The 121896-nt window shown below is 41.9% G+C and overlaps 2 protein-coding genes across 3 annotated transcripts; both read right to left on the reverse strand.

Annotated features, from left to right (window-relative positions):
- Positions 1 to 61473: 61473 nt before the first annotated feature.
- LOC109903118 (cytosolic non-specific dipeptidase-like) lies at positions 61474 to 104738 on the reverse strand. Of its 2 annotated transcripts, XM_020499741.2 has the most exons (11): positions 104405 to 104738; positions 102921 to 103064; positions 99474 to 99636; positions 96686 to 96774; positions 95722 to 95922; positions 69927 to 70011; positions 69462 to 69622; positions 68989 to 69153; positions 63613 to 63754; positions 63350 to 63497; positions 61474 to 62310 (listed from the first exon to the last, which is right to left on the reverse strand). In XM_020499741.2, the coding sequence occupies exons 1-11, from the start codon at positions 104462 to 104464 to the stop codon at positions 62244 to 62246; spliced, it is 1425 nt and encodes a 474-aa protein (XP_020355330.1). In that variant the 5' UTR covers positions 104465 to 104738; the 3' UTR covers positions 61474 to 62243. The 2 variants fall into 2 exon arrangements, with proteins under 2 accessions (XP_020355330.1, XP_031644518.1); XM_031788658.1 differs by lacking the exons at positions 99474 to 99636; positions 102921 to 103064; positions 104405 to 104738 and adding an exon at positions 97286 to 97501.
- A 5182-nt stretch (positions 104739 to 109920) lies between these two features.
- On the reverse strand, positions 109921 to 115127 carry LOC109903116 (zona pellucida sperm-binding protein 4). Its single transcript, XM_031788659.1, has 12 exons — positions 114719 to 115127; positions 114527 to 114645; positions 114214 to 114430; positions 112423 to 112545; positions 112176 to 112348; positions 111992 to 112089; positions 111514 to 111662; positions 111214 to 111391; positions 110583 to 110718; positions 110335 to 110414; positions 110109 to 110165; positions 109921 to 110017 (listed from the first exon to the last, which is right to left on the reverse strand). The coding sequence occupies exons 1-12, from the start codon at positions 115062 to 115064 to the stop codon at positions 109981 to 109983; spliced, it is 1713 nt and encodes a 570-aa protein (XP_031644519.1). The 5' UTR covers positions 115065 to 115127; the 3' UTR covers positions 109921 to 109980.
- Positions 115128 to 121896: the final 6769 nt, after the last annotated feature.

A 121896-nucleotide genomic window follows, 5' to 3' on the forward strand; every position in this document is an offset into this window, starting at 1 on the left:
AGGCAAACAGAACCCAACCATCATTCTGATTTGGCCGAGCCTCGTTGCTCGCCGCCTGCTCACAGCTGGGAGGTTCATGGTAACTTGAAGTAATGCTGTCCCCCCGGATATATCTCGCACCTTGGCGGAGCAAGCCGAGCTCATGTGGCAGATGTCAACATTCAGGAAGCTTTAGTCATTTTTGGAGCGAGTGGCAAGGAGGGGGGGCAGGAAGGAGAAACAACTGACTCAAAGAATCTGTCACGAACTAAAGCTCGACTTTACACAAAAGATATTGAAGATAGGTACAGAGTAAATTTCAATGAACGCAGGCAAAGGTTATACGTTGTATTGGGAATTTGAAATGAAACGGGTTAAAACAAAATATGAAACAATTGATATTGTCGATAATTTATATTGTGGAAAGAGATGGGGGGGTTTACAAAAGGATGAGAAAGAAGGAGGACAAAGGAGTGTGTGTGTGCATGTGTGTGTATGTGTGTGTGTGTGCATCTGTGTGTGTCACAGCAACACCAGCAGCCCCCCTGCTGGAGCTCAATAAAAACCAGCAGCACATTGGGACTTGATGTGGACGGACAAGTAGGAGGAAATGGCAGAGGAAACAACCCCCAGCACAATGTCAGATCTCTCTCGCTTTCTCTGTCTCAAATGGACAAACAAGAACATTTCTCTCTCTCCCTCTATTTCTATCTTTATGTCTGCTCACTTGTTCACTTGCTTTCATAAGTGCACTTACAAGGACACAGAGAGGTGAACATCGAAGTATAGACATTTGTGTTTCATGAGTCTTAGGAAGATTAATTTATGTTTCTCTCTAGTCTCTACACAGCAAATTTAAGATTATTATTTTAACACCCACAGTGTTAAATGTAACACTTTCTTAGAAATTATGTGTGACCCACTGAAAAAGTGTTAAACAAACACTTTTCAACGTGTGGGGGGGGTTTAACATTGTAGGTTGTAAAACCTAATTTGCATATTTCCCAGCATGCCCAAGAGTCTGTTTGTTTGTGACAGAAACATTCAATAAATTCTAGTCCTGAAGCCTTCACCAAGTGATTGCCTAAGTGAATGTGTTTGAATTAAAAGTAAACCCTTTATGATAATATACACTGCTCAAAAAAATAAAGGGAACACTTAAACAACACAATGTAACTCGTCAATCACACTTCTGTGAAATCAAACTGTCCACTCAGGAAGCAACACTGATTGACAATAAATTTCACATGCTGTTGTGCAAATGGAATAGACAACAGGTGGAAATTATAGGCAATTAGCAAGACACCCCCAATAAAGGAGTGGTTCTGCAGGTGGTGACCACAGACCACATCTCAGTTCCTATGCTTCCTGGCTGATGTTTTGGTCACTTTTGAATGCTGGCGGTGCTTTCACTCTAGTGGTAGCATGAGTCTACAACCCACACAAGTGGCTCAGGTAGTGCAGCTCATCCAGGATGGCACATAGATGCGAGCTGTGGCAAGAAGGTTTGCTGTGTCTGTCAGCGTATTATCCAGAGCATGGAGGCGCTACCAGGAGACAGGCCAGTACATCAGGAGACGTGGAGGAGGCCGTAGGAGAGCAACAACCCAGCAGCAGGACCGCTACCTCTGCCTTTGTGCAAGGAGGAGCAGGAGGAGCACTGCCAGAGCCCTGCAAAATGACCTCCAGCATGCCACAAATGTGCATGTGTCTGCTCAAATGGTCAGAAACAGACTCCATGAGGGTGGTATGAGGGCCCGACGTCCACAGGTGGGGGTTGTGCTTACAGCCCAACACCGTGCAGGACGTTTGGCATCTGCCAGAGAACACCAAGATTGGCAAATTCGCCGCTGGCTCCCTGTGCTCTTCACAGATGAAATCAGGTTCACACTGAGCACATGTGACAGACGTGACAGAGTCTGGAGACGCCGTTGGAGTTCTGCTGCCTGCAACATCCTCCAGCATGACCGGTTTGGTGGTGGGTCAGTCATGGTGTGGGGTGGCATTTCTTTGGGGGGCCGCACAGCCCTCCATGTGCGCGCCAGAGGTAGCCTGACTGCCATTAGGTACCGAGATGAGATCCTCAGACCCCTTGTGAGACCATATGCTGGTGCAGTTGGTCCTGTGTTCCTCCTAATGCAAGACAATGCTAGACCTCATGTGGCTGGAGTGTCAGCAGTTCCTGCAAGAGGAAGGCATTGATGCTATGGACTGGCCCGCCTGTTCCCCAGACCTGAATCCAATTGAGCACATCTGGGACATCATGTCTCGCTCCATCCACCAACGCCACATTGCACCACAGACTGTCCAGGAGTTGGCGGATGCTTTTTTATTCCAGGTCTGGGAGGAGATCCCTCAGGAGACCATCCGCCACCTCATCAGGAGCATGCCCAGGTGTTGTAGGGAGGTCATACAGGCACGTGGAGGCCACACACACTACTGAGCCTCATTTTGACTTGTTTTAAGGACATTACATCAAAGTTGGATCAGCCTGTTGTGTGGTTTTCCACTTCAATTTTGAGTGTGACTCCAAATCCAGACCTCCATGGGTTGATAAATTTGATTTCCATTGATAATTTGTGTGATTTTGTTGTCAGCACATTCAACTATGTAAAGAAAAAAGTATTTAATAAGAATATTTCATTCATTCAGATCTAGGATGTGTTATTTTAGTGTTCCCTTTGTTTTTTTGAGCAGTGTATTATACATTTCATAAGGTCTTTATGGCCTAGATATCATCAACATTGTGGTTTGAAAATCTTAGCTCATGGGCCACATCAGACCTGCAAGTCACAATAAGCTGGTTTGTGAAGTGATTAGTAATTCTTATCGGAATCAAGGCAGATGGAGGATAACCAACAATTGGAATATTTTATCACCCACAACCTGGATTCACAATTATTGTTATGGTGAAGGACTTGACAAACAAGACTAATTAAACCATCTAAACTGGAACTCCCATCTCAGTAACGGGTGCAATAAATCCAACCCCTTACAGATTGGATTAGTATAGAAAAAAAGTTGTATAGTATAATATCAATTAATCAATTAATATGCATGCAGAAACGTAAATATTAAAACAAACTATTTCAAAACTCAACCTACAACTCAACACAGTCAAGTAACACCACCAAGCAGTGTTGATTCCACTGTGATTCAAATAATACTTCATTTATTCACCCATGTGGTGTCAATTTCAATCCCACTGGTGTTAACCCCTCTAGAATCAACACTCAGATATAACACTCACAACACTTTTTACCTTAACACTTGCAAATTTGGCAAAAAAGGCAGTTCAGGGGGTAACCAACCCACTGATACAGGTCAGATATTGTTTTACCTGTGTAGGTCTAAGCCCTTAGATCGCAATATCTACTAAGCTAACATATAGCCTTTTTTTAAAGATGGTCAAGAAATGTTTCATTTAGCCATTTGATTTAGAATTATAGGACCACTGTAGGTATAAAATATATACACTGGGGCAAAAAAGTATTTAGTCAGCCACCAATTGTGCAAGTTCTCCCACATAAAAAGATGAGAGGCCTGTAATTTTCATCATAGGTACACTTCAACTATGACAGACAAAATTAGGGGAAAAAATCCAGAAAATCACATGGTAGGATTTTTAATGAATTTATTTGCAAATTATGGTCTTATTTGCCAAATAAGACTGTAATAATAAGGAATAAGGTTTTGAAGTGTCTGTTCTATATCTATACGAATATTTTAGTTTTTTTGACAGTTATTTTTGTTGGCACAAAACTACCTCCACACTTCATTCATTTGAATGGGTTACCTTCAGACGAGTCCTGTGACACGTGTAGGGGTTGTAGAGCAAAACGGAGAACATCCTGTTCATGAGAGTATCCCCTTTCCATAGAGGGGTCATATTAGTTTGTAGCCCAAACGGTTTGGACGGGACAGACAGAAGTTGGCACATCGGCGGTACTGTCACAATCGTCATAATAACTGGACCAAAGTGCAGCGTGATCTGGGTTCCACATCTTTATTGCTATGTGAGCCTCAAAGCAAAACAAAATGTGAAGCTACAATAGTGCTCACAGGCAACTATACATAGTCAAGATCCCACAAAGCACAATGGGGAAATGGCTGCCTAAATATAATCCCCAATCAGAGACAACGATTAACAGCTGCCTCTGATTGGGAACCATACCAGGCCAACATAAATCATTAATCACCTAGATAACCCACCCTAGTCACTGTCTCGCCCCAACCAACATAGAGAATAAACAGCTCTCTATGGTCAGGGCTTGACAGGTACCGACTTCAGACGAGTCCAATGGGGCTTGTGGGGGGTCATAGAGCAAAACAGAGAACACCATTGTGTTTGTGAGAGTCTCATCTTTTCATAATAGTTAGTTGCACAAACCGTTTGGGCAGAAACAGAGCTTTAGCTCTGCCACATTCCACCATAGATATGGAAGGCCAACATAGGCGGATGTCGTGGATTGAAATGCATGCAGCTCAGGCAAAAAAACATATCTCTAGCTTAAACCGACAGATTTTGATAGTGATTTTTTTACCATGTTAATTATATTGACACATGGGTGATTACTTCCTGTGTTTCAACGATTTGCTCCCTTCCTATGCCTACTGATCCCAGCCCTGTAAAAGATCTCCCACTGTGTGAGTGTGAGTGCGTGTCACCCTTTGAACTTGATCTTTTGACATATGTACTACAAGCCACACTAATACATTTAACCCCCATTCGACCAGTGTACATATACCACTAGCATGCTGTTCAGGGCCACCAACACACTGCAAATATTTGTCCAGATCACTTCTAATAGGCATCAGTTCATGTTTGGATGGACTGGTGGAACAACAGTCAAGGTAAACATTGATTTTGAGCACATTCTCACATACACAGACGCACACACACACATGCACACAGACACACGTCTACAAAGTCATCCTGGTGTAGGAGGAATAGATTTGTTTAGCAAATTGCTGCTCTGTGTGAGATGACAAGAGTAGCCTGCATCTGCACTAAATCATCTTCTATGATCTTTTTGAACCCCCCCCCCCCCCCCCCCCGGACACACACACACACACACACACAAAGCTTGTTACATCGAGGCAATTCAGTTCTCTATTGGATTTGCAATTGTCATCTAAACGCAACATGCCGTCTGCAATCCACAGTCCGACTGGAAATAGCGCATTGTCTCTTGCCTCTTCTCTCTAGTGAGGGATATAATAGCATACAAGTACTGAGAACAAAGGGAGAGGAGTCAAACTTGAAAGAAAACATTACAGCATAATCATAGTACTTCTAATATTCCTCTTTCAGATATATCAAAGCACGAAGAGAGAGAGAGAAGAAGAGAGAAAAAAAACTGTCATGAGTCTAGAACAATCTGTTTCAAATGGAACAGAAAATTGTTTCCAATTTTGCCCCATCCAACAATAATTTGGAGCTATCTAGAATAACCCCTCCCCCCTAAAAAAACCCTCATCCAATTTAGAACACATATATGAAGCCCCAATTACAAGTAATTACGCCTTTCTAGCTCTCAACATGGTGAAATAATTTGATTCATTCTTAGGAAGAGGTCTGGTTTGACTCAACAGAGACAACTGCTTCTGCTCTGAGTTTGTCCATTGAAGGGGTTGTGAGGATCTCTGGGAGGAAAAAAAGAGGGAGATGGAGAGGGAAGAAAAGAAAAGAAAGAAAGAAAGAAAGGTGGAGGGAGAAGTGGATGTGTTGGCCATAAATCATAAAGGTGGTATTGAGACGAGACGACGGTGCGTGCCTCAATGGCCGTTCACCGTGACCCACATTAGGGTGATAAAATAAATAAGGCTTTGAGAGGTATGTGTAGCTGGCATTTCAACAAGGGAAACCATCAACCAATCAAGCACTTTCACTTCATGCCAGTTCAGCCTGGACTCCAGGGTTTGAAAACCCAGCACGGAAATGAAAATCTGTCCCAAATTGATCAAACGTGTGGGCCCCACAGTTAAGCAAAAATACTTTTTGTTTGAAAATTTGCTCTTATCTGCTTCAAGATCGGGGGAATTATAATTATTTTATTGGATCCTTCCATTCCATTTTCTCCTCCTATTTATCATCTTCTCCGGGCTTGTCAATTTTTAAAATCAGTTCACTCTAAACTTGATCCAGTTTTGAGAAAGATTACTGCCCTTAAGAGGTTTGCATAACCCAAACCAAATGTTTGTAAAAAAGAAATTCACATTGACCTTAAAGTCCGAGCCTCTACACCCCTTTCGCCAAAACTACCAATGAGTAGATAGTCTGACAAGGGCAACTTCTTCAAAAGATCCCTTGTGGTTTAGAGCAGGCGATTTCCAACTGTTTTAACGAAGGGACAACTACTTCACACAAAGAAGTAAGACCTCACCACCAAAGAAGAAGCAAGACGTCACCACCAAAGAAGAAGCAAGACCTCACCACCAAAGAAAAAGCAAGACCACACCACCAAAGAAGAAGCAAGACCTCACCACCAAAGAAGAAGCAAGACCTCACCACCAAAGAAGAAGCAAGACCTCACCACCAAAGAAGAAGCAAGACCACACCACCAAAGAAGAAGCAAGACCTCACCACCAAAGAAGAAGCAAGACCTCACCACCAAAGAAGAAGCAAGACCTCACCACCAAAGAAGAAGCAAGACCTCACCACCAAAGAAGAAGCAAGACCACACCACCAAAGAAGAAGCAAGACCACACCACCAAAGAAGAAGCAAGACCACACCACCAAAGAAGAAGCAAGACCACACCACCAAAGAAGAAGCAAGACCTCACCACCAAAGAAGAAGCAAGACCTCACCACCAAAGAAGAAGCAAGACCTCACCACCAAAGAAGAAGCAAGACCTCACCACCAAAGAAGAAGCAAGACCACACCACCAAAGAAGAAGCAAGACCACACCACCAAAGAAGAAGCAAGACCACACCACCAAAGAAGAAGCAAGACCACACCACCAAAGAAGAAGCAAGACCTCACCACCAAAGAAGAAGCAAGACCTCACCACCAAAGAAGAAGCAAGACCTCACCACCAAAGAAGAAGCAAGACCTCACCACCAAAGAAGAAGTAAGACCTCACCACCAAAGAGGAGGACAAATTAATTGTCAAAGTGAAAAGCACTACATAAAAACTCACAATGCAGAGAAGTGTTTAAGTTGCACTGGGTAACACTAGGAGTCCCTGATCGTATAAATAGCGTAATGCTAATGTAGCAACTCCTATCAACATGTAGGTACAGTACAGTACATACACAACACGACATGCAGGCATTTAAGATTTGAGCGTTCGCGTCTCAATCATTTGCCAACAAATGCCTATTTTCTTTGCTTGGCCTTTTCAACAACAGCGAACATGCTGCTGTCTGCGCTAAAGAAAAGGAGGTGGAGAGGAAAAAAACAAAACACAAGAAATTAAAGACATTCTGTCACCTGCGAAAGAGCCATGGGATAAAAGCAACATTATTTTGAAGGTCACATGACCCCTGTCACACTCACACCGACAAAAGCCATGGGATGCCAAGGTGTTTGGAGAGCATCTATCTATCACACACACACGTGTACACGCGCGCACACACACACACACACACACACACACACACACACACACACACACACACACACACACATACAAACCTCCTCCCACTCAACATCGCTTCTGATTGTCAACACTAAACAAATACAGTTCCAATCCACCTGCTCTTGTTTGATGGCCCGCACTCACACATGACAACGCATTGATTTTATACCCCTCTACCAGTCTCAGCGTGTAAGAAAAAACCCATTAGGCCGACACTTCTCGTTTCCATTGACTGACAGGCATGACAGGCCGAGGCTTTTCGCCCGGGTGCTTGACTGGCAGCTCGACACTTAAACAAGCTCTCCAGTTGCTATAATAGTTTAAAACACTTTCAATTACCTGAGTCAAACAAATTCAGCAGACGAGCGCTCGGGTTGTTCTCTCTGAAGCACTCCCACCGGCCACCACACCCCCAGTGGATCCCCATTGCACACTATCAGCTAGAGTTATCCAGTCACTATACATTTCACCACCCAGGATCAATAACGAGCTGACTTCGCTGACTGAACACTATTGATTTTGTCGACAATATAGAAAAGGGAAGCCAAGGTTCGAAAACAAGTTTTTAAGAATCATAAATAGGATTTATTAATAACAATATCCGTGATAGTAGGCCGGCAAAGTCATTGATCCTGACACTATATCACAGCCTCAGTCCTTGCTGCAGTTCGCAGTTTCCCTTAGTTTGACTGACTTTTTCTTTAATTCATATTTCTTAGACAGTGTTATGACACTCTGTGTGTGTGTGTGTGTGGTGTGTGTATGTGTGTGTGTGAATTTCATTGTTTCACCACCCACTGAAGTTTGTGTCATCAGTATAGCAAACGGTCCCTGAAAGAAATGAACCCACCATTTCCAGGCTTTAGCTATGCTTTTAAATAGTTCCTCTCTAAACGGAAAATGATTCAATATTATGGTGAAAGTATGCCCATTATCTGCTGATTATGCTCTCCCTCCCTCACACACACTCACATACACTATAAACTGCTCATTTTGCAAGCTCGCCAAAACAACCTAATGAAGAATCCCCATATATAGTGTTTTAGAGATTTCACTAATAAACAAAGTTGTAAAATATTCATAATAGTCTAAGCACCCCCCCCCCCCCCAAAAATACCACAAATAACTGCTATTAAATCTGGTAGACATTGGGCATGTGTTGGAGTTGGGCATTTTATTATTGCCAAATAATTTTTGGGAGAACTTTGTCTTGTTTTTAATTTTGCCAACTGCTAGCATGTTAATGATGCCCTGTGACAGAATATATTAAACAGAACACTTGGTTAGCAGAATGCAGTAGTCTAGGGGGCTTTTTTATTTGGAAATGAACAGCTTTATATGATTTTATATAATTCAAGTGACGCACCCTCTTGTTTGAATCACAAAGATCATATTCACATTGTATCTTTTAAATATGCCATTGACTAACGAAATGCTCACAATCGGCAGCCAAAATGTAGATGAAGGAAAATAATAGGACATTGACTTCCTTTACGATCTTCCTCAAACTCAGTCAAGGAAACGTTTAGAAAATCTATTTTGCTCAAATGAAATATATCTCTGCGCGTTATCGTCAACGGCACAGTATAAGGTAATTAGCAATTTCAAAAGACTCAAAAAAGGTCACAGAATACATTCACTGGTTTGACTACATGTCTAAGGTTACAGAGGAAGGAGGGTCCAAGATCTCTGAGCACAAATTGTCTGTGACCAAATACCCATCTTTGCACATTTTTAAATTATTTTGAAAATTGAGTATGGTTTATACTACTGTTATTTTGTCTCTTCATCTAGCAGAATTCAATGAACACTTATCCACAATGCATTGGAAGAGGTAGGCTGTGAGTGATAGGCCATAGTTCTCTTCAAGTAGACAAAAAACAAAACTAGGCTACTTAATTGGGAAGATGCCGAATAACAAATCTTCTGCTGTGGTGTTTAAATGTAGAGCTAAGTCGTTTTTTGTTCTCCTTAAAATGAACACATGTACTGCATTGTTGTCTACATCTTTGAAAACAGACGTTTTTTCATTAGATTTTTTTTTAACCCAAAGCAGATTTCTGTTTTCTCCTTAAAAAGTGTTTTTTGTTCTCTTGACCTTCATCAGAGCATTTAAACAGAATACTAAACCATATTGTTTTTACTTCTGAATGTGTTGGCACCTGGGACTCAGGGTGTGACTGTGTTATTAATGTCATGATAATCAGGCCTTTTGATTTCAACATATGGATTGTTTGAGTTTTGTAGGCTATTTTTTATTGCATTTTTTAAATCAAACCTTTAGCAGTCATTCTGATCTCGTTCCCAATGAACGGTGCTTTAGTTTATTATGTTGCTGTCCAGTGGTTCTGAATTTGCAATGCACCTGTGTGTCCACGTTTATTCTGTGCAATAGCCATTTGATTTGCAACTTTGAAAATATTTGGTGTGTGTTTTAGGCTATTTGATTTAATTTATATATGTTACAGCAGTTTGGTTTAACTAATACACATGTTGAAAGGGAACCAAATGATCTGTAGCTGTCATTTTTAAAAAGGATAGATGGGCTATATTGGCTATTTTATAGGTTGAATGTGATAGTCTGCCTATAACCAGCCTGAGTAGGCCTATATCTCCATTCCTATTCTATTCAGAGTTTATACACCATTTATTTATTTGGAAATGAGCTATTGTCAAGCTGGTTAATGCGATGCATGTCTGTTGAATTTGGAGAATCCCCGCACACTCGGCCCAGCCCCAGCTACAGTGTCGAGTCAGAGGCATAATGCATACTTTTTACTAAACGGTACATGCTAAATAGTATGCGACGATGAGCACATAGTATGCAGTTTAATTATGTACTACACTAGAATGGGTATTCAGACACTTCCAATGTTTTTTTTAAATCGACTGCAACTTAGTGTCCATTAATTCCACTGGCTTTTGTATCTAACCCAATTCATAACTATAGTGAGAAAAAAATGGTATCTACTTTTCAGTATTTGGAAGACATACAAAATATATCACCTCATATACTAACACTGAACAAAAATATAAACACAATATGCAACAATTTCAAAGATGTTACTGAGTTACAGTTCATATAAGGAAATCAGTTAATTGAATTCAATTCATTAGGCCCTAATCTATGGATTTCACATGACTGGGATTAAAGATATGGATCTGTTGGTCAAATATACCTTTAAAAAACAGTAGGAGTGTGGATCAGAAAACCAGTCAGTATCTGGTGTGACCACCGTTTGCCTCATGCAGCGCGACACATCTCCTTCTCATAGAGTTGATCATGCTGTTGATTGTGGCCTGTGGAATGTTGTCCCACACCTATTCAATGGCTCTGTGAAGTTGCTGGATATTGGCGGGAACTGGAACACGCTGTCATACATGTTGATTCAGAGCATCCCAAACATGCTTAATGTGTGATATGTCTGGTGAGTATACAGGCCATGGGAGAACTGGGACATTTTCAGCTTCCAGGATCTTTTCCCGACATGGGCACGTGCATTATCATGCTGAAACTTGAGGGGATGGCGGTGGATGAATGGCACGACAATGGGCCTCAGGTTCTCATCACGATATCGCTGTGCATTGAAATGGCCATCGATAAAAATGCAATTGCGTTTGTTGTCCATAGCTTATGCTTGCACATACCATAACCCCACTATCACCATGGGGCACTCTATTTACAACGTTGACATCAGCAAACCACTTGCCCACACAACGCCATACATACAGTCTGCAATCTGCCCGGTACAGTTGAAACCGGGATTCATCAGTGAAGAGCACACTGAAGTTGGTTACGACGCAGAACTGAAGTCAGGTCAAGACCCTGGTGAGGACGACAAGCACGCAGATGAGGTTCCCTGAGACCGTTTGTGACAGTTTGTGCAGAAAATATTTGGTTCTGAAAACCCATAATTTCATCAACTGTCCAGGTAGCTGGTCTCAGATGACCCTGCAGGTGAAGAAACCGGATGTGGAGATCCTGGACTGGCGTGGTTACACGTGGTCTGTGGTTGTGAGACCGGATGGCCAAACTGCCAAAATCTGTATAATGATGTTGAGGTGGCTTATGTTAGAGAAATGAACATTACATTCTCGCCATAGCTCTGGTGGACATTCCTGCAGTCAGCATGCCAAATTGCACGCTTCCTCAAAACTTGAGACATCTGTGGCATTGTGTTGTGTGACAAAACTGCACATTTTAGAGTGGCCTTTTATTGTCCCCAGCACAAGGTGCACCTGTGTAATGATCATACTGTTAAATCAGTTTCTTCATTTGCCACACGTGTCAGATGGAAGGATTATTATGCCAAAGGAGAAATGCTCACTAACAGGGATGTAAGCAAATGTGCACAGCATTTGCGAGAAATAAGCTTTTTGTGCGTATGGAACGTTTCAGCTTGGGACCAACACTTTACATGTTGCGTTTATATTTTTGTATTCAGACCCCTTGACTTTAACATTTTATTAGGTTACAACCTTATTCTAAAATTGATTAAATTGTTTTTTTTCCTCAGCAATCTACACACAGTATCCTATAATGACAAAGCAAAACAGGTTTTTAGTCATTTTGCTCATTTATTAAAAATAAAAACACGAACATTTACATAAGCATTTAGACCCTTTACTCAGTACTTAGTTAAAGCACCTTTGGCAGCAATTACAACCTCAAGTCTTCTTGGGTACAACGCTACAAGCCTGGCACACCTGTATTTGGGTGTTTCTCCCATTCTTCTCTGCAGATCCTCTCAAGCTCTGTCAGGTTGGATAAAGAGAGATGCGTTACAGCTATTTTCAGGTGTCTCCAAAGATGTTAGATCGGGTTCAAATCCGGGCTCTGGCTGGGCCAATCAAGGACATTAAGAGACTTGTCCTGAAGCCACTCCTGCGTTGACTTGGCTGTGTACTTAGGGTCGCTGTCCTGTTGGATGGTGAACATTCGCCCCAGTCTGAGGTCCTGAGCACTCTGGAGCAGGTTTTCATCAAGGATCTCTCTGTACTTTGCTCCTTTCATCTTTGCCTCATTTCTGACTAGTCTCCCAGTCCCTGCCGCTGAAAAGTATCCCCACAGGATGATACTGTCACCACCACACTGTAGGGATGGTGCCAGGTTTCCTCCAGACGCGACGCTTGGCATTTAGGCCAAAGAGTTGAATCTAGGTTTAATCAGACCAGAGCATCTTGTTCCTCAAGGTCTTAGAGTGTTTAGGTGCCCTTTGGCAAACTTCAAGTGGGCTGCCGTGTTCCTTTTACTGAGGAGTGGCTTCCGTCTGGCCACTCTACCATAAAGGCCTGATTCGTGGAGTGCTGCAGAGATGGTTGTCCTTTTGGAAGTTTCTCCAATCTCCACAAAGGAACTCTGGAGCTCTGTCAGAGTGACTATTGGGTTCTTGGTCATCTCCCTGACCAAGGCCCTTCTTCCCCGATAGCCCAGTTTGGCCTGGTGGCCAGCTCTAGAATTGTCTTGGTGGTTCCAATCTTCTTCCATTTAAGAATTATGAAGGCCACTGTGTTTTTGGGGACCTTCAATGCTGCATAAATATTTTGGTTCCCTTCCCCAGATCTGTGCCACGACACAAACCTACCTCAGATCTTTTACGGACATTTCCTTTGACTTCATGGCTTGTTTTTTACTCTGACATGTACTGTCAACTGTGGGAACTTATATAGACAGGTTGTAACTCCTTCCAGTAACCACGAGCACAACCGTTCCTTGATTTTAACTGGCGGCTTTATTCTGTAGTTTTAGTCAGAATTATCATCTAAAAAGTAAATGAAAATGCAGTTAAGCACACTCTTACAACCTTCTTGTCTTACGAGTGACTTATTCGCTTGATATAACTCTGAAGTGCTTACATACATAAACAGTTTAGCCGGAGCTATAACAGTATCAGATTAAACACATGAATAAAGTAAAAATACCTCATTGGCTGCTTATTACAGAAGGGAGGAAATCAAAAACTTCACACTTGTTATTTATGGCAAACCTCACGGGATTGCCTTCACTCCAAAGGTGTGTTGCTACGATAATAATCCCCGTTACAACAGTTATTAGCCACGTAGTTCCGCTTGTCTTATCATTTCCCCTGCATAGCGAACACGTAAACAATTCAAACAAAAAAAACACGAGAAAGATTTACAGGTTAATTGTCTTTTACACAGGTGTGTGCCTTACAAATCATGTCCGATCAATTGAATTTACCACAGGCGGTGTCCAATGAAGTTGTAGAAACATCAAGGATGATCAGTGGAAACAAGATGCAAGATGAATACTTATTGAAATAATTGGTGCAATATCACATTGTAATACAATCACATTATTCATGACCATATCAAGTCCCGTCATGAATCTAGTGAAAGATGATCATAACAATAAAAAATAATCACATGAAGTGTATAACAGAGTGCATACATACACAATAACACGTCACATGCAGGATGACAAATAAAATTGATTGACTCACAATCCACAAATCCCACTCACACAGACGTATCATGTGTGAAATTCCTAGGTGAAGGAAAACACAAAGGAAGTGATACGGATAGAGAGGAAACTGCCTCTGATTGGTTCCACAAAATGGCAGCCATCATCTTCCATCTCCTGGGGTGATTGCCAGACCCCATGGTGGTGCTCTGCCCAAGCTAAAATGATGTGTCCAGATTCAACCCTCCATTGGATACAAGCATTGCCCATCACTGACAAAACTTCACTAGCACAAACTTTGCATGGGCCAAAAGCATATATTGTATATACAGTGCCTTCAGAATGTGCCTTCAGAAAGCATTCATACCCCTGACTTTTTTCACACTTTGTTCTGTTACTAGACTGATTTCAAAATATATTTTTTTCTCACTCATCTACGAACATTACCCCATAATGACAAAATGAAAACATGCTTTTAGAATTATTTGCAAATGTATTGGATTTAAAATACAGAAATATCTAATTTACATAAGTATTTACACCCCTTTGCTATGACACTCCAAATTGAGCTCAGGTGCATCCAATTTTCTTTCATCATGCTTGAGATGTCTTGACTTGCCAAGTTAAATAAAGGTTAAAAATAATTATAATAATAATCCACCTGTGGCAAATGCAATTATTTGGTAGTGATTTAGAAAGAAACACACCTGTCTATATAAAGTGCCACAGTTGACAGTGCATGTCAGAGCAGAACCTAAACCATGGAGTCCAAGGAACTGTCCGAGATAGAATTGCGATGAGGCATATAGGGGAAGGGTATAAAACAATTTCTAGAGTGTTGGAAGTTTGCAAGAGAACAGCGGTCTCCATCTTTGGGAAATTGAAAAAAATATGCAACTACTCAGACTGTCTAGAGTTGGCTGTCCGACCTAACTGAGGAACCGGGCAAGAAGGGCCTTGGTCAGGGAGTTGACCAAGAACCAGTGATGTAAAGTACTTAAGTAAAAATAATTTAAAGTACTACTTAAGATGTTTTTTGGGGTATCTGTACTTTAATATTCATATTTTTTACAACTTTTACATTTGCTTCACTACATTCCTAAAGAAAATAATGTACTTTTTACTCCATACATTTCCCCTGACACCCAAAAGTACTCGTTACATTTAGAATGCTTAGCAGGACAGGAAAAGTATCCACGTCACACGCTTATCAAGAGAAAATCCCTGGTCATCCCCACTGACTCTGATCTGGCGGACTCACAAATGCTTTTTATCATTTTTTCTTTTGTAATTTTTATTTAAAACAAATATATATTTATTTTTTAGGGGGTGCTTTGTTTGAATTGTATGCCTGAGTGTTGGAGAGTAACCCATGCTATCCGACAACAATATCAGACAATTGTGATGTCTGGTTTGCTTAATATAAGGAATTTGAAATGATTTATACTTTTACTTTTGATACTTAAGTATATTTAAAACCAAGTACTTTTTGACTTTTACTCAAGTATTGTTTAACTGGGTGACTTTCACTTTAGTAATTTTCTATGAAGGTATCTTTACTTTTACTCAAGTATGACAATTGGGTACTTTTTCCACCACTGCCAAGAACCCAATGATCACTCTGACAGAACTACAGAGTTCCTTGGCTGAGATGAGAGAACCTGCCAGAAGGACAACAGGGCATATATATGTATGTATAGTGCATTAGGAAAGTAATGCACCTTTCCTTTTTCCACTTTGTTACATTACAGCCTCATTCTAAAATGGATTCAATCGTTTTTTTCCCCATCATCAATCTACACACAATACCCCAGAATGATAAACCGAAAACAGGTTTTAGAAATGTTTGCAAATGTATATGTATATATATATATATATATATACACTGTACATTTCTAACCTCTGTAGTTCTGTCAGAGTGGTCATTGGGTTCTTGGCAGTGGTGGAAAAAGTACCCAATTGTCATACTTGAGTAAAAGTAAAGATACCTTCATAGAAAATTACTAAAGTGAAAGTCACCCAGTTAAACAATACTTGAGTAAAAGTCCAAAAGTACTTGGTTTTAAATATACTTTTGTATCAAAAGTAAAAGTATAAATAATTTCAAATTCCTTATATTAAGCAAACCATACATCACAATTGTCTGATATACCTTTTTTTTACATAAGTATTCAGACCCTTTGAGATGAGACTCGAAATTTAGCTCAGGTGCATCCGGTATCCATTGATCATCCTTGAGAGTCCACCTGTGGTAAAGTAAATTGATTGGACATGATTTGGAAAGGTACACACCTGTCTATAAGGTCCCACAGTTGACAGTACATGTCAGAGCAAAAATCAAGCCATGAGGTCAAAGGAATTGTCCTTAGAGGTCCGAGACAGGATTATGTCGAGGCACAGATCTCGGGAAGGGTACCAACACATTTCTGCAGCAATGAAGGTCCCCAAGAACACAGTGGCCTCCATCATTCTTAAATGGAAGAAGTTTGGAACCACTAAGAAAGACTCTTCCAAGAGCTGGCAGCCTGGACAAACTGAACAATCAGGGGAGAAGGACCTTGGTCAGGGATGACCCTAAGCACACAGCCATAACAATGCAGGAGTGGCTTCGGGACAAGTTTCTGAATGTCCTTGAGTGTCCCAGACAGAGCCAGGATTTAAACCTAATCGAACATCTCTGGAGAGACCTGCTTAAGTACAGTACATTGGGTGGTTAGGATGATTATGCAAGCATACAAATCGCTACATGTGAGTATTTGTGCTTTTCCTATGTTGCTAATCCACAGGGTAGGCCAGGACCATCTGGGGTGCAGGGCCTAACAGGCAAGATGGGAGATGATGTAAGAACCGTACTTGCTCTGAAAGATACAGTTGAAGTCGGAAGTTTACATACATTAAGTTTGGAGTCATTAAAACTCGTTTTTCAACCACTCCACAAATTTCTACTTTCTACTTTCTACTTTGTGCATGGCACAAGTCATTTTTCCAACAATTGTTTACAGGCAGATTATTTAACTTATAATTCACTGTATCACAATTCCAGTGGGTCATAAGTTTACATAAACTACGTTGACTGTGCCTTTAAACAGCTCAGAAAATTCCAGAAAATTATGTCATGGCTTTAGAAGCTTCTGATAGGCTAATTGACATCATTTGAGTCAATTGGAGGTGTTCTTGTGGATGTATTTCAAGGCCTACCTTCAAACTCAGTGCCTCTTTGCTAAACATCATGAGAAAATCAAAAGAAATCAGACAAGAAAATAAAAAAATACCCAAGAAGACTCAAGGCTGTAATCGCTGCCAAATATGCTTCAACAAAGTACTGAGTAAAGGGTCTAAATGCTTATGTAAACATAATAATTATGTTTTTTTATTTGTAATAAATTAGCAAACGTTTAAAAATATATGTTTTCTTTGTCATTTTGGGATATTGTGTGTAGATTGATGAGGGGAGAAAACAATTTAATCAATTTTAGAATAAGGCTGTAACCTAACAATTTACTGCAAATAGTCTGGATAGCCATTTGACTAGATGTTCAGGAGACTTATGGCTTGGGGTAGAAGCTGTTTAGAAACCTCTTGGACCTAGACTTGGCGCTCCGGTACAATTTTCTGTGCGGTAGCAGAGAGAACAGTCTATGACTAGGGTGGCTAGAGTCTTTAACAATTTTTAGGGCCTTCCTCTGACACCGCTTGGTAGGGAGGTCCTAGATGGCAGGAAGCTTGGCCCCAGTGATGTCCTGGGCCGTTCGCACTACCCTCTGTAGCGCCTTGCTGTCGGAGGCCGAGCAGTTGCCATACCGGGCAGTGATGCAACCAGTCAGGATGCTTTCAATGGTGCAGCTGTAGAACCTTTTGAGGATCTGAGGACCCATGCCAAATCTTTTCAGTCTCCTGAGGGGGAATAGGTTATGTCGTTCCCTCTTCACGGCTGTCTTGGTGTGCTTGGACCATGTTAGTTTGTTGGTGATGTGGACACCAAGGAACTTGAAGCTCTCAACCTGCTCCACTGCAGCCCCATCGATGAGAACGGGGGCGTGCCCGGCCCTCTTTATCCTGTAGTCCACAATCATCTACTTTGTCTCGATCACGTTGAGAGAGAGGTTGTTGTACTGGCACCACACGGCCAGGTCGCTGACCTCCTCTCTATAGGCTGTCTCGTTGTTGTCTGCGATCAGGCCTACCACTGTTGTGTCATCGGCAAATTTAATGATGGTGTTGGAGTCGTGCTTGGCCGTGCAGTCATGAGTGAACAGGTAGTACAGGAGGGGACTGAGCGCACACCACTGAGGGGCCCCTGTGTTGAGGATCAGCGTGGCGGATGTGTTGTTACCTACCCTTACCACCTGGGGGCGGCTCATCAGCAAGCCCAGGATCCAGTTGCAGAGGGAGGTGTTTAGTCCCAGGGTCCTTAGCTTATTGATAAGGTTTGAAGGCACTACGGTTGGGGTATGTACGTACGGTCACTGTGGGGACGACGTCATCGATGCACTTTTTGATGAAGCCAATGACTGATATGGTGTACTCCTCAATGCCGTCGAAGGAATCCCAGAACATATTCCAGACTGTGCTACCAAAACAATTCTGTATCTTAGCATCTGCTTCCTCTGACCACTTTTTTATTGATCCTAGTCACTGGTGCAGGAGGATAGAATGATAGCCAGATTTGCCAAATGGAGGGAGAGCTTTGTATGCTTCTCTGTGTGTGGAGTATTGGTGGTCCAGAGTAGTTTTTCCTCTGGTTGCACATTTATCATGCTGATAGAAATTTGGTAAAATGGATTTAAGTTTCCCTGCATTAAAGTCCCCGGCTACTAGGAGCGCCGCCTCTGGGTGAGTGTTTTCATGTTTGCCTATGGCGGAATACAGCTCATTCAATGCTATCTTAGTGCCAGCCTCTGACTGTGGTGGTATGTAAACAGCTACAAAGAATACAGATGAAAACTCTCTCAGTAGGTAGTGTGATCTACAGCTCATCATGAAATACTCGACCTCGGGCGAGCAATAGCTCGAGACTTCCTTAGACATCGCGCACCAGCTGTTGTTTAAAAAAATACATAGCCCGCCGCCCCTTGTCTTACTAGACATCACTGTTCTATCCTGCCGGTACAACGTATAACCAGCCAGCTGTATGTTGATATTGTCATCGTTCAGCCACAACTCCGTAAATGATAAGATGTTACAGTTTTTAATGTCTGATTGGTCGTTTAATCTTCCACTTAACTCGTTGATTTTATTCTCCAAAGATTGCACGTTTGCTAGCAGAATGGAGGGAAGTGGGGGTTTATTCGATCGTCTCAGAATTCTCAGAAGGCAGCCCGACCTTCTGCCCTGCTATTTCCGCCTCTTCACGCAGATCCCGGGGATCGGGGCCTGTTCCAGAGGAAGCAGTACATCCTATGCATCAGGCTCATCAAAGTCAAAAAGGATTCTGCTAGTCCGTGGTGAGTAATCACAGTCCTGAGGGTTAGAAGTTATTATATATTTTTTTTTTTTACAACGCAAATAAAAAAACACAATCGGCTGGGGGCACGTAAAACGTCTGCCTTCTTCTCTGGCGCCATCTTACAGCTTACACATATCATGTAGTAACCAAAAAAGTACATGGTACAATTGAGATTCTTCAAAGTAGCCACCCTTTGCCTTGATGACAGCTTTGCACTCACTGTCATAGGATGCCAACCGACAAGTCAGTTCATCAAATTTCTGCCCTGCTAAAGCTGCCTTGGTCAACTGTAGGTGCTGCTATTGTGAAGTGGAAATGTCTAGGAGCAACATCGACTCAGCCGCGAAGTGGCAAGCCACAGAAGCTCACAGAACGGGACCGCCGAGTGCTGAAGCACATAGATTTTAAAAATCGTCTGTCCTCAGTTGCAACACTCATTACTGAGTTCCAAACGGCATCTGAAAGTAACGGCAGCACAATAACTGTTTGTCGAGAGCTCCATGAAATGGGATTCCATGTCCGAGTAGCCGCACACAAGCATAGATCACCACGTGCTATGCCAAATGTCGGCTGCAGTGGTGTAAAGCTCATCGCCATTGGACTATGGAGCAGTGGAAACCCGTTCTCTGGAGTAAGGAATCATGCTTCACCACCTGGTAGTCCAACGGACAAATCTGGATTTAGTGGGTGCCAGGAGAACGCTACCTGCCCAAATGCATGGTGCCAACTGTAAAGTTTGGTGGAGGAGGAATAATGGTGTGGGGCTGTTTCTCATGGTTCGGGCTAGGCCCCTTAGTTCCAGTGAAGGGAAATTGTAACGCTACAGCATGCAATGACATTCTAGACGATTCTGTGCTTCCAACTTTGTGGTAACAGTTTGGGGAAGGCCCTTTCATGTTTCAGCATGACAATGCCCCCATGGACAAAGCAAGGTCCATACAGAAATGGTTTGTCGAGATCAGTGTGGAAGAACTTAACTGGCCTGTACAAAGCCCTGACCTCTACAAAGCCCTGACCTCAAACCCATCAAACACCTTTGGGATGAATTGGTCGACTGCGAGCCAGGCCTAATTGGCCAAAATCAGTCCCCACAGCAATGTTCCTCCAACATCTAGTGGAAAGCCTTCCCAGAAGGCTGGAGGCTGATATAGCGGCAAAGGGGAGACCGACTCCATATTAATGCCCATGATTTTGGAATGAGATGTTAGACGAGCAGGTGTCCACATACTTTTGGTCATGTACTGTGTACACACACACACACACATAAATATACATATATAGATATATATATATATAAATATATATAAATATATATAGATATAGATATCGATATATATATATATATATATAGATATATATATATATTTATGTGTGTGGACACAGTACATGACCAAATATATATATATATATATATATATATATATATATATATATATATAGATAGATAGATATAGAGCAGGTGTCCACATACTTTTGGTCATGTACTGTGTACACACACACACACACACACATATATATATATATATATAAATATATATATAGATATAGATATATATATAAATATATATATATATATAAATATATATATAGATATAGATATATATATAAATATATATATATAGATATATATATAAATATATATATATATATATATATATATAAATATATATATAGAGAGATATATATATATAGATATATAGAGATATATATATATATAGATATATAGAGATATATATATATATTTATGTATATATATATATTTATGTATATATATATATATATATATATATATATATACAGTGCCTTGCGAAAGTATTCGGCCCCCTTGAACTTTGCGACCTTTTGCCACATTTCAGGCTTCAAACATAAAGATATAAAACTGTATTTTTTTGTGAAGAATCAACAACAAGTGGGACACAATCATGAAGTGGAATGACAAAAACTGAAAAATTGAGCGTGCAAAATTATTCAGCCCCTTTACTTTCAGTGCAGCAAACTCTCTCCAGAAGTTCAGTGAGGATCTCTGAATGATCCAATGTTGACCTAAATGACTAATGATGATAAATACAATCCACCTGTGTGTAATCAAGTCTCCGTATAAATGCACCTGCACTGTGATAGTCTCAGAGGTCCGTTAAAAGCGCAGAGAGCATCATGAAGAACAAGGAACACACCAGGCAGGTCCGAGATACTGTTGTGAAGAAGTTTAAAGCCGGATTTGGATACAAAAAGATTTCCCAAGCTTTAAACATCCCAAGGAGCACTGTGCAAGCCATAATATTGAAATGGAAGGAGTATCAGACCATTGCAAATCTACCAAGACCTGGCCGTCCCTCTAAAATCTCAGCTCATACAAGGAGAAGACTGATCAGAGATGCAGCCAAGAGGCCCATGATCACTCTGGATGAACTGCAGAGATCTACAGCTGAGGTGGGAGACTCTGTCCATAGGACAACAATCAGTCGTATATTGCACAAATCTGGCCTTTATGGAAGAGTGGCAAGAAGAAAGCCATTTCTTAAAGATATCCATAAAAAGTGTTGTTTAAAGTTTGCCACAAGCCACCTGGGAGACGCACCAAACATGTGGAAGAAGGTGCTCTGGTCAGATGAAATCAAAATTGAACTTTTTGGCAACAATGCAAAACGTTATGTTTGGCGTGAAAGCAACACAGCATCCCCACTGTCAAACATGGTGGTGGCAGCATCATGGTTTGGGCCTGCTTTTCTTCAGCAGGGACAGGGAAGATGGTTAAAATTAATGGGAAGATGGATGGAGCCAAATACAGGACCATTCTGGAAGAACCTGATGGAGTCTGCAAAAGACCTGAGACTGGGACGGAGATTTGTCTTCCAACAAGACAATGATCCAAAACATAAAGCAAAATCTACAATGGAATGGTTCAAAAATAAACATATCCAGGTGTTAGAATGGCCAAGTCAAAGTCCAGACCTGAATCCAATCGAGAATCTGTGGAAAGAACTGAAAACTGCTGTTCACAAATGCTCTCCATCCAACCTCACTGAGCTCGAGCTGTTTTGCAAGGAGGAATGGGAAAAAATGTCAGTCTCTCGATGTGCAAAACTGATAGAGACATACCCCAAGAGACTTACAGCTGTAATCGCATCAAAAGGTGGCGCTACAAAGTATTAACTTAAGGGGGCTGAATAATTTTGCACGCCCAATTTTTCAGTTTTTTATTTGTTAAAAAAGTTTGAAATATCCAATAAATGTCGTTCCACTTCATGATTGTGTCCCACTTGTTGTTGATTCTTCACAAAAAAAATACAGTTTTACATCTTTATGTTTGAAGCCTGAAATGTGGCAAAAGGTCGCAAAGTTCAAGGGGGCCGAATACTTTCGCAAGGCACTGTATATATATATTTATGTGTGTGTACACAGTACATGACCAAAAGTATGTGGACACCTGAGATAGAGATATAGATATATATATATATATATATATACAGATATCTAGATAGATAGATAGATATATCTCACACACATTTGGGGTCCGAAATTAACACCCTTGATTAAGATGACTGTAAAATAAATACTTCAAATACTGAGCTATATTGTCTGCTCATAAAATTGGACAATTATGTAATTTTATACCAATAAATGTTTCGTCTCAAAGATAGTGGTCAAAATGATTTCCAACTCTGTTTTCAATACCTTTCAATTTTATTTTAAACCTTTATTTAACTAGGCAAATCAGTTAAGAACAAATTCTTATTTACAATGACGGCCTAGGAACAGTGGGTTAACTGCCTTGTTCAGGGGCAGAACAACAGAGTTTGACCTTGTCAGCTCATGGATTTGATCTAGCAACCTTTCGGTTACTGGCCCAAAGCTCTAACCACTACCTCACTTTGCGAGGATAATGGCACTGAACCTTTCTCTAAAATGTTTTAAGAGATTGGAGAACACATTGAAATGGATCTTAGACCATTCCTCCAGTCAGAATATTTCCAGATCCTTCATCTGCGTGTGTGGACTGCTCTCTTCAATTCAAATCACAGGTTTTCAAGTCTAGAGACTGAGATGACCATTGCAAAATGTTGATTTTTCTGGACAATTAACCATTTCTTTGTGGATTTTGATGTGTGTTTTGGGTAATTGTTCTTGCTGGAAGATCCATTTGTGGCCTAGTTTCAGCCTCCTGGCAAAGGCAACCAGGTTTTTGGCCAAAATGTCCTGGTACTGGGTAAAGTTCATGATGCTGTTAACCTCAACAAGGGCCCCAGAACCAGTGGAAACAAAATCAAAGATCAACTACCATATTTTACAGTAGGTATGGGGTTCTTTTCTGATTATGCATCCTCATTTAGACACAAACCCACCACTGGTGTGTGTGGGCAAAGTGTTCCATTTACATTTTTGGGATTTGTTTTAAGTATAAAATAATACAATTTACACAAAAAAAGATTATGCATACATTACAGCTCAGTATTTGTATTATTTATTTGATAGTCTTTTTTGCTCATCTTTATCAAGTGTGCCAATAATGATGGACCTGACTGTATATATTTATTCCACCATTTATTTTGTTTGACAATGTCAGGCCATGGGAAAATGTCAAATGTAACCATTTATTTAGTGTTGTCATGTCAGCACGGCTTATCACTCCCATTCAATCCTAGAGGCCGCTGTCCATTTGTGAGACGCCCAAACTTAAATTGTCCGCAGCGCCCTGTATTAACATTTCATAAAAAAGATTATGGTTTAGATTTTAGTAACGGACATTTTTTAGGGGGTTCTTCAGTCTCTTTCGTTTGTCTCAAAATACATTACCCAATGTTTTCAATTTTTTCTACTCACTGTTTAACAGTCGTGCTGCTTGGGAATTGGAACGCGCCCCGGCGTCGACGGGTCTTATCCAAACTTATCTGTTTGTTTTGCGATTATCTTACATCACCAGCAGCACCTTGGGCCCCCAGCTACAGTAATAATCTCCTGTCTCCTGGGAAACAGAAGACACATGCTAGCAAAACAGTGAAGTCACTTTTTTTTGTCCTTGATGTCTCTGAAGTGAGCAAAAGGACAAAGGGAGGCAAGGGAGGTGTAATGATAGAGAGAGGTGGTTGGGGCAGAGGGGCAGAAAAATAGGGAGGGTTACGGAGAATCTCATAGTCTACAATGTACTGACAGGCCTCTTCCTATTTCCTTACTTATGTGTAATGTGGTATAACATCATACAGACTGTGTAATCATCCAATTATGTTGTTGCTAGCGCCATAGCATCTTATCCAAGATGAGCAGGAGGAGAGGAGTGGAGAAACTCAGCAGATACTTCCGCACGCACGCACACGCAGCTATGTCTTACTATACTTGTGAGGACTTTTTGGGGACCATCAATTGATTCCCATTCAAAATCCCTTAGCCTTTTCACAAGTGAGGAACAGACTTTAGGTGGTTTACTATTCTTGTGAGCACTTCTGGTTCTTCACACACACACACACACACACGCACACACACACACAATAAAAGCAGTGCAATATTATGAAATCCTGGTCGATTAAAAATCCAAAGAGAGGAAATGGGGCAGTCACATCTAATGGAATTAGCTTTCAGAAGACAATACTTTTTACCGTTTCCTGTGTGGAGCTACCTCTAAAGCCCAATATACACTGAGTGTACAAGCACTCTTTCCATGACATAGACTGACCAGGTGAATCCAGGTGAAAGCTGTGATCCCTTATTGATGTCACTTGTTAAATCCACTTCAATCAGTGTAGATTAAGAGGAGACGGGATTAAGAAGGGTATTTAAGCCTTTTGAGGCAGGAATTGTGTATGTGAGCCATTCAGAGGGTGAATGGGCAAGACAAAAGATGTAAGTGCCTTTGAACTGGGTATGGTAATAGGTGCCAGGCGTACTGGTTTCAGTGTGTCAAAAACTGCAACGCTGCTGTGTTTTTCATGCTCAACAGTCTCCTGTGTGTATCAAGAATGGTCCACCACCCAAAGGACATCCTTTGGTGGACTTGACAGAAACAACCAGAAAAGTCTGAAAGGGTTGGGTGTAAAATCAAGTGCAAGAGCATAAACGTGTCGTCTTCGTCAAAAAAGGTCAAGTCAACTGTGGTTCGGAAAGTTTGTTTGCGTTTGTCCCAATGCAAGCTATGACAAAAACTATTCTGCATGACTCATCTATAGCAAGGTTTCATTGACCTCTTATCTACACAGCTCATGTCCGCTGCATTTCAGCACTCTATTCAAATGACACCATAAAAATGGAATTTGAATGGAACTTCTCTCTGAGGGCCTGCGAGGCAGGCAAAGAGCTAGGTGACAGATTCCCTCCGCTCTATCCCCGGAGCTCCTCTCTATCCAGGTCAGAGCTCTTCTCTATCCAGGTCAATAGTCGCAGGCGCCACAGCACAAAAAAAGCCCAGGACACGCCAAGAAAAGTGACTTCCTATGCGACCACCGATGCACCCCCCCCGTCACCTGTCTCACTTGAACAACAGCAATAGATTTTTAATGATGAGGATCTGGCTGGTGTTTAACCTAACAACGTAGCCGCAGCGATAGAACATGGCAGAGCGGCCATGTCCATCGATTAGTCCCAAACGACTTGTGTACAGTTAGTATTGTACTTGCCTGCATTTGGGTAGTAGTATTTGCCTCAAAGGAGGAGATTTCAGAATTGCAATGTTTTTAAATGTGAAGTGATTTGTAAAAAAAAAAGTTGAATGTGGCTCAATGATTTGGCTTTTAGGCCTACACTTAAGAATGTGTTAAGTTTTATTCATTGCAAAGCAGAACTTCCCCAATAAATTGGATGAAGTAAAGGCAATGGGTACAAGAATAGGGTATTTAATTGCAGACAAAATGAAAATATTGCACCCTATCCTATCCTGTGTGTTAGGTTCTGTATACATACAATACAGTATAATATGCATGCATTAATAATACATTTACAAAGGAGAAGCATATGCTATTTAATATGAATCAATAACCTCAATTATGGTTTGCTTTGTAAGCTGTAATCACCATAAGGTCACAGTGCATTATTCAAGTCACTCTAATTTATCACATTGCAACAAGACAGTACAGCGGGCAAATATGATAAATTCCTTCGCTGAATCCGTCCATTTCCCCCGATTCAGATGGAAGAAGCCGAATAATTAACGTAGACTTATTTGCATCACTTGGAGGCACTTTCTGTATTTCTAAGTATGTCATCTTCATCAACCACTTGAGTAAGATATTGTTTTAAAAAATTGTGACTGGACCGGTGTTGGGTTGATAACAACGCAAGTGGGTGTCTGTCTACTCACAATCTTCTCTTTGTCTACCCACGAAGGCTCTTTAGGCAAGGACATTGCTTTTAAATACTGCCATATGCAAATCCCTGCATGCAATTTGCATTTTTAAGTATTTCAAGCCCCCATATTTATTGGATTTTCAGGGCATGCTGATCATTGATTTATGCGCTCCTGGCAATCATATTTCCATATTTGTGCGATTTTAGGGACAGTAATAATTCAAGGATGCGCGGGCATACTCTTTGAACAAAATGCCTAATTACATCCTCAAAGCATCATCATCATTTTTTCCAGGGTGTTCAGACAGAAAAAAAAGAGTGAAGAATGTGTGTGTGTGTGTGTGTGTAAGGGGAAAGGAAGTGTGTTTTCTCTTCAATGCCCGAGTCTACTTTACCCCACTCTCTCTGCAATACCTTTCACTCCTGCTCTATTGTCGACTTGGCCTGAGTGGTCCACCTAGAAATAAAGAGGACTTAGCACGCTAGCCTAACACTTTATTCATCATGACACACCTTCATGACAAATTCAATCACAGGGGTTGAGGAGTTTCTATTCCGTGATGCAAAAACTGTCCCCCACTTTTCCACACTCACGTCCCATGTCCCTCCTCCTCCTCATCCTAACAGTGAAAGTTTCCCCCTTTGCCACATCGCTTCATTCCAGTTGACACGATGTATTTGCTCTCCAATGGCAAAAATACAGCTTGAAAATATCAAAATATCCTAATAAAGAGAGGCTGACATCTACCAGTGTTTGTCGTCAACAACGTCAGGGAAATATGTCCTTTCTAGGCATGGCCTTAGAGGCCATTTCACCGATTGCCTTTGTTGTGTAAACAATTTTTTTTTAAAGAAAGAAAGAAAAGGAAACAGTCATCCAGTAATCTTCCACTGGCACGGAAATGCAAGTCATTTCTACATCAGACAATCCCTACATAGGATCACATTTATCAAAAGTGACCATATGGAGTACAAATTGTAACACAAATTGTTATGGTGTGTATGTAGTTCATTTGAGTGCTTATATTTTATGAAATATCTTTCTACCATCAAATAAAGAAAATTCCAATTAATAACTATCATTAGCCACATACTGTACCACAGCAGCATAGGGAAGACAACTACACAATGAGGGCAATTAATGATCTCTCCCTCCCTCCACATCCAAAAAAATTTGTAATGATAAAAAGAAGATCAAGCGAGGTTAATATCTATGGAATATGCATAATTTATATGGTCTGGTACAAAATACTGTTCTGTTGCGGTGCTGCTGCTCATTCACTCGGTTAATTCATTGGAATAAAGCGTCCCAAAGGGTGTGCATGTAATCACCCCTAATCCCACATTGATTTGAGAGAGAAGGAGTGAAAGAGAGTAAGAGGGGGGAAAGCTTTCTGTCATACTGGGACAAGCCCTTGCTGAGGTAGGTTTATGTGATTGCCGGGAATAATTTATGAGTGTGACTCCTTCTGAGGTTTTAATTTCTGTGATTAAAGAAATTAGGCTAAAGCATGTCTGATTTTCAAATGTGTAAAGCTTTGAAATGCTGCTGCTACTACCAGTATTATTTATTTTTTAACTCAAGATAATAACAATAATGAAAACGAACAATTCATTTCATCAAAGGTGCTATAAATACCCTATTTTATTCAACTTCAGTTTTGAATTTCACTAATATTGTTTAAAAAAATAGAAACAGTCCTGTGTGTGTGTGTGTGTGTGTGTGTTTTGATCTGGCCAGTGTCGTCAAGGCTACATCTCAGGCACAGAGAGGGAGAGAGAAAGAGAGGTCAAAGTTCCGTTGGGAGATAAATGGAACACTGTGAAAATCGAGCCAGGAATCTGTCTCACTGATCGAGACAGACAGACAGACTGAAAGTATTTCACCTTCACATTTACCATTTATAGAAACCTTTATCCACGTCACACATAATGTATTGGTAGTTTAAGAGTTTGTGCTGCTTTCAAGTGATGCATGTGAAGAGTAGTGTTGAAAATCATTGCTCCCACTCTTTACCAATATATCAGACCATACATTTACAAGCACATTTAATAAAACATTTTTTTAAACACATATACAGGAACATTTCTGTTCAGATGCTATGCTCGTATATAATGTTCAGTATTATGAATAGAGAATGTAAATATCCTGATACTCACATTATCAATCTATGTATCCAACCTTTTTTTAGGTCATGGGTCACAAAAATATGCACAAAAAACAAACATCAACACCTCAAGAAGGGTTCTGACAAATCTATTACATAGATCGCATATCAGATTGTGAGAAACAGTATATCCCTATGTTTGAGTCATCCTGTGAAATGCATACTGTCCAATGGATTTCCCTATAAGCCCATGGTCATGTGTTTAATTTATTTAATTGATTGAATGGTTAATTAATATGAAGGGGGAGCATAGACAGTCATCTGCACTTTAACTACAGTCCAGACCTCTCAAGTCGGTTAGGTAGGGTCTAGTAAACTATACAAGCTCCCGAGTGGCGCAGCAGTCTAAGGCACTGCATCGCAGTGCTAGCGGCGTCACTACAGACCCTTGTTCGATCCCGGGCTGTATCACAACTGGACATGATCGGGAGTCCCATAGGGCGGAGCACAATTGGCTCAGCATCGTCAGGGTTTGGCCGGGGTAAGCCGTCATTGTAAAATAAGAATTTGTTCTTAACTGACTTGCCTAGTTAAATAAAGGTAAAACATGTACATACACATCATTATCATCCCTGCTAATTTTATCCACCTACTCCTGTTTATTAGAATAGCATTGGGGACTTCTTACGGTTTGGTCTTTGTCCTTATCGTAATTGCCCTCTCGGCATGGCTGTCCTCGTCTATGACAGGTAGTGGGCACTAGGCTACACCAGCGTAGGTCTCTAGGGGAGACCCAGACAGTGCGTGACCACCTCCACCACCCCACCAGGGACCCCGCAGCAGCTCCACCGCGGCCCAGTAAGAGTAGTGTCGGGAGGGACTCGAGACACCGTTGCTCCCGCTCTCCTGGATCTCTCTGGTTCATCAAACTACATTAGGAGATGGACTCTGGTGCAATGGTGTTAATCAGGGTGGATCTCAGTTTTAATTTATTTAAATGCATAAACCCCCAAAAAAGTTTTCTATGCAGAAAATTATATTCTAATCAATCAAATTAAATGAATTAGAAGAATGGGAATGACACCAAATGTCTTAAAATTATATTTATTTAAGTAATTACACATCTTAATTAATCTTTGCTGACTGTTTACAATTTCCACTGAAATATGTTATTCCCTTTTAGCTTATTCTTAAATTTCTATATTTTCTAATTATATAACATGTCATTTTTGCATTACCACTCTTAAATGTGCTTTTAAATGTGTGATGTCGATAGCTGTATAAAACTACTGTGAAAATACAATTTTAGAGCACAGAAACACAAATTGTAAAATAGACATCTAAGAATACCTGATGTATGGTGTATGTTTATTCTACGTTTTATTTCCAATGTGTTCTATGAGAACTGTATTATCAAATCAGAATTCCCTCCAAGGGACAGACATAGACAGGTATTTGGGAAAGTAGCACGTACATTTAAATTCCCCATGCTGCTTGAAAAGTCACTGGCGCCATCTACTGAGCACATTTGTCCAAATAAAATCCAATAACATCAAGTCCACCACAACTTTCCTTAATTGGGAAATAATTGCATATCTTTCAAAGGAGATCTCATTGCCATCCCCTTAACATTTATTTCACTTTTCCTTTTCTTTGAGAGAAAAGGGGGGGGGGAACTTAAATTAAGCCATGCTCTTGAAAGATGTTATTTTTCTGTGGCAAAAGAACATACATTTGTGCAAATACTGTGCCTCAATTAAGGGGAGGGAAGACAAAACTTGACCAATTATCCCATGGAAGAGTGGGAGTCTCTTGGGTTTGGGGGAAGCAGTGCTTCTCCACTTTCCACCAAAGTGTTATGGTGTGTTAACGCCTCAGCTACTGAACACATTGTAGGCCTAGGAGAGGAGCAAGGGGCCAGTGGAAGTGTGAAAGGAGGCCTAGTTTATGTGTGCTGGCTAGTATAGAAGCAGGTCATGCCAGGAATAAAACAGTAAAACTGTGTGCTAGAATGTTAGCCTTTCTGCTTTTCACTGCAAGTTTGAGAGCTTCTTGTGTTAACCAAATTGATTAAAAACATAAGCTGGTCAGTCCGGAATTTATATTTAAGAATATCTTTAGATGTGAAGCAACATATCTTTTTGTTTTTTTGTCATGTTTTTTTTTCGCCCAATATTCTTTATTTTAGATTACCTCATATAATTAGAATGATTGTGAAGAACTACACAATTACAGCAGTTTTCTATTTTCAATGCACAATGTCCAATTGGCACTGGGGCTTGATGACAGAGTCTGGTCAGTCCTTTATAGCATTTAAACAGTCTTCTACATTTGTGTCTGCAAGAGGATTAAGGGTTGGGGTCCATGTTTTTAGTCCTAACTACCCACCTGAAGAGAGGACTCAATGACCTAGCCTGCAGTTCAAAAATGGTTTTAATCTATGTGGGTAAATGTAATCTCGACATATTTACAACTAAAACATCTACGGTATCAGACAACATAACTTTGCTTCTACATACATTTCCATCCTGATCATTTGGCTTTTGGAATAGATAAGGAATCAACCCACAACCACACACTACATTTTCTCTTCTTCACTCCAAGTGTAATTTAAAAAAAATCTATTCTACTCCTAAACTGTTCAAGAGTCAGTGTGTGATGTAAGGAGGCAGTTTAGCAGAGTTAGGAGGTGTCCCTTCTCTAGTCTGCCTTGCATAACACAAAGTCATCTTTTTAAGGCTGTATCTGAGCTTAATCTTAGTCTCCTCATATCTATGCCCCAAGGGGCTTGTTTGTCCTTCGACCATACCCTTTGCCTCTGTCATATTCAGCTCCCCCATATTCTCTGGACCCTCTGATTCAAGAGGGCAGTGGTTCTGTTGTATGTGGTCTTGGGCTGCAACAAAAGCCTGCACAACCAGTAGTACTCCAGGAGAAGGGTTGTCCACAACCTTTATTTAACCAGGTAGGCTAGTTGAGAACAAGTTCTCATTTACAACTGCGACCTGGCCAAGATAAAGCATAGCAGTGTGAACAGACAACAACACAGAGTTACACATGGAGTAAACAATAAACAAGTCAATAACACAGTAGAAAAAGAAAAAAAGAGTCTATATACATTGTGTGCAAAAGGCATGAGGAGGTAGGCGAATAATGACAATTTAGCAGATTAACACTGGAGTGATAAATGATCAGATGGTCATGTGCAGGTAGAGATACTGGTGTGCAAAAGAGCAGAAAAGTAAATAAATAAAAACAGTATGGGGATGTGGTAGGTAAAATGGGTGGGCTATTTACCGATGAACTATGTACAGCTGCAGCGATCGGTTAGCTGCTCAGATAGCAGATATTTAAAGTTGGTGAGGGAGATAAAAGTCTCCAACTTCAGCGATTTTTGAAATTCGTTCCAGTCACAGGCAGCAGAGAACTGGAAGGAAAGGTGGCCAAATGAGGTGTTGGCTTTAGGGATGATCAGTGAGATACACCTGCTGGAGCGCGTGCCACGGGTGAGTGTTGCCATCATGACCAGTGAACTGAGATAAGGTGGAGCTTTACCTAGTATGGACTTGTAGATGACCTGGAGCCAGTGGGTTTGGTGACGAATATGTAGCGAGGACCAGTCGACTAGAGCATACAGGTCGCAGTGGTGGGTGGTATAAGGTGCTTTAGTAACAAAACGGATGGCACTGTGATAAACTGCATCCAGTTTGCTGAGTAGAGTATTGGAAGCTATTTTGTAGATGACATCGCCGAAGTCGAGGATCGGTAGGATAGTCAGTTTTACTAGGGTACGTTTGGCGGCGTGAGTGAAGGAGGCTTTGTTGCGGAATAGAAAGCCGACTCTAGATTTGATTTTAGATTGGAGATGTTTGATATGAGTCTGGAAGGAGAGTTTACAGTCTAGCCAGACACCTAGGTACTTATAGATGTCCACATATTCTAGGTCGGAACCATCCAGGGTGGTGATGCTAGTCGGGCGTGCGGGTGCAGGCAGCGAATGGTTGAAAAGCATGCATTTGGTTTTACTAGCGTTTAAGAGCAGTTGGAGGCCATGGAAGGAGTGTTGTATGGCATTGAAGCTCGTTTGGGGGTTAGATAGCACAGTGTCCAAGGGCCAGAAGTATACAGAATGGTGTCGTCTGCGTAGAGGTCGATCAGGGAATTGCCCGCAGCAAGAGCAACATCCTTGATATATACAGAGAAAAGAGTCGGCCCAAGAATTTAACCCTGTGGCACCTCCATAGAGACTGCCAGAGGACCGGACAACATGCCCTCTGATTTGACACACTGAACTCTGTCTGCAAAGTAGTTGGTGAACCAGGCAAGGCAGTCATTATAAAAACCGAGGCTACTGAGTCTGCCGATAAGAATATGGTGATTGACAGAGTCGAAAGCATTGGCCAGGTCGATGAAGACGGCTGCACAGTACTGCACAATTTAAGCACTAACACCACTGAAGTAGAGTATAAAAACCAGAGGGATGATGAAAGGGCTAGCATTATCAGTGGAGGAGGAGCAAGGTCCTTGGGCAAAAAGCTTTATTTTCCATGTCATCTGACTAAAGCACTATTTCCAATCCAAGTGCCAGTGCCATTTAGCAAATTCCAGGCATTTACATTTGTTGGATGACATGAAAATAGAGCTCTTTTCCCCACACACACCAGTGGTGGGTTTGGCAGCAAAATTAAAATGCATGAGCAGAAAATAACCCCATAACTACTGTAAAATATGGTGGTGGATCTTTGATGTTATGGGCCTATTTTGCTTCCACTGGTCCACTGGGCTCTTGTTAAGGTCAATGGCATCATTAACTTTACCCAGTACCAGGACTTTTTAGCCAAAAACCTGGTTGACTCTGCCAGGAAGCTGAAACTAGTCTGCAAGTGGATTTTCCAGCGAGTCAATACGGAACATTTCAAGAACTTTCTTCAAGTGCAGTTGTTTCTTCAAGTGCCTGGTCGACCGGGAGGGGTACGGCCCAAGTTCTTCAAGTGTCTTCAAGTGCAGTTGCAAAAACCATCAAGCTCTATGATGAAACTGGCTCTCATGAGGACCGCCACAAGAATGGAAGACCCAGAGTTACTTTGTGCAGAGGGTAAGTTCATTAGAGTTAATTGCACCTCAGAAAATGCAGCCCAAATAAATGTTCACAGAGTTCAAGTAACAGACACATCTCAACATCATCTGTTCAGAAGATACTGTGTGAATCAGGCCTTCATGGTCAAATTGCTGCAAAGAAACCACTACTCAAGGACACCAATATGAAGAACAGATTTGCTTGGGCCATGAAACGTGAGCAATGGACATTAGACCGGTGGAAATCTGTCCTTTGGTCTGATGAGTCCAAATGTGAGATTTTTGGTTCCAACCGCCATGTCTTTGTGAAACGCAGAGTAGGTGAACGGATGATCTCTGTGTGGTTCCCACCGTGAAACATTGAGGAGGAGGTGTGATGGTGCTTTGCTGGTGACTCTGTCAGTGATTTATTTTGAATTCAAGCCACACTTAACCAGCATGGCTACCGTAGCATTCTGCAGCGATACGACATCCAATCTGGTTTGCAATTAGTACCATTTGTTTTTCAACAGGACAATGACCCAACACACCTTCAGGCTGTGTCAGGGCTATTTGACCAAGAAGGAGAGTGATGGGGTGCTGCTGCATATTACCTGGCCTCCACAATCACCTGACCTCAACCCAATTGAGATGGTTTGGGATGAGTCTGACTGCGGAGTGAAGGAAAAGCAGCCAACAAGTGCTCAGCATATGTGGGAACTCCTTCAAGACTGTCGGAAAAGCATTCAAGGTGAAGCTGGTTGAGAGAATGCCAAGAGTGTGCAAAGCTGACATCAAGGCAAAGGGTTTCTTCAACACTTGTTTGGTTACTACATGATTCCAAATGTGTTATTTCATAGTTTTGATGTCTTCGCTATTATTTTACAATGTACAAATTAAAGTAATGATGGCATGTCGTTTCTCTTTGCTTATTTGAGCTGTTCTTGTCATAATATGGACTTGGTCTCTTATTAAATTGGGCTATATTCTGTATACAACCCCTACCCTATCACAACACAACTGATTGGCTCAAACGCATTAAATGAGGAAAGAAATTCCACAAATGAACTTTAACCTGTTTGGGATAGGGGGCAGCATTTTCATTTGGATGAAAAGCGTGCCCAGACTAAACTGCCTGCTACTCAGTCCCAGTTGCTAATATATGCATATTATTAGTAGATTTTGATAGAAAACATTCTGACGTTTCTAAAACAGTTTGAATGATGTCTGTGAGTATAACAGAACTCATATGGCAGCCGAAAACCTGAGAAAAATACAACCAGGAAGTGGGAAATCTGAGGTTTGTAGTTTTTCAACTATTGGCCTATCAAATATACAGTGTCTATGGGGTCATATTTATCGAACAAATCAAACATTTATTGTGGAACTGGGATTCCTGGGAGTGCATTCTGATGAAGATCATCAAAGTGAATATTTCTAATGCTATTTATGACTTCTGTTGACTCCAACATGGCGGATATCTGTATGGGTTGATTTGTTGTCTGAGAGCCGTATTCAGATTTTTGCATGGTTTGCTTTTTCACAAAAGTTTTTTTTAAATCTGACACAGCAGTTGTATTAAGGAGAAGTATATCTCTAATTCTGTGAATTGTATCTTATATTAAAGTTTATGATGACTATTTCTGTACATCAATGTGGCTCTCTGCAAAATCACCAGATGTTTTGAAAGCAAAACATTACTGAACGTAACGCGCCAATGTAAATTGAGATTTTTGGATATAAATATGCACTTTATTGAACAAACATACATGTATTGTGTAACATGTAGTCCTATGAGTGTCATCCAATGATGATCATCAAAGGTTAATGATTCATTTGATCTCTATTTCTGCTTTTTTGTCTCTTTGGCTGGAAAAAATGGCTGTATGTGTTTTTGTGACTTGGTTCTGACCTAACATTATCATAATCATATGTTGTGCTTTCTCTGTAAAGCCTTTTTGAAATCGGACACGATGGGTAGATTAACAAGAAGTGCATCTTTAATTTGGTGTATTGCACTTGTTAATGTATGAAAGTTACGCACGCTGCCTTTTCAGCGGAATGTTGTGTTAAATTAACTTTTAACAAGGCACACCTGTTAATTGAAACGCATTTCAGGTGACTAACTCATGATGTCAGGGATCACCCGGTACTGCTGCTCATTCCGTTCACCAGCTCCGGAGGTCTACGTCACCGGCCTTCTAGGCATCACCGAATTGGATTCATTACCACCAACCCCGGACTGTCTTGTCTCATTACGCACACCTGGCTCCCATTCCCCTTGATTAGTATGTGTATATATGTGCCCTCTGTTCCCCATTGTCCTTGCCGATTATTGTCCCATGTCCGTTGTTGGCTTTCGTGCTGTGTGTTACTGTGCGCTTATTATTACAGGTCTCATCACAAATCAAATCAAATTTTATTTTTCACATACACATGGTTAGCAGATGTTAATGCGAGTGTAGTGAAAAGCTTGTGCTTCTAGTTCCGACAATGCAGTAATAACCAACAAGTAATCTAACTAACAATTCCAAAACTACTGTCTTATACACAGTGTAAGGGGATAAAGAATATGTACATAAGGATATATTAATGAGTGATGGTACAAAGCAGCATAGGCAAGATACAGTAGATGGTATCGAGTACAGTATATACATATGAGATGAGTCTGTAAACAAAGTGGCATAGTTAAAGTGGCTAGTGATACATGTATTACATAAGGATGCAGTCGATGATATAGAGTACAGTATATACGTATGCATAGGAGATGAATAATGTAGGGTAAGTAACATTATATAAGGTAGCATTGTTTAAAGTGGCTAGTGATATATTTACATCATTTCCCATCAATTCCCATTATTAAAGTGGCTGGAGTTGAGTCAGTGTCAGTGTCAGTATGTTGGCAGCAGCCACTCAATGTTAGTGGTGGCTGTTTAACAGTCTGATGGCCTTGAGATAGAAGCTGTTTTTCAGTCTCTCGGTCCCAGCTTTGATGCACCTGCACTGACCTCGCCTTCTGGATGATAGCAGGGTGAACAGGCAGTGGCTCGGGTGGTTGATGTCCTTGATGATCTTTATGGCCTTCCTGTAACATCGGGTGGTGTAGGTGTCCTGGAGGGCAGGTAGTTTGCCCCCGGTGATGCATTGTGCAGACCTCACTACCCTCTGGAGAGCCTTACGGTTGAGGGCGGAGCAGTTGCCGTACCAGGCGGTGATACAGCCCGCCAGGATGCTCTCGATTGTGCATCTGTAGAAGTTTGTGAGTGCTTTTGGTGACAAGCCGAATTTCTTCAGCCTCCTGAGGTTGAAGAGGCGCTGCTGCGCCTTCTTCACGATGCTGTCTGTGTGAGTGGACTAATTCAGTTTGTCTGTGATGTGTATGCCGAGGAACTGAAAACTTGCTACCCTCTCCACTACTGTTCCATCGATGTGGATAGGGGGGTGTTCCCTCTGCTGTTTCCTGAAGTCCACAATCATCTCCTTAGTTTTGTTGACGTTGAGTGTGAGGTTATTTTCCTGACACCACACTCCGAGGGCCCTCACCTCCTCCCTGTAGGCCGTCTCGTCGTTGTTGGTAATCATGCCTACCACTGTTGTGTCGTCCGCAAAATTGATGATTGAGTTGGAGGCGTGCGTGGCCACGCAGTCGTGGGTGAACAGGGAGTACAGGAGAGGGCTCAGAACGCACCCTTGTGGGGCCCCAGTGTTGAGGATCAGCGGGGAGGAGATGTTGTTGCCTACCCTCACCACCTGGGGGCGGCCCGTCAGGAAGTCCAGTACCCAGTTGCACAGGGCGGGGTCGAGACCCAGGGTCTCGAGCTTGATGACGAGCTTGGAGGGTACTATGGTGTTGAATTCCGAGCTGTAGTCGATAGGTATTCCTCTTGTCCAGGTGGGTTAGGGCAGTGTGCAGTGTGGTTGAGATTGCATCATCTGTGGACCTATTTGGGCGGTAAGCAAATTGGAGTGGGTCTAGGGTGTCAGGTAGGGTGGAGGTGATATGGTCCTTGACTAGTCTCTCAAAGCACTTCATGATGACAGAAGTGAGTGCTACGGGGCGGTAGTCGTTTAGCTCAGTTACCTTAGCTTTCTTGGGAACAGGAACAATGGTGGCCCTCTTGAAGCATGTGGGAACAGCAGACTGGTATAGGGATTGATTGAATATGTCCGTAAACATACCGGCCAGCTGGTCTGCGCATGCTCTGAGGGTGCGGCTGGGGATGCACGTTTATACACGTTTAAATGTCTTACTCACCTTGGCTGCAGTGAAGGAGAGACCGCATGTTTTCGTTGCAGGCCGTGTCAGTGGCACTGTATTGTCCTCAAAGCGGGCAAAAAAGTTATTTAGTCTGCCTGGGAGCAAGACATCCTGGTCCGTGACTGGGCTGGATTTCTTCCTGTAGTCCGTGATTGACTGTAGACCCTGCCACATGCCTCTTGTGTCTGAGCCGTTGAATTGAGATTCTACTTTGTCTCTGTACTGATGCTTAGCTTGTTTGATAGCCTTGCGGAGGGAATAGCTGCACTGTTTGTATTCGGTCATGTTACCAGACACCTTGCCCTGATTAAAAGCAGTGGTTCGCGCTTTCAGTTTCACGCGAATGCTGCCATCAATCCACGGATGCTGGTTAGGGAATGTTTTAATCGTTGCTATGGGAACGACATCTTCAACGCACGTGTATTATTTAGAGGTTTACACCTCGCCGGTTTGTTTGGGTATATATATATATATATATATATATATATATATACATACATATATGTATATATATACATACATATACACACACACACACACGTTTACATCGGGCTTCGTCCCTGTCGTTTTCATGGCATATTTTATTTTTGGGTGGAGAAAGAAAAACCTCTATGGGGTATTCCTGCGCCTGTCTCTTATTATTATACAGCGTGACAGAATAATCAACCCATCTAAGTGGAGACAGCGGGAAAGGCTGAGCTGGCGACCATCGTAGAGACAGTCCAGCATCATGAGGACTGTCTCTCCAAACCCGGCAGTGCCTTCGACAGCGTGCTGACAAGCATCCTGCGTTTGGAGGGTAATGTGCAGTCCCTCCAGTCTCCATCACTGGTTCCAGCACCAACCCCCACACTACCACTACCTGCCTCCGTCCCATCTGAGCCGGTCCATGAAATACCCCTGTCCCTCCCCAAGGGCTTTGGCGGAGCGCAAGTGAGATGCAAGGGATTCTTTCTGAAATGTGACCCGTACCTTGCGTAGAGCCCCAGATCGAGGGAGATTATCAGTGGTCTTGTATGTCTTCCATTTCCTAATAATTGCTCCCACAGTTGATTTCTTCAAACCAAGCTGCTTACCTATTGCAGATTCAGTCTTCCCAGCCTGGTGCAGGTCTACAATTTTGTTTCTGGTGTCCTTTGACAGCTCTTTGGTCTTGGCCATAGTGGAGTTTGGAGTGTGACTGTTTGAGGTTGTGGACAGGTGTCTTTTATACTGATAACAAGTTCAAACAGGTGCCATTAATACAGGTAACGAGTGGAGGACAGAGGAACCTCTTAAAGAAGAAGTTACAGGTCTGTGAGAGCCAGAAATCTTGCTTGTTTGTAGCTGACCAAATAATTATTTTCCACCATAATTTGCAAATAAATTCATAAAAAATCCTACGTGATTTTCTGGAATTTTTTTCTCATTTTGTCTGTCATAGTTGAAGTGTACCTATGATAAATTACAGGCCTCTCATCTTTTTAAGTGGGAGAACTTGCACAATTGGTGGCTGACTAAATACTTTTTTGCCCCACTGTATATCTATATATTGTTTTGGTCTTCGTCCCCATCGTTTTCATGACGTACTTTATTTAAGGATGGAGAAATAAAAAAACCTATTACGTATTTGTGCACCAGTCTCCTATCATTATACAGCGTGACACTGTTTAATAGAATGCCAAGAGTGTGCAAAACTGTCAAGGCAACAGGTGGCTACTTTGAAGAATCTCAAATATAAAATATATTTTCATTTGTTTAACACTTTTTTTGGTTACTACATGATTCTGTGTGTGTTATTTCATAGTTTTGATTTCTTCACTTTCATTCTACAATATAGAATAGTAAAATATAAACTGGAATCAGTAGGTGTCCAAACTTTTGATGCTTGTTGCATTTCTTTTTTAGTTCAGTATAATATGAGCACTCTATGGAGCGATTTGATTCTTGGGAGCATGATCTCTGTTTTGCTCTACAGACCCCCACAATTGTCATGGGACTCATCTGAAGGTTACACGGTACCGGTAAAAAGAAACGAAGTATGGAAGTAGTTTTGTGCCAACAAATAAAGGGGTTAAATATTTGTCCAAAAAAACAAATATTTCCTGAGCTTTTTTATATCTCCTAGACACTTCACACTTTTGAACAGTAAACATCCAGGATTATTGCTTTATTACACTACATGCTCGCAGAAACCTGGCCACCCACTTTCCTCCATGATACCCCATGATCATCCCTGCAAAGCCACCAGAAAATCCTGTCGAGCGGCAGGAAGTCTATTAAAAACAGCCAGAAGATACTAGGCCATTCTTGACAGCTCCTTTGCCTGTATGTCTGCAACTCTGCGTGCTGGCTGCTTTCTTGGCCTTGGTGTAGCGAGCCTTTTTAAATGGCCCCTGTGAATTCTAAAGAGGTTCTCCGCACTTGCCGTGCACTGGTATAAGATTGCCCCACATGGCAGCTTGCTGAATGGATGCCTCTCTGTGTTAAGACAGACAGTATGGTTTCCGATTGGCTATTTGTCACCTGGATAGACACGTCATAACCTCTCTCCCCATTGTCTTTTGTCCTTATGTAAGTCTGTCTGACTCTGTCTTGAGATCTTTTGTCCCTTTCTGGCACTCTGTGGAAGTCTCTCTCGATCTACATTGGAGAATTGAATGCACACATTACGTACCTTGCATTTCTCTCCCACTAAATCATTCCCTTTTTCCACTTTGGTGAGCTTTTATTCCGCCATCAAATATGCATCCCATTAACTAAGTTAAATTACTCCCTGACTGCAGAACATTCTGTGCCGATAACTGTCAACACAAAATGCATGGCTGTGAACTTCTAACGAAGCGGGGCATCTCTTAAAACGTTGAGTTACAGCCTTCAAGAGCTCTGGGTCTAGGGGCGAGCGTTCACCCACACTCCCATCCCATCCTCTCAACCAAGGCCTGGAATTAAGTGGAGGTTTCTTTTTCCTGTGCTTTTTTAACAAGACTGAACAATGGGCTGACATGCGCACCTGACAGACAAGCAGTGCAATTTTAATTACATACCTTCCCCTCATCTTATAATTGCTGTTGTTAATCAGTCATTAACTTCTTCCTCCCCCTTCGGGGTTCACTTCCTCAATCTCCCCACCACACATTTCAGCGCAATACATTTCATTGCTCTTCCCCAGCCCCACTGCATCATTTCATATATTTTTTTAAGCTGTCATCTTTTCTTTTTTCACCCCCCAAACAGGGGGACTTTTGTTATTTGTTCTCTGAGGGGTTGACAGTAACAGGCTTTTAATCATAACTTGCATTTAAACGATCCATCTCGGTTCTATCAAGACGGAAAGTAATTCAAGAAGGCGCGATAAGGGAGCAGGATGGGAGTCATTGTGCCCGGGTGATTGGCTAACATAAGTGCTGAATGATTCCGCACAATGGTGATAGAGCTATAGGGGTCGTCTTCTCCCCACCCCTCCCACTCTTCTCTCCATAATTCCAACCTGTCCCGCACGCAAGGAAACTCGATATGAGCGAGGATGCACCCGCGACAGACAGTTTATTTGTTTCTCAAAAAATCCCCCCCACCACTACCACTCCCCCCGTTGAAAAGAAACAGATGTTCTTTGGGAGCTGTCTCCAAGCAAGGCAAAACACTATTTACATTATTCAGGGGATTCTTCACACTATATGATCAATGTGGCTGTAACGATCTAGCGTAACAGCGTATAGGATTGTTCAACTGCCTCTTCTACTGACTGAGGCCCGTGCTTTTTGTGGCAAAGGTACTACTGCCTCCAGGTAGTGCTCAAGAAAAAGGTACTGCTAGGTAACACTTTTAACACTTGTAACAAGCGTTTAATACTTTTTACACAGATAACACTACGTTAACATGAGTTAATGCTGACATGAGTAACTCAACTCAAAAGTACACTGAGTGTACAAAACATTAGAAACACCTGCTCTTTCCATGACATAGACTGACCAGGTGAAAGTCATGATCCCTTATTGATGTCGCTTGTTAAATCCACTTTAATCCATGTAGATGAAGGGGAGGAGACAGGTTAAAGAAGGATTCTTAAGCCTTGAGACAATTGAGACATGGATTGTGTATATGTGTGCCATTCAGATGGTGAATGGTCAAGACAAAAGATGTCTTTGAACGGCGTATGGTAGTAGGTGCCAAGTGATACAGTTTGAGTGTGTCAAGAACTGCAACACTGCTGGTTTTTTCACACAACAGTTTCAAGAATGGTCCACAACCCAAAGGACATACAGCCAATTTGACACAACTGTGGGAAATATTGGAGTCAACATGGGCCAGCATCTCTATGGAAAGCTTTCAACACCTTGTAGAGTCCATGCCCTGATGAATTGAGGCTGTTCTGAGGGCTTAAGGGGGGAGTGACTCAATATTTGGAAGGTGTTCCTAATGTTTTGTACAGTCAGTGTGTGTGTGTGTATATATATATATATATATATATATATATATATGCAAATCACAAGTATTACTAAACAACACAGACTTAGAGAGAGAGAACATTAGTCATGGAGTGGTGGTGCTACAGATGGAGAGAGGAAACTTGAACTTCAAAGTCTACAAGAGTGAGTTGGCAAACTACAACCAATAAACCAAAATGTTATTTTTGCTACATTTAAAGTAAGGGTAATTTGAAGCAGATCACCACTGTGATCCAAGAGTTACTTGAAGATAAATCAATGAAAATATCAACTTCCTTCTTGCTTTGCTTTAGTTCCACATTCTTTGAAATGAATTAACTCAGTTAAAGGATACAAATAAAAAAAATTATGAAACACACAAAGATATTTAGACTTTAATTTAACCCTGCGGCCCAAGCTAGGAACACTAGAATAGATCTTTGTTGTCCATGTGCTATATGGACAATGTAATAACTCTTGATGGAAAAAACTTTGAGAGGAACCAGGCTCAGAGGGAAGACCCATCCTCTTCTGGCTCTACCAGGTTAAAGTTCAGAGTAACTTGGGATGTGAAATCCAGGTAACAGGAGGAAGGCAGTTGAACTATTAGTTCTGACTGAGAGTGAGTTCAATCACACTCAGAATAGTCACTGGTGTGTTAAGAGCGAAGTCATCCAGACATCTCGAAGAGTGGCACACTCCATTACTTTAAATGCATTATGCATATTGTAATGGGATGAGCGAAAAACACGGCATTGTCACAGTGCCCCATCTTTCAGAACAGATACTGTAGTGTTACAGAGAGAGGTTTGAAGCAATGTGCCATAACTTGTGGGGCCAATGTGCTTAATGTAGAAAGCTGCATAACCTATTACAATGGTTTCCAAAGTGGGGTCAAATGGAGGTACTGCAGGGGGTCTGCAGCCAGATCACACATTTTATTTTTCTTTATAAAATAAAAAAAAATGTATTTGTTATTTTATTAATATTGCTAGCAACCGTTTAAACATATTTTTGACCAGGGATCTGTGGGAAAAGTTTAGAGGGTGCAATACAAAACAATGTAATATGCATCCATAGTTTATGTTCCCTTAGATGTACATGGATTTGGGAGGCTCATGGGGATATTGGTATCCACAGTACTCCATCAATTATACTTTTTATCCAACTAAATTGTCCTTATATTCACTAAACAGTTGTTTTGAAAAGAAATGCAATGTAATTTCAGCTTTAAAACTGAAAAATTCTCTCTCTGCCCCTTGGCAAAATGTGTAGAATTGCTAAAGCAAAAATGTGCTTTAAAACTGCAAAATGTTCAGGAGGGAAGACTTAATGTTCTTTCCCAGGGGCCGAGACTTTATTAGAAGTAAAACGGTTTCTATGCTATTTTTAATCGCACTCTAAATGAGATGTGTTCTAATATTATGAGAGGGGCCCTGATGCATTTTGTATCACGAAAGGGGCCCCGACATAAGAGTTTGGGAATCCCTGACTTATTCCTTAGAGCTTGTCACGGGTGTCGTTGGAAGTAGACCAAAGTGCAGCGTGGTGAGCATACAAAACAACAAACAAAAGAAACAACCGTGAAGGTTACAGGGATAAAGTGCCACAAACAAAGTTAACTACCCACAATGAAAGGAGAGAAAAAGGGCTACGTAAGTATGATTCCCAATCAGAGACAACGATAGACAGCTGTCCCTGATTGAGAACCATACCCAGCCAAAACATAGAAGTAAAGAAACCTAGAAAACAAAAAAATAGAATGCCCACCCCACATCACACCCTGACCTAACCAAACAGAGAAATAAAAAGGCTCTCTAAAGTCAGGGCGTGACAGAGCTGGCATAGCTATGACATTACCATGAGACTAAATAACCCTATGAGCTAAAGTCAAGTGATCTTTACTGATTAGAATTTGATTTCGACCATCATTACAGATGGTGTACCACACATTCAGGGGTTAAAGTTTGGCAAGAGTTTTCTTTCTGTCATTCCATGACTTTAACAAAAAATCTTTAAAATAAATCAACCTTAACTTCCCTTTTCACATCACACACTCGTCACGCCCTACCACAAACGTTCAATTACAATCAGTGAGCTTAGCTGATTCGCTGAGACAACAGTAGTTAACATGTGCCAAGTACAGTATGTGTCCCATGTGAGAGACGCTTTTGTGGCTAATGAAGTGATGGTGATTGGCGGCTACCTGTACTGTAAGTGCAGCAGGGGGGAAAGGAAAGGTGTTCCAATTCTGAAGGAAAGTCTTCTAGGGTGCCCATGCAGGATTTCAGGAAAGGGAAAATACAGTAGGTTTGGAAAAATGTCCCCTGCTCAGTTTAGAGTTAGATGAAAGTTTGGTAACAGAGTTAGATGATATGAGAGTGAAAATTCTCTCTCTCCAAACTAAATATGCATTCTATTCCAAGCTTGCAACATTTGGCTCTTGAGGAATCGTACAGCGAGATACAATTAAACATTGTCTGTTAAAGACTGTAACAGAAACTGTTTTATCATTGTGTAAGTTAACCTACTTTACATGTCGTCCTAGGGGGGACACAGACAAGAGCACCAGGGGCTGTGACTTATTGGGATGTCAAACAGTTGAATATAATGGATGCAAGCAGGAAAACCCATATGGTGAGTTATCATTGGAGCAGTTACGAGGGCATAAATTATTACGAGATACACTTTTCTCCCGTTCTCCCAAGAACTGCGATGAATATCAAAGCTACATCAAATTGTTCACACGATATAAGAGAAATGTTCAATGTACTGCTCCAGGGCATAATGCTGAATTAGGCCAAGGGAAAAGTCCAGTGATTGTGAGATAATTTGAATTCTAACAAATCTTATAGCTCAATCGTATTTCCTCCAATTGGATAATAAGAAGCTGAATAAGACAAATTGAAGGACCTATTTGTATTGCAGCCGGGAGGGGTCTTTTGTAGAGGACCTATCTTAGATAATGCATGCCACAAAACTTATCATAATAATTACTTATTTATGCGATCTTCAATCAAATGAGTGTATGGTAAGGCATTCAAATTAGTATTTTGTCTTTATCATATAATGTTTCTCAAACATTAACAGACTTACCCAAGTGTCTAACAACTCTTCACAAAATGTAACATATGATACAATATCACAGGCTGACAAAATATTTGCCCTGTCCTGAAATAACACCATGTTTGGTGCACGCAGGGACACTTTTTCATTATCAATAGCATGTGTCTCATCTCTCTTTTTAAAAGACGAGCAAGTGTCGTCTGTTTCGGTCCTAATGAGCAAAAATGAAACGATCCCTTCCAAAGCCAAAGCGTTATTAAAAACAGATGAGTAGGTTTACTAGTCAGAATGTAACCTCGTTTGTATGGATAAATTAATTATGTAAAAAAGGGTCTCATCTCCTTGCTGGATAAAAGTAAATATTTAATATCTCCTTTAAAATATTCTGCAAAATGTAGCATTTTTAAGTATTTCCCAAGCCAAGGAAATTTGCTATTTTTAACAATTTGGTTTATGTGCTTGATTGACTTTGGATGCTGTTGGCTTTCAAAAATTCTGTGTTCGACAAAAACCTTGCTTGTTGTACTGTAACCCAGAAATAAACGGCAATAAGAGGTATTAATAATGCAGTCTGTTTCATGTTCATCCTTAAGCAGGATTCCAATGATACCGCTAATGCACATAATGATTAAGTGTAATTCCAATACCGAATGTGTTGTTCAAAATCTAACAGCCAATAATTTCATCTATTATATTTTGCCATTTAATTGCATGCTACCGACATCCTTTGACACACCATGAGGCCATAATTTACAATTAAATGGGCGCCGAGGATCATGGGAATGACATTATAATCGTCTAACGGGGAGATTATAATGTAAAAATAGCCGAAAGTAAAAATAGTTTCTGCTGTACTTTTAACTAGATTTAATTTGAGGATTATAAAATGGTACAGTGGAAGGTCCAAACAATATAGGCTGAGTTAAGTGGCGACTGCTCTGGGAGAAGAAGCTAGTGAGATGTGGCCCTTTGCTGTCAGGACTACGCTTCTCTCACAGACACACACACAAAGAAGAAGGGAGATATCAAATGCAGGCTTGAGTTGAGACGTACATCCTTTAGGCTTTAAAGATGCAGGGATATCACAATACATTTGAGATTAAGAGAGAAAAAAAAGACTATAAATTCATACGTTTAGAGAAAGTTTAAGAGTTGCATGAGGTCGTTAAGGCGCCCACTACATCCAACAACTCCCATGTTGGAGAGAGAGAGAGAGAGAGAGAGTAGAAGAAGCCAAATGCAAATGAGAACTTCAATGACTCTACGAGGCTGTTTATGTGTGGTGTGTCCATATTAAACCAATGTTTCACAGAATTTTAAGACCTGATACATAATTTAACGAGTGCAGAGAAACACAGCGAGTGGGGAGGATCATTTGGGCTGCTGAGTACTCATGATGGAAGAGAAAAGAAATGTTCTCATTAAGTGGCTTTGGTCCAGTGTGAGTGGCCGTGCACCGTTGGAAGAGCCGTGCAAAAATCCCCATGCAGCCTTGTGTTTTCCCCCCATTAAAGATGAAGGATAGGTTTAATATTTGCCTGCTGGCAGTTTGCTGTAGGTCGTCCCGCCAACTGTTTCTGCTACTTCTGCAGGTCATGTTGTTTTGAGCAACTTTATGGGCCTTTGATCAGACTCATATTTTGGAGAGTCATTAAATTCAGTGACACAACATTCACTAACACTGTTGCTGTATTAATTGTCCTGGCATAGCTGTAGTGTGCTGGGCTTCGATCTGTGCTGGTTTGATTCAAGCTACCTGGGGTGGCAGGTAGCCTAGTGGTTAGAGTGTTGGGCCAATGTTGCTAGATCGAATCCCAGAGCTGACAAGGTAAAAATCTGTTGTTCTGCCCCTGAACAAGGCAGTTAACCAATTGTTCCTTGGCCGTCATTGTAAACACGAATTTGTTCTTACAACTGAATTGTCTAGTTAAATAAAGGTAAAATAAAAAATAAATTTACTGCATTGGTGTCAGAAGTGGAATATACACTACCGGTCAAAGGTTTCAGGACATCTACTCATTCAAGGGTATTTCTTAATTTTTTTGGAACCATGTAGTAACCAAAAAAGTGTATTTTTATAAATATATTTGATATTCTTCAAATAACCACCCTTTGCCTTGATGACAGCTTTCCACACGCTTGGCATTCTCTCAACCAGCTTCATGAGGTTGCATTTCAGTTAACAGGTGTGCCTTGTGAAAAGTTTATTTGTGGAATCTCTTTCCTTCTTAATGCATTTGAGCCAATCAGTTGTGTTGTGACAAGGTAGGGGGTATACAGAAGATAGCACTATTTGAAAAAATACTAAGTCCATATTACAGCAAGAACAGCTCAAATAAGCAAAGAGAAACGACAGTACATCATTACTTTAAGACATGAAGGTCAGTTAATAGAAAGAATTTTGAGAAGTTTCTTCAAGTGCAGTCGCAAAAACCATCAAGCCTATGATGAAACTGGCTCTCACGAGGACCGCCACAGGAATGGAAGACCCAGAGTTACCTCTGCTGCAGAGGATAAGTTCATTAGAGTTACCAGCCTCATGAATTTCAGCCCAAATAAATGCTTCAGAGTTCAAGTAACAGAAACATCTCAACATCAACTGTTCAGAGGAAACTGTGTGAATCAGGCCTTCATGGATGAATTGCTGCAAAGAAACCACGACTAAATGACCCCAATAAAAAGAAGAGACATGCTTGGGCCAAGAAACACAAGCAATGGACATTAGACTCAAGGGCGGTTAGAGCGTTGGGCCAGTAACCGAAAGATTGCTAGATCGCATCCCCGAGCTGACAAGGTAAAAATCTGTCGTTCTGCCCCTTAACAAGGCAGCTAGCCCACTGTTCCTAGGCCGTCATTGTGAATAAGAATTTGTTCTTAACTGACTTGCCTAGTTATAAAAAAAAATAGACCGGTGGAAATGTGTCTTTTGGTCTGGAGTCAAAATTAGCGAATTTTGGTTCTAACCACTGTGTCTTTGTGAGACGTGGTGTGGGTAAACGGATGATCTCCGCGTGTATTTCCCACAGTAAAGCATGGAGGAGGAGGAGTGATGTGGGGGTGCTTTTTTGGGGACACTGTCTGTGATGCATTCTGCAGCGATGCACCATTCCATCTGGTTTGGGCTTAGTGAGACTATCATTTGTTTTTCAATAACCCAAAACACACCTCCAGGCTGTGTAATGGCTATTTGACCAAGAAGGAGAGTGATGGAGTGCTGCATCAGATGACCTGGCCTCCACAATCCCCCGAACTCAACCCAATTGAGATGGTTTGGGATGAGTCGGACCGCAGAGTGAAGGAAAAGCAGCCACCAGGTGCTCAGCATAAGTGCTCAGACTGTTGGAAAAGCATTCCAGGTGAAGCTGGTTGAGAGAATGCCAAGAGTGTGCAAAGCTGTCAACAAGGCAAAGGGGGAAGAATCTCAAATGTAAATATATTTTAATTTGTTTAACACTTTTTTGGTTACTACATGATTCCATGTGTGTTATTTCATAGTTTGATATCTTCACTATTTTCTACATTGTAGAATAATAGTACAAATAAAAATCTTGAATGAGTAGGTGTCCTAAAACTTTTGACTGGTTGTGTATTTAGCCTATTTCCTGCATTATTGTTAGAATTGGAATAGCAAAGATGTTTCTATAGTATGTTCATGTCAGACGTGGGACAGTAAAAACTTTGCAACATTGGTGATAGAAATGGTATACTAACGTGGGATCCGAAGCATGCCTAAGAGGTTACTTGTGATAGGCTACATCAGATGAGGAAATTAAAATGTAAAAGAGTGAAAGGATATGAATAGGTATATTTGATTGAAAGACTTGTCACCTTTTTTTGAATCGCCACTCCACCACATGGGGAATGATTGTCCCACTCTTGATTTTCTGCCACAGAAAACAAGAAGCTCAGACGCTGAAAAAAAAAAAATCAAACACGAATTGGGTATATTTGAGTGGATATTAAATGTTATAACCAGGGGGAAAATCTCATGTTTGTAGGAAATACATCAGTTTCATTTGAGCCAAAGCTTGTCATGACAAGTCTAAATTGACCTGATTTTACACTAGCACAATATCACTGTTTTCGTATTTCAGTTTCTAAACTGTGAGAAATCTGTCATATTCTCTTGATAACCCACACCAGTTACATTTTTGGCTGTTGTCAAATCCAACCACCATAGATTGTGTTGTGATTAGGGAACAGCTTTATCCCACAGATGGAGTACACTGATAAAGTCAGTACTAGTATAATCTGAAGCACATCAGCACCATACAATGGCCACCCATAGTCCTCCTCACTTTGATCTCCATTTTCTGTAGTTCATTAGTTGCCAGCTTCTCCAACTCAAGCCTGACCCAAATAAAGACTCCGTCCTTTTGTCTTCTTCGCAGTTAGTCAGTCACTGGATGCTGCCTTTTATGAGAAGGGGGAGCATATGCCCAGTTATTGCACAAGTGATATGGTTCTACCAAGCTTCTGTTTTACTGAAACTGGTGGCATTGCTTTGTCTTTTCTAACTTGTGAACATTGTGATTGACTTGTGGAATTTAATTGTGTCTCTTCACCTACTGACATTGTATCTCAACTTAAGTTGTTGTTCAGCTCGTCCTCAATTCGATTCCTAATTATTTGAGTTGGGAGATCTGTCAGCTGCTTTTCAAATCTGATTTACCATGACTTAAATCTGCACTGCAATAAGAAAGTGAGCACCCTGACACTGATTTGGTAAATAGCTGAAGGATGGGGCTGGAGAAATGTAATGACTCTCAAATGCATAGACAGAGCTGTTGATGCAAGGATAGACCATCCCATGAGATCAAAATGATAGTTTTTAACCATGTTTTGAGACTATATAGTGTATGTTACAAGTATATTGTTTACAATCAAAGGAGTAAAACAAGCCTATATTTTCACTTCTGATGGGGTAAGATGATTGAACTAGGCACACTATTGCTTTCATTTATAAGTTCTATTCTCCAAGAATCAATGGCTATATCAACCTGTCAAACTACATTATACAGTACTAATGAAGCAAAAGTAAATATCACACAAATTCTGCAGAGTTGAGTGATGTAGGAGGAAGGGACTTACAATAACCTCTCAGTTTAAAACTGAAGATAGTGACAATGAACACCCCTTACTCGTAGCGGACGTCTTCAGTGTTCTCCTCCTCTTCCTCGCATCCTCCACCTCTTCTACGCCTCACTCTCTAACTCTGCAAAGGCAGAATGCAAAAGGTCAGTATGGTGAGCATTAATCAGGTTTCCCACACCACTCCCCTCCGTAATTAAGACACTAATCACTCTGGTTTGGTTGTAGAGGTTTACGCCTAATTATTGTCATTAATAAATCAGATAGCCGGCGGCCTGTCAGGATGAGAGGAAGTGCGTCCGAGCATGCCATCCATCACCAGGGGCAAAGAGACTCATTATCAGGCCACTGTCAGCTATCTCCTACTGGGTTAGCATGGCTAAGGATAAACCACAGGCCTAAGAGTGTCATGGCTGCCAACTAGTCTAGCCTACCTCCTTGCTATTTGGGTAGTATGGCTAAAGATTAACCACAGGCCTGAGGATGTCATTGCTGCTAACTAGCCTGTAGCCCAGCTACTTGTTATTGGTGGTAGCATGGTGAACCACAGGGCTGAGAGGGTCATTGCTGCTAACTAGCCTGTAGCCCAGCTACTTGTTATTGGGGGTAGCATGGCTAAGGATGAACCACAGGGCTGAGAGGGTCATTGCTGCTTACTAGCAGCAAATCCTCAGACTGTACTAGCTTGGCATGACTAGACTCAGCTCTTGTCATTAGACTACAGAACCTAATAGGGCTAGGCGGAACTGACAATGTTAGCAAAGCCAGACTAGTCAAGCATTAGCGGGCTATATGGCAAAGCATGATTGGGGCCTGCATAATACCAGTTTAGTTAAGGTGCTACACAAAAAGCAAAAAGATTTTAACAACTACGCAGACAATGCTAGGAGACATGCTGGAAGACATAAACTCTTTCTGAGGAGAGCTGCGGGCATAGTGGACTGCTAATACATTTATGTACTGCGAGTACTTACTGCAAGTATGGAACGTGACAAATCAGATCCTGAAGCTCTAACCGAGAATGAATGGCAACTGTTGCCAGGACAACCACCTCTCCCTCAGTGTGAGCAAGACAAAGGAGCTGATCGTGGACTACAGGAAAAGGAGGGCCGAACAGGCCCCCATTAACATTGACAGGGCTGTCGAGAGTTTCAAGTTCCTTGGTGTCCACATCACCAACAAAATATCATGGTGCAAACACACCAAGACAGTCGTGAAGAGGGCACGACAACAACTTTTCCTCCTCAGGAGACTGAAAATATTTAGCATGGGTCCTCAGATCCTCAAAAAGTGCTATAGCTGCACCATCAAGAGCATCCTGAATGGCTGCATCACCGCCTGGTATGGCAACTGCTCGACATCCGACTGTAAGGCTCTACAGAGAGTAGTCATTACAGCCCAGTATATCACTGGGGCCAAGCTTCCTGCCACCTAGGACCTACATACTACACTGTGTCAGAGGAAGGCTCCAGTCATCCAAGTCAGACTGTTTTCTCTGCTGCCGCATGGCAGGCAGTAGCGGAGCACCAAGTCTAGGACCAAAAGGCTCCTTAACAGCTTCTACCCCTAAGCCATAAGACTGCTGAACAATGAATCAAATGACCACCCAGACTATTTTTATCTACATCCCACCCCCCCCCTTTTTTTAATACTGCTGCTACTCACTGTTTATTATCTATACTGTCACTTTACCCCTACCTACATGTACAAATGACCTCGACTAACCTGTACCCCCCGCACATTGACTCGGTATCGGCACCCCCTGGGAATAGCCTCGTTATTGTTATTTTATTGTATTTTTTTACTTTAGTTTATTTAGTAAATATTTTCTTAACTCTATTTCTTCAACTGCATTGTTGGTTAAGGGCTTGTAAGTAAGCATTTCCCGGTAAGATCTACACCTGTCGTATTCGGCACGTGACAAATCAAATTTGATTTGAAGGGTCTAGAAAACCGGGTGTGTGTTTCACAGTTGAGTGGTGGGATCTGGAATACTGATCTATCTTCATTGTCAGATACTCCGACACACACATGCACACGCACACACAGCGGGTCTAGCCCCCAGCATACGTCCCATGCTGGGACGCCTGCTTTCATTACACACGCCAAAGGGAGAGAGAGGAAAAGAAAGAGAGTAGAGAGAGACATTACAGCTCAGCCATCACATCTCATCAAATTAAGGGACTCCAATCCACTTAAATGAGTTCCGTGAAACTGAGATTGACCATTAATGCAGTGTCATGTTAAATTAATACTGTCATCTAAATTGGTGGTATGAATCTTTTAGGTTTGAAATTAGACCAAGAATGACTTATTCATTGCCTCGATTCCCCTCGGATGTAATCTCCATTAAATAGAAGTCCCTGCGTGCCATCTCGCCTACACAGATTGATACTAAGAGTGTTTAGAAGCAGCCAGTTCAAGATATCTGGTGGTTACACACTGAAAGCCAAAACAGTAGATTATGTCAAATAAAAGATCTTTGTGACCCCTAAAAGTAAAAAAAGAAATGGGGCATCCAAAAAAACAACCAAATAGCCCCCCCCCCCGAACCTTAAAGCGCATGCATCTCAGATTTTTATTTTTGAATATTTGTTGTTATGTGCACATGCTCCAGTTCAGGGTGTAGCTACTAGCTAGCTAGCTAGCTCCACACTAACTAGCTCTGGTCCAGAGCTACTAACTACACCCTGAACCAGAGCTTGCTAGTGCGGACCAGAGCTAGACCAGAGTTTTTTTATTTTTTTTATTTTAATGAACCTTTATTTAACCAGGTAGGCTAGTTGAGAACAAGTTCTCATTTACAACTGCGACCTGGCCAAGATAAAGCATAGCAGTGTGAACAGACAACACAGAGTTACACATGGAGTAAGCAATAAACAAGTCAATAATGTGTGCAAAAGGCATGAGGAGGTAGGCGAATAATTACAATTTAGCAGATTAACACAGGAATGATAAATGATCAGATGGTCATAGGGAGGTAGAGATACTGGTGTGCAAAAGAGCAGAAAAGTAAATAAATAAAAACAGTATGGGGATGAGGTAGGTAAAATGGGTGGGCTATTTACCGATGGACTATGTACAGCTGCAGCGATCGGTTAGCTGCTCAGATAGCAGATGTTTACAGTTGGTGAGGGAGATAAAAGTCTCCAACTTCAGCGATTTTTGAAATTCGTTCCAGTCACAGGCAGCAGAGAACTGGAACCAGAGCTAGTTAGCTTCTAGCTATGCCCTGGACCAAAGTTAGTTCAGGCCAGAGCTACTACCTATGCCCTGGACCAGAGCTAGTAACAAATTATAGCTCTGGTCCAGGGCATTAGAGCACTGCATGTGCACATACCAACTGTGACATAAAAATACAGTCTGAGACACAAGCGCATGCGAGTTTGGCAGACCAGGTGGCCTTAGCACACAATCTGCAGCTGGATGCTTCTCATTGTTTGTTGTTGTTTTGGGGTTGTTTGTGGGTGTTTGGGGTACCTGTTTGGGGTTGTTTGGGGTACCTGTTTGTGGGTGTTTGTGGTACCTGTTTGTGGGTGTTTGTGGTACCTGTTTGGGGGTGTTTGTGGTACCGGTTTGTGGGTGTTTGTGGGTGCTTGGGGTACCTGTTTGGGGTTGTTTGTGGGTGCTTGGGGTACCTGTTTGGGGTTGTTTGTGGGTGCTTGGGGTACCTGTTTGGGGTTGTTTGTGGGTGCTTGGGGTACCTGTTTGGGGTTGTTTGTGGGTGTTTGGGGTTGTTTGTGGTCGATTGTTTGGGGATACTTGTAGGACCCATACATTGCAAACGTTTGTTAGCCTAAAACTAAGCATTGTGGTTTAATGTGGAAAGTAATCCAATCACGTTATGACATACGTATGTGTACATAAAATATACAGTCAACCCTCAAGCCAAAAATGCATGTAAATAATTCACCACAAATTCCAGTTTGCATTTTTATTTAAATTATAATATAAAAGCATTTTGGCAACAGTCTGCTAGCCAATACTCCCTCTCAAATGAGGATTAAGAGGTAACCTTTCCTATATCAGAGGAAGAATAATGGTGTATGAACACTTAACCTGTCCAAGTGTCTTGAATAGCATCTCTAATTGGCACAGAGCTATTTTGTTTTAGATCCAACTGAATATATATTTAATGGAAAGCACACACACACACACACACACAAATTAACTGTACTCAGCCTTCTGCATTGATTATTTAGAATTATTAGACTCTCTTTTGGGGATTTGGTATGCTTTTAGTGAGCTTTAACCCATTTACATGACTTATTGACTATAATTACAGCGAATTCTTAACGTAATGGACACATCAATTACACGTTGAACGTCTTGAGTAGACATTACTTAGGGAATCCTAAATCCCTGACCATTAGTTTGGAAGCATTAATCTAGTTCATTTCCTTTCTTTAACCTTCATAACAAAACACTTTTACTTAAAAAAATATATACAAATAACTAAATTCTTATCAACAAAGGATATTTTAAACATATCAAGTAAGAATGACATTTTGTAACGAACCTGGTGTTGACAAAACAGACTAAACAGATTACCACTACCCCGCACATTCATTTTTCACATCTATGGGTCAGGCTGCCTTTGTGACCATTGTGATTAAAGGAGGGTGATGATGGTACTGTGGGGTTTCTAAACATATTTTAGGAGTTCTCACATGAATTGTAAACATCACATTCCACAAATTAAATAGCATTGATATAGATCAATGGTTCCCAACCTTTTTCGGTTCCTGTACCACCAAGTACATTTTGCTTTACCCAGAGTACCCTTGAAGTACCCCCTCAACTGCATTTTACCAGTATGCCTATAGTCTCATGAGTTTTTAAGTACTCCCTGTGGATAGGCCAAGAACCCCCAGGGTTCCTAGTACCCCTGGTTGGGAAACACTGACCTAGACAAGATTGCCTAGACTGGTAGGCCAATTGTTTTGAACACCAATTGGTGTAGCAATAACAATTCAATACTCGTACCAGCGGCCTACTCAAAATATTCCTGGAGTTTATAGTTCAGCTACTGATTGGGCCACAACACAACCCCTGGTAAACTCAAGGAAAATACACGGTTGTGTGTCACCCTCTGGTGCCCATAAAGCAACAAGGTTATCATTCCACAGGGTGAGTAACTGGGCTGTTTTTGCTACATCTTCCAAATGCATATCCACGATAGTACCATAATTAGCCTACATGGGTCATATGCAACCAGCGTTGGCCAGTGTACTAACACAAAGTCATCTCTCATTAAACCATCAATTGCAACCAATACAATCTCGCCCTCTGGTGGTTATCATCGGTTTAAACGAAACATTTTTAAGCAGACCAACAGTAGATTTAAAGTGTTACTGCCTTTAAAAAGCAACTAATCCCTTTTATTTAATGGCCTGTGGCAACGATGTAAGTCAGAAACAGTTATTCTAGAGTCAAAATTGACTACAAGGTGTAAATAGGATCATTTTGGTCATAAAGTCAGTCTCGTCTAAAAGGGAGTTTGGAAGATCTGTGCGCCACATCGGGTAAATTAAGGCTGGGTTATGATTTGATGATGTCCATTTGCCCAGTAACATAGGGTGAAGAACTGCAGTGATTGCGCTCTATCCAATAGCATAGACAGTGAGACTGACTGTTTAGTGCAGTAGACAAATACTGCACCAAACAGATTAGTTAGATGTAAAATTGTGCAAGTAAAACATACTAGGCCAAAACGTTCAAATGAATTACAAATTCTTAGATTCATTCTGGGGATTTTGAGGATGTGAATTATGCTACAGTGTCCCATGGGGGACAAACATAATTAACCAAATGTGCCTCTTGACTTTTTCCACATTTTGTTGTATTACAGCCTGACTATTGTCACTGGTCTACACACAATACACCATAATATCAAAGTGGAATTGTGTTTTTAGACATTTTTACAGTGTTTAACATGGTTTTTGAATTACTACCTCACCTCTGTACCCCACACATACAGTTATCTGTAAACTCCCTCAGTTGAGCAATGAATTTCAAACACAGATTCATCCACAAAGACCAGGAAGGTTTTCCAATGCCTCACAAAGAACAACACCTATTGGTAGATGAGTAAATATAGAAAAAAAGCAGACATTGAATATCCCTTTGAGAATGGTGAAGTTATTAACTACACTTTGGATGGTGTACAGTATCAATACACCCAATCAATAAAGAGATACAGGCGTCCTTCCTCTCACCATGAGGCCAATGGTGAGTTTAAAACAGTCACAGGGTGTAATGGCTGTGATAGGAGAAAACTAAGGTTGAAACAACAACATTGCAGTTACTGCACAATACTAACCTAACTGACAGAGTGGCAAAAAGGAAGCCTGTACAGAATATTCCAAAACATACATCCTGTTTGCCATAATGCACTAAAGAAAAACTGCAAGAAACGTGGCAAATAAATTAACTTTATGTCCTGAAAACAAAGCGCTTATGTTTGGGGAAAATCCAACAACACATCACTGAGTACCACTCTTCATATTTTCAAGCATGGTGGTGGCTGCATCATTTTATGGGTATACTTGCCATCAGCAAGGACTAGGGAGTTTAGGACAAAAATCCAAATAGAGCTAAGCACAGGCTAAATCCTGGAGGAAAACCTGGTTCAGTCTGCTTTCCAACACACTGGGGGACAAATTCACTTTTCAGCAGGACAAATGCTTACGAAGACAACATTGAATTGTCCTGAGTGGCGTAGTTAGTTTTGACTTAAAATTAGCTTCAAAATATTTGTCAGGACTTGAAAATGGCTGTCTAGCAATGATCAACAACTAACTTGACAGTGCTTGAAGAATTTAAAAATAATAATGTGCCAATATTGTACAATACAGTTTCGCAAAGCCCTTAGAGACTTACCCAGAAAGACTCACAGCTGTAATTGCTGCCAAATGTGATTCTAATGTATTGACTCTTCTGTAAATTTCACATTTCTGTGATTAAGGGGTATTGTATGCAGTCATTGTAAATAAGAATTTGTTCTTAACTGACTTAAAAAAAAAAAAAAATGAAAGAAATTGTGTGTAGATGGGCAAGAAAATAATATATTTAATCAATTTTGAAATCATGCTGTAACAACAAAATGTGAAATACGTCAAGGGGGTATGAATGCTTTCTGAAGGCGCTTCATCTTATTACTGGAAAACTCATGTTTGTTTAGCCAAATCTAATTACAGCTGGCCTAGAAAGCATGGGGGGATATCCCTGCACTGATCATATTTGAAATGTGTAACTAAATCAACCCAATTGTGAATGAGTTATGTACTTTATCAAATGTAGTTTAATAAAAGTTATTTCAAATGGCACATTATTTTACCATTTAAGATTAAACATTTGACTGAAGTATAGGCCTATTACTCATATTCTTATGCTGCATACATCTACTAGTATTTTACATTCATCAGTTATGGATGTTCCTGGTAGGTTGTTATTCATTGGGGGCGGGAATAAACCTAGATAAAGAAAATTGCTGCGGTCTAGTATCAACATGAGATCAGCTAAATCACTGGTTAAGTCTTCTGAGTTTTACATTGCAATCGACTAATTTAGCACAACATTCATGTTCTCTCCCGTTAGTAGCGTTTTAAGAAAACCAGTGCTAACCGCATGCTCCCGGGCACGTTCAGCTTCTCCGTTGCAAGCGAACACATCTGAATAGTAATGTCTATGGCAATGCCACAAACGCAGGAGGCCTTGGGGAAGTGAGGACCTTGGTTCTCTTAGTTATACAAATATCATGACAGGTACTTCATTTTTCCTCCTTCTAAAACACTAGTTGGTAGAACTTGTCCCAAACCACTGGTCCAGGATCAGATTTCTCTCTACCTCCTAGTGGTCAAGGATGGGATTTGGGGCTGGTTAATCTGATCCTAGATTTGCAGGGGAAACTTCTATTTTATGAAAAAATACTCACTGGCAGAGATATGAGTCATGCTCATTAGGGCACACGCTAGCAAAATGTTTGGTAAATAACTGTTGTTATTGGACAAATGCAGACTGTACCTCGGCATTTCAGTTGTTTTTCCATTGGGAAGATCAGAATGGGTAGTCTGTTTTATGTTGCTATTGTCAAGTGCTAGCCCGTCCCTCCTCTCGCAGTATGGTTTCTGCACCTCTGGGGTGTGGAGGATCCTACTGGGCAAAAACTGGTTGAGTCAACATTGTTTCCACATAATTTCACAACACACAAAAAAAATGTGTGTTATGTTGCATCAACTTGGATAACTGATTGGATTAACCCCAAAAAATATATATTCACCCAACATTGAACTTAATTCCAAAGATTTCACATTATTTGAAACTCTTACCAAAATGCAAATCAAAACAAAGACCTTGAAATGACATCTATGCCCAGTGGGATGCATCTGACCACCTGTCTACAACAGGACAACCCCACTGGTTACATGTCATTCAACTTTCCACGTATCTGTACTTTACTGTTAATATTTTTGCAAACTTTACTTTACTACATTCTTAATTTTGGGGCTGCAATCCCGTTAACGGGATGGTATGACACTAGCCAGTGAAAGTGAAGGGCGCCAAATTCAAAACATAAATCTCATAATTACAATTCCTCAAACATACATGTACATGATACTGTTTTAAAGGTAATCTTGTTGTTAATCCCAACACAGTGTCCGATTTCAAATATGCTTTTCAGTGAAAGCACCACAAACGATTATGTTAGGTCACCACCAAGCCAGAGAAAAAAAGACAGCCATTTTTCCAACCAAAGATAGGAGTCACAAAAAGCAGAGAGAATTAATCCCTAACCTTTGATGATCTTCATCAGATGACACCCATAGGACTTCATGTTACACAATACGTGTTGTTTGATAAAGTTCATATTTATATCAAAAAATCTGAGTTTACATTGGCGCATGACGTTCACTAGTTCCAAAATTTTGCATAGCCACATCGATTCAACAGAAATACAGAAAATGTAGATGATAATACAAGTTATACACATGGAATTACAGAAATACCTCTCCTTAATGCAACCACTGTGTCAGATTTCAAAACTTTACGGAAAAAGCAAACCGTGCAATAATCTGAGACGGCATTCAGAACAAGTCAAATTAGCCGCCATGTTGGAGTCAACAGAAACCAGAAATGACATGATAAATATTCCCTTACCTTTGATTATCTTCATCAGAATGCACTCCCAGGAATCCCAGGTCAACAATAAATGCTTGATTTGTTCGATAATGTCCATTATTTATGTTCAATTAGCTACTTTTGTTAGCGCGTTTGATATCTTCGGACCAAAACTTCAAAAAGTTATATTACAGGTCGAAGAAACATTTCAAACTAAGTACAGAATCAATCATTAGGATGTTATCAAAAATCTTCAATAAAGTTCCAACTGGAGAATTCCTTTGTCTTGAGGAACGGAACGCAGGAAGATATGTGGTATGTGCATGACCAGGAAATGGCTCTCTGCCAGTAGTCTGACTCATTTCCCTCTTATTCTGTCCCATAACACAGTAGAAGCCTCATTCAAATGTTTATAGATGGTTGACATCTAGTGGAAGCCCTAGGACGTGAATCTTCATTCATATCCCAATGGGATTTCAATAGGGAATGGGTTGAAAATATACCAACCTCAGAATTCTCACTTCCTGTTTGGATTTCTTCTCAGGTTTTTGCCTGCCATATGAGTTCTGTTATACTCACCGACATCAGTTTTGGAAACTTCAGTGTTTTCTATCAAATACTAATAATAATATGCATATATTAGCAACTGAGACTGAGGAGCAGGCCGTTTACTCTGGACACCTTTCATCCAAGCTACTCAATAGTGCCCCTGCAGCCATAAGAAGTTAGACAATAATGTACTTTTGTATTCCATACATCTTCCCTGACACCCAAACGTACTCGTTACATTTTGACAGGAAAAGGGTCCAATTCACACACTTATCAAGAGAACATCCCTGGTCATCCCTACTGCCTCTGATCTGGAGGACTCACTAAACACAAATGCTTCGTTTGTAAATTATGTCTGAGTGTTGGAGTGTACCCCTGACTATCCGTCAAAAAAAAAAAACTGATGTTTGCATAATATAAGGAATTGGAAATGGTTGATACTTTAACTTTTGAGCAATTCAGTTTACTTTTGATACTTAAGTATAATTAAAACCAAATACTTTTAGACTTTCACTCAAGTAGTATTTTACTGGGTGACTCACGTTAATAGCAAATGACCCAAGTAAAAGTATCTTTAATTTTACTCAAGTATGATATTTGAGTACTTTTTCCACCGCTGCACGCACACACAAAATCAACCAAGGGCACATCCTGTAGCTTGGGTAGGAACATCAACCCCATTGTCACTCCTAGGTTAAATCCTTAACCGATCCCGCCACTGTCCTTAGGCTCCTGTTGACTCCCTGTCATGATGACTGTCAAATAAAGGGCCAAAAGGAGGAGTGATCGGTTTGGGATTGAGCCTCAGCCCACTGGACAGAAATTTCATTGATATGACGTGGAAACGTTGATTTAAAAAAAAAAAAAATCACTCTCCCTGAAGCTTGGTTAGTGCGCAAAACCTACAAATTCAGACAAACAAAAAGGTGCAATGGGTTCACACTCAAAAAACAACGTTGATTCAACCAGTGTGCCAAGTGGGAAGGGTCATTGTCACATTACACTTGTAAAAACGGTAGAAAATAAAAGGCGAAATCACATTTGAAATGTATTGATTCGGTTTTCTTTGGCATGACGTGGGAATTCAAGATATTAAAGCATAATAAAACACAGACTCATGTTATGATTTATTGAATATATTGGCTTGTGACAAGTCAAGTTCCAGTTAAGAGAACCCTGAATGGATAAATCAAGAAGCCATTTTGTATACTGTAATATTCAACGCTATGCAAAAGTATTGCGTTATTGTCATCACTTCCAAATGCATCCGATATCTGCAGATGTCTATGGCTATGTCCTGTGTGTGTATTTCTCTGTTCTACATGTTAAGACATGCAGTGTTCGGCTTCATAAATGATTACCCATAATATTTAAAACAGGAATAAAATAGGAGTTGAAGATGGTGTGCTTTTTTCCATTACAGTTGGAGGTTTCCCAAACAAGCTAACATCTTAAGATAGAAAAATAGTCAGGTATAATATCATCGCCAAGTCCCCCAAATGGAGGAAATGAGTGTGTATTCTGTAGGTGTACTGGTGTCTGTTAGCACATTCATAAATACACCACAACATGGAAGTGTAATGGGGTATACTGTTCACACTTCCTTCGAGTTTGGTTTAGATCTTGTCTAGAACACTCTGATTCAGTAGATGACGCATCTACAGTACAATAATCAATACTTTTATATTATTTTCCTCTACTTATCTTCTTGATGGAAGACAAAATTACAAATGACTAAGGAAGATCTTAAAGGCTCCATTTTGCTGTACAGCAGCAGCAGTTCATGGAAAACATTATGCAACTTGCATTGGATAGAAAACTAAACAGTTCGGTCCACAGTTCTGGAGGTAGAAGGACACATCTCACTCAGGTCTGGCTAGTTCATTTACTCCAACAGGGAGACCTCGTGGAAGTATGCGCCGAGCATCTTGATGCCCTGGATGTAGTTGGTCCTGAAAGTAAACCATAGACATATATTCATATACATTTACATAGATGTTGTTTAATTCAGTGATGTACACAAGACATACCATAGATCCAGTGTTTTCCACAACCACATGGACTAGCCAGCCAAATTGAAAATGTATTCAAAAGCTGTGTAATATAATTTAGCAATGCAAGTCATTACTCTATTCTTTAGAATTGCATTGTATTGCATACATTTTTGTTTCTAAAGTATGTCATTGAGAAGCTTTGAAAAAGGACACTGCCCCTTCAAAACAAACGTTCCAAACGAGACATCGAAATGGCTACAATAGGCAAGGCTATATGCAGACACCGGTTAGTCAGGTAGTATGTACATGTAGGTATGGTTAAAGTGACTATGCATATATGATGAACAGAGAGTAGCAGTAGCATAAAAAGAGGGGTTGGCGGGTGGTGGGGACAATGCAAATAGTCCGGGTAACCATTTGGTTCTGTTCAGGAGTCTTATGGCTTGGGGGTAAAAACTGTTGAGAATCCTTTTTGTCCTATTCTTGGCACTCCGGTACCGCTTGCCATGCAGTAGTAGAGAAAACAGTCTATGACTGGGGTTGCTGGGGTCTTTGGCAATTTTTAGGGCCTTCCTCTGACACCGCCTGGGGTAGAGGTCCTGGATGGCAGGCAGCTTTGCCCCAGTGATGTACTGGGCTGTACGCACTACCCTCTGAAGTGCCTTGCAGTCGGAGGCCGAGCAATTGCCGTACCAGGCAGTGATGCAACCGGTCAGGATGGCTAGGCTACCTACTGCTTATAGTTCTGATACGTTGTTGAGGTTTATAGAAATGGGTTGACAATAGAGCAGTGTTCTTAAATACAGTTCCTGGGGGAAATCACCAGGTGAGCAAGTTTGTGTTGCAGCCCAGCAGTGACACACCTGATTTAACTGAGTAAAGTGTTAGTTATGGTCCAGGACCTCAGCGTGTGGTGTATGCGTGTCAAATCTTGCACGTTGTCCCATGGTAAACATTCCAGACATAGACATAGAAAAAAATACATGTGGCAGCCTACCTGTTGAATTTCTCGTTCTGGGAATGTGCTCCGTCGTCAGACGAGCCCATAGGCAGCAGCATGACGTTGCGGCCGATGGCTTCCTGGAAGGTCAGGGTGGCTGGGATGCTGCAGCCTTCCCGCGTCAGGTCAGGCTCTACACCGAACACTGTAGAAAAGAGGGAAAGACAGGCATTATTGCTCAACACGTTATTATAAATATTTAAGTAAGACCAGTGTGTGTGTGTGTGTGTGAGAGAGAGTTTGCCTGTGTGTCCACACACCGGTCTTCATGGCCTTTCTACCAGCCATGTAATGGGGATGGTTAAAGTCAGACACCCAGGCTTTGGCCCCGTGGCCCGTGTACACCTTGAGCTTGTTGGGACTCTCTAGTTCAGCAAACTTCTTCTCCAGGTGGCCAGTAACCTTGATGGGAGAGGATTATATATATTTTTAAACATGTTTTGGCCTTCATATTAAAGTCTCATTGAGATAAAATATTATATAAACAGTAATGAAAAGAAAATACACATTCAGATTGGGGTGGCAGGTAGCCTAGTGGATAGAGTGTTGGGCCAGTAACCAAGTTTGCTGAATCGAATACCTGAGCTGACAAAGCAGTTAACCCACTGTTCCTAGGCCGTCGTTGAAAATAAGAATTTGTTCTTAACTGACTTGCCTACTAAATAATGTAAAAAACTGGAATCGGGAATTTCTGTGTATGGCAAATGTGCTGAGCAATCAGTGCTTTTTGAAGATGGTTCAATTATATATATATATATATATATATATATATATATATATATATATATAAAAATTAAATCTACAATTCTTTTCAAGTTTAAATTAACTGTGGGTTGAATGCTAACACAGAATTAAAAATTAAAAATTGAAAGTCCCATGATAGTAGTGAATGCCCGTTACTGCCTTAAGTCAAAGACTTACAGTTGAAGTAGGAAGTTTATATAAACTTAGGTTGGAGTCATTAACTCATTTTTCAACCACTCCACATATTTCTTGTTAACAAACAGTTTGGCAAGTCGGTTAGAACATCTACTTTGTGCATGACAAGTAATTTCTCCAACAATTGTTTATAGACAGATTATTTCACTGTATCACAATTCCAGTCGGTCAGAACTTTACATACACTAAGTTGACTGTACCTTTAAACAGCTTGGAAAATTCCAGAAAATTATGTCATGGCTTTAGAAGCTTCTGATCAGCTAATTGACATAATTTGTGTCAATTGAAGGTGTGCCTGTGGATGTATTTCAAGGCCACCTTCAAACTCAGTGCCTCTTTGCTTGACATGGGAAAATCAAAAGAAAATCAGCCAAGACTTGGGTCATCCTTGGGAGCAATTTCCAAACGCCTGAAGGTAACACATTCATCTGTACAAACAATAGTATGCATGTATAAACACCATGGAATCATGCAGCAGTCATACAGATCAGGTAGGGGATGCGTTCGGTCTTCTAGAGATGAACGTACTTTGGTGCGAAAAGTACAAATCAATCCCAGAACAACAGCAAAGGACCTTGTGAAGATGCTGGAGGAAACAGGTACAAAAGTATCTATATCCACAGTAAAACGAGTCCTATAGCGACATAACCTGAAAGGCCACCAAGCAAGGAAGCCACTGCTCCAAAACCACCATAAAAAAAAAAGCAGTTTGCAACTCCACATGGGGACAAAGATCGTACCGTTTGGAGAAATGGCCTTTGGTCTGATGAAACAAAAATAGAACTGTTTGGCCATAATGACCATTGTTATGTTTGGAGAAAAAAAGGGAGGCTTGCAAGCCAAAGAACACCATGCCAATCGTGAAGCACAGGGGTGGCAGCATCATGTTGTGGGTGTGCTTTGCTGCAGGAGGGACTGGTGGACTTCACAAAATAGATGGCATCATAAGAAAAAAAATGATGTGTATATATTGAAGCAACATCTCAAGGCATCAGTCGGGAAGCTAAAGCTTGATTGCAAATGTGTCTTCCAAATAGACAATAACCCCAAGCATACTTCCAAAGTTGTGGCAAAATGGGTTAAGGACAACAAAGTCAAGGTATTGAAGTGGCCACCTCAAACCTATTGAAAATGTGTGGGCAGAACTGAAAAAGCGTGTGCGAGCAAGGAGGCTTTCAAACCTGACTCAGTTACACCAGCTCCGTCAGGAGGAATGGGACAAAATTCACCCAACTTATTGTGGGAAGCTTGTGGAAGGCTACCTAAAACATTTAACTCAAGTGAAACAATTTAAAGGCAATGCTACCAAATAATAATTGAGTGTATGTAAACTTCTGAACCACTGGGAATGTGATGAAAGAAATAAAATCGCTCTCCTATTATTCTGATCTTTCATATTCTCAAAGTGATGATCCTAACTTAAGATGGAATTTTTACTCTGATTAAATGTCAGGAACTGTAAAAACTAAAAATAAACTGAGTTTAAATATATTTGGCTAAAGTGTATGTGAACTTTTGACTTATGTTGTGAAATCTGTTGTGAATGTATTGTAATGTTAAAACATGTTTTATAACTGCCGTAATTTTGCTGGACCCTAGGAAGACTAGCAGCAGCTAATGGGAATCCATAATAAATACAACTAAATCACACAAAAAATATTTATTATGGATCCCCATTAGCTGCTGCTACAAACACATTACAATACATTCACAACAGATACAGTTGAAGAGTGTGTGTAATATATATAAGTGAATGCGTAAACTGCATTTGTTTTATTTGAAGACTCATTCCAAGTAATCATCTCAATAGAGCTGCTGGCTATGCGGTCTGACAAAATAACTATTTTAGTAGCTCAAAGACAAGAAGGCATACTTTTAGGACTGCTGAATACCAATTATCAATCACATAGATAATGTATTGTCAGGTATAGATGCCTTGCGAAGCAACTGTGTTCTATTCCTCTCGATCGCACATTCTTCTGTCTCTTTTATGTACCAGGCATAAAACAAACAGACCAGACAAGCAAGAGCACAATGGATTATGACCATTGTAGTTATTTACCAAGTTTTCTGTGGAAATTATGTAGAATATTGGCCTGTTGGAAACTAAACTCAGCAAAAAAATAAATGTCCTCTGTCAACTGTGTTTATTTTCAGCAAACTTAACATGTGTAAATATTTGTATGAACACAAGATTCAACAACTGAGACATAAACTGAACAAGTTCCACAGACACGTGACTAACAGAAATTAAATAATGTGCCCCTGAACAAAGGGGGAGGTCAAAATCAAAAGTATGCGTTAAGTACTGCAGTGAATCTCTTCATTGACTGCACCAGATTTTCCAGTTCTTACTCTGAGATGTTACCCCACTCTTCCATCAAGGCACCTGCAAGTTCCCCGACATTACTGGGGGGGGGGAATTGCCCTAGCCCTCACCCTCCGATCCAACAGGTCCCAGACGTGCTCAATAGGATTGAGATCCGGGCTCTTCGCTGGCCATGGCAGAACACTGACATTCCTGTATTGCAGGAAATCACACACAGAACGAGCAGTATGGCTGGTGGCCTTGTCATGCTGGAGGGTCATGTCAGGATGAGCCTGCAAGAAGGGTACCACATAATGGAGGTCTTCCCTGTAATGCACAGCGTTGAGATTGCCTGCAATGACAACAAGCTCAGTCCGATGATGCTGTGACACACCGCCCCAGACCATGACGGAGCCTCCACCTCCAAATCGATCTCGCTCCAGAGTACAGGCCTCGGTGTAATGCTCATTCCTTCGACGATAAACTCAAATCCGACCATCACCCCTGGTGAGACAGTGAAGAGCACTTTTTGCCAGTCCTGTCTGGTCCAGCGACGGTGGGTTTGAGCCCATAGGCGGCGTTGTTGCCTGTGAAGTCTGGTGAGGACCTGCCTTACAACAGGCCTACAAGCCCTCAGTCCAGCCTCCCTCAGCCTATTACGGACAGTCTGAGCACTGATGGAGGGATTGCGCGTTCCTGGGTTAACTTAAGCAGTTGTTGTTGCCATCCTGTACCTGTCCCACAGGTGTGATGTTCAGATGTACCGATCTTGTGCATGTGTTGTTGCACGTGGTCTGCCACTGCGAGGACAATCAGCTGTCCATCCTGTCTCCCTGTAGCGCTGTCTTAGGCGTCTCACAGTACAGACATTGCAATTTATTGCCCTGGCCACATCTGCAGCATGCCCAAGATGAGCAGGGACCCTTGGCATCTTTCTTTGTGTTTTTCAGAGTCAGTAGAAAGGCCTCTTTAGTGTCCTAAGTTTTCATAAGTGTGACCTACCGTCTGTAAGCTGTTAGTGTCTTAATGACCGTTCCACAGGTGCATGTTCATTAATTGTTTATGGTTCATTGAACAAGCATGGGAAACAGTGTTTAAACCATTTACAATGAAGATCTGAAGTTAGTATTTTTACAAATTATCTTTGAAAGACAGGGTTCTGAAAAAGGTCCGTCTCTTTTTTTTGCTGAGTTTACAACTCCCTACTACATTGCATAGTTCGGTCAATTGATCTGACTGGGTCAATTGGTTGTTTAAAAAATTAAAAATTCATGTCAGCACTACAGGCTAATAGACCAGTGGTTCCAAATCAGGGGTACTAGGACCTCTGGGGGTACTTGGCCTATCCACAGGAGGTACTTGAGAAGACTCATGAGACCATAGGCCTACTGGTAAAATGCACGAGGGTACTTCAGGGGTAAACATTTGTTGATGGTATAGTAACCAAAAAAGGTTATCCCACCCCGTATGCACCAGGTGGCTTTCTGTCTGACTCCCACCTGCTACCGCAAGAACTGGTCCCAAACCCAACATCAATCCTGCAATGTTATTTTAGGCGTATGTGACACAGTCACTTGCCAGCCGTAGTCCCAGCAATATCAAATGCGCAAAAATAACTTAAGAAATAGGTTAAATTACCAGAGATTATTACATGACCAATTATATTAGGTTATCTGTATTACTGGGCTATATCAGCCAACACGCTAGAGCCGGTTTGAAGAGAGTAGAGTTGGAGCGACTTGCACTTTCTCTTTACCTTTTAGGATTGGGGAGATTCTCAGATGGAGAAATATACAGTAACTTTTTAGGGGGGCTGATTTGCAGGCAGAGGCAAATAAATACGTAATCAATACTTTACAATGATCAAATTTGTTGATTGCACCTCGACTCACGTTGGTTGAGCGCCCTCCAATTTTTTCCATTATCAAGATTTATTTTCTAAAATGGGTAATCAAATAAATGGGTAATACTTATTGAAAATAAAAGGGCATTTTCCTTTATGATTAAATGGGTTGATTGCACCTCGACTCACGTTGGTTGAGTTAAGTTAATTTCATATTTAAGTTAACTGCCACATGATTCTCCCTCCGCCCATGTAGGCAAGCCCACCTAGGAGAAGAGAGGTAGGCTACTGAAGTTAAAGCAGCGAAATCTAAGTGTGAATAATGTGAAAAATGCATTTTAATAAATGGCCTAAAGACCCAATCCTAGAAACTTGTTGCTTATCTACCTTTACCACTGTTCATATGTCAGCCTAACTTGCAGAGATGTTAGGATTTCAAGTAGGGGGAACTGATCCTAGATCTGGACTTAAAAGACAACTAAAGCAGGAAAGTATCTAAAAACCTGATCAGAGTTGAGTTCTACCTAAATTCTAGGAGGTTTCTACCTGTTTCTCCACCACTTTGGGGTCCATGTCAGGGACCAGGCGGATGGAGAACTTGCCAATGACCTTGCGGGGAATGACGGTCTTGGCACCCACGTCGGAGAAGGCCCCCTCGATGCCATGCAGAGAGAGGGAGGGGTACCTCCAGCGGTGCATCAGGATAGCCTCCTGCAGACAAGGGTCAGAGGAAAGGTCAAAGGACATTATGAACCAGATAATGTTGGGAATGAATCACTTACAAATGACTGAGAATCAACCAGCATTGCTTTTAAAATCTAGTTATTTGTCATTTCAGACATTGGCCCTGTTGGAATTCTTAAGAAATGTATACGTAAGCACATTGGATAAGTCACCCTATTAGCACCCTATTACTTCCCCCAAACCAACCAATTAAGGTCAGTGATTGATTCAAGGGAGGTAGAAATAGAGGATTTTTGCATTTCTGAAGTATTTGAAGAGGGACATGCTCTCCATACCTTGGTGTCATGTAGGAGCTTCCCAGCTCCGATGTCCTTGGCATACTCCATCATGTCAAAGTCGATATTCTCATACAGTTTCTTCTCCTCGTCAGTGACATTGGCCACTTCCTCGTACATCCCCGGGACCAGGATCTTCCCCTTCGTGTCCACCAGGGAGCCTGAAGGGGGACACAGTTTTCGGATTTAATTTTGCAGCGAGAAAAGAACTAGTCCCACCCAGTTTGTCTGTTTTCTTTTATTTGGTGCATTATGAACCCCGGAAAGATATCTTATGCCCTGTCCGGAAACAAACCCCAGTCCTTCAACCCCCAGTCCCTATAGAACCTCCTAGGCACTTTGTAGATTTCATTCAAGCATTTTATTTGATTCTATCAGAGGGCTTCAAACCTTGTTATACCTATGAAATAATTTCATACCTACATATCTCTGAATTCTATTCCCAGCACACCCGATTCAACTCACCCAACAGTGCAATGAGGTCGGTCATGGCTTCATGGACCGAGCCTCCAAACACCCCAGAATGGAGGTCCTTGTCACAGCACGCCATCTGGCAAAACAAGGTTATTTCGTATTTACATTTAAAGCAGGACTAGGCCCTCCCCCACCCTCCATTTGGCAAATCTGAGCACGACTCAATTTTGCTCCTCCCTTCCGATAGGCAGAAACTCAAACATGAAGTACCCGTGCTAAGGACTATTCAACGCTGGTCTGACAAAATCAACACTTGTTTTGATCACATGGACTGGGATATGTTCTGGGTAGCCTCCGAGAATAATATTGATGAATATACTGAGTTTCAGGAAATTATATTGTACCAAATCAAATCAAATTTATTTATATAGCCCTTCGTACATCAGCTGATATCTCAAAGTGCTGTACAGAAACCCAGCCTAAAACCCCAAACAGTGACTATTAAAACCTACCCTAACCAGTAACTGTGGATAGATGGCAGCATTCCCGCAAAACGCGAACCACCGCATTTAACCATGGCAAGGTGACTGGGAATATGGAAGAATACACACAGTATAGTTATTCCCTCCGCAAGGCAATCAAACAGGCAAAATGTCAGTATAGAAAAAAAGTTGAGTCGCAATTCAACGGCTCAGACAAGAGACGTATGTGGCAGGGTCTACGGACAACCACAGACTACAAAGGGAAAACCAGACATGTCTAGGACACCAACGTCTTGCTTCCGGACAAGCTAAATTCCTTCTTCGCCTGCTTTGAGGATAACACAGTGCCACCGACGCAGCCCGCTACCAAGGACTGTAGGTTCTCCTTCTCCGTGGCCGATGTGAGTAAGACGTTTAAGCGTGTTAACCCTTGCAAGGCTGCCGGCCCAGACGGCATCCCTAGCTGCGTCCTCAGAGCATGCGCAGGCCAGCTGGCTGGAGTGTTTACGGACATATTCAATCTCTCCCTATCCCAGTCTGCTGTCCCCACATGCTTCAAGATGGCCACCATTGTTCCTGTACCCAAGAAAGCAAAGGTATGCCAGCAGCATACCACCCTACATACCACTGCTGGCTTGCTTCTGAAGCTAAGCAGGTTTGATCCTGGTCAGTTCCTGGATGGGAGACCAGATGCTGCTGGAAGTGGTGATGGAGGGCCAGTAGGAGGCAATCTTTCCTCTGGTCTAAAAAAAAATGTCCCAATGCCCCATGGCAGTGATTGGGGACACTGCCCTGTGTAGGGTGCAGTCTTTCGGATGGGACGTTAAACAGGTGTCCTGACTGAGGTCATTAAAGATCCCATGGCACTTATCGTAAGAGTAGGGGTGTTGACCCCGTGTCCTGGCTAAATTCCCAATCTGGCCCTCAAACCATCACGGTCACCTAATAATCCCCAGTTTACAATTGGCTCATTCATCCCCCTCCTCTCCCCTGTAACTATTCCCCAGGTCTTACTGTAAATAAGAACGTTTTCTCAGTCAAGTTACCTGGTATAATAAAGGATAAATAAATAAAATAAAAACTGAACTAAATGACTATCGCCCGTAGTACTCGCTTCTGTCATCATGAAGTGCTTTGAGAGACTAGTCAAAAGGGTCATGTCACCCTAGACCCACTTCAACTTGCTTACCGCCCCAATAGATCAACAGACGATACAATGCGATACAACCCTATCCCATCTGGACAAGAGGAATACCTATGTAAGAATGCTGTTCATTGACTATAGCTCAGCATTCAACACCATGGTACCCTCCAAGCTCATCATTAAGCTTGAGGACCTTGGTCTGAACCCCCGTCCTGTGCAACTGGGTCCTAGACTTCCTGACGGGCCACCCTCAGGTGGTGAAGGTAGAAAACACCTCCTCCACACTGGGGCCCCACAAGGGTGCATGCTCAGCCCCCTCCTGTACTCCCTGTTCACCCATGACTGCATGGCCAAGCACGCCTCCAACTCAATCATCAAGTTTGCAGATGACGCAACAGTAGTAGGCTTGATTACAAACATTAAACGAGACAGCCTATAAGGAGGAGATGAGGTCTCAGAGTGTGGTACCAGGAAAATAACCTCTCACTCAATGTCAACAAAACAAAGGAGATGATCGTGGACTTCAGTAAAGAGCAGAGGGAGCACTCCCCTATCCACATCAACGAGACCGCAGTGGAGAAGGTGGAAAGCGTCAAGTTCCTCGGCATACACATCACTGACAAACGGAAATGGTCCACCCACACAGAGTAGTGAAAAAGGCACAACAACGCCTTTTCAACCTCAGGAGGCTGAATAAATTTGGCTTGGCACTTAAAACCCTCACACACTTTTGCAGATGCATAATTGAGAGCATCCTGTCGGGCTGTCTCGCCGCCTGGTACGGCAACTGATGCGTTGGGCAGACTGCACCACCCTCTGGAGAGCCCTGCAGTTGTGGGAGGTGCAGTCTGCCCAACGCATCACTGGGGGCAAAAGACCTGCCCTCCAGGACACCTACAGCACCCTATGTCACAGGAAGGCCAAAAAGATAATCAAGAGCCACTGCCTGTTTACCCCACGATAATCTAGAAGGCGCAGTCAGTACAGGTGCATTAAAGCTGGAACCAAGAGACTGGAAAACAGCTTCTATCTCAAGGTCATCAGATTGGTAAATAGCCATCACTAGCACATATGAAGCTGCTGCCTATATACATAGACTTGAAATCACTGGCCACTTTAATAAATGGAACACTAGTCACTTTAATAATGTTCACATATCTTGCATTACTCATCTCATGTACAGTGGGGAGAACAAGTATTTGATAACCTGCAAAATCGGCAGTGTTTCCTACTTACAAAGCATGTAGAGGTCTGTCATTTTGATCAGAGGTACACTTCAACTGTGAGAGACGGAATCTAAAACAAAAATCCTGAAAATCACATGATTTTTAAGTAATTAATTTGCATTTTATTGCATGACACAAGTATTTGATACATCAGAAAAGCAGAATTTAATATTTGGTACAGAAACCTGTGTTTGCAATTACAGAGATCATACGATTCCTGTAGTTCTTGACCAGGTTTACACACGCTGCAGCAGGGATTTTGGCCCACTCCTCCATACAGACCTTCTCCAGATCCTTCAGGTTTCAGAGCTGTCGCTGGGCAATACGGACATTCAGCTCTCTCCAAAGATTTTCTATTGGGTTCAGGTCTGGAGACTGGCTAGGCCACTCCAGGACCTTGAGATGCTTCTTACGGAGCCACTCCTTAGTTGCCTTGGCTGTGTGTTTCGGGTCGTTGTCATGCTGGAAGACCCAGCCATGACATATCTTCAATGCTCTTACTGAGGGAAGGAGGTTGTTGGCCAAGATCTCGCGATACATGGCCCCATCCATCCTCCCCTCAATACGGTGCAGTCGTCCTGTCCCCTTTGCAGAAACGCATCCCCAAAGAATTATGTTTCCACCTCCATGCTTCACAGCTGGGATGGTGTTCTTGACATTATATTATAACTCGTATCTCATGTGTTCTAGGGACATCATATTTTAACTCCATGCTTCACGGTTGGGATGGTGTTCTTGGGGTTGTACTCATCCTTCTTCCTCCAAACACGGCGAGTGGAGTTTAGGCCAAATAGCTCTATTTGTGTCATCAGACCACCTGACCTTCTCCCATTCCTCCTCTGGATCATCCAGATGATCATAGGCAAACTTCAGAAGTGCCTGGACATGTGCTGGCTTGAGCAGGGGGACCTTGCATGTGCTGCAGGATTTTAATCCATGACGGCGTAGTGTGTTACTAATGGTTTTCTTTGAGACTGTGGTCCCAGTTCTCTTCTGGTCATTGACCAGGTCCTGCCGTGTAGCGAGGGATCAGCCCAGAACCTTCCTCATGATCATTGATGCCCCACGAGGTGAGATCTTGCATGGAGCCCCAGACCGAGGGTGATTGACCGTCATCTTGAACTTCTTCCATTTTCTAATAATTGCACCAACAGTTGTTGCCTTCTCACCAAGCTGCTTGCCTATTGTCCTGTAGCCCATCCCAGCCTTGTGCAGGTCTACAATTTTATCCCTGATGTCCTTACACAGCTCTCTGGTCTTGGCCATTGTGGAGAGAGAGAGAATAAAGTAGATGTCACGGGTCAAAATTTTGATTGATGACCCTATGTGAACCTATGTGAACTCTATGTGAACCCTATGTAGTGATGACGTGTGCATGTCTTCTGGTCAGGCAAGCCTGGTTAGGTGGGGGCTATGGGGTGAGTAAGGGTCCATTTGACAGGCCGTTAATGATTGATGACCCAAGCCTGATTTATGACCCTATGTAATGATTTATGACCCTATGTCATGTAGAAGGGTGCATGCCCTGGGTTGAGTAAGTGACCATGTGTCAGGTCAACCTGTTACTGTTTCTCACGGTTTGGGTTGGTTAAGGCCCCTTATAAAGCCGCTGAACAATACCTGTTTAAGAGTGCACAAGATCTTAAGAATAACCATGGAATTTGGGATCGGTACCAAAGCAGTGATGACTGTAACAACTGAAACAGGCCTTCGGGTTGCCCATAGAGCAAGGGCAAAGTATCAACCAGCAATATATGATGCGCCAAAAAAACGTTTTTTAAATGTGTATAGAACCCAAATACCGCCAGCAAATGCTCTGACAGATCAAGTGTTGATGTCTAATGGCCAGCAGTGGGGGTATCGGTTTGATTACCTGGCCTGTAGAGTGACCCTCTATACGGTAGATGAAGGAGAAGAATATACAGACCAGACTGTAGGCTTGGAATATGGTGTTGAAGACTGGTCGGTTTTTCGCAAGGTTGTGTGTCCTGAACTGAGCCTTATCACCAAGGGGTATAGTGTGTTCACGGGCCACGAGACCCGTTGGGAAGGTACCCCGGACTCCTCAGGACAAATATTTCACAGGGTGAAAATACAAAGAAAGAATGGCCGACCGTGCGGCAGCGTGGAGTTCTATATCGGCACCGAGGCAATCCGAAACCACAAACTTAGGGGTGGTGGCCTGACTGGGGATACCCGACTGCGTCTGCTTATTCCTTTTAACAGTTGGGATGTACTGGAATTGAAAATGTTGCAACCGTTGGATGCTCTCTTTGTACAGAGCCAACAGCGTCAGAGCCTTGTTCATTTAAAGAAGTGCATAATATATACGAATCGTAAAGATTACGATGCAAAAGAGCCTCAAGAAGATACAGCGTCAGAAGAAAACTAAGTAAGCGGATGCTTTAACCCCGCCCCCCCAGATACCCAAGGGTCTTGTTCTACAATAAAAAGAAAAAAGCAGCCAGTTCTTCATTTCAGCATACACCATGGATCTCCAGACCATCTACGAGGAAGCCACTACGTCATGGGGGCCCGACACTAAAGACTCTATGCCACGAAGCCCTACACTCTACGCACCCCTGGCAAGACCCGTGACACCCCCGACATTTACCCAGCCTGAGGATGTGTTTGATGGGGTGGCCAGTACTGTTTTTGTGGATACAATCAAGGCCTCTGTAGCTACACTTTTAAACGTGGTGATTGGCGAATATATACGAGAAAAATGCATCGGCTGTGAGATCAATCATCCCAGCCAGCGTCGTCATCCTTGCCTCTACGACCCTCCTAGATACTACTTTTTCAATCATTTTGAGGAGCTGGTGAAAAGACTGTGGTCCTGCCGTTTTATACCAGCGCTGGTCATCGCCCTGGAGTCTATGGGTATTGCGCCGTCTATCCCTAGAGTTTACGGGGTAACCGAAGCCTTCCTACATGAACTGAAGGAGGCCCTCTTCATCCATGAGAAACTCAAAGAAATCCGACACACCCTGGTGGACGACAACAAATACAGGGAAGCTGTGATGGCTGATGTGATGCTTTTCTGGCTCAATAAATCCCAAGAGACCGAGTGACATTTTGTTTATTTAGAGCTATGGGTAACTATGTGTCTACGATGTTTGAGCGAATAAATACATTTTTTCTTTTGAGAGACCTTACAAATGTTATGCATCAGATTATTGAAAATAAAGTGAACAATGTAAAGTTCTACACAACCCACAATACAGGGGTTATTGTAGAGCGTGTGTTAAAAATGGAGCAAATCATGAAACATGTCCGACATACGGGCGAGAGTTTACAATGGTCACATATGGTATCAAGGCTTGTTGAGGATTCTGAAGAACTAGAAATAACTTTGGCTAAGATTTTACATTATTTGTTTGAACCACCCTTTAATGTGAATGTGTATCATATTTGTTGTTTATATACTTATATATCAGACGTGTGTGTTTTAAAAATTCAGCGAAACAAACCTGTAAATCTAAACAATATATACAGGGTGTTGCATGCTGTGATTGTTGAGAAAACGGGGACTTGTATCTTGCAACAAATCCTGAATTGTCTGTATACGTAATAATTGTTGCATTCTTAAAATAAAAATTCACAAACTGAAATGTTGTCGTTATATGAAAGTGGCTCATTACAGTTATTGTACCTCAGAGAGGCAAGAAGGATGGCTGAGCAGCTGTTGAAAAACATATATTATAATCCCTCTAACCCCGGGTCTTATGGGGGTAAAGAGCGTTTACAGAGAGCTATAGTCGAAGAAACAGGTAGTCTGTTAAGCGATGCTAAAGTGAATGAATGGTTATCAGAGCAAGATGCCTACACTCTACATAAACCTGTAAGAAAACATTTTCCAAGAAATAGAGTTTTTTCTACGCATCCATTATCCCAATTTCAGGCGGATCTATGTGACATGCAGTCCCTTGCCGATAAAAATGATGGAAATCGCTACATGCTAACGGTTATAGATATTTTCTCTAAATTAGCCTATGTAAGGGTGTTAAAAAATAAGAGCGGGGCAGAGGTGACCAGGGCCTTTGAATCGATCTTGAAGGCAGGAGGCGCCCCCAAGAAAGTGCAGACGGATGGCGGAAAAGAATTTTTTAATCAAACATTTCAGAAGCTAATGAATAAGTATAATATAGTACATTTTGCTACAGGCTCTGATTTGAAAGCTTCGGTTGTGGAACGCTTTAATAGGACTTTGAAAGAGCGGATGTGGCGCTATTTTACAGCTCACAACACCAACCGATATACAGACATAGTTCAGGATTTAGTAAACGGTTACAACCACAGCTACCATAAGACTATACGTATGAAGCCCTCGGAGGTCTCTTCGGAAAACTCTTTTCAAGTCTTTAAAAATATGTATGGTTTGTTCCCACTTCGCCGTAAGAAAAAAATGACTTTTAAATTCCTAGTGGGTGACTTGGTGCGTATATCAAAGTTGAGGGGTGTTTTCGACAAAAAATACGAACAAGGCTTTAGCTCGGAGTTGTTTACCGTTACCGAATGTCTGCCACGCATTCCGCCGGTCTACAAATTAAAAGATTATGACGGGGATCTTATAGAGGGATCTTTTTATGAGAAGGAATTACAGAAGGTCCAGTTGGGTAAAGACAAAGTCTTTCACGTGGAGGAGATTCTAGATCAGAAGAGAGAAAAGGGTAAAAAATGGTTGCTGGTCCGCTGGAAAAACTGGCCTCAAAAGTTCAACAGTTGGGTATTGGAGCAGGATGTGGTGGAGGCAACGGGGGTTAATTTAAACCCCTAGTCATGATAACTAGCGCATCATTCGCGTGTACACAGTTGGGCATCATGGAACACAGCGGCTTCTACCTGACTCTCCCCAGTAATGCGTCGGCACAGATATATCGTAATAATCAGAGTTCGAAGTATACAACCAATTTTCCAAAGCCTATAGAGTTATCAGAGGCTTGGGAAGTAGGTCTCAGCGAGATTACATACCCCCATAGTTGGTATAATATCAAAGCTAAGGACCGTGATTTTTATTGCAAAAGGTTCTCGGAACCTGCGAAACTTATTAAGCTTAAAAAAGGTTTCTATAGAACCGTCGACAGGATCGTCTCAGAGTTGAATGAACACCTAACCCTGAACAAGATGGAAATATTCCTATTCTACAATCCAATCCATAAAAGGATACAAATCTCAGGGCCTGCTAACGGAGGTATAAAGACCAGCGGTAATTTATCCTACATGTTGGGGATGGGTCCCAATAAATGGACGTATGTGAACGATAAATTATTCCCATTCCCTGCGGATATACATGCAGGCTTTTACAACATATTTGTCTATACCGACATCATAACCTATCAAAGGGTCGGAGACAGCTGTGTGCCCCTCCTGCGAACAGTTCATATAGACGGCAAGGATGGGGACATCGTCACTGTCAATTATGACAAGCCGCACTACGTACATGTCAGCAAGAACTATATTGAAAACATTCTGGTTGAGCTTAAAACGGATCAGAACGAAAACATTGAATTTACTTATGGTAAAACGATTGTAAAACTCCACTTTAGACCCACCAAAACCTCTCTACATATATAATAGCTGTATTATATTTATAAACATAATACAAATAAAAGGGTTATGGAGCACCATCAGCTCGACCCTAACCGTTATGTTTCATACTATGTGGATCAAGTGGGTAATGGACTACCAGGATATCATGGAGCGCCGACAATGTATGGTTCGGGGATAGGAGGTATATTCCGTAACCTCTTCAGGATGGTTTTACCGTTTATGAAGAGAGGCTTCAGCATAGCCAAACCACATTTAAAATCAGCGGCTAAAAATATAGTAAGTGAGGTTGTAGCCAATGCTATGACCCGAAGGGCGTCACCAGAGGTGGAGCATCAAGAAGGCTCGGGGCTTATGATATTGTCTCGAAGGCCAAAAAAGAGACCCCCTGGTTTAAGGCGTAGACCTGCACCTAAAAAGCGGCGGTTAACTGTTAAAAGAACCTCAGTAAGTCAAAGACGGGGTAAAGTGAGGAGGTCTGTACCAAAACAGGCTAAAAGAATACTAGGAAGTATTTTCTAAAAGAATAAGTGACATGGCTCTTTTACATCGAATGTCCTCTGAAGCTATAAAGACAGAACTTGATCTTTTCACGGCACCGTTAACGCAGCATTCAATAGATAGATCCAGTTATGTGGAGATAGCCCCTCTCTCTGCTATTACCGATAACGGGCCTATCGAATTTTTCATACCAGGCCATGGTGACAACTATCTGGACCTCAACAACACCTTGGTGCATTTACGTCTAAAAGTGACCAAAAGAGATGGGTCTAATATTGCAGACGATGCCAAAGTGAGTCTCATTAATTACCCCTTGGCCACCATTTTCTCCCAAGTTGATGTGACTTTGGGTGAACGCCTAATCAGTCAAAGCAGCGCTACATACCCTTATAGAGCCATCATGGAGTGTTTACTAAACTACTCCGAAGACACTCTCAAAACCCAATTTAGCGCCGGGCTGTTTAGCAAGGATACTGCAGGAGCCTCTATGGAATCGACAGACCCTTCCACCGGTGCAAACAAAGGACTAGCGGCACGAGCTCGCTACTGCGCCGAATCTCGAGAGTTTCATTTGCTAGGCCCTATACACTCTGACATTTTCTTTCAAGAACGGTTACTCTTAAATTCGGTTGATTTAAGATTAAAATTAACCAGGGCCAAGGATGATTTTTGCCTGATGTCTCCCCAAGACGGGGATTTTAGTTTGAAAGTGTTGGGGGCAACCCTTTTTATTAAAAAAGTATCTGTATCTCCGGCCGTGCGCCTGGGTCACTCACATGCTTTGATGAAAGGAAATGCCCTTTACCCTCTCCAAAGAATTACCATGAAAACCTTTAGCATACCTGTGGGCAGTAGAATCTGCAGTCAAGAAAACCTATTTCTAGGCCCTTTACCTAGATATGTGGTTATAGGTCTGGTTGATCACGCCTCTAATACGGGCAGTTTAGATAAAAAAACTTTAATTTTCAGCACTTCAATGCAGAGTATGTAGCGCTCTGTCAGGACGGACGTCAGGTTCCGGCGAAGGCTTTCCAACCACAATTTAATAACAACATATCTGTGCGAGAATTTTACAATCTATTCCTGGCTACAGGGCGACATCTAAAAGATCTCTCTTTACCTATTGACAGAAATGATTTTGCAGAGGGTTACACATTGTATGCTTTCAATTTATCACCTGATGATGACACCTCAGGAAATCTGTCTGTGGTGTCCCAAGGTAACCTCAGGCTGGAAATGCGTTTCCGTACACCTTTAACCTGTACAGTTAGCATGATTGTTTACGCATGCTCTGATTCAATCTTGGAAGTGAATGCCCGAAGACAGGTCTTAGTGGATTATTATTAAGGACCTTTGAACAAAGACATGAATACCCAAGAGTTGGACGGGCTCATGAGCCGCTTGATTGGAAAACAATTTTGTGGAGTGTTGGCTTGTGATGAATTACCTATGGAGATATGGTCTGAGAGGCCTGCAATGTTTATTGTCAATACCCATCCTAAACACATGCCTGGTGAACATTGGCTAGCTATGACATTAGAACAGGAAGGTGGACGAAAAATCTCAACTTTTTTTGATTCCTATGGCTTTCCCCCCGGTTTTTCACATTTCCCTAAATCTATTAAAGATTTTTTGACCCTAAACGGTACAAAGATCTACTACAACATCAAACAAGTGCAAGATAACCTTTCCACTACATGCGGTCACCACTGTGTATTTTACCTGTGCCAAAGAGCCCGGGGAGTTTCTTTTGAAGATGTTATGTCTCTTTATAAGGATGATTTAAGAAGTAATGATAACCTTGTATCTTGTTTTGTTAGAAAATATCAAAAGTGTTCAAATGTGTGTCCTTTAAGAACGCGTAATCAAGGCGTATGCTCACGTCATATGTTTCAAGAATGCCACAAATGTTAACTTGCTTATTTTTCAAATAAAAAATTTATTGAATTTAATCATAGTCATTCAAAAGTCATTTTCAAAAGTCTAACCACGCCGAGAGATCGGGTTTAGGGAAAGGTCCTGAGACGTTCATGGGAGTAAATGAGTTAGCATCATCGCTTTCATATGGGGCCGGTGTCGTTGGGGCATCTTTAGGGGTGCTGTATCTCGTTGAAGGCTTTTGTTTTAAAGCTTGAATCTGTTGACGAAGCTTATGGTTGGGTACACCGGAGAGGGGGATGTTGAGGATTGCCAGGGCCTTAAGAAACTGACGCCAGCCGGGAGGCCTTCGGTCATCAGCAACCTTGTGGGCAGCCGTGGTACTTTTAAGCAAGTCCTGCATATGGGACCCCCTAACCACAGAGCCCTGAAGGATAAACTCTCCAGAGTCGTTCCAAGCAGCTATCCCCTTTGAGTCTTTTATCTTGTTCATAATGTATTTAACATTCTTCCTGTTACGTAAAGGCACATGTGTCAGTAGGTCATGCATAACTTTATCTTCAAATGGCATTTGAGCTTCACCCGACATATTATCTCCACTAGGTAAGATCGACGGTACAGGCCTTACAGGGGCATGGCTATCGTTAGGTTCGACATCTGTTAAAGGGTCCGGTAGGGAAAGGGTTAAATGGTTAGTCTCTCTCTCCCCTTGCTTTACCCGAGTCAAATACCTTTGCATTAGGTTTGTGTATTTTTGAATCTTATCATAGGGGTTCAATCCTTTTCGGTTCAAAACATCCTTCATGGCCGTATCCAAATCATTTTCCGCTGTTTGTCTGATATCTTCAGGACCCTGCATTTGTTTTTTAAGTCTATCCAACTCTTGTTGAGGCACCAAGTACATTTTAGTGGCCATCACACCCACGTGTTCAACCACCACGTCTGGCCGCAATAAGGCTGGTGATGAAGGGCACGGCTATACTGAGTAAAGGTAGAAGAAAACCCCCAGACTGTTGTATACTATGTCTTTTCTTTTGAAGACTGGCCCTTTTATTGGCAAAGAGTTTGATCGCTGTCTTTTGTCTCCTTAATTTTTTCAATTGGTTCAGGGTGAGTGGAATGCGTCCTTTGAGAAGATTCAAAGCAATCTCACATAGGGCTAATATGAGATCTGAAGAACAGCGACCCAAGATGGCCTTCCGTTCTTTAGCTGTAGAACCTACTAGCCTTCTCAAGAGGGGGAGGTTTCTTTTTAAACGCAGAGACATAGCGTTTACTTTTTAGGAAGGTATGCAGCAGGCCTCTCCCCCGGAAACAGCCCTGTACGTAGCCTAAGGTGTTCTGGAGTATTTGCTTTTAAATCCACGATTAAATAAGAAAATGGCTCTTTGGTAGCGTGCTCATAGCTCTCCATAAAGTATGATTTCCGTCCAGGGTACATCTGCTGAGCTAGAGTGCTAATTTGCAGTTTGTCTCTAGGATTTTTAAACAATACCATGTAGTTGGCATTCAAGCTAATGGTCCGACTATTTTTACCTTGGTGAAACACATTCTGGACCAAGTAAAGCACGGACAGGTTTCTATGATGAGTATATTGGGTAAAAGCTCGTGCAATTTCAGGGTGTTCGCTACCAGCAAATAGCATATCGTCCAAAACCAGCAGATTATTTACATGTGGGGGGAGAAGTTCATCATCAGACAGAGAATCGGGTATTCCTTCAACAAACTTGATTTTTATTGTCTTCAATAATTCATCATACAGAGGTTGGTAACATGAATAACACCATACAATATTGTCAGGCTTTTGAGATAACACATGTTCAGAATTCTCTAAAATACTTTTTACAAAAAAAGTTTTACCACTGTTTGAAGGGCCTGCAATTAATGCTGAAAAAGGCAATTGTAGACGGGGGTCAAAACCCTCGACAGCAGTCATAATATCTTAAGCTTTAAGACACACTGGGGCTTGTAGCATAAGTCAGTAGCCAAAGGGCAATGTGGTACCGTCAGGCAATAGCTGTCTCTTGTCATAGACTACCCTGAATCTTTTAGTGAGTGGTGCGTTTCTTAGATGGAACCCCTTTTTATCCCTCACTATTTTGTTGTAGGAGCTCAAAATCTCCAAGTCACTATTCTTGTCCTTTACGAACCCCTCGACCAAGCGCGTGATTGATTCCAAGTTTACACGCGGTGCATTTTCATAGTTTTGAGTCACGCCTTTGGCTTTCAACACCACGTGATTGGCTTTAGTCCTAAAAGCATAGCTTTTTGGACCACATGAGGACCATTCTGTAATATGGTCACCCTCTTCGAGTTCACTCGTTAAACCCCCAAGATAGTTGCTAAGTGGGGGGGTCCAATCCCCCGGTTTGCTTACATAGACCACAGAGTCTGTGTCGTGGTAAAGAACCCGCCTCTGAAGCTGTTCCATGAGGGTGTACAGTTCAAGGCGGCCATAGGCTGTGGTAAATGCTGCAAGAAACACATTTACATTACCCGGGGGTAGAACCCACTTTTGGTGGCGCCTCCATTGCACCAAGGCAATGTCTTGAAATTTCGTATTGGTCCGAAAAAACAAATTCCAAAAATTCTTCGGGGTCTTTAATGATCGAAGTTGTTAGCATATTGCATCTCTGCGCTAATTTCCCCCAAAGGGAGTTCAAGTACAATTTCGACACATTTCTTTTGGTTTTGTTGACCTCTATTCTGTCAGGGTCAAGAAGTATGCCTTCTCTGTCATGGTAGTCTTGAATGTACTGGTCTTTACTTTCTTGATCTGTGACCGATGCAGGATAGCCTGAAGCCATCTGCTTGCATCTCAAGAAGGTTTTGATGTACTCTTTAAAAAGTGTGTCTGATTTCCTGGAAAAGTTCCACACTTCAAAGATTTTGGCCACACGATACCCCTTCTCTAAAGCCTTAGAGAATTCTACAGTGACCCATACACCGGTCAGGGCTCTTTCTTGATCTGTGTGATCACAGGGGTTTTCCTGGTTGTGGTTTTCACAGCATGTGCGACAAAGGGGAAAGAAACGTTTTCCTTTAGGACCCTTGTAAGGCAACACAGGTATAAACAGCCCCCTAGGAGGGTAGACAGTCGCTTTGATTAAACCAAAATAATTTTGGGGTTCGTCAAAGTCGCTGTGAATAATTTCAGGATGCCCTATAGGATAGAATGAGGAACTCATTACATGAGGATATAGGGATGTAAAATCTACATAGCCTATTGTCTCGTCGGGTTGAGCTACATAACGCAATGTCAAAGCATTGGTCCGGCCTCCAAACAAGGCCTGTCGCGGTTCCAGGGGCTCTGGAGGGTCATAATGGGTAAGGAAGGCCTTAACACTAGGATCTACCTTTTTGAGGGCTGTCCATTCGTGCTCCCACAAAACCACAACTTTTAACCCGTAAGTAGCCTTTAAAGAATTCAGTTTGTCTTGAAACTCTTGGTACATTTCCCCAAAAGTCTTTTGGGTTAGGACACACAAGGTGTGGGGGACAAAGCATAATTTACAACCGTGGAAGAAACAACCGTTGTACTCATACACTGTCTCAACCCCGTCAATCTGTGTGTATCCATCTACATGGTAAGGCCCAAAAGCCTTCTCCCCCCGATTCAAAGCATGTTGGATAAAAATATCTTTATCCTGGGCCAAGTACTCCAACCATTGAATGGAACCACTAGAGTAGGCCTTGAATTGGCGTCGGTAGTTGTCTGGCGATGGGATAGCTATAGATTCAGGAGTTAGATAGTGTGTACGATAGGTTTTCATGCACGCTGATGCAATAGTTGTACAGCTCCAGGGGTCAATGCCCGCATCTTTGATTACCTCTTCTCTGAATCTGAGGCATCCTTCACGAAGTATAACAACGTCATTGTCACAGTATGATTCCATCTCTTTATGGAAATCAAAAGTGCCATGTCTTACGGTCTCGTACCATGTCATGAATCTCTCACGCTCTTTGGGAGACATTTGATCACACCCGTACATTTCGGGGGCTGGATAAGATCCTATATAATGTAGATTCTCCTCAGATGTGAAGAAATGAGGGAAATAGCCTTTGACAGAGTTTTCAAAACCCAAGGCCTCTGGCATTTGAGCCAATCTCATGGGTAAGAAGCTTAAGCTGTCAATGTATCTCTGTTTGAAGGCGGGGTCAACAAAGCATAATATTTTACTCCCTTGAGCTATGACACTGGGTGCCACGCCTTGCTGTATCAAAGGGTTCAGAAGCAGATAGGAGTCATAGGCCCTAGCATTGTGAGCTATAAACGTGAAGTTTCTGTACTGGGCTTTTCTAAAATGTTTTAGAAAGAGTCGGGCACAATCGGGTCCCTCGGCCGACCATTTTTCACCCTTGAAAGTCATGGTTGACACAAAAATAGGCAAATGAACCCCTGATTGCTGAGTTGTCTCAAAATCATAAAACACATATTTCTCTGTATGTTCATCTTCAGCCAAGGGCTGAATGTAACACTCATGTGTTACTTCTTGAACCGCTTCCGCGTCTCTGCTTTTCAAAGGACCTTTACAGATTGGGCAGTGTATAATTCCACAAACATGAGGTTTAGGGCTATCTATTTTAAGGTTGTAATTGCAATGACATTTTGGACATTTCTTGTTAATGTCACAACTGCTTACAGATTTACATGCCTTGGGATGCCATGTTTCAGTTTTGTGTTTTTCGTAACAGTAGGCCGAACGACATGTGCGGTGACAATCCGCACAGGGGGTCAAGTTTAGCGGCTGCATAGGGCAATGTTTATCCAGACATACTGAACAGTTGTAACGGCACGAGTGCCCCCCCATGCGTGTGTAGCCGGTATGACAGGCTGGACAGACATATGGCGCGCCTAAAAAGGCTGTGATGTTAGTTACGGCATAGTAATGCTCATTTTGCACATAAAAGTACATAGTCTTAGGATGTGGTTCGGGTATATTTTGGAACTTGAGGAGAGCGTCATTAGCCCTACTGTGGTACAAAACCACAATCTTGATGTTCAGAAAGTTTTCAAATTTGACTATGTCTGAGAAAGCCACAGCATCCTGTATACCGAGACCCACCGCAGTTTGTAGCTCTCGAGCTTTATGTAACGTGGCTTGATCAGTACATCCTGGGCTGAGTAAGTGGGCCAAACCTATGGCAAAACATAGCTTATTACCTGGATTGTGAACGTTTATGAGATAGGCCCTTTTATTGCTTATGATTTCGGACTGCATTAAACTCTCGAGCTTTCGTCTCTGACCCCCGCCCCCTTGTGGTTGGCGTACTAATTGTACTACAAGTTCGAGGGTCCTATCTGCTAGCACGTTTAAATTTGACTGAACAAGGCGTTCTAGCAGTTTAACAAATTGTTCAAGCTCTGCTTCACCATTCTGTAAAATAAGCGATACCTTGCTCTGTAGACTGTCTCCACAAATTTCCAACTGTAAGAGATCCCTAGGTTCGCTATAATCTCTAATCCTCGCTAACAGTTCATTCAAAGTGTCCATAAGCATTACGTAAAACACAGCATATTCCCGAATCTGACCCCCCCATGCGAAATTGAAAAACTGGCGAACCTCAATATTGTTGAATTTATTTCGACGCAAAACATGTACACTTCGATCAAGACCTCCCCCCTCCAGATTTGCTAGGCAATTGTCCAACTGTCCAAAAACATCGTATTGGGTTTCAGACTCTTCGGACATTGGTGTTAAAGGCTGATTTATAGGTGTCTGGGGTGCCGAATTAAACCTAGCGCTCTCGTTCTGTACACTGATCTCAAGACCACCCCCCTCCAGATTTGCTAGACATTTGTCCAACTGTTCAAAAACATCATATTGACTTTCAGACTCTTCGGACAATGTTGTTAAAGGCTGTCTTAGAGGTGTCTGTGGGGCCGAATTAAACCTAGGGCTCGCGTTAAGCTGGGTAATTAGAGATATGATGGTTTCGGGAATCTGTGTTAACATGTTTTCCTCGGAAGGCCCTGACTCATTCATACGTGTAATAATGTCTATGAGTTCGGAGGGAATCTGTGATAATAGATTTTCATCTATTGTCATTATGTCAATTACCCCCGAATCATTCATATGGTTAACTATATCTTGGAGCTCTGTAGGGATCCTGGCTAAGAGGGTTTCAATTGTCTCACTTTGGTCTATAGGGGGCGCCATCTGTCTAATTAAGGATGTGTGTGTGTGTGTGTGTTTACATGTGTGTTTTTTAACGGCGGTATTTGCTTGTTTTAGCCCTAATGTTTTTTAACATACGGGGTAGCTCGCTACACCAGAATGACACATCCTGATTGTATTGATGCTCGAGTAGAATACACATGCGCCTCTGGAGTAGAGCCTTTCGTGATTTTAAACCCAGGGTAAACGCTTTGAAAAAACGTTCTTGGTCTATTTCAGAATCTGCTGTTTCCCCCACAGAATTGGCCGATTCAAGAAGGTTGGCAGCTTCACAGAACATCAAATCGTCTACCTCAGAAATGTCATTTAAATCTTTGACATCATCAGGTTTCGCTGGTGTCTTTGGAGCCTCCTCGGGGATGCTTGTCTGGGCATCCTCCGATGTTTGTGCGTTGTGTTCATAAGCCGGTGAGGAGTCTGAAATAAAAATAATACATACACAAATAGGTTATTAACCCTCAAATATGTTAAAAATGCCAAATACATTTCAGATATAAGCCTATATATTAACAATACATTAATTAAATACCTCGGCTTTTTTGACGAGGGCTGTTCTGAAGAAGCTCTGAAACCAGGGGCTGATGTCTTTGTTCAACCTGTATTACAGCATCTGCAGGTTCGGTAGATGGTGAGCCTGAAAAAAACAAACAAACAAACAAAAAACAGCATTAGGCCTTGTTTTAACATATTCCGGCATAAAAAAAATATATAAATATTAAAATAATAATATATATAAATAATAATATATAATTGATTCATACCTAGTCCTTGGAACGACGTCTCGTGAATATCGGCCAAGTAGAATTGTTCGGGTGAAGCGGAACTGTGGATCTGAGCACTAATTATCCTTTGGTGTTTAGAAATATGGGGGACAACGTTGTCCTGGCCAAGGGGAGTTGACCTGCCGTTTAAAGTCTCTGTTCGCTGCTTTTGTGTAAATACATCCTGGGAGTAGGGCAGAATTGTCTCGTAGTCATATGCTTCGCAGAAACCGTTCAGGCTCCATAGGGCATCGTTTAACCTTCTAGGCTTTAGGTCCTCTGTAAACATATAAAATAACTTTTAATATAAGATGCCCACACTTTTTGTTTTTAAGGTATAAATATTTTTATGTATGGAATTCTTGGAGCTTACTTACGTTGACAATTCAGGGCAGGCGTTTGTTTGTCGGCACTTTGTTTCGGAGCCCCATTGGATGGTTCGAGCTCAGTTATACCTCGGAGTATCTGCGTGAATGCTTCAGAATCTATAAAACATTCGACAATATTAAAGCTATAATCACTTTAGCTAATATTGCCTTGTTATACGGTAAGCATACTGATCCTAATGATTGTTTAATATTTCTATAACATCCCACGCTTTTCAAACAATTCCCCAACAACAACCAAATCTAATAAAGATTTATTTCAAGAACTCACCTTGCGATAGATCCATTAGACTTTTTTCCCCGATTATCTTTTTTAACGCTTCAGTCCGATAACGATTCTTGGAGTTTCTGGAGGTGCTGTTTGCATCGGAACTAAAACGCTGCTAACATTGCCCATGGTTTCTAGCGCTTTTGTACCCTACGACCTAGAGAAAAACCCCTGAATGATTTTTTACATAGCATTTGGGGTTTGTCGTTTTTTTCGGGCTATACCCCCGCCCATGGTATATTTGACACATTTCAAACACATGGTATTGGGTGTGTCTAAACATTAGGATCCTTTTGGAGCTTCTAAAATCTCCGGGGTGCTAGCACCTAGATGCATGGGGTGTGTTGTTCTCGACATCGCTGGGATGAATGACTTTTTAGCCCACCTAAAAAAATAGTTTTATGAAAGGCCTTTAAGATTAGGAGTCGTAAGACACAATATTATTGTTGGGGGGTAGGCATCTGTTTTGCAGGCTAGTGTAAACCTTGGTTTCAAACGACCCACCAGGCATGCAAGGGTATTTTTTTAACAAACAACCCGCCCCCCTTTTTCTGTTTTTGAAACACACACACACACACACACACACACACACAGCCACTACAGAAAACTCCCTCACGCACATGCGCGCGCACATGGCTTTTTCCGCAAGATTTTTCTCAGGGACAGACTGCGCTAAGAGTGAACAAACGCGAGAGTTCATAACGTGGTGAGATTCTGATTTTAAAACCATTTATTTCATTCAAAATATTTAGTACATACATTTATATCGTTACATTCTTAAGGTATTTTACGATGCCTTTCTTACAGATCCTGGGAGCTTATGCAACCAACCGCCATTGTCCGTGTCGAGTTCACCCTCAAAGGCAAGGCTCTCTTGCTATGTCCATCAACACATGGTAAGTTTTCACTCCAGGGGTAGATCCTCCGTCGGGCCTTTTGGTCTTGACTCTGTCTCAAGGAAAGCCTCGCCCAGCGCTTTAACTGTTCCCCATTTTGGAAGAGAATGTCCAGCTTATTCATAAGTGTTATGAAAATTGGATAATCCACCCATTTAAAACTAAACACAGGAATAAAAAGTTTACATGTTTGCGTGCTCTGGAAGCTACCGGAGAATTGACAGACTTTGTAGCATTAGCCTTATCATAAAGGTCACAGGCTAAAATTGTCACTTTGTTGTCAGGGCTATAGTCCATTGAAGCAATTCTTAGAGCCTTGAGATCACTGCGGCCGCAGACCTGTTCTTCCAACGCATATCCTGGCACATTTGTAACACTTAGGACCTGTTCAATTTTACAAGAGCCAGCCTGATGTTTAGCCATTCTCTCATCCCCAGAGCCGGGGGAAAACTCCCAGGTTTTGCAGGATAAAGGGGTTTGGGTCCACGGTCTGTGAATATCTTTACCGTAGAATCCTCCGGGTGGAATATGTAAGACATGTGGCCCTCACTCGTACCCAAAAAATCCTTTAAAACATTCTGGAGCTTCACACAGAACTTCTTCAAGGCTTTGGTCACTGGGTTCATGACAAGCCGAGCATAACATCCCTAAAATTGGCATAGGTGTCATTTTGTTTAATATTCAGGGGGGTTATCATGTACAGTCTTAAACAGGTATTGGTCAGCGGCTTTATAAGGGGCCTTAACCAACCCAAAACCGTGAGAAACAGTAACAGGTTGACCTGACACATGGTCACTTACTCAACCCAGGCATGCACCCTTCTACATGACATAGGGTCTATAAATCATTAATAGGGGTCATAAATCAGGCTTGGGTCATCAATCATTACGGCCTGTCAATGGACCCGTACTTCACCCCATAGCCCCCACCTAACCAGGTCGATCTTAATGTTTTTCCTCATAATCCTGGACCACCATTTTATTACGTTTGCAATTGCAACAAATAATCTGCTTAGACCCCTACCAAGGAACATCAAAAGTCGTGCTATAAATTCACAGACAACACAAAGATTCCTTGATGCCCTTCCAGACTCCCTCTGCCTACCCAAGGACGCCAGAGGACAAAAATCAGTTAACCACCTAACTGAGGATCTCAATTTAACCTTGCGCAATACCCTAGATGCAGTTGCACACCTAAAAACTAAAAAAATGTCTCATAAGAAACTAGCTCCCTGGTACACAGAAAATACCCGAGCTCTGAAGCAAGCTTCCAGAAAATTGGAACGGAAATGGCGCCACACCAAACTGGAAGTCTTCCGACTAGCTTGGAAGGACGGTACCGTGCAGTACCGTAGAGCCCTTACTGCTGCTCGATCATCCTATTTTTCTAACTTAATTGAGGAAAATAAGAACAATCCGAAATTCTTTTTAATACTGTCGCAAAGCTAACTAAAAAGCAGCATTCCCCAAGAGAGGATGACTTTCACTTTAGCAGTGATAAATTCATGAACTTCTTTGAGGAAAAGATTATGATTATTAGGAGCAAATTACGGACTCCTCTTTAAACCTGCGTATTCCTCCAAACCTCAGTTGTCCTGAGTCTGCACAACTCTGCCAGGACCTAGGATCAAGAGAGACGCTCAAGTGTTTTAGTACTATATCTCTTGACACAATGATGAAAATAATCATGGCCTCTAAACCTTCAAGCTGCATACTGGACCCTATTCCAACTAAACTACTGAAAGAGCTGCTTCCTGTGCTTGGCCCTCCTATGTTGAACATAATAAACGGCTCTCTATCCACTGGATGTGTACCAAACTCACCTAAAAGTGGCAGTAATAAAGCCTCTCTTGAAAAAGCCAAACTTGACCCAGAAAAATATAAAAAACTATCGGCCTATATCGAATCTTCCATTCCTCTCAAAAATTTTAGAGAAGGCTGTTGCGCAGCAACTCACTGCCTTCCTTGAAGACAAACAATGTATACGAAATGCTTCAGTCTGGTTTAGACCCCATCATAGCACTGAGATGGCACTTGTGAAGGTGGTAAATGACATTTTAATGGCATCGGACCGAGGCTCTGCATCTGTCCTCGTGCTCCTAGACCTTAGTGCTGCTTTTGATACCATCGATCACCACATTCTTTGGAGAGATTGGAACCCAAATTGGTCTACACGGAACATTGTTCTGGCCTGGTTTAGATCTATCTGTCGGAAAGATATCAGTTTGGTCTCTGTGAATGGTTGTCCTCTGACAAATCAACTGTAAATTTCGGTGTTCCTCAAGGTTCCATTTTAGGACCACTATTGTTTTTCACTATATATTTACCTCTTGGGGATGTTATTCGAAAACATAATGTAAACTTTCACTGCTATGCGGATGACACACAGCTGTACATTTCAATGAAACATGGTGAAGCCCCAAAATTGCCCTCGCTAGAAGCATGTGTTTCAGACATAAGGAAGTGGATGGCTGCAAACTTTCTACTATTACTCGGACAAAACAGAGATGCTTGTTCTAGGTCCCAAGAAACAAAGAGATCTTCTGTTGAATCTGACAATTAATCTTAATGGTTGTACAGTCGTCTCAAATAAAACTGTGAAGGACCTCGGCGTTACTCTGGACCCTGATCTCTCTTTTGAAGAACATATCAAGACCATTTCGAGGACAGCTTTTTTCCATCTACGTAACATTGCAAAAATCAGAAACTTTCTGTCCAAAAATGATGCAGAAAAATTAATCCATGCTTTTGTCACTTCTAGGTTAGACTACTGCAATGCTCTATTTTCCGGCGACCCGGATAAAGCACTAAATAAACTTCAGTTAGTGCTAAATACGGCTGCTAGAATCCTGACTAGAACCAAAAAATTTGATCATATTACTCCAGTGCTAGCCTCTCTACACTGGCTTCCTGTCAAAGCAAGGGCTGATTTCAAGGTTTTACTGCTAACCTACAAAGCATTACAATGGGTTTGCGCCTACCTATCTCTCTGATTTGGTCCTGCCGTACATACCTACACGTACGCTACGGTCACAAGACGCAGGCCTCCTAATTGTCCTAGAATTTCTAAGCAAACAGCTGGAGGCAGGGCTTTCTCCTATAGAGCTCCATTTTTATGGAACGGTCTGCCTACCCATGTCAGAGACGCAAACTCGGTCTCAACCTTTAAGTCTTTACTGAAGACTCATCTCTTCAGTGGTCATATGATTGAGTGTAGTCTGGCCCAGGAGTGGGAAGGTGAACGGAAAGGCTCTGGAGCAACGAACCGCCTTGCTGTCTCTGCCTGGCCGGTTCCCCTCTTTCCACTGGGATTCTCTGCTTCTAACCCTATTACAGGGGCTGAGTCACTGGCTTGCTGGGGCTCTCTCATGCCGTCCCTGGAGGGGTGCGTCACCTGAGTGGGTTGATTCACTGTTGTGGTCATCCTGTCTGGGTTGGCGCCCCCCCCTTGGGTTGTGCCGTGGCGGAGATCTTTGTGGGCTATACTCAGCCTTGTCTCAGGATGGTAAGTTGGTGGTTGAAGATATCCCTCTAGTGGTGTGGGGGCTGTGCTTTGGCAAAGTGGGTGGGGTTATATCCTTCCTGTTTGGCCCTGTCCGGGGGTGTCCTCAGATGGGGCCACAGTGTCTCCTGACCCCTCCTGTCTCAGCCTCCAGTATTTATGCTGCAGTAGTTTATGTGTCGGGGGGCTGGGGTCAGTTTGTTATATCTGGAGTACTTCTCCTGTCCTATTCGGTGTCCTGTGTGAATCTAAGTGTGCGTTCTCTAATTCTCTCCTTCTCTCTTTCTTTCTCTCGGAGGACCTGAGCCCTAGGACCATGCCCCAGGACTACCTGACATGATGACTCCTTGCTGTCCCAGTCCACCTGGCCATGCTGCTGTTCCAGTTTCAACTGACCTGAGCCCTAGGACCATGCCCCAGGACTACCTGACATGATGACTCCTTGCTGTCCCCAGTCCACCTGGCCATGCTGCTGCTCCAGTTTCAACTTCCACCTGACTGTGCTGCTGCTCCAGTTTCAACTGTTCTGCCTTATTATTATTCGACCATGCTGGTCATTTATGAACATTTGAACATCTTGGCCATGTTCTGTTATAATCTCCACCCGGCACAGCCAGAAGAGGACTGGCCACCCCACATAGCCTGGTTCCTCTCTAGGTTTCTTCCTAGGTATTGGCCTTTCTAGGGAGTTTTTCCTAGCCACCGTGCTTCTACACCTGCATTGCTTGCTGTTTGGGGTTTTAGGCTGGGTTTCTGTACAGCACTTTGAGATATCAGCTGATGTACGAAGGGCTATATAAATATGATTTGATTTGATTTGCTGGGATGAATGACTTTTTTAGCCCACCTAAAAAAATAGTTTTATGAAAGGCCTTTAAGATTAGGAGTCGTAAGACACAATATTATTGTTGGGGGGTAGGCATCTGTTTTGCAGGCTAGTGTAAACCTTGGTTTCAAACGACCCACCAGGCATGCAAGGGTATTTTTTTAACAAACAACCCGCCCCCCTTTTTCTGTTTTTGAAACACACACACACACACACACACACACACACACAGCCACTACAGAAAACTCCCTCACGCACATGCGCGCGCACATGGCTTTTTCCGCAAGATTTTTCTCAGGGACAGACTGCGCTAAGAGTGAACAAACGCGAGAGTTCATAACGTGGTGAGATTCTGATTTTAAAACCATTTATTTCATTCAAAATATTTAGTACATACATTTTATATCGTTACATTCTTAAGGTATTTTACGATGCCTTTCTTACAGATCCTGGGAGCTTATGCAACCAACCGCCATTGTCCGTGTCGAGTTCACCCTCAAAAGGCAAGGCTCTCTTGCTATGTCCATCAACACATGGTAAGTTTTCACTCCAGGGGTAGATCCTCCGTCGGGCCTTTTGGTCTTGACTCTGTCTCAAGGAAAGCCTCGCCCAGCGCTTTAACTGTTCCCCATTTTGGAAGAGAATGTCCAGCTTATTCATAAGTGTTATGAAAATTGGATAATCCACCCATTTAAAACTAAACACAGGAATAAAAAAGTTTACATGTTGCGTGCTCTGGAAGCTACCGGAGAATTGACAGACTTTGTAGCTTAGCCTTATCATAAAGGTCACAGGCTAAAATTGTCACTTTGTTGTCAGGGCTATAGTCCATTGAAGCAATTCTTAGGAGCCTTGAGATCACTGCGGCCGCAGACCTGTTCTTCCAACGCATATCCTGGCACATTTGTAACACTTAGGACCTGTTCAATTTTACAAAGAGCCAGCCTGATGTTTAGCCATTCTCTCATCCCCAGAGCCGGGGGAAAACTCCCAGGTTTTGCAGGATAAAGGGGTTTGGGTCCACGGTCTGTGAATATCTTTACCGTAGAATCCTCCGGGTGGAATATGTAAGACATGTGGCCCTCACTCGTACCCAAAAATCCTTTAAAACATTCTGGAGCTTCACACAGAACTTCTTCAAGGCTTTGGTCACTGGGTTCATGACAAGCCGAGCATAACATCCCTAAAATTGGCATAAGTGTCATTTTTGTTTAATATTCAGGGGGGTTATCATGTACAGTCTTAAACAGGTATTGTTCAGCGGCTTTATAAGGGGCCTTAACCAACCCAAACCGTGAGAAACAGTAACAGGTTGACCTGACACATGGTCACTTACTCAACCCAGGGCATGCACCCTTCTACATGACATAGGGTCATAAATCATTACATAGGGTCATAAATCAGGCTTGGGTCATCAATCATTAACGGCCTGTCAAATGGACCCTTACTCACCCCATAGCCCCCACCTAACCAGGCTTGCCTGACCAGAAGACATGCACACGTCATCACTACATAGGGTTCACATAGAGTTCACATAGGTTCACATAGGGTCATCAATCAAAATTTTGACCCGTGACATCTACTTTATTCTCTCTGGAGAGGTTGGAGTCTGTTTGATTGAGTGTGTGGACATGTGTCTTTTATACAGGTAACGAGTTCAAACAGGTGCAGTTAATTACAGGTAATGAGGGGAGAACAGGAGGGCTTAAAGAAAAACTAACATGTCTGTGAGAGCCAGAATTCTTACTGGTTGTTTAGGTGATCAAATACTTATGTCATGGAATAAAATGCAAATTAATTACTTAAATCATACAATGTGATTTTCTGGATTTTTGTTTTAGATTCAGTCTCACAGTTGAAGTGTACCTATGATAAAAATTACAGACCTCTACATGCTTTGTAAGTAGGAAAACCTGCAAAATCGGCAGTGTATCAAATACTTGTTCTCCCCACTGTATATACTATATTCTACTGTATCTTAGTCTATGCCGCTCTGACGTTGCTCGTCCATATAATTATATATTCTTAATTCCATTCCTTTACTTAGATGTGTGTATTAGGTATATGTTGTGAAATTGTTAGATACTACTGCACGGTTGGAGCTAGAAACATAAGCATTTCGCTACAGCTGCTATAACATCTGCTAAATACATGTATGTGACCAATAAAATTTGATTTTATGACCCATGCAATCACTGTTTATTTTGATAATTGCACCCTCTAGATTTTTCTAACGCTATGGCCTCACCTCAATGAAGAAGTAGCAGATCCCCCTCAGTCCATAGGTAATGCAGGGTTTGGTATTGCCCAGCCAGTAGTTGTCTGAGATGCATACGTAATCCACGTCCTTCAGGAAGGTGTCTTTGCGGGCAAACACCAGCTTGTCCAGGCCCTCCGATTCAGATTCCTCCATGCCCTCGAAGCAGAACTTGATGTTTATCGGAAGCTCCTGTTTTCATGAGAGGCATGGATGAGTATCTCATCGGGCAAAATATGGCACTACTTTCTGGTTGTAAAATGCTTTGTTGTTGTTGAGAAAATCTCACCAGATTACAACTAACTGGTCTCTGTTACAACCAGGTAAAGATGTCTTTTTCATTTGTTTTCTATTAACCGCAAACTATTATGCCTCGAAATGAATGTCACTGTTGGGGCTGACAAAAGACTACTTCAACTTCTTCAGTCGTCAGGTGCTTAAATTTGATGACAAATAGAGATCATCAAATCATTAAATTAAAATGTATATAGCCCTAGCTTTCAAGCATCACTGTCATTAAGTGCCTACACCCCAAAAAAAGATCTAGAGGAGGAATAAGACTCAGAGGGGAGGCCCATCCTCCTCTGGCTGTACCTCAAATGTCAGGGAGCTAGTATAAAACGTAGGTCAGCTCAATCATTAAACGCCGATGACAGGGGATAAAAATGACTTGAGGACATGACGGCCATGATGCTCATAACACTGATGTGATCAACTGTAATCATCAAGACGAAAAGTCTTGATTCAAGCCAAGAGGCTTTTTACCATGGAGCTGACATCTCGAAAACAAGTCCTTTTAAACTTGCTTGTCGTTTATAGGCTTGTTATTAGGGGCCTAACCAAGAAAAGAGCACATGTACTAGAACTGTTTTGAAAACACAATACCATGGGTTTTTCTTTGTCCTGGGCTAGCTTGAGTGACTGGTACTTATCAAGTCGTGGTGCTGCGTCTTACCTGTTGGATCTTTTGGTAGCCCTCAATGCAGTTGAACCAGGCCAACACTGGGCCCTTGTCGTCTGTCGAGCCTCGGCCATAGAGCTTCCCTGCAGCGGATTAAGATGCTGATTATGTTTTTTATGATGAGAATGTACACAATCTGCATGCCGTAGGTGGCTTAATAAAAAAAATTACTTAAATCTAAAAGTTAATGACTAAAACCATAAAAAAATCTGGGGGAGATGGTGACGAGACCCGTAACATAACTCATGCAATTTATAATAGTGACAAAGTAAAAGTGAGAACGAAATAACCACAACGGAAATCTACCGTCAAACTCAGGGTTTATTAGTAAACACACGGTAATGGGGGGAGCAGGAAAAGGGGCTGAGCTAGACCCAAGGAAAGAAACAATAAGCATCCAAAAACACCCCTAAGCTGGACTAGCCTACTTTAACAACAGCTAACTAAACAAAAATACAGTTTGTGGTCCACCCAGTTCTAACTAGGGTATTTAACAAAGTTTACCTACGGGTAGTGTATGCCCATGGGCGACTTGTCTTAGTTCCCCCTTTTCCCCACCAGCAAACAAACACCATAACCAAAAACAATACTCACAGGTGAAGACAAAGTGATATGGAGGTGCTCAAACAAAAGAGAGCTCAATACATAAAGAGAGATAGAGAGACATAGGAGAAGAGGGTGAAACAGAGCGATCTACAGACATATCATTTACAGAGAGATTGAGCTCCAGAGCAAACAACTGACAGGGTTTTTAAACCAAGGGAAAGCAACTGATGATTGATGACTGATTGGGGAGTGATGATTTTCACCTGTGAGGGGAGAAGGAGAAAAACGGACACACACACACGAGATACCTGTATCCATAACAGAGCTACTATATTAATCTTTGAAAACTATTTTAGCCTTTAGTCATTTAAAAGATATCCTTATTGACCAATAAAATAAATGGGGAAAATGCTACAAAAGGAAAATAAAAATCATTTCTAGCTTCCCTGTGAAACACATCAAGAGCCAAAAGAAGGAAATGAGGATTTAGCAACTGTCACAAGACATCAACAGGGTTTTGTTGGCATAGAAAAGTCTTCGGCGTAAAAAAAAAAAAAAACTGTCTTGAGTCAGTCACCTGACGGGGGGGGGGGGGGATAATATCTGGTAAAACCAGATATAATGTAGAGTGCCTTGCAAAAGTATTCGGCCCCCTTGAACTTTGCGACCTTTTGCCACATTTCAGGCTTCAAACAAAGATATAAAACTGTATTTTTTTGTGAAGAATCAGAGTAACCTGACTGCCATTAGGTACCGAGATGAGATCCTCAGACCCCTTCTGAGACCATATGCTGGTGCGGTTGGCCCTGGGTTCCTCCTAATGCAAGACAATGCTAGACCTCATGTGGCTAGAGTGTGTCAGCAGTTCCTGCAAGAGGAAGGAATTGATCTATGGACTGGCCCGCCCGTTCCCCAGACCTGAATCCAATTGAGCACATCTGGTACATCATGTCTCGCTCCATCCACCAACGCCACGTTGCACCACAGACTGTCCAGGAGTTGGTGGATGCTTTAGTCCAGGTCTGGGAGGAGATCCCTCAGGAGACCATCCGCCACCTCATCAGGAGCATGCCCAGGCGTTGTAGGAGGTCATACAGGCACGGAGGCCACACACACACACTACTGAGCCTCATTTTGACTTGTTTTAAGGACATTACATCAAAGTTGGATCAGCTGTAGTGTGGTTTTCCACTTAAATTTTGTGTGACTCCAAATCCAGACCTCCATGGGTTGATACATTTGATTTCCATTGATAATTTTTGTGTGATTTTGTGTTTCAGCACATTCAACTATGTAAAGAAAAAGTATTTAATAAGAATATTTCATTCATTCAGACCTAGGATGTGTATTTTAGTGCTCCCTTTATTTATTTTGAGCAGTGTTTTTTTTTTTTTTTTTAATCTTACCTTTATAGGCAAGTCAGTTAAGAACAAATTCTTATTTTCAATGACAGCCTAGGAACAGTGGGTTAACTGCCTTGTTCAGGGGCAGATTGACAGATTTGTACCTTGTCAGCTCGGTGATTCGAACTTGCAACCTTTCGGCTGCTAGTCCAACGCTCGAACCACTAGGCTACCCTGCCGCCCCATTTTACAGACAGGTGTTTGATTGCTGGACAATTGAGGAAAGCTCCTTATCAAACACTAATTTCATGCAATTATTATAAACCCATTGGAACGACACTGATCACAGGCTAGACTGCCACCCATGTAACCTGTAGTTTAGAGTCTTTAGATAAATTGGTGCAGACTTTTGGAAAACATGCAGATAATAGCCAATAGTCCAGGGCATGTCTAAAGGGCTTAAGAACAACATAGTCAATTATGGGAAAGCCATGCCTTCATAGCTATTTTACACCTTGCATACAGTGTGTCCTGTAGCTTTCAAAGACCAGCGAAATTATTAAAAGGTGTGCCACACACACACACAACTGCAGTCTGTTAGCAGATTGATTTTTGATTCAGTAATCATGCCATGTAGGAAAGGTTTTTGATTTAAAAAATATTTATAAAACTAAAACAATGCGATAAGCCTATATTTCACAAGTCAAGAAACAACAGAAATCATGACACCTATGAGCTGATGCAAGGAGAAATGCAAATCAGAAACATACCCCCCCCCCCCCCCCCCCAAAAAAAAGAACACTGAAACATCAAAGTCCAAATCTCAATGTTGGCATGGATTTTGATGTTTCAGCACTGTTCTCTTTTAGGTGCTTTGAAATAGCTGCTCTCACCATCCTTCTCCACCAGCGTGAAGGGTTCTGTGTCCCAACCGTCACCGATTGCGGCTGGCTGGACGTCCAGGTGGCCGTAGATGCACACAGTCTTCTTGCCCGGGTCAGAGCCCAAGCAGCCAAGGACGATGGGGGGCAAGGGGATCTCCTCTCCAGAGGGAAGCTGAAGGGGACAATATAAAAGGGTTTCATTCTCAAAGGTGTAAAAATCCATATTTTCATCTTCTCTTCATTGCACCGACATGAAAGTAAAAGGGAAGGAGACAGATGTTTAAGAACCAGTGATACAGCAACGCAGTCAGGGTTGAAGGAGATGAAGGGGGTCTGAGTCCAGTCAGAGGATCGGCAGCAGTGTTCTTTCCTGGAAGCCTCTCAAGCTCCACAGGGGTGAAGAGGACTAAGTGAGTAAAGACCCTAGGGTAAATGATTTACATCGATGAAAGTCAAGGGAGCAGTTGGATTTCATTTGATGGGCTGCAGTTTAATTCAAAATGTTAGTGGTGTGATAAAGTATTTGCCCCTTTATTCATGCTCCACATTTGAATATTTTTGATAATGAATGTTAGATCTTCAACCAAAACCTAATATTAGATAAAGGAAACCTGAGTGAAAAAATAACAATTACATACTTATTTCATTTATTTCATAAACAATGTTGTGCAACACCCACGCCCCTGTGTGAAAAAGTAATTGGCCCATTACACTCAATACCTGGTTGTGCCCCACCTTCAGCTGGAATGACGCCAACAAAACTCTTCCTGTAGTTGTTGATCAATCTCTCGTCGTTGTGGAGGAATTTTGTCCCACTCTTCCAAGCAGAACTGCTTTAACTCAGCGACATTTGTAGGTTTTCAAGCATGAACTGCTCGTTTCAAGTCCTGCCACAACATCTCAATTGAGATTAGGTCTGGACATTGACTAGGCCATTCCAAAACCTTACATTTGTTGCTTTTTAGTCATTTTCATATAGACTTGATTGTTTGTTTCAGATCATTGTCTTGCTGCATGACACAGCTGCATTTCAGCTCATAGACAGATGGCCTGATATTCTCCTGTAGAATTATGTGATACAGAGAAGAATTCATGGTTCCTTCTATTAAGGCAGCACAGCATCCCCAAACCATCACGCATGCTTGACCGTTGGTATAAGGTTCTTATTTTGGAATGCAGTATTTGGTTATCGCCAGGCATAATGGGACCCATGTTGGTGGTGGAAACAACCTATGCAGACAATGTAGCTGGGAAACAAGTACTGATTGATAAAAATGTTAACGCCACATATTTAAAATACAAGAAAGACCAAGTAGCCCTAAAGTGCAACACTAATCCATAAAATATCTATACAAAAACAAATCTCTACATGCTTTCTGCTCATGTTTAATGTTGCTTAAAGCGTATCTATTCAAAGCTGTGCTTGTAGTCATGTGTCAAGATGCAGTCAGTGGTAGTGGCTGTTTTCCACACAGAATGTTGACTGTGGCACACAATTCATACCTCGACCATAACATATAATCTACCCCTTCCTGATTTAAGAACCAAAAATAAGAATTCTTAAAAGGCCCACTGCAGTCAACAACTTTATTTTGCTGTGATTTTTACGTGTTTACACACTATGAGGTTGGAATAATACTGTGAAAATTATGATATTGCCCTTTTCGTGTAAGAGCTGAAATTTCAGCCCGTTCTGGTGGGATGGAGATTTGACCTGCCAGGTGATATCACCACTACTTAATAGACCAATAAGAATGAGAGGGTTCCAAACCGCTCTGACAATAACTTGTTTCCAGGTTTCTCCTCCCCAATCAGACCACTTGCAGACAGTTTCAGCAAAATTCTTGCTTGAGAAATTGCTCTTTACTAAATATTCCATTTGTGTTTATTTTTGACTATTTTAATTGAAAACCATTACAGAAAGGTTCTTAATTGTTACCCAGAAATGATTTGATATCGAGATAAAAAACAGATGCATTGGACCTTGGGTTGGCTAAGTGCTTTGCTCAAGGTCAAGCTCAAGGCTGCCTAGTGGTTTCAGCATTGGGCAAGTAACCGAAAGGTTGCTGGATCAAATCCCTGAGCTGACAAGGTAAAAATCTGTCATTCTGCCCCTGAGCAAGGCAGTTAACCCACTGTTCCCCAAAATCAAAATCAGTTCATATAGCCCTTTGTACATCAGCTGATATCTCAAAGTGCTGTACAGAAACCCAGCCTAAAACCCCAAACAGCAAGCAATGCAGGTGTAGAAGCACAGTGGCTAGGAAAAACTCCCTAGAAAGGCCAAAACCTAGGAAGAAACCTAGAGAGGAACCAGGCTATGAGGGGTGGCCAGTCCTCTTCTGGCTGTGCCGGGTGGAGATTATAACAGAACATGGCCAAAATGTTCATGAATAACCAGAATGGTCAAATAATAATAATAATCACAGTAGTTGTCGAGGGTGCAGCAAGTCAGCACCTCAGGAATAAATGTGAGTTGGCTTTTCATAGCCGATCATTAAGAGTATCTCTACCACTCCTGCCGTCTCTAGAGAGTTGAAAACAGCAGGTCTGGGACAGGTAGCATGTCCGGTGAACAGGTCAGGATTCCATAGCCGCAGGCAGAACAGTCACAGAACAGCCCAGGCGCCATGGATGTTGATTAAGGCAGCCCTCCGCACCCCTCTGATTCAGAGGGGGTTAAATGCGGAAGACACATTTCAGTTGAAGGCATTTCAGTTGTACAACTGACTAGGTATCCCTCTTTCCCTATCCTACTTTCCCTAACTTTCCTTAACTGAGGATAGATCAACAACATTGTAGTTACTCCACAATACTAACCTAAATGACAGGGTGAAAAGGAAGCATGTACAGAATAAAAATATTTCGAAACATGCATCCGGTTTGCGATAAGGCACTAAAGTAAAACAAATTTAAGCAAAGAAACTAACATAGTCTTGAATTCAAAGCGTTATGTTTGGGGCAAATCCAACACAACACACCACCCAGTACCACTCTTCATATTTTCAAACATGGTGGTGGCATTATCATGGGTATGCTTGTCAACAGTAAGGACTAGGGAGGACTTTTGGGGGGGGATAAAAATAAATGAACTGCAGTGAAGCACAGGTCAAATCCCATAGGAAAACCTGGTTCAGTGTGCTTTAAAAACAGACACTGGGAGACAAATTCACCTTTCAGCAGGACAATAACCTAAAACACAAGGCTAAATATACACTGGAGTTGCTTAGTAAGACGACATTGAATGTTCCTGAGTGGCCTAGTTACAGTTGACTTAAATTCGCTTGAAAATCTCTGGCAAGACTTGAAAATGGTTGTCTAGCGATGATCAACATTCACTTTGTCATTATGGGGTATTGAATTCAGGCTGTAACAAAATGTGTAATAAGTCAAGGGGTATGAATGCTTTCTGAAGGCACTGTATAGTGCTTCACTTCACATAGTGCAAAGGCCTACCTTTTGTTTGCCAATGTCTACCATTTCCACAGTGCCCCCCAGCTTCTCAATGTCCTTGGCTGCCATCTCCATCATCTTCTTGATCTCCCCTCGCTTCTCCGGCCAGGCGGACACACTCTGCACAGCCACCCATTGGGCAAGACGCTAAAAGGCAGAGAGGATAGAGAGACATGAACATTAGCCTACAATTAAAAAACAATCATCAGAATTGGGTCTATGATGAATTGTTCAACATTGTTGCTTACGCACCACACATTTGTGTCATGCCAATATAAATACATTTTCAATTGACAGACTTTGAAGCCAATTTCATACGCACTCAGTTCATGTTAGTGGCAGTAATCAAGGAACATTTTGTGAGAGAAAAATGACATATTTACCTGATGTGTTTGATATTAATAGTTAACAATTAATGCTTTGCAAATAGTAAGACATTTCTGTTCTATTAATGCTGTGAAGGGATGGTTTCCACTCCCTGCAGCTAATCTGGGTGTATGATTCACTAGAGATGGCTTGAGCTGACAAATGAGTTAAAGACTGCATTCCATAGACAAGATGTGGTGGGTGTAACCGAGATAGATAGCCTGGAGGAGTTTAGAACAATCCTTCATTGTCTCTAAATCATCCTGGCATCTGGGAAACTAAGACAACAACCCCCGTGCAGAGGGTTTATGATGCCCCAATCTGCATGGGCGTGGTGGAACCTGCCATGACTATAGACCAGATGAACCATAGAAAACGTAAATCCGGGACACCCAAATTAATATACATGTTACGTTTGGTATGGTTAAGGTAAAAATTAAAGTAGGGTGGTTGGTCGGGGAGGATGTATAACGCAAACATCTAGCAACCCAAAGGTTGCAAATTCAAATCTCATCACAGACAACTTTAGCATTTTATCTAATTAGAAACCTTGCAACTACTTACTACTTTTTAGCGACTTTGCAACTACTTGGCCTGTTAGCTAACCCTTCCCTTTACCTCAACCATTTAACCTAACTCCAAAATTTAACCCTAACCCATAACCTAGCTAACATTAGCCAGCTGCCTAGAATTCGTAAAATATCAAACGTTTAGCAAACTCGTAAAATATACATTTTGCAAATTTGTAACATATACGAAATGGGTGATGTAATAATTTGTGGATGTCCATACCATACAAAATGTAACATATCATACTATATGAAGTCTCTGATTTATGCACAGAATAATATGAAATGCTCTGAGACCAGGTTGTTCTACCATGTCAATTCTTGCTACTCGTGACCTAAATGGGTTGGAGAAATGTCAGGCTAGGATTTTATCAAGTCCTTCGGAATCTGAAGTTTAAGAATGTTAATATAATGAGATTCACCTGGAAAGTAATGTTTTGGCTAAAATAGTACTATGGCTAGCAAATGCATTACTAAACTCAGTCAAAGCGGAGATAGTAATAACGTTACATGACTAAATGCATTATAATTCAAGTAGTGAGTAAACCCTACCTCAATGTATAGCTCCTGGTGTTCGTCCACATATTTAAAAAGTGCTTGAAGATGAGCCATCTTTGGCTGGTAGTGTTTACTGGAATCCAAGAGCTGCTGGGACAGAGATTATTTGAACTACGAATTAACAGAGCAATGCACATGCCTCAATCTCTTCTAATGTTTTAAACGACCAATAGCTCCTCCCAAACTGCTGACTGACACTAAAAGTAGTTGTGATGGCATGGTAGTATCTCAGAAACCCCCAACGTTGCAAATAACAATGTGGAATCTTCATACTCATAGCCAAGTGAGTTTCTTGTTGGCAAGAATCTGTTTCTGAAACCTTTTGAGTTAGCTTCCCCGTTCAAACCCACGGCTCAAAACAAACTGGATGTAATTCAAATGTTCCGCCCGAGGGAATCTGGTCTTGTTTTCATAATGTCCGAGTCATTTCTAGAACAGCGAGATGTGCGAGACCTGCCTTCCTTGTCCAGAAGGAAGGCAGGTCAGGGATTCGTGAGGCTGAATGATACCATGTTATGTTGCCATCTTAATTCTCGATTTAGTGTTGTATCTCGTCGTGATGTGTGCTTTGACCTATATATCCATACAGGAGGCCTTTTGGTAGGCCGTCATTGTAAATAATAATTTGTTCTTAACTGACTTGCCTAGTTAAATAAAAATACATTAAACAATTATACACTATGGACGGCTCAGGTGCAGTGGCGACCTGTCATTCAGGGCAGGTGGAGCAGAGCCACACCTGTTTTGAGCCTCACATTTTTTGTTTGCCTGTTATTTTGGCATTAACGTGTCACATCAGTTTGCAAACAATGTAAAATATGTTTATCATTGAGTTAATAAAGCCGCATACCAACATGGTCTCTTTGTTTTCTTGAGTAAGGCAGCTGCAAAATGCAGGTGTTTCAGCTTAGCTCAGTGCTTTCTGTGGTGGGCAAACCAGCAGGAATTACGGAGCGTTGCGCTGTGATTGGCTCAGTGTTCTGTCATTCATGGGGACACTACGTCACCGCCAAGTCTAAGGGGAGAGCAAAAGAATTCTAGCCCCTTGGGTGCTGCCATAGAGTTACATTAGATGTGCCGACCCAAGAAGGCTCAAGGTCATTGGTCACAGAAAAAAATGACGTCAAGTCACATTATATGTACAGTAGCTTTGATTGGACTGATCATGTCAAGATCTTAGCTAGCAGTCTATCATGAATCAAGTTGACAATCTACTGGCAAATCCTTTTTAATCCTTGTCATATGAAGAGAAATTATTGATAAAACATGTGCCCATCAGCCATTAAACAAACATTAAATAAGTTGGAAATTGCAAATTCAACAATGAGTGGTTTGGAAGGAATTAGTGAGTGGCTTACGTTAACTGTAAGCATTGCAAAGCAATCACTAGCCTGCTATTCAGTAGAGTGGCTGTGGGGTCCCAATTCTGGGATTAAGGGGCTCTCCTCCAAGTTTACAATGCGAAAACATTCAACATTAGTCATGCTCTAAATTAAGCATGATTCGTTTTTTGTGAGTGTAGTGTTATGGTAGGGTATGTTTATTTATTCTTTCAAGCATAGTATAAGGGAGTTGTTCTCCAGTCTAGTAGGAGGCTGTATTGCAACATATTGGATGCCAACCACTGTTAAACCTCATGGAAGAAATATTATTTGGGCAAACCTGAAAGAACTGGCCAGACAATGGTTAAGTGGTTTCTCTCATCAACACAAATTCGATGATGGAGCATCTATTATCTACATGGTGACATTCAACCATACGTGTCAACCGGAATATAGCGAAGAGGATTCAAAACAAGGAGATGAATGTATCGAACGTTAGAGGCTCAGGAGTAAACTGGACACATGACATAACTCTTTTTTCCTGATATAAAACTAGTTCATTGCATCTGCCGTGAAACCCAGTTTCATAATATTACCATCCGTTTGCCGTAATTTGAGTTATCGTGAAAAAAAAGAAGCTTTTTTTTGTGCATTTTTCACCCTGCCAGCTCCTATTGGTTAATTTGAGCACCGACTCCCCTTCGGAACAATGTTTTATTTAAGTCACAATGCCCCCCACGTTAGACTCTTTTGCTTAACTCAAGTACCGTATTATTAACAAAGTTACAACTAGTCTGTGAGCACGCTCTGTTTGCCTAGGTACACATTCTGACCAATAGTGCTAATGATGGCTGGCTCATGGCCATTAAAACAATAAAAATTCTGGTCATGGTTAACCATATTTCCTTTCAGAAAAGGTGTAAACCTGAACAAAACGCATGTCCCTGTCCTTTTGCAAGATGTAGCCGATTTAAACTGCCAGGAGTTGTTTGTTTTTTGGACAATTTGATGTTTCTAAATGGCTGCTGGGTAATTTGATGTGGGTCAAACCCTACAATAGGTATAACCTATTTTAGCCTTAACCCTAATTCTTGGGTAGGGTAGCCTATAACACTTGTTGTACTATAATGGTGTATACTAATATTACAACAGCATTTTGATGGGGGGGGGGGGTAATCAAAAATAATTGCATAGGTTAACATGTTCAGTTATTTTATATGTATTATTGCAAGGCAGAACACCTGATAAACAAGCTTCATTTACATTTTTTAAATGTGGTTTGAACTGGGTGTGACCAAGTAACCTATGTGAAAGTCCAGCAATTGGCTGGGATAGGTGGGGCAGGTTTGAGACCGATCTCAGGAATTAATAAGAAAATTAGTTTCTCAGCTGCTTCAATGTCTTTATGTGCATTAACTTAATAGCTACATATTTCCAATAGACGGCAGCATAAGACCACGAAGCATCAGTTATAGGCTTTGCAGCAATATGATTGACATAAAATAGCATGCAACCAAAGACTGTCCCATGATTTTCTAAAATGGTCACTCACTACTTTAGAGGTAACCATCTCTTATTAGGCCCGTGTTGCTTTTGGGAGAGAGAAGAGGGAGGAAAAACCCAGCCAAATAGACAGGTGGGCTAACAACCCTAGTAGACATGCATTAAACAAACTTGCTTCTTTTAACAATAAAACTGGCCTTCTTTAGAGTAGTTGAGGATCTGGAGCATCAGCATTTGTGGGTTCGATTACAGGCTCAAAATGTCCAGAGACAAAGAGCTTTTCTGAAACTCGTCAGTCTATTCTTGTTCTGAGAAATTGCCAAGAAACTGAAGAGCTCATACAACGCTGTGTACTACTCCCTTCATAGAACTTCAAACTGTCTAACCAGAATAGAAAGAGTGGGAGGCCCCGGGCCACAAGTACATGAGTGTGTCTAGTTTGAGAGAGAGAGAGAGAGAGAGAGACACACCTCAAATCAACTGGCAGCCTCATTCAATATTACCTGCAAAAGTATCAACGCCAACAGTGAGGCGACTCCGGGGTGCTGGCCTTCAAGGCAGAGTTCTTTTGTGCAGTGTGTGTTCTTTTGCTCAGCTTGAGATATGGCTGTCTTTGCAACTCTGCCTAAAAGGCCAGCATCCCGCAGTCGCCTCTTCACCGACGTTGAGACCGGTGTTTTGCAGGGACTATTTAATGAAGCTCCCAGTTGAGGATATGTGAGGCTTCTGTTTTTGGCATTAATACATGTCACATGTTTTACATTTGCAAACTATTGAGTTTAAAGCACCATACAAACACGATCTCTTGTTTTAAGGCAGTAGCTTTCATTTCTTAGAACAAGAAAAGACTGACGAGTTGCAGAAGAAAGGTCTGTTGGCCATTTTGAGCCTGTAATCAAACCCACAAATGCTGACGCTCAACTAGTCTAAATGCCAGTTTTAGTGCTTCTTTAAATCAGAACAGTTTGCAATTGTTAGCACAGCTGAAAGGGTTTAATGATCAAGTAGCTGATCCAAGTTTAGCATTTAAAAATGCTAACGTGCCTCTAGATATTCCATAAATAAAAAAAAAGCTGTTTCCAGCAACAGTCATTTATAACGTCTACACTGTATTTCAACGGACAAGTGCTTTGCTTTAAAAAAACGTGGACAATTAAGTGACCCCAAACTTCTGAATGGTAGTATACATTTAAAATATGTTGGTAGTTGAGGGGTTATAGTTACGAGAGGAAAGACTAGATTGTAAACTGATTAAAATTCAAAAACGCCACCCTGGCATCTTTTGCTGTCGATACGATTTTGAAATGTGAAGCTGAAACACAACTCAATTTCCACAGGCAAAATGGGCTATTTCATAAAAATGTGCTTTGGTCTTCATTTAAGGCTAGCAGTGTGGTTAAAGCAAGTCGCTTGAAGAAACGGGCAGGGTTTCTGACTGAGGTAACCTAAATCACCCCATTTGCAGGTTCACAAGCACCTCTGCCATATGCACAAATGTCCCAATGCTGAGGGAGTGAAAGTTATTATGTAGGGGGCTAATTAGATAATGAGCAAGCAAGGCTGCAGGCTCAAGCAAAGCGCTATCCCAACACTCATCCCAATATGTTTTGAGTTTGCCAATATTCATACAAAATAATTGAAACGTGTGCATAATTACGACACATGCGTGTCTGAGACTTCACACAAAACAAATGCTCCCAATTTTAGATGTTTTCCAAGCTATAAACAAGTCACAAATTGGGGTGCATGAATTGCATCATTGAAGTCAGTGTACTCCAAGTCCATCGTTTAGTGATCACTGCGCCACTGAAAGTCAACTTCGGAATTGTCAGCAACACATGACAACGGCAATTTAGTAGGGTCTGGGATTCATTGTGAGCTTCTTGGTCAATTTGAAGTATTGTTTGTGTGCAGGTATGACGCAACGTCACCAGGGGTAAATGGGGAAGGGTGTCTTCCTTTAGACAAATAGCATCCCAAAACAAGTGTTTACTCAAACTGAAAACATTAAAACCAGAATTGTCAATTGGACAAAGTCAGGTTAGCCCCTCCTAGTGAATACGCCCCTGAATGTCCAATAGATGGTTATTTGCTAATGTTAAACATTGAGTAAATGGATTGTTGCTAAACATTTCACAACTGTTTGCTAAGGTCTTTGTATAATGACTACACCCCAATCCAGCAAGGGCTGTCAAAAGCTAATAAAGTTAAATGAACATGAGCTGACGGGAGGCACAGCCTTGCGCAGGTCCTTGTTTCCCCAAAACATCCAGGCTAAATGTATTAGTATCCTATGGTTAATATGAATTTAGTCTTAAGCCGCTTTTGGGAAACCGTATCCAGAGTGTCACTAAGCACAGAAAACCCCGACCGGGAATGATTAGCATTGTTGACAGTGCCTTGGTATAATGTCCTTGAAACAGACAAATCCCTCTAGGCTGCATCAAAATGCACACAGAAGTCAGTCACCAAACAGCCAAGTAACCACAAGACATCAATTTGTGATGACACCTGCCATATGCACAATTTTACCAAAGCTGACAACTACAGTAATTAGTTACGTCGCCCAAGTCCGGTACGCTGCAGAGCAAACCAGTATACCAGAAACTGTTAGTGTACAATTTCACAAAAGAGGTTTAAAAGCAGACCTAAGTCTCAAAAATAAATACAACTCGGTTAAATAGGCAAGATTTAAAAAATATATTTAATATGCATTAGTCAAATTACCACATTTCTTTAGCATGTTCAAGCATCAGATCTGTCACCCTGTAGATTGTCAGACCTGGAAAAACAAAATAGGCGTGAAAGCTAGAAGTGCTCCTATTTAAGCAAGTTACTTTCAAGTCTGGGAACAAAAGATATACAAGACTCACCTTTTATTTAAAGCAGCACTCTTCTCAGTTATTTTATCTAGAGCACATGTAGTAGATCTGGTAGGGAGAAATTAAGTGAGATTAAATACTAACTAAACAATTAATGGGACAAAATGTAAAGAAATGTAGGCCAACTACAGTTCACTTTTCTTTTTTGGTTCATCAGTCACCATGTGACAATACACCAATCCAGGGAATCAAGATGCAAGTCCCCAGTCTTCCTCACCTCCTAATTCCATCAAAACAGCGCTCTTCACAAGTTTTTACTGTGGGCATACACACTTCAGTAGAGCACATGAAGTAGATCTGTTGAGGAGGAATGAAGTGAGAGTCAAAACCAACTAAACATGTTTGACTTTGTGCAACTCAAAAAATAAAAATCACACAATAGAAAGAGCTTTTTGAAAGCCTCATTCACCATGTAACAATACACCAATCAAGGTGTGAATCCTAGTCCATATTCTGCTTCCTCACCTCCTCATCCAGATACTTGTTGGTCTGTTGATCCATGAACTGGAATGCTTGGACCATGAAGCGACGCTGGTGGCGGTTCTGTGGCAGGTTGCTGAATTTAAGGATGGAGACATTGGGGTCCTGAGGGTTGGCACACCTAGAGGTGAGAAATTGATAGAGAACTCAATGACAACTTCCTCTTGGCAGCGCAAGGCCCTCAAACTAGAAGGCTCTGGAACTCATAGGGTAAGAGTTGAATACCCTTGGTATAAGGAGTTCTGTCACAAAATGGCTGTCATGCTTTGGCTACGGAAAGGGCAAAGTTTAGACATAAAGGGATCCTTCAGGATTTCGGCAATGAGGCCCTTTATCTACTTTTGATAGAGATGAACTTAGATACCATTTGTCTGCCCCTATGAAGGAAGTGATTGGTAGTGTCATTAGCTAAAGCTAGCAGATACCTAGTCTTCATTGTGCCAAAGCTGGTTAGAAAATTCCTTCAACTGCATACAGACAAACGGAGCCGCAAGTTGACCTGACTCTGGGTAAGTACATAAAGGGACTCATTGCCAAAATTAAGAGAACATTGGAGTCCATCCATCCCATCTCAGCCTCTAATAAAAGCCAATGGCTGTTCAAGAGCAAGGTTTACCCTTCGTGAATGAGCACCAGAACGCTCTTGGCAGAGCGGGGATAAGCCAGACAGTAGTTGACCAAAAGTGTCGCCTCTGGATTTGGAGAAGTCAGACGAACTTCTAGATACACAAGTTTACCCAGGAAGAGACGCAGGGGCTGATGGTGCCGTTTGAGGTACTTGGTATAGGTTTCGTCTGGTGGGGGAGGTAAAAGAACAATTTAAGCATTGGGCTTGTCAGCAATGTAAAGTATCCGCAACAATGAGACAGTAACCATTATGTTCTGGCCATTGCGTGTTTACATGTCAGCCAGATACCTTCAGCAATCCTGAGTTCGACACCAAACAGTCCCTTGGATGTCACCTTTGAAGGGAATGTTACACTGGGGCTTTTCACCATGTAGCCCACACTCGCCACTGTTGGCAGGGTACCCAGCGTTTTAGGGTAGCGGCACTCAACCATGACTCTAGAGATGGACATGGGGGGGGGGGGGGGGGGGGTACTAGTCAATCTCAGCAGGTGCAGTTAATGATTCCTCAATTAGTGCGATTAAATTACATTCTGAAAGTGCCAAGTATTCGTGGCATTTGCAACAGCAATACTTGAAGTTACACACTTTGAGCTACTTAACTGGTGAATCAGCTCAATATATAGGAACACTAGGACAAAGGCATATAGCAAAGATGGAAATCTAGAAGGTGTAGACATTGAGATGTTCATTAAACACCAAACTGAAGAAACTGTCCAATAAGCAATGCCCATTTTGTTTGCTGCAAAATGTGACATCTGAATTACCTGCGGGGGTTGTCTCTGGATATTACGCCATACTTCAGGTTAAGGGTTCGGACGGCCGTCTGTACCTCTGCTGTGTAGATCACGGTATTGCCAATTTCCTAATTAAGATCAAAACAATAAAGTAATTGTGTGGATCAACCACACCAGGAGGATTCCAGAGGGCGTAATATTCTTGTCCACTTACATATGAGCGAGTTCCACATTCAGTGACTGAGAACTTGAAGACCACAAACGTATCAGTGACAATGACTGGGCCACAGCTAGACTTCCCAGCAGCCACAAGTTTGGTGGGAGTCACAGGGAAAGTGGTGAAGTTATGGTGAACGGCAAAGATAAACTGATGGTCTGCAGTGCACTCTGGGGAGGGAGACAGTACACATCAGTCCTCACTATTCAAAGCCAAACATCTTGCCCTGTGAAAGAGTATTTACCATCCATTGGGTAGAAGCAGGCGGAAGTTGCCGAATCCACACAGCAACCAATCACCAAACACTGGGAGGACGAGATTCCAGTGAAACCACAAGCCAAGTGCTGGTTCTGGGGAATACTGCAGCCTGAAATACAAAAAAAAAAAAACATTGGAAGTGAGGATCAGTAGCCAATTAATTATACTTCAGAAAAAAAAGTTACATGTAGTGTCAGTCCCATGTTTAATGAGCTGAAAGCACACTCAATTGTTCCATTTGTAAAGAAAGCTAATTCTGTTTACATCCCTGTTAGTCATTATTTATCCTTTGCCAAGATATTTCATCCACCCGAGGCACAGCAAGAAGGATATTGGGTTGGCGCCCCCCCTTGGGTTGTGCAGTTGCGGAGATCTTTGTGGCCTATACTCGGCCTTGTCTAAGGATGGTAAGTTGGGTGGATGAAGATATCCCTCTAGTGGTGTGGGGGCTGTGCTTTGGCAAAGTGGGTAGGGTTATATCCTTCCAGTTTGGCCCTGTCCGGGGGTGTCATCAGATGGGGCCGCAGTGTCTCCTGACCCCTCCTGTCTCAGCCTCAAGTATTTATGCTGCAGTAGTTTGTGTCAGGGGGGCTAGGGTCAGTTTGCTATATCTGGAGTACTTCTCCTGTCCTATCCGGTGTCCTGTGTGAAGGTAAGTATGCTCTCTTTCTCAGGACCGGAGTCCTAGGACCATGCCTCAGGACTACCTGACATGACTCCTTGCTGTCCCCAGTCCACCTGGCCGTGCCGCTGTTCCAGTTGCAACTGTTCTGCCTGTGATGAGACCATGCTGGTCATTTATGAACATCTTGGCCATGTTCTGTTATAATCTCCACCCGGCACAGCCAGAAGAGGACTGGCCACCCCACATAGCCTGGTTCCTCTCTAGGTTTTGGCCTTTCTAGGGAGTTTTTCCTAGCCACTGTGCTGCTGCTACACCTGCATTGCTTGCCGTTTGGGGTTTTAGGCTGGGTTTCTGTACAGCACTTGGAGATATCAGCTGATGTACAAAGGGCTATATAAATACATTTGATTTATTAAATAGCATGATCGATACACAGGTGGACCTTGTGCTGGGTACAATAAAATGTGCAGTTCTGTCACAACACAATGTCACAGATGTCTCAAGTTCAGGGAGCATGCAATTGGCATGCAGAAACCTCCATTTTAAAGAATTAGGCAGTGTGCAAACCAGCCTCACAACCGCAGACCAGGTTTAACCATGCCAGCCCAGGACCTCCACATCCGGCTTCTTTACCTGTGGGATCATATGAGACCAGCCACCCAGACAGCTGATGAAACTAAGGAGTATTTGTAATAAAGCCCTGGTGGGGAAAAGCCTTCCTCAGATTCACTGGAGAGCCAGGCCCAGCCAGTGGGCCTATACCCTCCCATTGGCTGTGCCCCTGCCCAGTCACGTGCAATCCATAGACTAGGACCTAAAGTACATCCATTTCAATTGACTGATTTCCATATGAACTGTAACTCAGTAAAGTCGGTGCATTTGTTTGTTCACTAATAGCTGGAAACTCAATGACCAGTGGATAGAAGTCCATCTGAGCACTGGAGTAGATACCAGTTTCAATAGCACCTCTGAACTGGTCAAAATGACCAGGTCTCCAAAAAGCATATCAAGACCAAGTTAATCGTTAGAACGTTCTTAGGAGCATTGTTAAACATTTCACAAAATGCTCCTTTACCAACTGCCTCAGACCACAATAACAGCAAATATTGATGCTTATCCAAAGAAATAGAATAAACATCTCATGAGACTCACCAGGATATTTGGTGGGATTTTGAGCGCTGGGATTGCGAGGGGTGGGATTAAGACACTTTGAAGGAGGCCCACCATGGGCATTGCGAAGACCATTAGAGAGGGGCAGGTGGACGGTCGAGGACAACGAGGATTTGGGGCTAGCCGCACAGGACACTGTAGAAACATCCATTATGCCAGCTTCATTGACATACAACACCATCAAGGTGTACCGCCCAGCCTGCAGAGTCAGTGTGGCAAGAAATGTACAATCATTCCAATGACACATTTACACCATTAAATGTATAATTTAAAATTGGAAAGGCAAAAACCCTACCTGACGACTAATGAGGCAGCCTGAAAAGCGGACAGTTAGGGCGTTCTGATATTGTCCTCGATTTAAGGAGTATCCACAGGATTCCGGGGCGTCAAGAACAGAGAGCATACTGTTGGGTCCTGTAGGGAAAGTAAAAAATGAGCAAAGTAGTCCAATTGCATTTGATGATCTTTAAACCTATAAATAACTTACCCAAAATCTTGACTTCACTCATTGGACCAGCTGGCAGTGTTACTTTAAACTCATCCTCACCGCACAGAACCGCTAAACTGACTGGGGCAGCTTCGGTAACGGATACCCACTTTTTTGCATCTGATACCTCCTCGAATTGCACCTGGAATCCACGGTCGGCGTTAAGATCGACATTGGCGGGGTCTCCAAGTTGCACTACAGCCTTGTCTTCGGTATAATTCTCCTCTGTGTCAAGGTTGTGGTGGGCAAAGGTTGCCTCTTCGGAAACGCGCTCCCATCCCGATGCAGGCAATGCAAAGCAAAGCCAAACCGGGAAAAAAAGCAGTGCGCTCCTTTGCCAAGTCATGGTTTCATACAATGCCTCACCGAATGCTGAAAACGGTATGACAGCTGATGTCTCTCCTAGGTATATATAGGAAGTATTTGCAATTGGCTGCACCTTTCTACCAATTGGAACAACGTTACTCTCCATCAGAATATACGTTCTCACAAGGTAAACGGTAACATGTGGAGTGAATAATCTATTACCCGCCACTATGTTTGCGTTTACACAGGCAGCTCAATTCTGATCATTTTTCCACTGATCACATTAGATATTTTCAAATCAAAATATTTTTCAGAGCTGATCTGATTGGTCAAAAGATCAATTAGTAAAAAAAAGATCAGAATTTGGCTGCCCAGGGCCCAGTTCGAATATTAGGTTTGAGTGCTTTAGAGCAGCATTCTTTCTTTCTCCCTCTGAATAGTAATAATAAACAATGATCCTAACGTGATTAGACAGGTGAATGCAAGGGATAGCGCCATCCCAAAGCTTTCACTGTCCAGTATTGTCTGTACAGTGCCATGCATATTTTTGATATTGAATGTTATCAGATCTTCAACCAAAACATAATATTAGATCAAGGGAACCCGATGGAAAAAATAACACAACAATTACATACTTATTTCATTTATTTCATAAACAAAGTTACGCAACACCCAATGCCCCTGTGTAAAAATGTAATTGACCCCTTACACTCAATAACTGGTTGTGCCCCACCATCAGCTGGAATGACTCCAACAAAACGCTTCCTGTAGTTGTTGATCAGTCTCTCACGTCGCTTTAGAGGAATTTTGCTGCTGCAGCTCAGTGACATTTGAAGGTTTTCAAGAATGAACTGCTCATTTCAAGAACTGGCACAATATTTCAATTGGGATACGGTCTTTACTTGTACTCGGCCATTCCAATATTCAAATGTGTTGCTTTTTAGCCATTTTCATTTAGATTTGATTGTGTGTTTTGGAGAATGGCCTTGCTTGCATGACCCAGCTGCGCTTCAGTTTTAGCTCACAGACAGATGGCCTGACATTCTCCTGCAGAATGATATGATACAGAGCAGAATTCATGGTTCCTTCTATTAAGGCTAGTCGTCCCGGTCCTAAGGCAGCAAAGCATCCCTAAACCATCACACCACCACCATGCTTGACTGTTGGTATGAGGTTCTTACTGTAGAACGCAGTGTTTGGTTTTCGCCACATATAATGTACACTGCCTTCGGAAAGTATTCAGACCCCTTGACTTTTTCCACATTTTGTTAGGTTACAGTTTTTATCATCATTCCACACACATTACCCCATAATGACAAAGCAAAAACTGAATTTTAGAAACATTTACACAAGTATTCAGACCATTTACAAAGTACTTTCACAAAGCACCTTTGGCAGCAATTACAGCCTCAAATTTTCTTAGGTATGATGCTAAAAGCTTGGCACACCTGTATTGTGGAGTTTCTCCCATTCTTCTCTGCAGATCTTCTCAAGCGCTGTCAGGTTGGATGGGAAGCGTTGCTGCACAAATTTTCAGGTCTCTCCAGAAATGTTCAATCAGGTTCATGTCCGGTCTCTGGCTGGGCCACTCAAGGACATTCAGACATGTCACGAATCCACTCCTGCGTTGTCTTAGCTGTGTGCTTAGGGTCGTTGTGAACCTTGACCCCAGTCTGAGGTCCTGAGAGCTCTGAAGCAGGTTTTCATCAAGGATCTCCCTGCACTTTGCTCCGTTCATCTTTACCTCAATCCTGACTAGTCTCCCAGTCTCTACTGCTGATGAATATACCACAGCATGATGCTGCCACCACCATGCTTCACTGTAACAATGTTGCCAGAGAATCTTGTTTCTCGTGGTCTGAAAGTCTTTTGGTGCCTTTTGGCAAACTCCAAGCGTGCTGTCATGTGCCTTTTACTGCGGTGTGTCTTCTGTCTGGCCTCGCTAACATAAAGGCCTGATTGGTGGAATGCTGTGGAGATGCTTGTCCTTCTGGAAGGTTCTACCATCTCCACAGAGGAACTCTAGAGCTCTGTCAGAGTGACCATCGGGTTCTTGGTCACCTCCCTGACCAAGGCCCTTCTCCCCCGATTGCTGTTTGGCTGAGCGGCCAGCTCTAGGAAGAGTCTTGGTGGTTCCAAACTTCTTCCATTTAAGAATGATAGAGGCCACTGTGTTCTTGGGGACCTTCAATGCTGCAGAAATGTTTTAGTACCCTTCCCCAGATCGGTCCCTCGACACAATCCTGTCTCAGAGCTCTAAGGAGAATTCCTTCGACCTCATGGTTTAGTTTTTGCTCTGACATGCATTGTAAACTGTGGAACCTTATATAGACAGGTATGTGTGCCTTTCCAAATCTTGTCCAATCAATTGCATTTCCCACAGGTTGTCTCCAATCAAGTTGTAGAAACATTTCAAGGATGATCAATGGAAACAGGATGCACCTGAACTCAATTTTGAGTCTCAAAGCAAAGGGTCTGAATACTTATGCAAATGTGTTTTTTTTATTTTTATACAGTCGTGGCCAAAAGTTGACAATGACACAAATATTAATTGTCACAAAATCTGTTGCCTCAGTTTGTATGATGTCAATTTGCATATACTCCAGAATGTTATGAAGAGTGATCAGATGAATTGCAATTAATTGCAAAGTCCCTCTTTGCCATGCAAATGAACTGAATCCCCCAAAAACATTTCCAATGCATTTCAGCCCTGCCGCCAAAGGACCAGCTGACATCATGCCAGCGATTCTCTCGTTAACACAGGTGTGAGTGTTGATGAGGACAAGGCTGGAGATCACTCTGACATGCTTATGGAGTTCGAATAACAGACTGGAAGCTTCAAAAGGAGGGTGGTGCTTGGAATCAATGTTCTTCCTCTGTTAATCATGGTTACCTGCAAGGAAACACGTGCCGTCATCATTGCTTTGCACAAAAAGGGCTTCACAGGCGAGGATATTGCTGCCAGGAAGATTGCACCTAATTCAACCATTTATCGGATCATCAAGAACTTCAAGGAGAGCAGTTCAATTGTTTTGAGGAAGGCTTCAGGCAGCCCAAGCGCAAGGACCGTCTCCTAAAGTTGATTCAGATGCGGGATCGGGGCACCACCAGTACAGAGCTTGCTCAGGAATGGCAGCAGGCAGGTGTGAGTGCATCTGCACGCACAGTGAGGTTAAAGACTTTTGGAGGATGGCCTGGTGTCAAGAAGGGCAACAAAGAAGCCAATTCTCTCCAGGAAAAACATCAGGGACAGACTGATATTCTGCAAAAGGTACAGAGATTGGACTGCTGAGGACTGGGGTAAAGTCATTTTCTCTGATGAATCCCCTTTGGGGCATCTGGAAAAAAGCTTGCCCACAGAAGACAAGGTGAGCGCTACTATCAGTCCTGTGTCATGCCAACATATCCTCCGAGAGCATCTTCTCCCAACCATCCAGGAACAGTTTGGTGACGAACAATGCCTTTTCCAGTATGATGGAGCACCTTGCCATAAGGAAAAAGGTGATAATTAAGCTGCTCGGGGAACAAAACATCGATATTTTGGGTCCATGGCCAGGATACTCCCCAGACCTTAATCCCATTGAGAACTTGTGGTCAATCCTCAAGAGGCGGGTGGCCAAACAGAAATCCACAAATTCTGACAAACTTCAAGCATTGATTATGCAAGAATTGGCTGCCATCAATGGCCCAGAAGTTAATTGACAGCATGCCAGGGCGGATTTCAGAGGTCTTGCAAATATATTGACTCTTTGCATCAACTTCATGTAATTGTCAATAAAATCCTTTGATACTTATGAAGTGCTTGTAATTATACTTCAGCATTCCATAGTAACATCTGTCAAAAATATCTAAAGACACTGAAGCAGCAAACTTTGTGGAAATAAATGTGTCATTCTCAATTTTGGCCACGACTGTACATTTGCAAGAATTAAACGGTTTTTGATTTTGTGTGTAGATTGATGAGGAACAATTTTATTTGATCAATTTTAGAATAAGGCTCTAATGTAACAAAATGTGGAAAAAGGGAAGAAGTCTGAATAATTTCCCGAATGCACTTTATATACATTTTGAAGATCCTTAGGGTCCTTAATTGAGTGACGAGTTGCCTCTTGATTGTGTTAAGGACAACATCCTCTGTGGGGACATGAGTTTTGAGATGGAACATCAGTGTAATGTAAACCACCACTGTGTCACGCCCTGGTCTAAGTATTTTGTGTTTATATATTTATTTGGTCAGGCCAGGGTGTGACATGGGGTTATTTTGTGTTGTGTTGTGGTATTGGGGGTTTTAGTAGGTATTGGGATTGTGGCTGAGTAGGGGTGTCTAGCATAGTCTATGGCTGCCTGAGGTTCTCAATCAGAGTCAGGTGATTCTCGTTGTCTCTGATTGGGAACCATATTTAGGTAGCCTGGGTTTCACTGTGTGTTTGTGGGTGATTGTTCCTGTCTCAGTGTGTTTGTATTCACCAGACAGGCTGTATTAGGTTTTCACGTTTTTGTATTTGTTCGTATTTTCATCCATTAAACATGTATCGAACTAACCACGCTGCATTTTGGTCTGACTCTCCTTCAACGGAAGAAAGCCGTAACACACTGTCCCAAATCTTTGAAAAAATGGAGGACGTCAATTTGAGATTGTAAAAAATATATATATATATATATTTGCAATGATTTTATGACAAACTTCCAACACCAGAACCTTAACTACCAGAACAGCAAGGAAAATCATCCATCTTCACCAGCTCACCATCTCTACCCTATTAATATGAATTCATGCTTATAATTGTTTTCATCTTGTTTTACCTAGTGACTGGACTTGCAGACTAGTGTGGTTACAGGCGATTCTGCAGTTAAAGTGGTTTTGTCATAAAGTGTTGTTGGAGATTTTGTAATGGTTGTAGGCATCGTAGCTGATTTAGTTGAGGTTGGAATTTCAGTCCGGAAGGGTACACCTCCAGTACTTGATAGTGAATGTGTTCTTGTGGTTGTCATGTTCAGTGATGGTGTGATAACTGTTACAGACTTTGTTATTGTTGTAACAGTTGTAATATTTGTTGTGGTGATAGGAAACATTGTTTTTGTTGGAGCTGCTGTTGTCACATAAGAAAATGTAGATGTCAGAGTACTTTATACAGTGGAGGAAGTTGTTGAACCAGTTATGAGAACTAAAGCAGCATTTGGTGTTGTTGTCGGCCCTTCAGTTCTTCTACTGAAAGTAGTTGTGTTTGATATGGTTGTTGATCTTTCAAAGGTTGATATACAGTGAGCACCATAATTCATTGAAGAGTGAGCATTTTGTGGTTATTTTGGTTCTGTTCTCTAGCACTTTGAGTTTGAAAGGATACAATAACAATGATGGTGAAGTGCAGACTGTCAGCTTTAATTTGAGAGTATTTTCATACATATCAGAGGAACAGTTAAGACATGACAGCACCTTTTGTTCATGGTCCCCGCATTTTAAGGTCCTACAAGTATTTGTTGAATTGGCTTCACAGATGTGTGTCGTTAGGCAGGTGTATTCATTTGTGTCGTTAGTGAATGCAGGAGAGCTGTTGATGAACAGTATTGATTCTAGACTTTGCTATTGCCTTTAGAGGTTGTTGTTGGGGTGTGACAACATGAGGAAGACAGCAGGTCTTCAGGTGTCGATGCAAATAAACTGGCCGTCATAAGGCTCAGAAATTAAAATCAATCAGGAACATTGCAAAAACCCTGGGCATGCCCAAGTCAACAGTTTGGTTCATCATTAACAAGAAAAAAACAACCGGTGAACTCAATTATGTCAAAGAACCCAGTAGACTGAGGAAGACCACTGTAGTGGATGACCGGAGAGTACTCTCTATGGTGAAGAAAACCCCCCTGACAACACCCAACAGATCAAAAACACTAACCTGGATGCAGGTGTAAATGTGTCAAAGTCTACCAGCAGGTCTACAGAGGGTACACTACAAGATACAAACCACTGATAAGCCTGAAGAACAGAAAGGGCGAGATTACAGTTTGCTAAAAAGCACCTATAAAGCACCTAAAAGAGCCCCAAGAATTATGGAAAAAAGTATTGTGGACAGATGAGAAAGATTAACATGTACCAGAAAGAGGAAAGTGTGGAGAAAAAAAAGACATGCCCACGATCCAAAGCATACCACCTCATCCGTGAAACATGGTGGAGGGGGTGTTATGGCTTGGGCCTGTATGGCTGCCAGTGGAACAGGCTCACTACAGAAATATTTTATCTGCTCAGATAAAACCAAATGCCTCCAAACTCATTGAACGGCACTTCAGCATGCAACAAGACAATAACCCTAAACATACTGCTAGAGCAACAAAGGGGGTTTTTGATGGCCAAAAAGTGGAAAATCGTTCACTGGCAGAGTCAATCACCGGATCTGAATCCAATCTAACACGCATTTTACATGATGAAGAGGAGACTGAAGGTAATAAGTCCCTGAAACAAGCAGGAACTGTAGATGGCTGCAGCACAGGCCTGGCAGAGCATCACCAGGGAAGATACCCAGCATCTGGTGATGTCGATGCATCACAGACTTCAAGCAGTCACTGTCCAATGCTTTTTGATTCCCAAAAATGGGGGGGGGGGGGGGGGGGGGGGGACCATGTACAAAATCTTCTATAATTTTTTTAAACGGTTCATCCGATATGTATGAAAATACCCTCAAATTAAATCTGACAGTCTGCACTTCACTGTTCATTGTTATTGTATCCTTTCAAACTCAAAGTGCTAGAGAACAGAACCAATATAACAAAAAAATGTTTTATGAATTATGGTGCTCACTGTAGTTGAGGCAGTATTTGTTGTGAGCTGAGTTACTTCTGCTGTTGTACTTCCAGATGTTGACCTAATTGGACATTTTCAG

Source organism: Oncorhynchus kisutch, linkage group LG14 (assembly GCF_002021735.2).
Source record: "Oncorhynchus kisutch isolate 150728-3 linkage group LG14, Okis_V2, whole genome shotgun sequence".
In the NCBI taxonomy this organism is placed as follows: Eukaryota; Metazoa; Chordata; class Actinopteri; order Salmoniformes; family Salmonidae; genus Oncorhynchus; species Oncorhynchus kisutch.

Excerpts from the sequence above, each read along its gene's own strand:
- LOC109903118 (XM_020499741.2), bottom strand. The coding sequence starts at position 104,464 with ATGGCTCATCTTCAAGCACTTTTTAAATATGTGGACGAACACCAGGAG. Across the intron at positions 96,775-99,473 it reads CACGCTGGTGGAGAAGGATG|GGAAGCTCTATGGCCGAGGC; the intron begins GTGAGAGCAGCT and ends AATCCGCTGCAG. Across the intron at positions 69,623-69,926 it reads CGACCTCATTGCACTGTTGG|GCTCCCTGGTGGACACGAAG; the intron begins GTGAGTTGAATC and ends GTCCCCCTTCAG.
- LOC109903116 (XM_031788659.1), bottom strand. The coding sequence starts at position 115,064 with ATGACTTGGCAAAGGAGCGCACTGCTTTTTTTCCCGGTTTGGCTTTGC. Across the intron at positions 111,663-111,991 it reads TCCAGAGACAACCCCCGCAG|AGTCATGGTTGAGTGCCGCT; the intron begins GTAATTCAGATG and ends GTCCATCTCTAG. Across the intron at positions 110,719-111,213 it reads CTGGTGCTCATTCACGAAGG|GTGTGCCAACCCTCAGGACC; the intron begins GTAAACCTTGCT and ends TCTCACCTCTAG.